This window comes from Geotrypetes seraphini, chromosome 8 (genome assembly GCF_902459505.1).
Source record: "Geotrypetes seraphini chromosome 8, aGeoSer1.1, whole genome shotgun sequence".
Taxonomy (NCBI): domain Eukaryota; kingdom Metazoa; phylum Chordata; class Amphibia; order Gymnophiona; family Dermophiidae; genus Geotrypetes; species Geotrypetes seraphini.
The window spans coordinates 20,593,773-20,737,951 of NC_047091.1; the positions used below are offsets into that span (position 1 = coordinate 20,593,773).

At 44.8% G+C, this 144,179-nt stretch overlaps 1 protein-coding gene across 5 annotated transcripts; it reads right to left on the bottom strand.

Moving 5' to 3' along the window:
* Positions 1-2,057: 2,057 nt before the first annotated feature.
* On the bottom strand, positions 2,058-110,313 carry MAP7D1 (MAP7 domain containing 1). 5 transcript variants are annotated; one of them, XM_033956034.1, is made up of 18 exons: positions 109,993-110,303; positions 69,316-69,447; positions 66,308-66,379; positions 58,880-59,043; positions 57,778-57,892; positions 51,037-51,147; positions 39,483-39,632; positions 33,997-34,142; positions 26,037-26,167; positions 19,556-19,842; positions 17,542-17,776; positions 13,859-14,051; positions 12,830-12,934; positions 12,553-12,603; positions 11,774-11,834; positions 8,818-8,914; positions 5,788-6,026; positions 2,058-3,091 (listed from the first exon to the last, which is right to left on the bottom strand). In XM_033956034.1, the coding sequence occupies exons 1-18, from the start codon at positions 110,024-110,026 to the stop codon at positions 3,081-3,083; spliced, it is 2,334 nt and encodes a 777-aa protein (XP_033811925.1). In that variant the 5' UTR covers positions 110,027-110,303; the 3' UTR covers positions 2,058-3,080. The 5 variants fall into 5 exon arrangements, 4 of the variants coding, with proteins under 4 accessions (XP_033811925.1, XP_033811926.1, XP_033811927.1 ...); XM_033956035.1 differs by having other exon boundaries at positions 39,510-39,632; positions 109,993-110,300; XM_033956036.1 differs by lacking the exon at positions 51,037-51,147 and having other exon boundaries at positions 109,993-110,300.
* Between the last annotated feature and the right edge of the window lie 33,866 nt (positions 110,314-144,179).

The window sequence follows — 144,179 nt, forward strand, 5'->3', positions numbered from 1 at the left end:
AGCAGCGCCAGGCGTCCCAGCTTGGAGGTGAACCGTATTTAAGCCAGGGTTTTCTTGGCCTCACAAACATGGTAAAGCGCTTTGGACTAGGTGCCTACATTTTATAGAATTGCGTTTCTCCAGTTAGGCGCTTTCAATTAAGCCAAATTGACAGCAATTACAAGGTGGTAATGGCCAATCACGGGCACCAATTAAGTGAGACACCCAAAGGCGGCTAGGCAGGAGTTTAGTTTTGTGACTTCTTCCAACGGTGGACTATTGAGGTTACCGAATAGCAATCGTTAAGGACAGACACTTTCAACAGCTATTAACACGACGGCGAGGCAGCTGCACCTAAAATGTTGGTGCGTAACTGTTGACTTACGCTAATATTCTACTTCCCCTACTGCGCCTAAGAGACAATCCCTGCTCAATAGAGCTTACCATCTAATCAAAAACAGACAAACAGGATAAGGAAGGGTTAGGGGAAATGATCAAACAGACGTGGCCTTTCCCTGGGCCTTCAAAGAGCAATTTGCACACAATTGCCGCTATGGAATTTGCATTCAGCGTGCAGCGAATATATAACCTCTCTCTACTGCTATGTCGCCTCGCCCCCTTGCAATCTGTGCAAAACTCTGCTGCGCGACTCATCTTTTACCAGCCTCACTACGCTCAAGTCACTTCCCTTTTCACGTACAGTTCAAGCTCCTATTGCTGACCTACAAGGGTGTTCATTCTGCTGCCCCTCAACATCTCTCCTCTCTCCTTATCCACCTCCCAGAGAACTCCGTTCCTCAGATAAGTCACTCTTAGCGTTACCCTTCTCCTCCACTGCCAATTCCAGATTTCGTTCCTTTCATCTAGCTGCCCCCCTATGTCTGGAATAAATTACCCGATTTGTCCATCAAGCCTCTTCCTTCCCCTTGTTGAAAAGACTGAAAACCCACCTTTCAATCCTTTACCCTACTCCTCTGCCCTCCAACCCAGCCAGCAGATTAACCGTTCCCCTTAACTGGATCCATGACATCCTGTTTTGTCTGTTTAGATTGTCAGCTCTTTTGAGCAGGGACTGTCTTTGTGACTCTGCACAGCGCTGCATGCGTCTGGTAGCGCTATAGAAATAATTCACAGTAGTAGTAGTGTGAAGAGTTTCAGTCTTTGGGAAGTAGAGCTGAGATTGTGATGTCATAATGCCTCATTCTACCACTAAGAGCCAACCTTATCAGTGATGTCACAATGGCTTGATTGTCCTGTACTCCCCTCTGCCTTCCAACCCAGCCGATTAACTGTTCCCCTTAACTGTATCCATGACATCCTGTTTAGACTGCAAGCTCTTTTGAGCAGGGACTGTCTTTGTGACTCTGGGAAGCAGAGCTGAGATTGTGATGTCATAATGCCTCATTCCACCAATCAGAGCAAAACCTCCTCCGTGATGTCACAATGGCTTGATTGTCCTGTACTCCCCTCTGTCCTCCAACCCAGCCAGCAGATTAACCCTTCCCCTTAACTGTATCCATGACATCCTGTTTCTCTGTCTTGTCTGCTTAGATTGTAAGCTCTTTGGAGCAGGGACTGTCTTCTTTGTGACTCTGTACAGCGCTGCATGCATCTGGTAGCACTATAGGAATAATTCATAGTAGTAGGCAGCTTGAAACTATCTGCAGTAGTCATTTATATAACAACTGATGAGCATATCAAAGTGCAAGGAGATTTTAATAAAACACAGACCTACTGCAGTTGCTGTTACTTGTTTAGAAAATTTACCATCTCACAAAATAACGGCCCACAATCTCAGACACACTTTCACTCCCATTACTGGTGGAAGGGGGCATCTTATATAGGAGGCAACGTGGGGTAGGCTGAGAACCAGAGAAGCCAAGTTCAAATCCCATCGATGTCGTCTGTGAATTTGGACAAGTCCTTCACTTTCCATTGCCTCAGCCTTCAGGACAGCAATTCACCTTGAAATCACATTTGGAAAAAAACCCAAAGAATAAAAAGCTATGCCCTCCTCCCCCCCTCTGCTGACAAACCAGAGCAAAGCTTCCCCCCTACCCAAAGTATACAAAGGCAAGACTGTGGTAGGGTATCATTTTATTTCAGTATTGCATCATTGTGAGACCGCTCAGGGGCTCAGCTGTTAGCTAAGTGACATCTCAATGTATTACACTCACATCATAGGTACTGTGATGAGAGGGATATATGGCCTTCACACAGTGCCCGAGAAGAAAGACACCATAGCTGAGTACGGTGCAGTCACAGACAAGGAACCACACGTGCGCATGAAGACAGGGTGAGAGTTTTTTTGTTTTGTTTTAATACAGATAAAATATCATTGGAATAGTGGCATTTAATAAAGATCAGTCTTGGCCCATAAAAACACATCTGCTCCAAGTCTGACCCACTGTGATATAAGGCAGCCTCGCTTCTCTGTAGACCAGCGATTCATCTCCCTCTAGCACCTCCGTCAATCCCACAAAAAAGTACAAAAAAAAAAAAAAAAAAAGCAAAACACAAAACAAACTCCACAACCTCTGACTTCAGGTCAAAGGATGCAGTAGAGGTCAAGTATCTAAGTTCAAAAGTCGTGCCCTACCATCAACAGATAACGAGAGTCCAGCCTGATGCTAGTCTCTGTTGTAATACTGAAGCTTTATTTACATTACACATATACATGGTACCCAGCAAACTCTTCTGAAGCTCAAAGTTAAATAACTATATTATAACACCACATGTCTGCTGGCCTGTCCTTGTGGCTTTCGCTTAATCTCTACATTGAATGAAACAGTCAGTCTTATAAGGTGCATATTAAAAACAGAATAGCGGTAAAGCACAGTTCACAGGGACTGCAACATGGGGCACTGCGTCGCTGCACCCTGTCTGCAATGCCCGCATGTCTTCTGCAGCCCTCCTGGTTAATTCACGATGGGGGCTTTCATTATTTGTTTTCAAAATTATTTTTACTGGAGACATCTACAGTCATTTAAAAAACGAGTGCGAGTCCAACTTGGCACTTTGTAACCTCAGCCGTGCTTCGAGGATGCAGCACTTCCGCTAGATGGCGACAAAGGTTTTGCACGCAGATGCCAGCAGGCCACTCAAAGGACTTCTGTAGAGGCAGAAGGGAACAGGGTAAGTGAAAAATAGGCAGTGCTGCTAATGACCTTCCTCCAGGAGATCCACTAGAAATTAGGGTTCTAAGCAGTAGAGAATGACAGGGGGACAAATTTTTCCCCATCCCTGTAGGAACTCATTTTACCATCCTGGCAAGTTCTTTTCCTGACCCTGCAAGCTCCGCCCTCATCCGCACAAGCCTCAAACACTTGAAAATCCTAAGTAGCAACATTCTAGAGCTCAGATTGTGATGTCATAATGCCTCATTCCACCAATGCCTGAGCTCCATCCTCATCTGCACAAGCCTCAAACACTTGAAAATCCTAAGTAGCAACATTCTAGAGCTCAGATTGTGATGTCATAATGCCTCATTCCACCAATGCCTGAGCTCCATCCTCATCTGCACAAGCCTCAAACACTTGAAAATCCTAAGTAGCAACATTCTAGAGCTCAGATTGTGATGTCATAATGCCTCATTCCACCAATGCCTAAGCTCCGTCCTCATCTGCACAAGCCTCAAACACTTAAAAATCCTAAGTAGCAACATTCTAGAGCTCAGATTGTGATGTCATAATGCCTCATTCCACCAATGCCTAAGCTCCGTCCTCATTTGCACAAGCCTCAAACACTTGAAAACCATAAGTGTCCGAGGTTTATACGGTTAAGGCAGAGCTTACAAGACAGGGACAGCGACAAAACTCGCAGGGGAGGGGAAACTGAGTTCCTGCGGGGACGAAGATAAATCTGCCCCCGTGTCATTCTCTACTAAGCAGCTACAGCTGTGTGGCAGTCACTCCCAGCCCTCCTAGGTCAGGTTTTCAGTATCTCTCTAATATGCAGGGCACAGATATATCTCTTGTCTCTCTTTAAACTGTTTTTGGCCCTCATGGATTGGGAGTGAATCCCATTGCTGTGAAAGCTCATTCTAAGAGAGTCTTCTCCTGCAAGTGTCTGTTATATCACTGTCACAAAACCATTCAGCCTGTAAATTTCCAGATTTGGTGTGCTTGTGACTCAGGAGAGGACCTGAAAACCTTTGAATAGGCAAACAATTACTTCATCCAAAGCCTCAAGAGAGATGCATCAACGTGGTCCTCGAGTCCCCCCCCCTTGCCAGTCTGGTTTTCAGGATATCCACAATTAATACGCCTAAACTTGATTTGCATACACTGCCTCCATTATATGCAAATTCCTTTCACGCATATTCATTGTGGATATCCTGAAAACCTGACTGGCAAGGGGGGACTCCAGGACCGAGTTGAGAAACACTGGTCTAAGGTTGTCAGTTGGTCCCAGGTTCACATAATAAGGCTGATCCAGTCCTGGATTTACCCCCACTGCATGCAGGGACTCGAGGGGTGTCTCGCTTTTCTTAGGGAATGCAACGGGGAAAATCAGGAACTACAAAAGTCCCTTCACGCAATGATCAGATTTCAGATGGCAATCCTACTTCCATCCATCTGGTGGCCTCGTGTTTGCTGCCCATGGCAACACCATCTCTTTGGCACACTGGTGCCAAAGGAGCTATTGCCAGGAAAGCTTGTAGGCGACAGATCTGTGGTGGGGAGGGAGAGAGGGGAAGAACGCTGAAAACAGCCACACCAGCACAGAGTCCAAGCCATTAGGACACCAGAAGAGAGTTACAGCAGTCTGGGCCTCTTTTGGACCACCAGGAGTGAAGCCACACTGAAGAGGTGTGGGTTACCGAAAAAAAAAGTTGTAACAGGAAGTCTTGGTCAAGTCAGGACATGAACAGGGACCGAGTGCACTGGGTCAGAAGCAGCTTTAAACCAGTATAGGTAGTGCATTTCTTTAGCCTCTAGAAGGGGAGGGAAGACTACGTAGGGTGGTTGATAGGCACCACTTAGAGCAGTGGGTGACGGAGAAGGGGCCTGGAGCTGTTACTGTGCTGTATAAAAGAAAAAAGTCCAGCCTCATTCTGTCAATGTGGAGCAGCAGCAATTTCATAAATTAAGATAATGAGTGGACATGGAGCTAAGAATCTGAAAGGAATGGGTGACCATGTAGTGGCAGAAATGAGGTCACCACTGCATGCTTGGACATGTGAGGCCGCAGCAGGCAGGCAAAGGCAGCAACAGTAAAAACAGTTGCGGTAGGGTTACCAGGCGTCCTTTTGAGGACATGTCCGGGGGTCTGGACAGCTTTTCAAAACCTGGCACTTTGTCTGGGTTTTGAAAAAGCCTTCCCGAAAAAATCGCGTTGGGAAGGGGTATCCGCGGATGCTGGCTGGGGGGCGGAACTCGGCGGTCCTGGGGGCGTGGCCAAGGGTCCAGATTGTCCTTCGGGAAAATCTGGTAACCCTAAATTTGAGGGGATTACCCCCCTCCCCCGATAGGCTGTGATCTCTCCTACCGCCAGCCCTGCAGCCTCAAGCGGAAGCCGACGGCTTTCCTGCTCTACAAGGCCACCTAGTGGTGAGAAGTGAAAAATCAGAGCAAAAATTCACAACTCTAACACTTCTCTCCCCTCCCCCTCCCAAAAAAACCTCAGGGAGGGAGAGGATCCTTCTTCTTCAACTGGCCCCAGCAGGAGGGGAAAGAACATACCCTTACTGTGACCCTCTTACTGTAAGATTCATCTACCCCTGTTCAAACAACATATCGGCATGGCCTGAAGTCCATCACAGATGCCGACCTTTCCGAGCTCTGAGGAGACCTTGTCTGCTCGTACCTGTTACTTGCTGCGTCGGCACCACCGCTTTCTTCAGGAAGGGCTCTTTGTCCCCAAATGCAATGATGGGGTCACTAGGGATCCCCAGCCCTTTCTCGCCACTGCCGTTGGTACTCGTGTGATTGGAGAGATGGATAACCTCTTCGAAGTCCTGCACAGATTGGTTGGAAGTGAAACCGTTCTCATGTTGCACAGGCTGTATGCCATTCACCAGAGCTGCTGGGTCCTTCGGCAGGAGGCTGGGAGGGACAGAGTGTTAGACCAATTAAAAAATACATGCTAAACGCCAGAAGCAATCAGACACTAGGGGCTCCTTTTACGAGGCTGCGTTAGCGGTTTAACGAGCGTAATAGTGCACGCTCAACTGTCAGCCGCACTACATGCCAACGCCAGCATTGAGCTGGCGTTAGTTCTAGCACTGTTGCGCGGATTTAGCGCATGCTAAAACCGCTAATGCGGCTTCGTAAAAGGAGCCCCAGGTTTCACTTCTCTTTAAAATCACTCGCAAATCCCAAGGACCATTTACGTTTCATTTATTTAAAAAAAGAAAAAAGAAAAAAAAAATACACGTTTCTCATCTTACAGTCTTGAGCAGCTTCCATTTGAGGCCATATGCCATGAGTTTTGAATAATGTTCCTTGTAAGTTCTGGATCTCGGTGAGCAAAAGCCAGTTTCCAGTCTCCGAACTTGCAAGATTTATTTTATACCATCTAATTTCCTAAGCGGATTACAATTCTACACACACAATCATTAAAACAAATCAAATCAGTTGCATATTTTTTTCTAATTTCAAGGTGGTCCTGAGACATTAAGGAGCCTTTTTCCTAAAGCTTAGCATCTTGTTTTATACCTATGGACAGTGGCGTGGTAAAGGAGGGGGGAGGGAGGTCTGCCCCAGGCACCATGTTGGTGAGGGTGCTGGTACCCCTTCTTCTCTCACCCCCCCCCCCATCCCTCTAGTTGAAGTTGCTACTCACGGCGAACAATGTGCTCTTCGCGACCCTGTCGGCTCTCCCGCCGACGTCACTTTCGGGTGCCGCGCATAGGGAGCGCCGAAGGGGTCACAAGGAGCGCATTGATGACCGCTGCGAGCAACAACTTCAACTAGAGTTATGGGGGAAGAGAAGGAAAGGGAGTGCGTGCCTCTCACCCTCGCTACGCCACTGCCTACGGGCCACGTAGCACTGAGCACATGCTACACACGTTAACATCCGTTACCATACAGTAAAACTTTACTAAAACGGCCCCTAAGTTGGCAATATCAATCATGTGCATTTATAGGTATAGACCAGGGGTCTGCAACCTTTAAGACATAAAGAGCCACTTGGACCCGTTTTCGAAAAGAAAAAAAAACTTGGAGCCGCAAAACCATTATAAAACAAATCTAACACTGCATATATTGTTTCTTATCTTAATGCTATATACAGGATCACTAAATTGAAAATAAAATCATTTTTCCTACCTTTGCTATTTGGTGATTTCATGAGTCTCTGGTTGCACTTTCTTCTTCTGACTGTACATCCAATCTTTCTTCCTTTCTTTCAGCCTCCTGTATGTTTCCTCTCCTCCAGACCTCATTCTCTCCCCCAACTTTTTCTTTCTGTCTCCCTGTTCCCCCTTCTTTCTGTCTCCGTGCCGTCCCCCAAGCCACTCGGTTTGCTGCCACCGCAATCGGGGAACAGCCCCCAAGCCACCGCCGTCCCAAGCTTTCCCTGCAGAAGTGTTGCGCTGACCAGCATTCCGCTCCCTGACGTCAATTCTGACGTAGGAGAGGAAGTTCCGGGCCAACAAGGCATTTCTCCTCATTCCATCCAGCCTGAGCCCCATCTCTCCTTGATCCAGCATTTCCCTTCTGTGTCTGTCAGAATTACCATTCCACCTATTTTCCAGCATCACCCTTCTTTGTGTCCATCTCACCTATATCCCTATCTCACCACTTTTTCAGAATCTTCATTTGTCTCTGTCCTTATCTTTACGCCATGTTCACCATTTGCCCTTTCAATGTCTTTATCTCCCCCCCACACACTTTTTCAGCATTACTTCTATGTCTCTATTTCACCTCCTCTTCATGTCCCCTCTGTATCTCTATCCTTATTCAGTAGGCCCTTTCTCTTCTTTGTGTCACTATCTCCATTTTCAGCTTTCCCCCCTTTTCCTTTGTTACTGCACCCGGTAGCCAGAACCTTTCCACCCTCCCTCCACTCAGGCCCAGCATGAAATATTTCCTTTTGTTTCCCTCCCCTCTCTCTTTCTCTCTCTCTTCCCCTCCCTCACCCACAAGTACTGCATCTGGCCCTCTCCCTTCTACCTGCACCTGGCAACACCTCCCTGCTCCGCGGCTCTCTTCAGCAACTCGTCAGCAGCAGTGATCAAGACAAGCTGCCGACATCGAGGCCTTCCCTCTACGAGTCCCGCCTTTGTGGAAAAAGGAAGTTGAAACAAGCGGGACTCGCAGAGGGTAGGCCCCGACGTCAGAAGCTTGTGTCGATCGCTGCTGCTGAGTTGCCCAAGAGAGCCGCGGAGCAGGGGATGTGGCCGGAAGCAGGTAGAAGGGAGAGGGAGATAGGAAGGCTGTAGATCTCCGGAGCATGACACCGACCCCGGCCAGGATGATTTCTTTTTCAGGCACCTTACAACTCCAGCGTCGCGGCGGGAAATAGCCATGCTGAGCAGTGAGCTCAGCACTACACAGATGAAAGCCTTGCTTGCTGATTGGTCCGGCGGGGCGGGGCCGCCGGACCAATCAGCAAGCAAGGCTTTCATCTGTGTATGTGCTGAGCTCACTGCTCAGCATGGCTATTTCCCGCCGCGACGCCGGACTTAAGCTGCATGCCTGCGTGACACACTACCGGAGCCGCAGCAAAGGTGGAAAAGAGCCGCATGCGGCTCTGGAGCCGCAGGTTGCCGACCCCCGGTATAGACAATGCAAGGTGAGAACTTCCTGTTTCAAAAGGTTTACAAAGGATGGTGAGGACTGATAGGGACATGGTGCTCTCCCCTTAGCCCAGAAGCTATACCCCTTTCCATACCTTTGCTGGGGCGTTTCTGTTGTACATTCCTCTTGGGTGTCTGGCACCACCTTCTCTGGCATTTTCACTCTTGCTAGGAGCTCTGCTGTCTTTGACTCTGAGAAGAAAGCAGAGGAGAGAGGTGACGAGGCTGTACTCTCGCTGCCTCATCACTCCAAGACACTTCAAGTTTCAAGTTTATTAAAAATTTTTGATTAAACGCTAAGTCATATTTCAAAGCGATGTACAAAGATATTTAAAATATAATTTCAAAAACAAAAGAGAAAGACAACAATACAAACATTACCATGCAATAATGCTAGGTTATGTTACATTCAACAGTACAAGAGAAACCAGGGAAAAGGGGAATGAACTACAATATAATAAAAAAGAGGGGGAAAGGCAAAAACAAAAGGGGAGGAGTTGAATTAAAAATTAAGTAAATAAGAACCGAGAATGACTAAAAAAGAAGATTAATTAATCGAATGCATCTTTAAACAAAAATGTTTTTAAATTTGTTTTAAATTTATCAACATTAATCTCTTCTCTTAAGTAGATTGGTAACGAGTTCCAGATTTGTGGAGCAGTAACTGAAAAGATGAATTGTCTTCTTGTATTGATGATTTTAAGTGAAGGAATTGTTAATAAGTGTTGTTCATTTGACCGTAAACTTCTTGTTGAAGAATAAGGGATTAAAGATTTGAATATAAATGCAGGTGATTTAAAGAGCATTTCACCTCTTTTCTACCCATCTCCCCTGGGGTAAGCTTCAAGAAGTAGCAGGGATTATCTTTGATCATAAACTAACTTATCACGATCATATTAGTTATGTCGTTAAATCTACTTTTTATAGGCTCCGCCAAATTCGTTCGGTGTCTAAATTTTTATGTTCAAAATCCCTAAATATACTAGTCCACTCTTTGGTCATTTCTAAAATCGACTACTGTAATGCCTTGTTGAAAAGACTAGCTCAAAAAGAAATTAGACGCTTACAAATTATTCAGAATGCCTCAATCAAACTTATTGAGAAAGCTAAAAAATTTGATCACGTGACCCCCCTTACTTGAGAAGGCACATTGGCTTCCAGTTGCTCATCGCATAATGTATAAATTATGTCTGCCTACTTTTAAGTCCATGGCATTCAAAACCCCAGCGTTCATTTATAAAGTTTTAATTCCATATACTTCATCCAGAGTACTAAGGTCAAATGACCAACATTTATTGGTCGTTCCCTCTTTAAAAGTTATTAATACACGGCGTCAATCTATCTTCTCAGTTACAGGCCCTCAAGCTTGGAATGCCCTTCCAATTTATTTAAGAGAAGAAAGGGTCTTGGAAAAATTTAAGAGCAAACTTTAAGGGTTTTATTTTTAAAGATGCATTCAAGGATTAAATGAACTGCTTATGCCTTTAATTTATTCACAATTATTTTAATGATTTGCCTCTTCCCTTTCCCAATGTGTTTTTTTTTACCTTAATTGTTTCTTTTACAACCAAATTGTATTTCTTCTCTAACTCTCCTTGTGTTTGACTCCGTATGTATTTACTGAATTTTAATATGTTTAGTAGTATTAGTTTTTGTTAGTTATGTCTGTAATTTTTTATTAATTGTACATCGCTTAGAATTTTGAAAAGGCGATAAATCAAATTTTATAATAAACTTGGAAACTTGGTTCCTAGGGTTTGAATTGAGAAGATCTGGAATCTAGTACAGGCAGTCTCCAAGTTACAGACACCCGATCTAAGTACGACTCATACTTAAGAACGCGGTTGTGGCTTCATTTGATTTCACTGAGCAGTATTTCCAGTGGCATAGACTCCTGTAGCAGATTCAGGACTGTGTGGTTGTGCATGCTGTACCTTAGAGGGAACACTGCCGAGGGACAGTTGGCCCTTTTGCCAACTGGGAGCAGACGGAAGCAGAAAGAACCTTAAAATCGACAAGTTCTGAGTTACATACAAACCCGACTTAAGAACAGCTTTAAAAACTTAACTCATTCTTAACCTGGGAACTGCCTGTATAGGAATAATCAAGCTATTGTGACATCACTGATGAAATTGGCTCTTAGGCATTGGTGGAATGAGGCATTATGACATCACAATATCAGCTCTAGAATGTTGCTACTTAAGAACACAGTTGAGGCTTCATTTGATTTCACTGAGCAGTCTTTCCAGTGGCATAGACTCCTACACAGATTCAGGAACGATGCATGGCCACATGATGAACAGTGTGTGGTTGTGCGTGCTGTACCTTAGAGGGAACACTGGGAGGGACAGTTGGCCCTTTTGCCAACTGGGAGCAGAGGGAAGCAGAAAGAATCTTAAAATCGACAAGTTCTGAGTTACATACAAATCTGACTTAAGAACCGCTTTAAAAACCTAACTCGTTCTTAACCCGGGGACTGCCATGCTCTGTAATGCACTGCCTTACCACGCTTTGTACTGTCAGGCGCTATAATGCACCGTCAAGCTCTGTTAGTTACCGCAACGTCAAACCACACTCAACATTACCACCCCATGTGGTATGAGGTCTATTAAGTATTGTAAACACAAGGAAAAGAACGCTCTGCTTATTCAGATATTATTGGGAAAGCGTCTCTCACGTGTCTTGAAGCATGCGGCAGAAGATGAGGTGGATAACGTTACGAGTGTGGTTTGACATTGCAAAATCAAAAACAGAAAAAGTGGAGAAAAACAGACCTCAATAAAGTGTGTTTTTAAACCTTAAAATGTCCGTTGGAGCCTATATCTTCACGGGTCCAAACACTCTTTTTCCGCGTGCAATGCTTTTTGACTATAATCATGTTCCCCTATGTATTGTCCTATGATGTCTACATTACTTTTACGTATGTATGTTAACTCGTAACCCGTTCTGAGCTCTTATGGGATACGTACACACATATGGTCGCAGTGGAGATCCTACATTGGAGTCTGCCCCCACCACACAGCATGCGCTTCCCGCGTGGCTTTCATTTACCTGCAATGGGGTCTGCCTCTTGTTTACATTCCTTGCTGTTCAGGTCTTTCTCTTCCTTCTTCTGCAATGAAAAATCCCACAGTCCTATTACAAGCAGTAGCACCTGGTTCCCAAGACACATACTGAAGCTGCGTGTCTCATATGTCTCTGCATAGTATTATAGAAATGATTAGTAGCTGCAGTAGATTCATGTGTCCACAAAAAAGCTCCCCACTGCGTCTAAGGGACGCACTGAGAATGTCTTCAAACTTAATGTAAGAATAGACTTACTGGGTCAGACGAAAGGTCCATCAAGCCCAGTAGCCTGTTCTCATGGTGGCCAATCCAGGTCCCTAGTACCTGGCCAAAACCCAAAGAGTAGCAACATTCCATGCTTCTGATCCAGGGCAAGCAGTGGCTTCCCCCATGTCTGTCTCAATAACAAACTATGGACTTTTCCTCCAGGAAATTATCCAAACCCTTCTTAAAACCAGCTAAGCTATCTGCTCTTACCACAACCTCTGGCAATGCATTCCAGAGCTTAACTATTCTCTGAGTGAAAAAAAATTCCTCCTATTGGTTTTAAAAGTATTTCCTTGTATCTTCATTGAGTGTCCCCTAGTCTTTGTAATTTTTCACAGAGTAAAATAATCGACCCACTTGTACCCGTTCTACATCACTCAGGATTTTGTAGACTTTAATCATATCCCCCCTTAGCTGTCTCTCTTCCAAGCTGAAGAGCCATAACCATTTTAGTCTTTCCTCATACAAGAGGAGTTCCATCCCCTTTAATCACTTACTTTGTCAGTGGCTTCGGATTTCCGCGTCCTTTTCATAATCTCTTCCAGGCGCTGGAACATAGACACATAGACAAGGTGAAAGTTCAGCATCTGACCTTACAGAGGAATTATATAAAGACGTAATACACTGGGGTCAGACCAAAGATCTATCAAGCCCAGCATTCGGTCTCCAACAGAGGCCAAAGAATGCCATTAGGAACCAGCTGAGCAATCCCGGAGAAGGGATATACATGTCATAATCTTCCAGCCCATATCTTGAAGAGCTACCGAAAGGTACCTTTTTTCTCTCCAGACGCTCTTGCTCTTCCTTCTGGAAATGCTTCTCACGTTCCAGTCGCTGTTTTTCAGCTTCTTCTCGAGCGCGAACCTCAGCTTCCTCTTTCTGCAAGAACACACACCAAGCATTAATTTCCGTTCAAAAGAGTTTTATTGAAATTTTTTATATAATACAACAAATAAATGAAAATCAAGATAACTTCCATACTAGCATTAATTTCCATCAACAGTGGGAAGTGTAGAAACAGACTTCTACCTGTAGGTGGCAGCAAAGCATCATACAGCAGCTGTCTGCACACACCAGTATCTGGGCCATTATGTCTTTGCATATTCGGGATACAAACAGCTGAAGCACGCCGAGTGACGCATGACATGGGGATAGGGCACTATAGGAGATATAGGTGTTGCTGGTATAAGGTGGGTGTCCTGACCTACAGGGAGGAGAATTGCTTGAGCAAGGGCTGGTCAAACAAACTGGGGGGACACAGGGTCACTGGCAGAAGATAGGGGGGAGTACTTAAATAAGCTGAGAATCTCTGAAAATCAAGCTAGATGTCTGGGAGGGGGCAGGGGGAGAACCAAGGTGTGTGTAATGGGGTGATGTGGTACAATAGACGTGAGGGGGGAGAGAAAGGCATGATAAATGGGCTGAGAGGGGGGAGGGAGAAGGAGGAGGAGGGGGAAGCATATGCATTGGGGGGTGTTTGGGGGAGTTAGACCAAGAGGGGAGGAATATCAGGACCCCATTATACTCTCTGCCTCTAACATTCCAAAATTGACCTTGTAAGGGCTCTCAGTTGATGGTGAGCATGGCAGCTGAATAAAATTGCAAGAGTCTGGGTATTATTTTTCATCTTTTATCAGTCCACTTGTCCATTTCTCACTTTTCCTCCAGGCAGGTCAGAGGACCAGTGGCCTACAAGCCCAATCACACTGCAAGACCATCTTCCTGGTTTCCTGCCAGCAACAAATATCTCCAAAGTGAAGACAGCCTGTCCTAGGACCTAGCATGATTCCTCTTATTGCTCACCTGCCTCTGGATACGCTCCATCTCCTCCTGCTCTCCTCTTGCTCTCTCCTCAGCCTCTTTCTTCTGCTGGGCCTCTTCCTGAAGGCGCTTCTCCTCCTCCTGCTTTCTCCTCTCCTCCTCCTGCCTCTGGGCTGCAGCCTCCCGCTGGACTCTCTCTTCAGCTTCCCTCTGAGCCTTCTCCTCCTTCAGGCGCCTGGTGTCAACAAAAAGAATCTAGTCTTGATGAAGCCTGTGAAAGTCCCTCTCTATGAGCAGACGGCAGCCATGTTGGAGAACGGAAAGTAAATGGACCTGTATGTTCTACCCAATGCACAATTAACATCTTCACTGGCCATACACAAGCTAGTCTGGAATTAGCTTTTACAGATGTACCAACCTACAAATTAGGCATAAAAGTTCTGTTTAAAGATGTCCTCAATATGCAAATTCTCATACTCTTCGTTTCCACTTATCACAACCATGACCAACAGCTGCAAGTTCCTACACACAAAACTATTGGGATGAGGGTGAGGGTAGGGACAGGTACAAAACCCAAGATGACTCTTAAAAACAAGTGACTCGGTACCCTTTAAGAAAGGTTTGGACTAGTTGCTGGAGGAAAAATCCATAGTCTGGAATATTGCTACTCTTTGGGTTTTGACCAGGTACTAGGGACCTGGATTGGCCACCATGAGAATGGGGTACTGGGCTTGATGGACCATTGGTCTGACCCAGTAAGGCTGTTCTTATGCTCTTAAGTGAGCCAAGTATAGGACAATCAAGCCATTGTGACATCATTGATGAGGTTGGCTCTGAGGCATTATGACATTACAATCTCAGCTCTGGAATGTTGTTCTCATTGGGGTTCCAGAATCTTTCTATTCTTTGAGATTCTGAAATGTTGCTACTCCTTGGGTTTTGGCCAGGTACTAGGGACCTGGATTGGCCACCGTGAGAACAGGCTACTGGGCTTGATGGACCTTTGGTCTGACCCAATAAGGCTATTCTTATGTTCTTAATAGCAATATGAGGGGAGAGGGGGGAACTCTTTGCCAATATGGCTGCAGTTGTTGACTTAGAGCAAAGGTCCTGAAACCCAGTCCAAGGTCCACAAACCAGCCTAGTTTTCAGGAATTCCAGAATGAATATGTATGAGATCTATTTGCATTTAATGCTTCCACTGCATACAAAATAGGTCTCCTCCAGATTCATTGTGGAAATCCTGAGAGCCAGGCTTGGGCTGTGGCCCTCAAAGACTGAATTTCAAGACCCCTGACTTAGGAGTAATAAACCTTTATCTGCAGAGTCAAAAAAAAAAAAATCCCTGGGATCAGTTACCTCCAGCAGTTTTCGCCGTTTCATGAAAAGGGTGGGTTATTTATTAACAGATTCACGACACATCATTTTTCTGTGGCACAAAGTTGTTTCTGGCACTCTCTCTGTCCCTAGTGGGTTCAGAATTAGAGAATGACACGGTGACAAAATTCATCACCATTCCCGTCCCCGTGGATAACCGCGGGAAATAATCCTATGCCATTTTCTAGTGTCTATTTCAACCTCAGTCCTTCTACACCAGCATTCTTCAAAGCAAAGCTTGAGGGTCAGTGGTTGTGGCCATTCATACTCCGATTCTTATGTGAGCCAAGGATAATGAAGCCATTGTGACATCACTGATGTGATTGGCTCTTAGGCACTGGTGGAATGAGGCATTATGACATCACAATATCTGCTCTGGATACCAGAGACTGTCATTCTGTAGTGTCTGTTTCAACCTCAGTCCTTTTACACCAGCATTCTTCAAAGCAAAGCTTGCGGGTCAGTGGTTGTGGCCATTCATACTCTGATTCTTCCCTCTCTCTTTAAAGAATGACATGAAGATGGTTTCCCGCGGTTATCCGCGGGGACGGGAACGGTGATGAATTTTGTCACCGTGACATTCTCTATTCAGAATCTAAAGTTCTTTAGTACCTGGGCCAATGGAGAATTAAGTGACCTGCCGCAATGCAAAATGTAGCAGCTAGATTAATCTTCTTAGCTCATACATGTAAAATTGCACCGGTTGCCAATTGAGGCTAGAAAGGAATGAAAAATTTCGTGCTTATGTACAAAATGTTGCATGGCCTGGCCCCTGTCTATCCGATTCTCCTTTTTAGCTTATTGAAGGGAGGTGAGGTTTATTGTTTAAGAACTCAGAGATGGCATTATCTTCTCCTTCAGTTTCTGGAATTAAATTGAAGACATTTTTTTTTTTTTTTTTTTTAAATCTTCAATTTAATTTCAAGGGGTTAAGATTTGGAACGCACTAGTGTTAGGACAATGCGTACCTTATAGCTCATTCAGAAAGGCAGTAAAAACTTTATTTCAAAAATATCCACTTTTAACTATATTTTAGATATTATATTCTGTTTCTAATTTGGAAGAGTTAGTATCTACATCGTATTATCTTGGTAATGTCCAAGTCTATTTATATTGTGATCCGAATAGAACCGATTCTTGGACGTTTACAGAACTAAAAAATTTTTCTAATATAATTTAAGGTCACAAGGAACATAAGAATTGCTAGGACAGACCAAGGTCCATCAAGACCAGTATCCTGTTTCCAACAGTGGCCAACCCAGGTCCCAAGTAAAGGCAGAAGCCCAGATAGTAGCAACATTCCAGAGCTGAGATTGTGATGTCATTAAGCCTCATTCCACCAATGCCTACGAGCCAACCTCATTAGTGATGTCACAATGGTTTGATTGTTCTACACTTGGCTCACATAAACATATAAGAACATAAGAATTGCCATACTAGGACAGACCAAGGTCCATCAAGACCAGTATCCTGTTTCCAACAGTGGCCAACCCAGGTCCCAAGTAAAGGCAGAAACCCAAAGAGTAGCAACATTCCAGACCTGAGATTGTGATGTCATAATGCCTCATTCCACTAATGCCTAAGAGCCAGCCTCACCAGTGATGTCACAATGGCTTGATTGTCTTATACTTGGCTGCCATACTGGGACAGACCAAAGGTCCATCAAGCCCAGTGTCCTGTTTCCAACAGTGCCAAACTAAGGTCTCAAGTATCTAGCTAGATTCCAAGTAGCAAAACAGATTCTATGCTTTTTATCCTAGGAATAAGCAGTGGATTTCCCCAAGCCATCTCAAGAATGGCCTATGGACTTCTCTTTTAGGAAATTAGCCAAACCTTTTTTTTTAAACCCCGCTAAGCTAACAGATTTCACCACATTCTCCGGCAACAAATTCCAGCGTTTATTTACATGTTGTGTGAAAAAATATTTTCTATGGTTTGTTTTAAATCTACTACTTGGTAGCTTTATCGCAAGTCCCCTAGTCTGACTAAGGAGCTGCAGGGAGAATCAAACCTAGTTCCCCTTTTTCTCAGCCCACTCCTCCATTCCACTGATATTCTGGGAACCTGTAGAATCTCCCCTACCCTTGGAGCTGAGAGGAAGGTCATTGGCACTTTCAGCATAAGGAGCGTCTCACTCAGCATCAACCTTAGTCTGACCCAGGCCCACTGGAAAGGAAAGCAGAGCCATACAGAATACGTTTCATGCCCAGGTAAGTCTCCTGCAGTGAATCTGTTTGGCTGATTTCACAGGCTCTGCCAACTGAACTTCCCCCTCTCCCACCCCCCAACTCCTGCCCTTGTCTGAAAGACAGCAAGTTGTTGGGGTTTTTTGGTTTTTAAGCACTTACTTCTCCTGTTCCTCCTGCTCCCTCTTTTCCTGCTCCTCACGTTCCCTCTGCTCACGGGCCTGTCGTCGCTTCTCAGCGAGAAGTCTGGCAGCCTCCTCCGGGTCTGTGGTACCCGCCATGGGTTTGCTGGGGGAGAGAGCCGAGACAGGTGCAGGGACGGGCAAAGGAGCTGGGATGGGGGTGGCAGCCGGAGCAGAGACGGCAGGGATGATGGCGGTGGCGGTAGTAGCAGCATCTGTGAAGCAGCATTAAACCCCCCCCACACACAAATGTTTATTATTTATTTCCTCGGTTCCTTCCTTATTTTACAATCGAGGAATGAGTCAAAACATGAATTTCGCTACAGATGCAACCTGTCCCTTTTCAGGGCTACCGAGGAGGACGTTTTAAGCCCAGGTGAAGTTACAGAATGAAAGAATTTTGACTTTGCTCCCTTCTAATGTCTTCCTGTACCCCCACCCTTGTGTTGGGGGATTTCCCAGAAACCTGGCATGACGTGACAAGGCACCAGATTGTATTAGTTGTAACTGAGAGCTCCCACAAGCCCTGCGTTCATCCTCCTTGCTCCAGCCATTACAAATTGGTCATTTTTTTATGACGTCCAAGAACAAAACCAAACCAATAATTGTACAACAGGAGACCAAAGCACACCCAAGGCAGCAGAGACCATGGCTAACACCTACGGCTCTAAGCATCTCATGAGCCTCCTAGTACCTTAGCAGCCTCATTACTGCACTGTTTCGTGTAGATTTTAAGCGGTTTATACAGTTAAAAAAATATATATATATTCCTAGCAGTAAGGCAATAAGAACCTACAAGCCCATGACCCAGTCTCTCCAGCACTGATAATGGCCCACTGGCTGCCCATAACCAAACGCTGCATTTTCAAAGGCCTAGTGTTGGCATATAAAACCCTCTACGTGACACCCAAATACTTCTCAGACAAACTTCCTCTCTACACCCCAAAGAGAACGCTACCTTCCCAAGATGAAATATGCCTACATACACCATCAGAAGACTCCCTCCAACTCCAGACAGCCTGGAAACGATCCTGTTCCCATTTCTTACCAAACCTCTGGAACCACCTACCTCCTCATATCAGAGCCCTTAAAGGACTTCTTAACTTTAGAAAAGCTGTAAAAACCTCCCTCAACCCTTCACCAGCATCAGTTAAGTAAGCCTATATGAAGATATACTGCAACACACTGTAAGTAAGTAAACCCTATATTCTAACAGTATATGAAGATACTAGTCTTTAAGCCCGTTACATTAACGGGTGCTAGAATAGATGTGTCTGTCTGTCTGTGTTTCTTTCTTTCTCTCTCCTTGGCCACTGTCTGTGTCCTTCTATCTTCCCCCCCCTCCCCAAGCAAAACTGTCTGCCCCCAGCACACCCCTCCACCCAAAGCAGCCCCCTTTCCCTCTCCCTGACTGTCTATCCGTGGCCCCCTTCTATATTCACCCCAGAGGAAAGCTGTTTGCCCCCAGCAGAGACCTCCCCCCCAAAGCAGCCCCCTTTCCCTAACTGTCTCTCCATGGCCTCTTCTGTCTTCCCCCCACAGCAAAAGCTGTCTGTATGTAAATCCTATATTGTAACCCGTTCTGAGCTCTTTGGGGAGGACGGGACAGGAAGGAAGAAAGAAAAGGACGAACAAATGAAAGAGAGAAAGAAAGTGTTGCAGACCCTGGATCCTGACTCTCCTCCTTCTTAAGCTGGGATTCCAACCGATTGGCTCAAGCAGAGCCCCTTGCGGCCAAATCCCAGCTGTTTCAGGTCCAGGATGTCAGAAAAATCCAGGTGACTGAACTAGAATCCAGGACTTACCAGGCTTCTCCAGTCAGTACAGATATTTCTCGACAACAGAAGCTACTCAAAACATCCAAAATGATATAATCAAAGCCCACGCAAACTCCCACAGTCTCAACAACTTCGAGATTGGACTAGGCCACACCAGAGCCAGCTGCCCTTGCTGTTAACCCCAGAGGTGCTATGAATTAAGAGCAGGCCACAGACCTGGGGGTTGCTGTGCCGTGTCTGGCACAGAGGTCAGCTTCTCGTCTGCAGCAGGAACGGACGGGGAGAGCGCTCGTTCGGCCCTCTGGTCCTTCGATCTCTCCAGGCTCTCTCCCTCCTTCTGCTCATCCTTCGCCTTCTCCCACTTTGCCTTTGATTTGGGTGCGGCCTGGATATTCTTTGGGGTGAGGGACTTACGAGTCCCAGAGAGTGAGGAAGCCAGGCTAGGGGATGCGGGTCGTGCTCTGGGACTGGAGGGTGAAGACGGACGATTTCTGGACCGAGGACTAAAAAAAAAAAGGAGCAACATTTGTATACAAAATGCATGAAACAAACTGCTTTCAAACAGTTTTGCAATTTCTCATCTTAGTAAATCTGAATTACTATAATATAGTTTCCTGACTATATTTACTTCAAGTCCTAAATCAATACAAAAGTACTTATAAGAACCTAAGAATAGCCTTACTGGGCCAGACCAACGGTCCATCAAGCCCAGTAGCCCGTTCTCACGGTGGCCAATCCAGGCGCTTTTCTTTAAACTCTCCCCTGTTTTTAAAGTTCTGTTAAAACTTTTTTCAGGGAATTTTTTTTTTTTTGCACATACCGACATCAAATATGGGCGTGCTATAATTATATGTCATCTTAAAAAGCTTGTTTGTTGTAGCCCATTGATATTTTTTTTTTTTTTAGAAGAAGTGCACTATTTATTGACGTCAATGGTGGGTGTGTTTTGAACATCTTTGTACATAAGAACATAAGAATTGTTGCTGCTGGGTCAGACCAGTGGTCCATCGTGCCCAGCAGTCCGCTCACACCGTGGCCCTCTGGTCAAAGACCAGCGCCCTAACTGAGACTAGCCTTATCTGTGTACGTTCTGGTTCAGCAGGAACTTGTCTAACTTCGTCTTGAATCCATGGAGGGTGTTTTCCCCTATAACAGCCTCCGGAAGAGCGTTCCAGTTTTCCACCACTCTGGGTGAAGAACTTCCTTATTTTTGTACAGAATCTATCCCCTTTCAACTTCAGAGAGTTCCCTCTCGTTCTCCCCACCTTGGAGAGGGTGAACAATCTGTCTTTATCTACTTTGTCTTGAGTCCCTGGAGGGTGTTTTCCCCTATGACAGACTCCGGAAGAGCGTTCCAGTTTTCTACCACTCTCTGGTTGAAGAAGAACTTCCTTACATTTGTACAGAATCTATCCCCTTTCAACTTCAGAGAGTGCCCTCTCGTTCTCCCTACTTTGGAGAGGGTGAACAACCTGTCCTTATCTACTAAGTCTATTCCCTTCAGTATTTTGAATGTTTCGATCATATCCCCTCTCAGTCTCCTCTTTTTAAGGGAGAAGAGGCCCAATTTCTCCAATCTTTCACTGACACTCCTCCACTGGTTTTCTTCTGTCGACGTAAAAACGTTGGAGGCGATGCTCACAATTCTTTAACAGCTGATGTGTTCAGTTGTGGTTTGTCAGTTTTTGACAGCGTCCTAAGTAAATAGCAGACACCATGTTTGAAAACGTAATCTCAGCTGTAATGTCAGCCTGAACGTTGCCACTTAATGAGTATTTTAGCCATTGTTTGTAGGGTTTGTTCTTTTTAGTCTATTTACCAAGCAATTTAAGTCTAAGACAGACTTTTTTCTTTTATTATAAGGTGTTGATTTGGTGGATTAAGAAGCAAATGATACATTAACCCCTGAAGAAGCCCTGTGTGAAACGGCAGATTCTCCATTGGGTACATAAAGGCTAAGTGTTTCTTTTTCATAAAGCTTCATTTTTCATCTAAAGTTTGAATATAAATGAATATTGAAAGTAGAAGCAAATAAGTTTTTGAATTAAAATAAAAGAAAAATATTTTGGAAGGTTTTTGGAAACAGTGATAACATCCATGACCCCAGAAAGCCTCGGAGTGTGACCCACACTACAAGTGTTTGAGGTCCTTTTTTTTTTTTTTAATATTCTTTATTCATTTTCAAAATTACATTAAGTGTAAAATATATTCATTCACAGTAACAGTAAATATATCACTTATAAATAATCATTGGTACATTATATACATTTTTATCCCTTCCCCTTTCCCATCCCTATCTTCCATTATTATATAATATATGTAATAATAAAAATACCCCCCTCCCTATATCCTGAACTGATAATTAAAAGGGAAATAATTTTACTTAATCCTTACAATATTTTGTTAATGGTTTCCACACATCCTGAAATTTCTTAAAGTATCCCCTTTGTAAAGCATTAAATAAAGCATTTTATAGATATGGCATAAAGAATTCCACCAAAAGTTATAATTTAATCTCCTCCAATCCTTCCAATTATATGTAATTTGCTGAATGGCAACCACAGTCATTATTAGTAATAATTTATTGTTGTTAGCAGAAATCTGACTTTTTGCTCTCATTTCCATACCAAATATCACAGTATCATAGGATAATGCCACTGGGTTATCTAATAAATTATTAATTTGGTCCCAAATTGATTTCCAAAAATTCATAATATATGGGCAATGAAACAATAAATGATCTAAAGTTCCTGCTTCTAAATGACAATGCCAGCATCTATTAGACAAAGAACTATCTAATTTTTGCAACCTAACAGGGGTCCACAACGCTCTATGTAACAGAAAAAACCAAGTTTGTCTCATAGATGCAGACACCGTACATTTCATGAATTTGAGGTCCTTTTTTGACACCATAGTCTAGTTTAGACTTTCATTGGCCTGTCCGGGTACATTTTTCTATTTTGATTATCAAGTTTGCGGACTGATTTTCTGGCTTCTGCTAGTTTTATGGATTACAGACGTAAAGCCACGTAGAAACACAATATAAAAACATGAAACGATAAACAGCAATTAAACATCAGCGTTCACAGCATGTCTTCTCATCGCCACAAACGTAGTCCCTCATTCTTCAACTGTATATCAGTTCGCAAAACAGTTGGCGTTTTAGCAATCTTTTAAATGTTTTCAAAATTAGTCCATTTTCAGTTTTGCAGCTGTACTCCGTGCTAGAGAATGACACGTGGAAAAAAAATCTGTCCCCGTCACTGGACCACCGTCCCGTTCGCCGCCCTGTCCCCGCAGCATCCACCCTTCCCTCTCGCCACCTCACCGCCCTTCAGCGGAACCGAGAATCTCCCTCCCTCCCCCTTACCTTCGCGGCGCATTGATAAAGAAACTTACTGAAGCCGGCAGAGACTGCCTGCTGTGCCTGCAGTCGTGTGTGTGTGTGGGCGGAAGCTTCTCCTCTGACACAACCAGAAGTTGCTTCAGAGGAGAAGCTTACGCCCACACACATGCGACTGAAGGCAGGCAGGCTTCGCTGGCTTCAGTAAGTTTCTTTACTAAAGCTCCACGCAGGTAAGATGGAGGGAGGGAGATAGATTTGGCCGTAGGTAGGTAGGGAAGGAGGGAGGGGGCCGTGTGAGATCGGTGACCAGGTGCCTTCCCTCCCTTAATTGCGGGGACACAGCCATTTACCGCTCCCACGGGGCGGTGGATGGCCTTGTCCCCGTGCCCGCAGTGAGCACTTCCCCCCCCCCACCGTTTCAGCGGATTACCCGCGGCTACCCGCGGGTAACAGCCACCGTGCCATTCTCTATTCAGTGCAACCAGGCCCATCATTGTCAACCTCATTCTTGGTCACCGTGAGTAGTCCATTCCTGCAGTCTAGGCCAGCTCAGATTTTCTTGCCCTTCTCAAACCGCTTTAGCAGCTCACTCTGGCATGGAGAAGCGATAACTATTATTTTTCTCAGAATAAGTCTTTTCCTATCTTTGGAATTCAGTTTCCATTGTAATTAACCTTTATTTCATGTTTCGCATATGTATGTAATCACGTTTCAAGTTTATTTCATATGTGATAAAATTGCTTTTTTCAACGATTACAAAGAGATGTACAATAACTAATTTTCAAATGGAACGTTTCAGCAGCATACAGCAGGGACGTTACAGGAATTTTATGGATGTTTGGGAGCCATTGGCTAAATTTTGTAAGGAATGATAATTGATTTTATTTCATTGACCTGTAAACATAGACATCCAGGGGAGGGGGGAGGGGGAAGGGAGTTGCACTGGAATTTGTTTCAGGGAATTTATGGATATTTTCTTAAATGTTTTTATTCAAATATTAGGTGGGAGGGTAGGAGAAATATATAATTGTACATTGTCTGAAAGTTTATTGTGCTTTTCTTGTAATATTATATGTATATGAATTACTTGTTGCACAATTGTAGTTTGAAAATTCAATAAAGATATACAAAAAAAAAAAATGAAGGGGGACATACAATATAGGGATAGACAGACGTGCACTTCAAGGGGAAATCAGGGAAGAACTACAGTTTGATATAGGAAACAGAACAAATAAGGATAGAACAAAAGGAGATTATAATATATTAGCTCAGTGCTTGCCTACTTCAATTGGGAATATAGTTTAGGGCAGTGTTCTTCAACCACAGGTCCATGGACCGGTGCCGGTCCACATAAATTTCCTGCCGGTCCACAGGGCCGGCATGTGCATCAGGCCCAAAACTGTGTTTTTCAACTGCCGGTCCGCGGTGCAATCGATGCATTGTTAATAAGATTATATTGTGTGTATATATGAAACGTGAATGGATAAAATAGTGTTACAATTAGGACTATGGAGGCAGGGTCTGGGGTGGAGATTGGACAGAGATGGGCAGGGTATCTGTCCCACGACTAAGCCCAGTGTTCTTCAACCGCCGGTCTGCGGACAGATGCCGGTCCACAAAATAATTCTTTTATTTCTGCCGGTCCATAGGTGTAAAAAGGTTGAAGAACACTGGTTTAGGGGACTCATTAATCAGTTAAAAGCATCTCTATATAGGAACATTTTTAATTTTGATTTAAATTTCTCGAGGTTCTTTTCTTCTCTTATCTGAACGGGTAATAAGTTCCACGTTTGGGGGGGGCGGTGACAGAGAAAAGTGTGGTACGTCTAGTATTTATGGTTCGTAGGGATGGAAAAGTAAGTAGGTTTTTATCCTCAGATCGTAAGGAGCGGAGAGGAGAATACGGAATGATTACTCGATCTAGGAATAGCGGTGTGTTGACTTGTAGAAATTTAAATGTAATGAGTGCCTGTTTATAGGTTATTCGGTGGTTCATAGGAAGCCAATGTGCGTTCTTTAATAATGGTGTTACATGGTCGAATTTTGTTTTGCCTGTAATGATTTTTATTGCAGTATTTTGTAAGCCAAGAAGTTTGATCACGTAACACCCCCTTCTCAATAAAGCGCACTGGCTCACCGGATAACATATAAACTATGTTTGCTCACATTCAAATCCCTTCTTTACTAAACTCCAGCTTTCATTTATAAGTAATTAATTCCATATACTTCCAATAGAACGTTAAGATCTACTGAACAGCACTTGCTGACGATTCCCTCTCTTAGAATTATTAATACTAGACGGCAATTGATTTTTTTCTGATACAGCCCCCCAAACTTGGACCTCACTTCCTATTCACTTGAGGGAAGAACACAACTTAGAAAAATTCAAAAGTAAACTAAAGAGCTTTCTTTTTAAAGACGCCTTTGAAAATTAGCTATTTAGCCTTCCAACCAATTTTACTTTTTCTCTCTAAGTTTATTGAAGTAATTTTTAACTTCCCTTTCCTTCTGTATCTCCCTTATATGTCTCTTTAACTTTTAAATAATTTGTAGTTCTTATCCCTCTCTTCCCTTATGTTCTTAGTTTTGTTAAGTTTGTCAATAGTCTTGTTAGACCTGGTTTTTGGGTTTTTGTTACTCATTGTATTGTTCCCCATATTTTGTAATTTTATTATTATTATTATGTACATCGCTTAGAATTATGATTAAGCGATTAATCAAATCTCCATTAAACTTGTATCAGTTGTAATCTTCTTGTTTCTTTTTGTGTGATTCCTTTATACAGTGAATTACAATAATCCAGTTTTGAAACGATCAATGAGTGAATTAAAATGTTTAGTGAGGGAGCATCCAAAAAGTTAGCTAAAGATCGAATCATACGCAGCCTGTGGAAACAACTTGACCGCTGGAATAATCTTCCACTACAGGTAATCGAGGCCAGCAGCGTGCCAGATTTTAAGAAAAGATGGGATTGGCATGTGGGATCTCTTCATGGAGGAAGTTAGGGGGTGGGTCACAAGTGTGGGCAGACTAGATGGGCCGTGGCCCTTTTCTGCCGTCATTTTCTATGTTTCTATGACTCCGAGAATTCTTATTTTATTGATGGACTGAACTGGAAAGTTATTAAAGCAAATTGATGGTGGATTCTTGAGTCCCTCTTTCCATGGGAAAAAACATATTTATTACACTGTAAACCTCTGTAGATGAGAAGAGATTTCCATGCAAGGTGTCCCCAAGAAGTGCACATCTCTCCCTGAACTTTGGGGAAACTTTAGGGAGAAGCAAACATCTAAAAAGGGGTGCCCTGGGGTCTGTGTCTTATCCCCCTGGTTTTTCAGATTTCAGACTAACCTCATGTCAACTGTCGTGGAGATCAAGGTTCGGCTAATAGGAGCAGAGTAGCGCTTCTTCAGGGCTCGCTCTCGGGCAAGGACGATCTTCTCCTTCTCATTCTCCCGCTCTTTGTCCCGTTTCTCTTTTTTCTTTTCCCAGCGCAAAAAGGACAGAAAGAGAGAGAGAGAAAGAGACAGATTATAGATTTTATTCAGTTTGATACACTGCAAACGTACAATGCAATCTAAGTAGTTTCCAATTTTAAATAAAATCACATATTGGAAAAGAGCTCCATATACTAGATAGGAAAATCCCCAGCAGCAGTCCAGCCAAAAATACCCAAAACCCCAAAGTATTTTTTTAACATTAAAAAAAATCCTTTAAACAACCAATTCCAAGGGTGAACCTGGAAAAGCATGATGAAATAAATGTGCTTTAAACTGTTTTTTTGAAAACATGTTAAAGAACTCTCTTCCCACAAATAAGGCGGTTGAGCTTGATTAAAAAAAAAAAAAAAAAAAAATAGATTTATTGCATGTACTCATTAGATGAGCAGAGCCGACCTCAGGAACAGCAACTAAATTTTGGATACCAGATCTGAAAGCCCTACCTAGCACGTAAGGCGTCACCAACTTACATAACGGTAGCAAAACGCCAGATCGCGTCACTTTATAAACTAAAAACAAAGATTTTACACCGTATCCTAAAACGGAGAGGCAACCAATGACGAGACATAAATACGGGCGTTACATGATCCAACTCCTCCAAAACGTCTTAAAGTGGAATTTTGTAAAACGTTTGGAGCTTCCACAAATCCTCAGAAGACAAACCTACCAAAAGTTCATTTGCATAATCCAAACATGCTGGAACAATGGTCAACTACTTGGCAGCTAGGCTTCAATGCTAAAAAATGCAAGATAATGCACCTGGGTTAAGAGAAACCCGCGTAGAACTTATGTACTAAATGGTGAGACCTTGGTTAGGACCACGGCGGAACGCAACCTAGGGGTGATCATTAGTGAGGACATGAAGGTTGCCAATCAAGTGGAGAAGGCTTCCTCCACGGCAAGACAATTGATGGGGTGTATCCGCAGAGGTTTCGTCAGCAGGAGACCTGAAGTCATGATGCCGTTGTACAGAGCCATGGTGAGGCCTCACTTGGAGTACTGTGTTCAGTTTTGGAGACCACACTACTGAAAGGACGTGCTGAGGATCGAGTCAGTTCAGCGAACGGCCACCAGGATGGTCTTGGGGCTCAAGGATCTCACGTATGAAGAAAGATTTAAAAAATTGCGGCTGTACTCACTTGAGGAAAGAAGAGAACGGGGAGATATGATTGAAACGTATAAGTACATCACGGGACGCATCGAGTCAGAAGATGATATCTTCTGGCTCATGGGACCCTCGACCACCAGAGGGCATCCGCTGAAAATCAGGGGAGGGAAGTTTCATGGCGACTCCAGGAAGTACTTCTTCACCGAAAGAGTAGTGGATCATTGGAACAGACTCCCACTCCAGGTGATAAAGGCCAGCAGCGTGACGGATTTTAAGAGAAAATGGGATACTCACGTGGGATCTGTAAGGGAGTAAATTCAGGGGAGGGGATACTTGGAATGGGCAGACTTGGTGGGCTATAGCCCTTTTCTGCTGCTTTTTTCTATGTTTCTAGACCAATGTTTAAAAATGCTCATCAATCAATTCTCTCACACATCGCCAGTTTCCACAACTACTACTGTTTATCATGTCTATAGTCCTGAAAGGCGTACACAGTGCTGTACATTTAACATTCAATAGAAGGTCCCTGCTCAGAAGAGCTTACTATCTAATTTGGACAGACAAGAAATCTCAGGGTTGGGGAGTTTCTAGCAGAAGGAATGATACGACAGGTAAAGGTAACCGATGGTGAGTGAGTTAAGAATTGAAAACAGCTTCAAAAAAGTGGGCTTTTTAGATTCACGATGTATATCTATGTGAAGTCCTTTGGTAATTAGCTATATTGTTTGCTGTTTTGTGAATCTGTTGTATTGGCTTTTTGCATATAATTTTTTATTGAAAAAGCAGTCAATACAAACAAGAAACTCCAGTCAGGAAACAAAAGAACTGGTACAACAGAAGAATAGAACAGAGTCATGGTCAAATGCCATGCAACAGAGGAAGTGCAAACTAGAGGTCTGCACGGGAACGGGGATCCCGCGGGTTCCCCCCCTGGCCCACGGGACTCCCACGGGGACGCCCCCTGGCCCACGGGACTCCCACGGGGATGCCCCCCTGACCCACGGGACTCCCACGGGGACGCCCCCTTGCCCACGGGACTCCCACGGGGATGAAAACAACCTACCTAAATTCTGGCGATGCAAGCATGCAGCTTACAAGTCGCGTCGGGAAATAGCCATGTTGAGCAGTGAGCTCAGCACGTACACAGATGAAAGCCTTGCTTGCTGATTGGTCCGGTGGCCCCGCCCCACCGTGCCGCCGGACCAATCAGCAAGCAAGGCTTTCATCTGTGTACGTGCTGAGCTCACTGCTCAGCATGGCTATTTCCCGACGCGGGCATTAGGCTGTTTTTTGTCATTTCGGGTGGGGGATGGCAGCGGCAGCAGCAGCCTGAAAAAGAAATCATCCTGGCCGGGTTCGGTGTCATGCTCCGGAGCTTCTACAGCCTTCCTATCTCCCTCTCCCTTCTACCTGCGGCTCTCTTCGGCAACTCAGCAGCAGCTTCTGACGTCGGGGCCTACCCTCTGCGAGTCCCGCTTGTTTCAACTTCCTTTTTCCACAAAGGTGGGACTCGTAGAGGGAAGGCCTCGATGTCGGCAGCTTGTCTTGATCACCGCTGCTGACGAGTTGCTGAAGAGAGCCGCGGAGCAGGGGGGTGTTGCCAGGTGCAGATAGAAGGGAGAGGGCCAGATGCAGGACTCGTGGGTGAGGGAGGAGAAGAGAGAGGGGAGAGAAACAAAAGGAAATATTTCATACTGGGCTGGGCCGGAGTGGAGAGAGGGTGGAAAGATTCTGGCTACAGGGTGCATTAACAAAGGAAAAGGGGGGGAAAGCTGAAAATGGAGATAGTGACACAAAGAAGAGAAAGGGTAAGCAGGACCTTCTGAATAAGGATAGAGATACAGAGGGGACATGAAGAGGAGGTGAAATAGAGACATAGAAGTAATGCTGAAAAAGTGTGTGTGTGGGGGGGGGGAGATAAAGACATTGAAAGGGCAAATGGTGAATATGGGGTAAAGACAAGGACAGAGACAAATGAAGATTCTGAAAAAGTGGTGAGATACGGATATAGGTGAGATGGACACAAAGAAGGGTGATGCTGGAAAATAGGTGGAATGGTAATTCTGACAGACACAGAAGGGAAATGCTGGATCAAGGAGAGATGGGGCTCAGGCTGGATGGAATGAGGAGAAATGCCTTGTTGGCCCGGAACTTCCTCTCCTACGTCAGAATTGACGTCAGGGAGCGGAATGCTGGTCAGCGCGACGCTTCTGCAGGGAAAGCTTGGGACGGCGGTGGCTTAGGGGCTATTCTCCGATGGCTGTGGCAGCAAACCGAGTGGCTTGGGGGAGGGCACGGAGAAAGAAAGAAAGGGGGCAGACAGAGAGACAGAAAGAAGGGGGAACAGGGAGACAGAAAGAAAAAGTTGGGGGAGAGAATGAGGTCTGGAGGAGAGGAAACATACAGGAGGCTGAAAGAAAGGAAGAAAGATTGGATGCACAGTCAGAAGAAGAAAGTGCAACCAGAGACTCATGAAATCACCAAACAGCAAAGGTAGGAAAAATGATTTTATTTTCAATTTAGTGATCAAAATGTGTCTGTTTTGAGAATTTATATCTGCTGTCTATATTTTGCACTATGGCTCCCTTTTACTAAACCGCAATATTGTTTTTTAGCGCAGGGAGCCTATGAGCATTGAGAGCAGCGCGAGGCATTCAGCGTAACTCCCTGTGCTAAAACCTACTATTGTGGTTTAGTAAAAAGGGAGGGGGTGTATTTGTCTATTTTTGTATTTTGTTACCGAGGTGACATTGCATAGAGTCATCTGCCTTGGGAAATGTATATGGCAGATATCTTTATTTTGTGTTCAAAAGAAAAGGAAATGCATTTCTGGTTTTATTTCTACAGTGTTGAAGTACTTGTTGGCCCTTGCTGTGACTGGTGGGGATCCCCAAGCACCGCCAGCAGAGGACCTCCTCTAGAGATGGTCAGAACTCCCCTCCACCAAGCGCAGCAGTCGCTGGCAGCATCCATGAGCCACTGAGGTGCCAGCATCTGTGACTCAGGGACGCTACTGCTGCCTGCCAAGCTTGGCAAAAGGGACCCCAGGCCAACTGCAAAGGAAGTCCTCAGCTGACAGTTTGTGGGTTCTCATCAGCTGAGTATTTATATTTTATATTTACATTAGAGGTTCTGGTAGAAACCCATTTACAAAGTATGTATTCTTCCCAATTAATATTTCCAAATTAATAGTCTCTTTGCTTATTTGTAAATGGGTCTCTACCAGAGCCTTTAATTCAGTAGCATAATTAAATAAAATAACTATTTCTGAAGTTTATAGGGAAGGATGGTGACGGAGGGGATTCCTCGCGGGGACGGGTGGGGACGGAGGGGATTCCTCGCGGGGACGGGTGGGGACGGAGGGGATTCCTCGCGGGGACGGGTGGGGACGGAGGGATTCCTCACGGGGACGGGTGGGGACGGAGGGATTCCTCACGGGGACGGGTGGGGATGGGTGGGATTTTGGCGGGGACGGTGGGGACGGGTGGGATTTCTGTCCCCGCGCAACTCTCTAGTGCAAACTGAGCACCCACCTGAGAAAAAATAATACAGAATCAGTCTAGAAGAAAGGGGTAAGCCCTCCAAAAACGGGTCCTAGAAGGTGTAGCAAGAAATCAACCTCCGAAATATAACAAAGACTGCAAGAACATTTTCAGAAAATTTTTAAACCCCATTCACAAAAAAATTTGAATCAAAAGTGCAATTGGATATTTTAATTGTTTGCACTATGTATTTGATTTTTAAATGAATAAAGAATTAAATAAATAAAAAAATATATTGGGGGGGGGGGAAGTGGGCCTTTAGCTTGGATTTGAAGACTGCTAGAGACTGAGCATGACGTACTGACTCTGGCAGCCTGTTCCAGGCATACGGAGCGGGCAAGAAAGAAGGAACCACCAAAGCAACGTGGCTCGAAAAGGATAACTTCTCATCTATAATCACCCCCCCAGAGAGCGAAAAGATTCCACAGTCGGGAAATCATGACCAAACAAAATCAACAGAACGCCACGGCCTACAATAACCAGCATAAACCCAACGATCCGATGTTTCTTCGGCACTTTCAATAGCAATGAACCCAAATAACGAAAGAATGTTTAAAACTATATAGGAAATTATTCTTTCAAAAATGAGCTCACCACCCTGTTAAATTATGAATCTCAAATCATAAATTTTGAAGGTCCTCGGTATTCACGATTCATGTAACCCGAAAGGGTAAATTAAGCATGAAACATCCTTGGACCTTAAAGAGTGTGTGTGTTCACAGTGTGTGTGTTCAGGCAGCGAAAATTGACCCCCACCATCACCAAACTGATGATCAAAACAACAGACATCAAAGTGTTTCGGAAAGAAATCAAAACATTTCTTTTCAAAAAACACGTCCTTATTTAATATTCCCCTCCCCATTCGCACATGCACTCTCCCCAGCAAATAACACACTAGTCATCCCCTTGAACCTCATTTACCAAAAATATCCAAACTCCTAAATAAGCATCTCCCTTAGGTATCCATTTAACCTTCTCCTAAATAAGCATCTCCCTTAGGTATCCACTTAACTGATTCCTTCAAAGTTAGGTACCTTTCTTCAGTTGCCTATATTGTTTTCCCCACTGAACCTTGTAACTACTTGAACCCTGTCAAGTTATTCTATCGATAAATCCAGATATCTTATACTTGTATTTCTATACCACAACATGTAATTTACTTAAATCGTTGTAATGTAATTCTCTCGGTAATGTCCTGATCTCTTTTAACTGTAATCCGCTTAGAACCGCAAGGCACAGGCGGAATAGAAATAGAAATCACAAATGTAATGTAATGTTCAATCAAAACAGTGAAACATCAAAAATGATCATCATAATAAAGTCTCTCCGAGTGTGCTCTCTCATATATTCATAGCGCCTCGCACAGCCGATAGGAGTCCACCTCCGGGTTATCTTTGCTGTTCTACCTCGGTGTCAGTGCTGTATAAGGCCCTTTCTGGATCTGTACGTCCCAAAGATGTCTCGAGGATACAGGGGGGCTGGGGTGGTGGGGCTTTCTGCGGCCTTCCCAAGGGGGGTCCCCGATGGAGTCGTAAGGTGTGTCTCCTTGCTCATAAGTGCATTTTGCAATCCTGGACTGTTTCCGAGCCTCCCTCTTATTGGACTTGGAGATCTCTGGTACATACTTTGGCCGCCTGGGAGGCCCGAGAAGCGACTGGTCACCCTCGACGGCGGCGTGATACCTGCAGATTTGGGGGAGCCTATCTGGATTCCTTACCTCCTAGAGGTCGAAGCCTCCTTTTGAATTCTCTTGCTTAGATTCACTAGTGTTCCCTGCGCTTGCTCCCCTGGTCAGTCACTGCCTGTCGCTTTCTTCTCATTCTTTTTTTTTTGTGTTTGTTTGGGGGGGGAAGGATTTTCTCTTGACTTAGCCCATGGGCCACAAGAGTACAGGCCTTTGGCATTCAAGAGACTTTTTGGTCGTTTTTGTATATTGCTGAAGGGGGACCCCGGAGGGGTAATTGCACTGTGGGGGTGGGGTTTTTTTTGGGGGGGGTTGGTTGACTTCTTGAACTGTTTCTGAAAATTGTGTATTGATGGATGTTGGTTCCTTTGTTCTTGTTATATTTCTTGCTCTTTGTTTTTTTCACATTCACAATAAAACAGATTTGAACATAAAGTAATTATCTCAAATCAGAGGTCCAATCTAGAGGTCTGCACGGGAACGGGAATCATGCGGGTCCCGCGGGAATCTCCCCCTAACCCACGGGACTCCCACGGGGACCCCCCTCTAGCCAATGGGAGTCCCACAGGGATGGAAGGCTTTGGAAGCAGGGTTCGTCCATATAATATAATGGACACGTCAGCCTTAGTAAAAGAGGGGGGTTTATAAGTTAATTACCTGAACAGAAAACAAAAAAAAGGTTCCACCAAAGAGATTCCACAAGGAAAACAGCAGAGCAAACACAAAAGAAACTGTGGAATTGATGATCCTGTCAGAAGTAATTGCTGCTTTTTATGGGGACGGGCAGAGATGGAGGTAATTCCTTGCGGGGACGGAGAGGATCCTGGCGGGGATGGGTGGGATTTCTGTCCCCGCGCAACTCTCTAGTCTAATCTCCAGATAGTATCCTCTTTTGAACCAAAATTACCATTTGTCATACATGTTTAACCAGTTGTACTTATCTCAAGAAGCATTATCGTTGGCTCTTCATATCGTGCCAATTTTGAATAGTATAGCAGAGGCACAAATACATAAAGCAGATATATTCATAGAAACCTTTGAAACTCTTGCTATTAACAGCAAATCATTAGCATACATATGTAAACTAACGCCATATTCCATAATCAACTCAACCAAAGGGCCAACAACCAAATAAAGAGGAGCCCTGCGGGAATCTATACCCCAATGACTTCATGCGAGATTCTTGTAAACCAGACCTCACCGAAAATGTCCTTCTCATTGAACATCCCTCAGACCGTGTTAGACATTGACCACCAATGCCAATATGCTGTAATCTAGGCAATAAAAGACTGAGTAACCTTGTGAGTTGAGTGTGAGAGTGAGTGAGTGAGACCAAAGGTCCATCAAGCCCACTATCCTGTTTCCAACAGTGGCCAACCCAGGTCCCAAGTACCTAGCTAGATCCCAAGCAGCAAAACAGGAAGAAACCTAGACCATTGACCACCTAGACCAGACTTGGCAGACTGGTGCAACTCACCGGTGACGGATCCTGCTTTTTCCGAGGAGTGACACCGGGGCTGCCAGCAGCAGTCCTTTGTCGATCCGAACACCAGTGGTGAGGTCTGTGATTGTTGCAGGGGGTGAGTGGGCTGGCAGAGGCAGAACGTGGGCACACAGGGACGGCTGAGAAGAGAAAGATGGCAATGAGCATCCTCAGTTAGCTTCATGTGCTAAAGTGCAGGGCATACAAACCTGAAACTCCTGTCCCGTCACAAAAACAGAACAGCACAGCTCAGCACCACCACCAGAGCTTTCTGCAAGGAGAGAGTGCTCCAGGCAGGTAGGAAATGAATTACCGTATATACTCAAATATAAACCAATCTGAATATAAATTGAGTTAACTTATGTTCCCTCCAAAAAGGAGGAAAAAAGGTTGACTCAAATATAAACAGGGGGGGGGAGTGTTAATATTCAAGTGCCTTGCCTTGCCCTGAATCTCTGTACCCTATTCCCCCTCTCTCACTGCTCTGCATCGAGCCTCCCCTCTCCCTCCCAGGTTCTGTAACCTTTCCCCTTCCCTCCTGACTTTGCAAGCCTCTGCTGAGCCTGCTGTGAGACCTGGTGGTGCAGCAGTGACTGGACAGCAGGGATCCCTCTTGCCTCCTGTCCCAGCCGATTCTAATTATCATCATCTCCCTCCTGCTTCCCCCGCATACCTTTAGTTTCCCTGATGGACCAGCAGTGAATCGCGGCAGGAGTAACGGTCCTGCGAGAACTTACAGCAGCCAATTAGCTAGCAGCTCTGCACGGGCAGAAGCAAAATAAGGTCACTCCTGCTGCGATTCATCGCTGGACTACCAGAGAAACTAAAGGTACGTGGGGGAGGTGGAAGGGAGATGACAAAAATTAGAATCGTCCGGGACAGGAGGCGGGAGGAATCCCTCCTGTCCCGGCCACCGCTGGACCACCAGGTCTCACGGCAGGCCCGGCAGGTTCGGGAGGGGGGGGGGAAGGCGGTTCTGCGCCGACCCGAATATAAACCAAGACCTCCATTTTTGGGCCATTTTTTTGATCCAAAAATCTCAGTTTATATTCTAGTATATACGGTACAAAGATAGCAATGAGCCGGCATTTACTATGCAACTAAACAAGTCATTGCGAACTATAAACCAGTCAGATCTTTACGATCCGAAAATAAAAATCTATTAATCTCAAGGAAGCAAGGTTACTATGCAGACACCAGGGCAATGACATTCTGCAGAACGCTTTGGTGGGTCGGTTGCAACAATGTATCGATCGGTTTCAACCCAATTGTTTTGTCACCATATTCTTATGACTTAACAGTTCTTTGTCATAATTATTATACAGTGGAACCTTGGTTTACAAGCATAATTCGTTCCAGAAGCATGCTCGTAAACCAAATTGCTCGTATATCAAAGCAAGTTTCCCCATAGGAAGGAAGGGAAACTGCTTTGATTGGTTCCACCTCCTCCCCCCCCCGAGGCTACCGACGCTGCTCCATTCTCTCCCCCACTTGAGGAATCCGACGCTGTTCCAAACCCCTCCCCATGATCTGGCTTCCCCCCCTGCGAACCGGCATCCCCCCCGCTCGCGTTGCCCCCCCCTCCACCGCGATACTACTTTTCCCCCTCCCGAGCAGTCAATGACACCCTTTACCCGACTTGGCACCAGTGCCAGTGCCCGAAGATCCTCCCTCTTCTGGCGCGGCTGGGCGGTGCGTCGGAGATCCTCCTTCTTCTGGTCTGGTCTGGACTGGCTTTGAGCATTTGCGCATGCTCAAAGCCTTCTGGTCTCGCTCTCAATCTCAGAGAGAGCGAGACCAGAAGGCTTTGAGCATGCGCAAATGCTCAAAGCCAGTCCAGCCCAGCCCAGACCAGAAGAAGGAGGATCTCCGACGCACCACCCAACCCAGGCCGCGCCAGAAGAGGGAGGATCTTCGGGCACTGGCACTGGTGCCAAGTCGGGTAAAGGGTGTCATTGACTGCTCGGGGGGGGGGGGGAGTAGGATCACGGTGGAGGGGGGGCAACGCGAGCGGGGGGGGATGCCGGATCGCTGGGGGGGGGAATGCCGGATCGCGGGGGGAGGGCGCTCGTACAGCGGGGCAAGCTCGGTTTACGAGGCACCAAGTTTGCGAATGTTTTGCTCGTCTTGCAAAACACTCGCAAACTGGTGCACTCGTAAACCGAGGTACCACCGTATTTGTTTTAACTCATGTGAACCGTTAGCTGAATTAGCGCGCGCTAAATGCCGTGTCCATTATATTCTATGGACGCGTTAGCATTTAGCGCAAGCAAAATCAGCTACTGCGCCTTAGTAAAAGACCTCCTTAGTTCTTAAGTGGCATAGAAAAATTTTAAATAAATAAATTCCTTGCTTTATGGGGAGGGAGGGGGGCAGCTGGTAGCGCATGCCCGTTAACACTACCACAAACACATTTAGCAGTGCGGCAGGAGAGTGCTTTCAGACCATTAATTTACGCATAACAAGGAGTTTTGATAATAATCCACATCCCCAGAGACGCTTTAGATCCCTGGTAAGAAAGGAACGCACATCTTCAAAATAAGACGATTCGGAAAACGTTTGGAAAATAAATGCAAAATGAGCTTTTCCCCCAAATCACTTGGTTAAAGTGTGGAGATTACCCCCAGCTAGAGAATGACACGGTGACAAAATTCATCACCGTTCCTGTCCCTGCGGATAACCGCGGGAAATAATCCCATGTCATTTTCTAGTGTCTATTTCAACCTCAGTCCTTCTACACCAGCATTCTTCAAAGCAAAGCTTGAGGGTCAGAGGTTGTGGCCATTCATATTCTGATTCTTATGTGAGCCAAGGATAATGAAGCCATTGTGACATCATTGATGTGATTGGCTCTTAGGCACTGGTGGAATGAGGCATTATGACATCACAATATCTGCTCTGGAAACCAGAGACTGTCATTCTGTAGTGTCTGTTTCAGCCTCAGTCCTTCTACACCAGCATTCTTCAAAGCAAAGCTTGCGGGTCAGTGGCTGTGCTTATGTGAGCCAAGGATAATGAAGCCATTGTGACATCACTGATGTGATTGGCTCTTAGGCACTGGTGGAATGAGGCATTATGACATCACAATATCTGCTCTGGAATGTTGCTACTCAACCTCAGTCCTTCTACACCAGCATTCTTCAAAGCAAAGCTTGCGGGTCAGTGGTTGTGGCCATTCATACTCTGATTCTTATGGGAGCCAAGGATAATGAAGCCATTGTGACATCACTGATGTGATTGGCTCTTAGGCACTGGTGGAATGAGGCATTATGACATCACAATATCTGCTCTGGAAACCAGAGACTGTCATTCTGTAGTGTCTATTTCAACCTCAGTCCTTCTACACCAGCATTTTTCAAAGCAAAGCTTGAGGGTCAGTGGTTGTGGCCATTCATACTCTGATTCTTTCCTCTCTCCTCAAAGAATGACATAAAGATGGTTTCCTGCGGTTATCCGCGGGGACAGGAATGGTGATGAATTTTGTCACCGTGTCATTCTCCCAGCGAACCGACAGAAATCCTGAATTCAAAACCAGGCTGGAATCATTTTCATAAACACCCAGACAAACTGGAGCACGTCACAATGAGACACAAATAACCTTTTCCAATACTGCAGATTAAATTTGGGCGAACGCTAATTTAATGGCAAAGGAGGAGAAGTTCCTCCATTGTTTGTTTGAAACTATGTATTTATTTTATTTTTAAACTTTCTATACCGTCTAGGTCTGGGATGCCAAAGTCCCTCCTCGAGGGCCACAATCCAGTCGGGTTTTCAGGATTTCCCCCAATGAATATTCATGAGATCTATTTGCATGCACTGTTTTCAATGCATATTCATTGGGGAAATCCTGAAAACCCGACTGGATTGCGGCCCTCGAGGAGGGACTTTGACACCCCTGGTCTAGGTCCTGGGTGGTTACAGTATATCCATAATGCCCAAACAATACAAAAGAGAGACAAATCATCAAAATTTAAATTCATAGTAATTCCTCGAACGGGACAAATGCATTTTAAGGAGCCTTGTAAAAGTTTCTGAATCAGCATATTTTCTCAACTGCCGTACCAGCGAATTCCATAATTTGACCCCCAGCACAACAAAAGGTCATTACACAAGTTTCGACATACTTTGGATTAACATTGGCCTTTAACAAAGCAGAATTTTTCAGAGCACAACAAACTTTTAGGGTGATAAATAATCATCTTGCTCTTAAAATACTGTTTCCCCAAAAGTAAGACAGCGGCTTATATTAATTTTGGGTCCAAAAAACGCACTAGGGCTTATTTTCGAGGAATGTCTTATTTTTTTTCATGTACAACGATCATCTCTCCCTTCCTCTCCTCCATCCTAATTTTTCCTCTTTCCTTTCCCTCCCCCACATGTGCAGCATCTTTCCTCCCCTCTCACCCATCCTCTTGTGCCTTCCCTCTGCAACATCTTTCTATCCCTCCCTCCCATCCCCCCGCAGCAGAACCCCGCCGACCCTCCCACCACGAGATCGACATACCTCTCTCCCAACAGCAGCATTGGCGGCACTCTAAGACAGGCTGCTTTGCGGCTTTCTCCCGCTAGGACCTTCCCTGTGCCGCGTCGCTGATGACATCATCAGTGATGCGGCAGAGGGTAGAACCTGGAGGGAGAAGACCATGAAGCCGCCTGTCTAGAGTGCTAGGGGTAAGGACACTTCATATGGGTCACACCACTTCATAGAAACTTTGGTCAGACACGATAAAACAGCATCATCTACCTTTACAATATATGCAGGGGACAAATTTGGCCCCAAACCTATAGGAACTCAATTTCCCTGTCCCTGTGAGTTTTCTTACTGTCCCTGTCCCGTAAGCTCTGCTTTAACTGCACAAGCCTCGAACACTTATGATTTTAAAGCGTTTGAGGCTTGTGCAGATGAGGATGGAGCTTAGGCATTGGTGGAATGAGGCATTATGACATCACAATCTGAGCTCTAGAATGTTGCTACTTAGGATTTTAAAGTGTGTGAGGCTTGTGCAGATGAGGACGGAGCTTAGGCATTGGTGGAATGAGGCATTATGACATCACAATCTTAGCTCTAGAATGTTGCTACTTAGGATTTGAAAGTGATTGAGGCTTGTGCAGATGAGGATGGAGCTTAGGCATTGGTGGAATGAGGCATTATGACATCACAATCTGAGCTCTAGAATGTTGCTACTTAGGATTTTAAAGGGTTTGAGGCTTGTGCAGATGGGGACGGAGCTTGCAGAAATGGGGCAGGGGCAAGAAAAGAACCCACGGGGATGGAGAAATGAATTCCCATGGGGATGGGGAAAAATTTGTCCTCGTGTCATTCTCTAAGGCAGAGGCTTGGGCTCCGTCTGACAGGATCTGACCTTCTCAATGACTAGTCTGTGTTCACAATGATTCTGACCCAGGGATTCCCCCAGACCCTGGCCTCCCACCCCAGGAGCCCTGGGGTTTCATTCTTTCATGCAGTAAGCGATTCTAACCTGGGTACCTTGCTGGATGCCGCTTACCCAGCTCCTTGCCACTGCCTAAAAGTGTGGCCGCACTCCTGCTCCGTGCCAGGAACGAGAGAGTAGGGGTCATCAGCCTGTCCACAATGCTGCTCTCCCAGGGACTCAGCTGCAAGCTTCGAGCTAGGAAAGAAACAAACACCCATGACACGCTGCTCCTTTTACTACAATTTTCCTTTTAGACCCTGTCAGATCTTTTCTTGAACCCTAAAATAAAGAGAGGCAGGTTAACATGAATTACGTCCTCAGGCAGGTTTTGCTCGCCTTCTGGATACTGTTCAGACATGCTAGCTCCCCCCCCCCCCTCTTCTGTTAAAGGAATCCTAAATCAGAACATCCATCATAAACAGTCTTCAGGATCAAGCCAGTGGAAGGCAAAACAGATCTCCCCTCCCTCCCCCAAAATAGTTTTATCTTCCAGTGAAAGAACTACTTGTGAGGCCTGAGGTATGAAGCCCCCTGGATCAGCTGCTCTTGAAACCCATGGAAAGTTTCCCTTCTGTAACACATGGAATATCAAGTTTCAACTTTTTCGTTTTTGATATACCACACAAAAGAGAAACTTTCAGAGTGGTTTATAATTTGTAAAAAAAAAAAAAAAAAAAAGAAAGGAAGAAGGAAACCTACAAGGACAGGGAGAACGTAACCTAAGAACATAAGAATAGCCTTACTGGGTCAAACCAATGGTCCCATCAAGTCCAGTAACACACTGACATACCGCCTTTCCATGGTTACAAAGTGGTTTACATATTATATACAGAAACTTATTTCCTATGCCTACAGCCTGGCTGCCCTGGGTAGGCCCGCTCTTGCTATTGGACGCTACGCAGGGTCAGGCCTGGGTAGTACCTGGGGGGGTGCCACTGGGGAATGCCAGGTGCTGTAGGTTGCAGGGCCCTCTCTTGGGCCACACACTGCACGGGAGAAGGCAAGGACAAACTACTCCTGTACTCTGCCTTGAAACATCACAGGTCTTATTTGGCTTATCTCCCAGCTACTTAGTGGATTCATTTACCATTGCTTACTCAAAACGTAGGCGAAAAGCTCAGGGTCATTTCAATTTTCCTTCGGTAAACGGTTGTCATAATAGAAAGTTTCATCAATGTCTTCTCTCTTTTCACACTAACCAAAATCCAGTGAGGTGGATTCTATTGACTGCGGGGTGTCAGATTGACCATATCAGCAGGTCTGTCAATTCCTCATTCATCCCCTACAGACAGTATTTTTTATATCTTTTTTATATGCTTTTTATATAAGTATAAAACTTTCATTTTTGACGTTTTTTCATAATAAATTGGTGATAAGAGCAATATTAAAGGTGACTTAGCTTATTTCTGTGAGTATATAAGTCATACTGGTTTGAAGTTTTTTTCTCTCCGATGTTATACATAGAACACTCCCCTCTGCCTTGGCAGAGGGGAGTGTTCTATGTATAACATCGGAGAGAAAAAAACTTCAAACCAGTATGACTTATATACTCACAGAAATAAGCTAAGTCACCTTTAATATTGCTCTTATCACCAATTTATTATGAAAAAACGTCAAAAATGAAAGTTTATAAATATATACTTATATAAAAAGCATATAAAAAAGATATAAAAAATACTGTCTGTAGGGGATGAATGAGGAATTGACAGACCTGCTGATATGGTCAATCTGACACCCCGCAGTCAATAGAATCCACCTCACTGGATTTTGGTTAGTGTGTATTTTGAATTAGTCTTTGTCTACTTATCAATTTTGAAGAATTCTCTCTTTTCAGGCAGCCCTCTGGGACAGGGACTTGGAGTTCAGAGTCCTACTATCAGTTAAAGACAAACTTGTTTTCTAAATAATGATTCTTCTTAATGATTATTTGGTTTCTTAACTTTGTTAACTGCTTAGAACTTATAAGGTTATACGGTATAGAAGTTCTTTGTTATATTATTTTATGTAGGATTCCTCACTGTGTATGCAGCCATGGGTCAGTGATTGACTCGGAAGCGTACACAAAGACACTTATTTTGTACCTGGGCAAAGAGGGTTAAGTGTCCCAAGGAGCAGGAATCAAATCCAGTTCTCCAGGCTACACTTCCACGATCAACGAGTTCACTTGCATCTTGAATGAAGTTCTCCGACGCCATATCGAACAGCCTTCCCCCCTCCCCCCACGATGAAACCTGCAGCTCAGAGTCCGAGCCAGTATTCTCCCGGGGAAAGGGATCTCCTCCGGGGAGGCAGACAAATGCCACAGCTTACTGACCTCGAGTTAGAGCCGTTAATAAACCTGCATTCTGTGGACATGATTCTCCGTTTCTTTCACAGAAGGCAGGTGGTTTTATTTCAGTACAGCTCTTATGTACATGGGTAAAACATGGGACAGGTTAGTTACTGCATCACAGAAGCCCCAGGACGATCCCAGGTGCGTGGCGTTTGCACAAAGCGGGAGAGCACTTAGCGGAAAGATTCTCCGTTCAATCCCAGCTTCAATTAATTGTAATGTTCATTCGCTATCCCACGGTCTTCAAATCAACCTAAAGCAGCCACCACTGAACACAGAGCCAATATTCAAACCAGTGACAATCAGTGAATGCCAGGCCACGTCCAAGCTCTGGCACTGAATTTCCAAGTAAATGGGGGGCAGTAAAAACAGCCAGTGAAGTGCAACATATTCCGCATTTAATCAGCTACGGTTTCCGCATAAAGAGAGCGCTTCCCCGCCCCCCCCCCCCCACCATAATGCTCCAAAACAGCCAGTTTTCGTTTGGGCGCTAACTGGACATTTTCGGCAGGCTTCTTCTAGGCGTTTAAATCCCTTTGAATAATCGATCCTCATAGAATTATATTCTCTGTCCAACCCTTTAGGCTTCTTTGTTCCCTGGCGTCCTCAAATGCTTCATTTTAAAAAACAGGACCGCCAACATCAACCACACGCTCAGAACTGCTCTGTGGCTGCCAGCGCCTCATGCACGGACTGTGTTTGGGGGGGGGGGGGCAAGTGCCATAATCCCTTTGCAATTCATGCATTTGCATGCGTGCGCATGTCTAGGTTGAAATGGCGCAGCCATTTAGCTTACTAGTGAATCTACGGTACACCAGGGCGCTGGTTCAGAGCGCCTGTCATCGGTCCAAACCTTAAAGCTCCTCTTGGAGGGGGGGGGGGGGCTGTCTTTCCCTTTCCATGATGCTCATTCGAGGTTCCTAACCAGAAACTCACCTTCAGAGCTGCTTCTACAACTTTCCCCATGCCCTGTTCCCCGCTCCCTGTTTCAGTTACTACCTTTATAATAGGCCCAGGGCGAGAGAAGTTTATGGATTGCAAAGAGGGAACCAAAGAAGCTTGCAGATATCATACATAACTTCAGTAGGTGTGAAGGCATCGCCCATGAGGGTAACGAACAGCTCAAATCAGCAGTTCCTCTGGCCATACCCCCAGGGAACGTGGTTGTGGTAAGAGCGCATAGTGTAGCAGGTTTTAAGAACATAAGAAGTTGCCTCCGCTGAGGCAGACCAGAGGTCCATCTCGCCCAGCGGTCCGCTCCCGCGGCGGCCCATCAGGCCTATTGCCTGAACAGTGGTCCCAGACTAATTTTGTAACTTACCTCTAATCCTAACCCTAAACCTACCTCCACTCCTATCTGTACCCCTCAATCCTTTTGTCCTCCAGGTACCTATCCAAACCTTCTTTGAAGCCCTGTAACGTGCTTCTGCTTATCACATCCTCCGGTAGCGCGTTCCATGCATCCACCACCCTCTGGGTGAAAAAGAACTTCCTGGCGTTTGTTCTAAACCTTTCCCCTTTCAATTTCTCTGAGTGCCCCCTTGTACTTGTGGTTCCCCATAGTTTGAAAAATCTGTCCCTGTCTACTTTTTCTACACCCTTCATGATCTTGAAGGTTTCTATCATGTCTCCTCTAAGTCTCCGCTTTTCCAGGGAGAAAAGCCCCAGCTTTTTCAGTCTGTCAGCATATGAGAGGTCATCCATACCCTTTATTAGCTTAGTTGCTCTTCTCTGGACTCTCTCAAGTACCACCATGTCCTTCTTAAGGTACGGGCGCACCATTGCACGATACAGTGGCAGGATGACTTCCTTCGTCCTGGTCGTGATACCCTTCTTAATGATACCCAACATTTTGTTTGCTTTCCTTGAGGCTGTGGCCTCAATTTCCTGGAGGAAAAGTCCATAGTCTGTTATTGAGAAAGACAAGGGGGAAGCCACTCATTGCCCTGGATCGGTAGCATGGAATGTTGTCACCCTTTGAGATTCTGGAATATTGCTACTTCTTGGGTTTTGGCCAGGTACAAAGGACCTGGATTGGCTACCGTGAGAACGGGCTACTGGTCTGACCCAGTAAGGCTATTCTTATGTTCTAATGGCACAGTTGGCCCAATGGCAGTACATTTGCATTTTCAATGGCTCTTCTGTAGCTATCTAAGAACCTTTCCCATTCACCCCCCCCCCAAACACATTTGATTTACACCCTAGCATATACTCAAATCAAATAGATTTCATTCGCCTTCATCAGGGCAGGGAATAAGTCATTTCTCAATGGATAATAACCAGGAGCCCCGGGGAGGAAGTCGGCACTTGTCTCTAGAAGTTATCTGAACCAATTAAATCTTTGCACATGAAGCTACCTGGAAAGGTTTAAGTTATCCAAGAACTGTACAGGAGGCTGAACAGAGAGATCAAAGGGCTTCTCCACAGATTGTCTGCACTTATATTGTCTCTCTTTGCATGGATTATATGTTAGTTTGATGTCAACCTCTTAGGGCTAGATTCACAAAGCAAACCAATCGGTTTGTGACCCCCTTTACAAACAGATTTCCCTCCGGCCTGATTCACTTATCTCTCTGCCGATCCGAATCCAACCCGTGCATGCAAACGAGGGGACCAGGGACTTGATTCACCCAACAAATTTCTCAATCTGACTGGGCAGGCCGATCAGCCCAAGAAGCGACCGCTAAGGGCCAGTCGCAAAGGGTCTTTCCGACTCTCCAGCTCCATTGAAGCCTTGCTTTCTGCACGCCATGCCCTCTGATGCCCCCCCTCCCCCCCCCGATGCTCTTCCCCAATCTCTCCTGCCTACTCTGTCCCGAATCGCTGCCCTGCTCGTCCACGGATCTCTCCTGCCTGCTCCGAATCTTTCCTGCCTTCCCCGCACTGGTTTTAACCCACAGGTTTATAGCCATGGGCTCACTGGGCTAAAAAGTTTTTTAAAAATAGTCACAGCTCAGACGGGCATGCGCAGACCATCTACAGATGGTCTGCACATGAGTTGGGGGGGGGGGGGGTCGCACACCAGCGATCCGTGCCGGCAGATGGGAGCGTTCCTCCGATCGCCCCCCCATCTGCATTTTGGAGGTTGAAGAATCCATCGGACCTGTCCGGATCAGTCCCGATCGGGCAGACACTTTATTTATTTAGTCAATTTTCTATACCGTTCTCCCTGGGGAGTTCAGAATGGTTTACATGCATTTATTCAGGTACTTAAGCATTTTTCCCTGTCTGTCCCGGTGGCCTCACAATCTATCTAATGTACCTGGGGCAATGGGGGGATTAAGTGACTTGCACAGGGTCACAAGGAGCAGTGAGGGATTTGAACCCACAACCTCAGGGTGTTGAGGCTGTAGCTTTAACCACTGCACCACTCTAGAAATCAAAATGTAGCAAAAGTGAGCCAAGTCTAGGACAATGAAGCCACTGTGACATCACTGATGAGGTTGGCTCTTATTGGTGGAATGAGGCATTATGATGTCATAGTACCAGCTCTGGTTATCAGAGGCTGAGACTTTTCACTCTATTTATATATTCAGTTTTCTAATCCATACCATTCTTCCAGGGGATTTCAGAATGGTTTACATGAATTTATTCAGGTACTTCAAGTATTTTTCCCTGTCTGTCCTGGTGGGCTCCCAATCTATCTAACGTACCTGGGGCAATGGGGGGATTAAGTGACTTGCCCAGGGTCACAAGGAGCAGCGTGGGTTTCAACCCACGACCTCAGGGTGCTGAGGCTGTAGCTTTAACCACTGCGCCACACTCTCCCCTTATCAAGTTCCAGTAAAAATAAGATAAGTGGGGGGGGGGAAAAAAAAGCTTAATTTCCATCACTTGCAAACGGGTTTTCCAGTGTTCAAAAAGAGCAGCATAACAGAAATAATTACAAATCTCTTTCAATAACCGACAGCAAATCTACACAAGATTAAAGCTTTCCATTTTTATTAAATTCCACACGGACTGACTCTTCCTGCCAGCATGACTCACTTCAGTGCTGAATAAGTCTTAGCTCTGAAATATCCCGACTATTCTGTCACTCGACATCCACCCACCCAATATGAATCTAAGTAAATGGTGCCCCTCCCCCGATGCAATCATGAGCATACACAGCGCATGCGTGCAGCGCATATCGTTTTTTTTTACTGTGGGTGGCTTTTCCTTCTGGCTTTAGAGAAGCCGATTAAGGTAAAGCCTATTTCTAGCCTGTTCTGGTCATGCATGGAGATAATGGGACTTGCCCCGGAAGATGGGAAACAGAGGGAGGTCTCGCATTCTGGGTCGCAGGCCAATACAAGATCGTTATAAGGCACAAATTTGGGATAAAATAAAAAACACATTAAGAGGAAGGGTCCACCTTTTTACTAAATGTTTCGCACAGAACTAAAACCTGGTTCTGAAATGTGCCCAGTCCTTCCCCCACCTGATAGCGCCTGAAAACTTGGGGTGCACTGGATGCAAACTTTTCAGTGTTATACAATGGCATAAAGGCACATGTGCATTTGTGAAACATAACTGTTGCGTCCTTGCATATCCTCTAATCAGGGCTGCTGCCACTTCAAACAAGTACGTTGGACCCTGCCATCATAATATAAATCTATTTTTAAACACTCACGAAAGATGAGTTACCTGTGCACCCAATTACACCATCAATAATAATAATAAAACCCTAAGCGCGCATGCGCACTGCTACCTCCGTGATCCGTAGCTCCGTGGCAGAGACATGGTAGTAGCGGTGCGTGCGTGGATGGCGGTTTTCAGCGTGTGCGCAGTGCTAATAAAACCCTAGCCACGCATGCGCACTTGAAACTCCATGCCTCCGCCTGTGCTGTAGAATAGAACCGCTGAGCAGGGAGGAACCGCCAAGCAAGGGAAGCATCTCAACGCAGTGGCAGCAGGAATGCGTCTCAGCGCAGTGGAACTGCCGAGCAGGGAAGCATCTCAGGGTGGTGGCAGCAGTTCTGACCTGCCAACCCCCTATTCCTTAACCAAAACAGCAGTGGCAGTGCTGTAAACAGGCTGTTCGCGGCAAGCCCTGGCAGGGCCTATTCTCTGCCGCATCACTTCGGATGCGGTAGAGGAAAGGCCCTGTTGGGGTTGGCCATGAACAGCCTATTTACAGCGCTGCCACTGAAGAAAGAAAGAAAGAAAGAAAGAAAGACTTACAGACATACAGGGGGCAGGGAGACAGACAGAAAGAAAAATGGGGCAGGGAGACAGAAAGAAAGGGGGCAGTGAGAGAGAGAAACAAAGAAAGAAAGAAAGACGGGGCAGGGAGAGAGACAGAAAGAAAGACGGGGCAGGGACAGAAAGAAAAAAATTCTACACATCTATTCTAGCACCCGTTAATGTAATGGGCTTAAACACTAGTGTTAAATATTTGTCTTTAAAAAACATAAAGCCCACTTTTCTCCTCTCCCCTGCAGTCAGTGCACACATCAGCCCCACCAAAACTCACAGCCCGTTTGGCTGCTCACTGCTTCCTGTTACAAGTTTGCTTCAGAGAATGATAAAGACTGCAGCACATAGATGGAACCGGAATACATTGGTTGGGGTGGGGGAGGGGGGTTGCACCCCAGTGATAACCAACATCGGTTCTTCTCAGATGCTAGCCTAAAACAACTCCAAACCTGGCACCAATGCAGGAAGGGGAGTGGGAGAGGGAAGAGGAAAAGAAATTTCTTATGGCATAAGCTAGCTGAAAAAGAGATCTCCATGGACCTCCCTCAGAGAACCTATGGAGGGAAGCACCTTGCCAAGAGGGAAGAATGCTTTGGAAAAACAGGACTTTTTAAGTTGTGTTTGGGCCTAATTGGTTCTGCGTTACTTGATCCCTGATGCAGGCATCTTTGTGCCGAAACACGGTTGTGTCGGGTCCTTTCGTTTATGCCACTAGACGCCTGGAAAAATAAAATTTACTACAATTGCTGTGCTTGTTACCTTGGATTGCTTGGTTGTTTTTTGGGGGGTTCCTGTAGTATCCTCTCTGAGAACACTACCAAAACCCTGATCACCTCTTCCCTAGACTACTGCAACACGCTTCTCAGAGGTCTTCCACGTAACCATCTCTCCTCCCTTCATCTGTTCAAAATTCTGCCGTATGACTTCTACTCCGCCAGCCGCCATGTCCATATCACCCCTCTCCTCAAGTCACTTCACTGGCTCCCTATCTATTTCCGCATACGGTTCAAAGCCCTCCTACTAAGTGCCTTCATGTTTCTCTTCTCTTATCTCTCCCTAGACAAGTTTCAAGTTTATTAAAAAAAATTTTATACCGCCTATAAGAGATTTCTAGGCGGGTTTACAATATTAAAAATATTTTAAAAAGGGAAGACAAGTAGGACTTACAGGATGAACATCAGACGGGTCACCGAGTATGTCAAATAGAATTGATTACAAGAGGTTAAGGGGGAAAACTACAATTCTGAATAGGAAAAAGATGACAATTAAGGATAATAATAATAATTTCATTTTTCTATACCGCCAACACCCAAAAGAGTTCTAGGCGGTTTACGGATAAGAAGAACTGGACAATCAGTGATAAAATACAGTGAGCATTAGACAAATTTAATTGCACAGTTCTTAAACAGATAAAAATGTCTTAAACAGGTCTTTACTAGTTTCTTGAAAGAACAGGATGATTTAGTTCGATGAATCAATTTACCTAACCAAGATTGAGTTTTACCCGCTTGAAAGGCCAAGGTCCTATCAAAAAATTTCTTATAGTGGCAATTTTTTGGATTTGGAAATATAAATAAGCTGGTACAACGAGTAAACTTGACCGGTCTATACCATTCAAGGTGAGAGATAAGGTAACGTGGAGATAATCCAGACAACAATTTATAACAAATGCAAGCAAACTTAAAAAGTATTCTAGTTTCTACAGGTAGCCAATGCAGTTGCTGGTAATAATAGCTGACATGTTCCTGATCATCAGGCAAGTCTCTCTTATCTGTACCCTTCTCTTCTACACCCAGCTCCAGACTACCTTCCTTCTCCCTTGCTGCATCATATGCCTAGAACAGACTGCCCGAGTCAATACGTCAAGCTCCGGCCCTAGCATTATCGAAATCCAGACTAAAAGCCCGCTGATAAGGTTAACTCCTAACCCTCACTCACTGTAAAGCACCCACGCCTGAGAAACCCCCTAACCCCCTACTTGTCCTGTTTGTCTGTTTGATTAGATTGTAAGCTCTACTGAGCAGGGGCTGGTCTCGCGAATGTTTTAATGTACAGTGCTGCGGCGGACGTCTAGCAGCGCTATAGAAATGATCAGTTATACTACTACTACTACTACTACTACCAATCGCATTTTCCTGTACAGGGCTTGATTAAGATATATCTGACGGTACCCCCATATTTTTGTGGATACAGACAAAATTACCCATGCGAGACTCCTCCTGGCAGAAAAATGATCACACAAAGCCTCCTCTCTGCAGAAAGTAGGTTAAAAACCACAGGACATGAAACATTGGGCCATAAAAAAAAAGAAAAGAAGAGACGAGTCTGCCTGTTATGCCTTGGTGAACTCTTAAGGAACAGAAATTATCTCCCACATTTCTTTACTTTCCTGTGACCTATAGCACGGACAGTCTCCCTCTCAGTCGGAGGGTCACTGGTAATCTCTCAAACCCTTAGCCAGCTCTTCCACAACCACCTCTGGGGTTAATTTTCCAGCAGAAGCATCAGGACAATTTGAACAGGCTGCCAACTCCGTTTCCAAGCAACCGAGCAACAAAATAAAGGCAGGGTCATCTAAACATGGCATCAGTTTTTGTACTGCTCCTGGTGGCTTCATAATTGTCTTGAAGGAGAAACATGGAACAGGAAAAAGGATCTCTACGAAATTCCAAATGAGGCAAACAAAAGTAGAGATGGTAGAGATGCTTCAACTGGGATCTTTATTAATTGATGATTGGAAACATCTAACTGACTCAACACGGTCAGTGTTTCAGCACCAGTACTAATCGGTTATAATGCACAATGAAAAGTGCCACTAAGCACTGGTATCATGACGTAGCTTCTCAAGAGATACCAACTCCAAAAAACATAGTTCTTCATGTACATAGTTAACAGTGCAGCCTAGTGGTTAAAATGAGAACATTTTTTGCATTGATCTGATGAAGGGAGCAGAGCTTTCAGAAATCTAGCCAAATAATAAGATCTTACCTACAATTGTCAACTGACCACCATTTGAAATTGTATCCCATCTTTCAAGTGGGACAATGACCGAGGTTTGTCCAAAACTGCAGAACATGGAACATCAAGTCAGGGAACCTCTGTATGAAGGCAATCAGGGGCAGAGTAATTCTGGGGGCTGAACAGGCTCACCTTCCCTTCAAGGGTTGCTCTTGTAGGGCTATGGCCCCAAATTTTTCACCGGAGACTATAATGTAACACGCAGCCAATTACAGGAGGCAAAATCTTCGTTCCTCAGATCCAACACTGCAACGTGCAAATCACCCATTTAAAAGTTTTAGGCTCTCTCATAGATCTTGTAAGGAAGAAAGTTCAAATGAATGCTAAAATTTCAAAGCTTTGAGGCCACATCGCCACAGCTGTTAGGCACTGATCCATCTAGGAAGCTCTGATCAGAACGCTCAAGATGACACAAAGCCAACAGCAGCCTGGCCACTTGTCTTCTGAGAGCCTTGCAGAAGCCAAAGTGAAGGAGAAGCTTAGACCATCTCCAAAGGAATCCTCTCCTCCTGTCACTGTGAGGGGAATAAAACCACCACAGGTGCTTGGATGCAGGTGCAAGCTTTGAAGCTCAACACAACACAAGGAGCAAACTTTGCACTGCATTAAGAAGAATCATGCAGAAGCCCGCAGGATTCAAGGAAGCAAAAAAAAGATAACCTGCCCCACAGCCCACATTCGAAATTAAACAGGTAAAATAAAAAGTTTATTATCAAATTAAAGTAGAACTGAAGAGGACCAAAAGAAAGGAAGGTGATCTGCCATGCAGAACAGAAGAATAATCAACGGGGGGCTGCGAGAACATTCATGCGTGATTTTAAAAAAAAGTAAATAAATCTTGCAAGGGAATCCTAGAGCCAAATCACAAGAGATCATGGCATCTCCTAAGTAAGATGTAGAGATGTCCGAGCCGTGGGAATCCCCCACAGAAGGCTGTGTGAGTCACAGCTAACCAACGCCATGTTCCCCTGTAGACTCTGCACATGGAGCTCCTGTGTCCAGCATCACATGACACCAGCAGGCTGCCCCGCCCTCCCCATCCCATTGGCTACAGGTAGGAAGAATTCTTACTTCTATTGGGAGAATTCCAGAGAGTAGCAGAGGATTTAGACAGTCTCTTGTTGATTATAGAGTCCACGTGTTTGGGAAGGTTTACGGCTGATATAGAACACCTGTTTGTACCTAAAAAGGGAGAAAATAGGGTTATTATTAGATGACTGTCTTTCATGCAGCAAAGGTTATGATTGTACTAGAGAATGACACTGTGACAGAATTTATCACCGTCTCCGTCCCCGCGGGAAACCATCCCCATGTCATTCTTTAAGGAGAGAGGGAAGAATCAAAGTACGAATGGGCCCAGCCACTGACTCTCAAGCCTTGCATTGAAAAATGCTGGTGTAGAAGGACCGAGGTTGAGATAGACACTAAAAAATGTCACGGCATGATTTCCCATGATTAGCCACGGGGACAGGGACAAATTCTGTCCCTGTGCCATTCTTTAAGGAGAGAGGGAAGAATCAGAGCCTGAATGGGTAACAACCACTGAACCTCAAGCCTTGCATTGAAGAATGCTGGGGTAGAAGGACTGAGGTTGAGAGAGACACTAAAGAATGTCACGGGATGGTTTCCTGCGGTTATCTGTGGGGATGGGAACGGTGTCATTCTCTAGATTGTACCTCTTTAGCATTCAGACACTTGTACACCAGAGAACAGAAAAGCTAAAATCACATGCCATGGGCCTTCAGAACGTATCTGAAGTGGGAGAATACAAAAGCTCGTTATGTCCTGCGGTAATGATGGTGCTTTTATGTATGTGGGACTGTATGTATGATTCAGTGTGGCGTGGAGGTGGGTGTGGCCTAGTAGTTAGAGCTGTTGCCTCAGCACACTGAGGTTGTGAGTTTGACTCTGGGCAGGTTATTTAATCCTTCCATTGTCCCAGGTTAGACTGTGAGCCTGCCAGGACAGATAGAGAAAATACTTAAGAGTACCTGATTTGGGCTTTGGCGAATCTCTTCATGAAAAAGACAGTTAATAAGTAAATAATCCCTGAAAGTCATCTTGCTTATTTGAAATGTAAAATCTGGATCTCCTCTCAACTGGCAGGCAGAAAGCTGATCCAAACTGAGCAGATACATTTAAACTAAACTAAACCTTGGCTTTGTATACCGGGTCATCACCAAATGAGGAGCTCGACTCGGTTAACAATAATTTTGAAAAGTAAAACAAATGGTAATCAAAACCAAAGAGAGAAAAAAAAAAGGACCATAAATCAAAGGATAAAAAACTAATGAGTGATTTGCAAACAAAATTGTTTTTAAAGTTTTGCGAAGAGTGTGCCTAGAAACATGAACATGGGTAGATATACATTTAGCGAGAAGAGCCTCTGGGATGATATTAGCCCAGGCATAACAGAGAAATTCTCTTTGGGAATTTCCATCTCTACATAGATGTGTGCCGTGGGTCAAGCAACTGATTGCAGTTCACTCTCTCTCCTCAAGAGATTTTCTAAAGCAGCTGTACACTTGCAAAGAAAATGTTCTGTCACGTACAGAAGCAGGCCCAGCCCTGAAAGCCTGGTATGCGTTCCTCTACGGGACAAGCCACAGCAGCTGCAGGGATCTAAAAACAGCAGAAGTCACTGGACTTTGGTTTAAAGCCCGGGAGGGAGCGCCAGAAAGGGGGACCCGGGTTCAAAACGGCTCCAGAGCAAAAGGACAAGACTTCAGATGGTCAACAGAGCTAGAACACACTGAGGAAAAAAAAAAAAAAGCCACAACCGGCTTTGAGATATTTTTCTAGCCTTAAGAACATAAGAATAGCCTTATCGAGTCAGAACCAAAGATCCATCAAGCCCAGTAGCCTGTTCTCACGGTGGCCAAAACCCAAGGAGTAGCAACATTCCATGCTATCATCAAAATAGGGCTGGTCGACTTTCAAAAACTATTCTAGGGAAGGAAATTACTCTGGAAGGACAAACAGAAGGGAAAATCTATGCTTACACAGAAAAAAAAAAAATCCATTAAACATAGAAACATAGAAATAGACGGCAGATAAGGGCCCACGGCCCATCTAGTCTGCCCACCTTAATGTCCCTCCCCTACCTTTGCCCTGTGAAGAGATCCCATGTGCCGATCCCATTTGGCCTTAAAATCAGGCACGCTGCTGGCCTCAATCACCTGTAGTGGAAGACTATTCCAGCGATCAACCACTCTTTCAGTGAAAAAGAATTTCCTGGTGTCACCTCGTAGTTTCCCGCCCCTGATTTTCAACGGATGCCCTCTTGTTGTCGTGGGACCCTTGAAAAAGAAGATATCTTCCTCCGCCTCGATGCGGCCCGTAAGATACTTGAACGTCTCGATCATGTCCCCCCTCTCTCTGCGCTCCTCGAGCGAGTATAGCTGCAATTTGTCAAGCCGTTTTTCGTATGGTAGATCCTTGAGTCCCGAGACCATCCGGGTGGCCATTCTTTGCACCGACTCCAGTCTCAGCACATCCTTGCGATAGTGCGGCCTCCAGAATTGCACACAGTACTCCAGGTGGGGCCTCACCATGGATCGATACAATGGCATAATGACTTCCGCCTTACGACTGACGAAACCCCTTCGTATGCAGCCCATGATTTGTCTTGCCTTGGACGAAGCCTGCTCCACTTGATTGGCAGACTTCATGTCCTCGCTGACGATTACCCCCAAGTCTCGTTCTGCTACCGTTTTTGCTAGGATCTCGCCATTAAGGGTATAAGACTTGCATGGATTCTGGCTGCCCAGGTGCATAACTTTGCATTTTTTGGCATTGAAGTTTAGTTGCCATGTCCTAGACCATCGCTCCAGTAGGAGTAGGTCGTGCATCATGTTGTCGGGCACACAGGGATCATTAAAGGCACATGGAAAAGGGAAATTAGGTTCCCACAAAAGGTATCTGACACCTGCCGAAGAGCAGCCGGCAAAGTTAATTTCTGAGCAAAAAATAAAATAAAATCAAACCATATGTGTGAGGAAGAGAAATATTAGATCAATATATAAATTCTGCTAAACCTTTATTTGTTCAGAGGGTGTATGGGAGAAGGGAAGATTTCACAACCTATCCGGACCAGTATGGGTTTTGTTCTTCTGGGTCTAACTGACCCAATCAGCAACAGAAAGTCACTGGTCAGAGGGCAGCTAAAAGTCTGGCTCCAATTTCTGAAGATACTGCAGTGGTTGGCATTTCAGTGATCACTTTTTGTCGGCTTCACCGTGGACTATTGTGCTCACACCTCCCTAACCGTACCCACAATGCCACTGTTCAAAGGTCGCCAATCTTACCCACCATCATGTGCTGTTCTCCTGGGATTTCTACAGCCCCTAATGCAGGACTTGGCAGAAACCGGAGCTTGATTGCAGACCAGATTCGATCAGAGGTGCCAGCATTGTCCGACACAGCTGTTAATCTGAATCACCAAGTGCTCAAAAGGGGCCTGGGCCGACCCTTTTAAGTAAACTTGGCACCAGCAAACACACTGGAAATGTTATCTAGTGAGAGATTTGCACCCAAGGCCGCTGCAAGGAGGCGAGATGCCCCTCCCCCCTATAATTCACTGTTAAGTCCCTACCCCCTCTCTCCTGAAGTCTGATCATTAAACTCATGATTATCGCATCGCATCCCCTTCCCAGATCAATCCTGCACAAGACGATCCTAGTCTCTTTTGCATGTGTTTTACATAATGAGAACAAATTTCCAAGTTCAAGTTTAATTCTATTTGATATACCGCTCACAAAGCCGAAGCAGTTTCCATATAAATTGCATACCATTATTATTAAAAAAAATAATAATAATAGGGGTAACGTATAAAGTAATTATTTAAAACACAAGGGACCAACATACATGACACAAAAGGGAAAAACCGTAAAAGGATACATCACGTAATAAAAAGAAGGGGAAAGGAACAAACCAAACGGGAATGGGGCAAAGGAGTAGAGGTGGAGATGAAAGGAAAAAAAAAAAACCCAGAGAGAGAAAAAGAGAAAGAGAGAGAGAAAGAGAAAGAGAGAAAGAGAGAGAGAGAAAGAGAAAGAGAGAGAGAAAGAGAAAGAGAAAGAGAGAAAGAAACAGAAAGAGAGAGAAAGAGAAAGAAAGAAACAGAAAGAGACAGAAAGAGAGAGAAAGAGAGAGAAAGAAAGAGAGAGAAAGAGAGACAGAAAGAGAGAGAGAAACAGAAAGAGAGAGAGAAACAGAGAGAGAAAGAGAGAGAGAAAGAAAAAGAGAGAAAGAGAGACAGAAAGAGAGAGAGAAACAGAGAGAGAGAAACAGAGAGAGAAAGAGAGAGAGAAAGAAAAAGAGAGACAGAAACAGAGAGAGAAACAGAAAGAGAAAGAGAAAGAGAGAGAGAGAGAAACAGAAAGAGAAAGAAAGAGAGAGAAAGAGATGAAAGAGAGAGGTGGAGATGAAAGGAAAAAAAAAAAACCCAGAGAGAGAAAAAGAGAAAGAGAGAGAGAAACAGAAAGAGAGAGAGAAAGAGAGAAAGAAAGAAAGAGAGAGAGAGAGAGAAAGAGAAAGAGAGAAAGAAAGAAAGAGAGAGAGAGAGAAAGAGAGAGAGAGAAACAGAAAGAGAGAGAGAAAGAGAGAAAGAAACAGAAAGAGAAAGAGAAAGAGAAAGAAAGAAACAGAAAGAGACAGAAAGAGAAAGAGAGAGAGAAACAGAAAGAGAGAGAGAAAGAGAGAAAGAAACAGAAAGAGAGAGAGAAAGAGAAAGAAAGAAACAGAAAGAGACAGAAAGAGAAAGAGAGAGAGAAACAGAAAGAGAGAGAGAAAGAGAGAAAGAAACAGAAAGAGAGAGAGAAAGAGAAAGAAAGAAACAGAAAGAGACAGAAAGAGAAAGAGAGAGAGAAACAGAAAGAGAGAGAAAGAGAGAAAGAAACAGAAAGAGAGAGAGAAAGAGAAAGAAAGAAACAGAAAGAGACAGAAAGAGAAAGAGAGAGAGAAACAGAAAGAGAGAGAAAGAGAGAAAGAAACAGAAAGAGAAAGAGAAAGAAAGAAACAGAAAGAGACAGAAAGAGAAAGAGAAAGAGAGAGAAAGAGAAAGAAAGAGAGAGAAAGAGAGAGAGAAACAGAAAGAGAGAGAGAAAGAGAGAGAGAAAGAAAGAGAGACAGAGAAAGAGAGAGAGAGAGAGAAAGAAAGAAAGAGAGAGAGAAAGAAAAAGAGAGACAGAAACAGAGAGAGAAACAGAAAGAGAAAGAGAGAGAGAGAAACAGAAAGAGAAAGAAAGAGAGAGAAACAGAAAGAGAAAGAAAGAGAGAGAAAGAGAGAAACAGAGAGAGAGAAAGAGAGAAACAGAGAGAGAGAGAGAGAGAGAGAAATAGAAAGAGAAAGAGAAAGAGAAAGGGAGAGAGAGGAGACATATTGGAGGAATAAAAAGAACATTTTCCACTTGGGGAAGATCAGAAGGATTACTAGTTTAGGTTCCGAACGCATCTTTGAAAAGGAAAGCTTTAAGACCAGATCTGAACTTCGGGAGACAGCTTTCTTGCCCGAGTCGAACGGGGAGGGCATTTCACATCATGGATGCAACAACGGCAAAAATAGTTTTTCTAGGGGATGGCAAGATGACATTGCTGTGTAGACCTAAGTACTCTGGACGTGTTACACAGTATTAGTTGACTATTGAGAAATGCGAGCGAGTGGCTCATTTGAACTTTAAAAGCGAGAAACAGAATCTTAAACATAATATGGGGTGCAACAGGGCAGCCAGAGTCACGTATCCAGGTAAATGGACCATTTCAAAATGATCCACCTTCCCTGACGGCTCCTTCCGCTTCTCTGGTGGTTGGGATCTACTATTTTGCTCAACTACAGCTCCTCTTTGCCACCTCACACAAGCTGCTACCTTAGGTATCTGTCTACCTCCAGCACCCCCTCCCTCCTCCCGAAAAACTAAGATTACCAAAGCTAATGGCGAGGGTGAGATGCACCGGGGCGGTGGTGCTCCTTCCCCACCCCCCTTCCCTCGCACCTCTAACACTCCCAGTGCAAGCAGCCTCCCTAACCCTAGGCATGGGTCCAGGAAGTGACATCAGAGGAAGAGCCAACACTGGCGTGAGCAACAGATTGGGGTGGATGCTCATGCCGGGAACGTTAAAGAGGTAAGGGGGAAGGGAATGGGCGGGAGAAAGAGCGGGGGGGGGGGGGCCAGAGAGGAGGACGGGTGGCGGCATCCCGGGGTGGACTGCTCCTCCTTACTACGCCACAAACCAAAGCCCTCACCATATGGATCAAAACGGTGACCCATCAAATGAGCGCAGGACATTTGCGCTCCGACAAAAGCGGCAGTGGATACTTTTTTTTTTTTTTTTTTGAGTGTTACAATTTGCTGACACGCCTCAGGCCCTGTCCCTCGGGAGGGGCCAGAGGAATCGTCCTGCGCACAATTGTCAGGGCGTTTTTGTCGGAACACAGTTGTCCTGAGCCCATTTGTCGGTGTACCATCAAAACAATTAGCAAAACTAAAAAGAAACAGCCTGGATGAGCTACAGATGAATACCCAGAGTAAAAGAAAAAAAAAAAAAAAAATCAACCCGAGAGGAAAATCACTGCGTCTTTTACAATCTGAGACCTCAAGAGTGCTCCCCCTCCAGTGACTAAGCCCGTACTCAGCAAGTCTGAAAGTCGGGTATTAATTTAATTTTAAGGCGAACAGGGAGACAGGGCACTGAGAATTGCATTCCGCTAGTGCTTCACGTCGCTCCTCCAGGCTGTAGTGAGAATCTCTAGCCCTGCAGAGGGCGTTAGGATGAGCTGACACTGGGCTGCATTTGCAGCAGCGGCTGACTTACCATCTTTTTGCGCCACTGTGTTCTGGTGGAGCGCTCCAGCCCAGGACCACCTCTGTTGCCGGATTTCTGCCCAGGTCTTCTTAGTCGTTCTCTGGATTGCTGATTCATATCGTTCCTGCAGACCCAGAAGGAAACAGTTACAAACAGGGGGGAAGGGGGGGTAGAGGGCTCTGAACTATGGCAGGTAAAGTATGCCCACAAGCACAAAGCCAACTCTGAACACCAGAGGCCAATGCCCAAACAAACAAACATTCTTAAATACAACTATCCCTTAATCTTAAAGGACGGAAAACAGTTCATTTCCTACAGGACAGGGGTATCCAAAATTCACCAGGGCTCAGTGGCACGGACACAAGTCTTTCTGAGCAAATAGATGGAGCTCCTGGATAGCCCTGAAACATCTTTGAGAAGTCCAACACCTCTAGGGCTTCCATTCAAATACTGCACCCTGCTTAGGATTTACAGAAAGGGTGGTAGATGCATTAAACAGTCTCCTGGAAAAGGTGGTGGAGACAGAGACTGTCTGAATTCAAGAAAGCCTGGGATAGGCACTTGGGATCTCTTAGAGAGAGGAAGAGAAAATGGTTAGTGCAGATGGGCAGACTGGATGGGCCATTTGGCCTTTATCTGCTGTCATGTTTCTATAACCATAAAGCTCTATGACCTCACAACGCAGGTGTAAAGATTCTTAGCCTATAGGAAGAGGAGATGCAAATGTTAAGAGCCTTAGCCAATAGGGAGAGGAAGAGATAGTGGATGCTGTGGATGGGCTATTTGGTCTATCTGCCGTCATGTTTCCATGTTTCTATAACTCTATGACCTCACAATGCAGGTGTAAAGAGCCTTAACCAATAGGAAGAGGAGGAGATAGTGGATGCTGCAGGTGAGCCATTTGGCCTTTATCTGCTATCATGTTTCTATGGTTCATACACATTGTTATCTATACATTACGGGCGCCCCACATCACGACCTAAGAAGAGGAGGTCTGAAATATTGACTCTTGATTTTGAATTAGAAATCCATTCCCAACAGCTTTGTCCCTTCACTTTGAAGTTCCATTCAGAGCCGGTGGAAAGGCCACCCCCGCGGACTTCTCACCTACCTTATTCTTCTCTCGTTTCTGCCTCTGCCTCTCTTCTAGGGCGGCTCGCCTTTCCTCAGCCTTCAGCCTCTGCTCTTCTAGCCGCTTCCTCCTCTCTTCCAGCTGTTTCTCCCTCAGAACTTTTGCCTTCTCTTCTTTTTCCAACCAGATGGCTTTTTTGGCAGCTTTAAGGAAAAAAAAACCCCAAACAAACATATATCAGTCATCCCAATCTACTTTCCTACCAAGTAGCCAAAATGGAAGTCTATAATCTGACTGCTAATTTCAGTATCATTCTCTTACATGCATTTTACAAATAAACCATTGTAGAAGATTAATGAAAACTTATTTAGTACATTTGGAAAATTATACTTGTATGGTTATAATTGATTATAAATTCAACAGGTAATGTGCTGGTTTTATCTTTTGTAAATCACAAAGGACCGTGAGGTATCTGTGATTCAGAAATAAAGTTTTATGTTCTGTTATCTTATATAAAAGGCGATGTGCTCAAGGATAGATGTTAAGAGGAAGGTATCTAGATCTGGTATCTCAGTCCACAGCTTACGCACATCTCCACGAACGTCAGATGCAGAGACTGGTCTCCAAAGTTGTGATTACAGCAGACGAGGGTCGTGCACCTCCCATGTCCCCACTCCAATTCCTATTCCCCTTCCCTAACACATCCGTTTTGATCCTCGGTTTCTTTTTTTCCCATATCCTGCACTTCTGGCTGTTCATCGACCAGATTCTCCCATATCCTGCACTTCTGGCTGTTCATCGACCAGACTACACTTGCAATCATTTTGTCTGGCCACCAGAGGGCTCTGTGCCACAGGCAGCAGCAGCAACAATTGCCCGTCTATATTTTAAAATAATAGGAAAGAACAGTTGTACTTAGATAAATATACATTCAAAGTTGTCTTTAGTGAATACAATAAAACAATACTACTAACTAAAATAGAATACAATCACAAGCCAAATCAAGATGGATAGATTGAATCCCAAGAAGGCCCATCATCGATTTGAAAAACTTGTTCAAACAGCCAGGTTTTAATCGCGATTTTAAACTTTTTTTTTTTTTTTTTTTTTAAAAGGTGACTCGCCATGAACCTCCAAAGACAAAAAAATTCCATAAAGAAAAAAAAAAAGCAGAACCAATCGATGATCATTGATAGATCAAAGTGAGCGTAGAGGAGTGTGAGAAATAGTTGTTGTTTGTTTTTTTATTTATTCAATTTTCTATACCGTTCTCCCAAGGGAGCTCAGAACGGTTTGCATTAATTTATTCAGGTACTCAAGCATTTTTCCCTCTCACAATCTATCTAATGTACCTGGGGCAATGGGGGGATTAAGCAACTTGCCCAGGATCACAAGGAGCAGCGTGGATTTGAACCCACAACCTTGGGATGCTGAGGCTGTAGCTTTAACCACTGCACCACTCTAGAAATCAAAATGTAGTAAAAGTGAGCCCAAGAGTAGGACAATCAAGCCATTGTGACATCACTGATGAGGTTGGCTCTTATTGGTGGAATGAGGTATTATGATGTCACAATACCAGCTCTGGTTATCGGAGGCTGAAACTCTTCACACTATTTATTTATTCAATTTTCTATACTGGTCTCCCAGGGGAGCTCAGAACAGTTTACATGAATTTATTCAGGTACTCAAGCAAATACAATTACAGATCTTGATGTATATTTTTAAAATGTTGACTAATGAAGTCCCCCTGTAGCTAGTGACAGTTGAATTGTCCATCTTAGGCGCTGCTCAGAGCTGGGTTATTAGAAAAGATGTGTTAGTCTCTACAGATGAGACTGGGGAAGGGAATCGGATTGTCTATTAAATGCGGGCCAGCTTATGAAACTCTCCATCATCTCTTTTGCTTAAGTAGAGATCAAGGTTCCGTTAAGACAGACATGGGAGAAGCCGCTGCTTGCCCTGGATCGATAGAACAAAAACAAAGTCACCACTGATTCATCAATGTACTTAGAAAAATTATTTTTTGTTTAGAACTCTGCTCAGAGACATGAAGGCTGATTACTCGGCCTCACCTACCAATCATTGCAGTGTTCAAAAAGGATTTTTTAATTTAAAGCACCTATTCATGCACTAGCTAAAAAGCTTTGCTGAAAATATCACTGTTTTCATAAATTTTATAATTATAGAAAACTTAACTTTGAATAGTGACTGGTTCCGACGTGCACGTTTCGTAGCTGCGTCAGGGAACCGACAATACAGCTGGATTTAAAGCTGGTAGTGAAGTCACATGCAATTGAAAAGCTAGGTCTCTCAGGGAAATGTTTCTTCTCAAATGTCTCATTTTTGAGACATTTGAGAAGAAACATTTCCCTGAGAGACCTAGCTTTTCAATTGCATGTGACTTCACTACCAGCTTTAAATCCAGCTGTATTGTCGGTTCCCTGACGCAGCTACGAAACGTGCACGTCGGAACCAGTCACTATTCAAAGTTAAGTTTTCTATAATTATAAAATTTATGAAAACAGTGATATTTTCAGCAAAGCTTTTTAGCTAGTGCATGAATAGGTGCTTTAAATTAAAAAATCCTTTTTGAACACTGCAATGATTGGTAGGTGAGGCCGAGTAATCAGCCTTCATGTCTCTGAGCAGAGTTCTAAACAAAAAATAATTTTTCTAAGTACATTGATGAATCAGTGGTGACTTTGTTTTTGTTCTATTGACCTCTTTAGTCACTCGATAATAATTTTGATTTGAAAGAGTTACCCCTGCATATCTTTTTTGACTTGCCCTGGATCGATGGCATGGAATGCTGCTACTATCTGAGATTCTAGAATCTTCTTACTCTTTGGGATTCTGGAATCTTGCTATTCCTTGAGATTCTATCTGGAATGCTGCTACTATCTGGGATTCTAATCTTCTTACTCTTTGGGATTCTGGAATCTTGCTATTCCTTGAGATTCTATCTAGAATGCTGCTACTATCTGGGATTCTAGAATCTTCTTACTCTTTGGGATTCTGGAATCTTGCTATTCCTTGAGATTCTATCTGGAATGCTGCTACTATCTGGGATTCTAATCTTCTTACTCTTTGGGATTCTGGAATCTTGCTATTCCTTGAAATTCTATCTGGAATGCTGCTACTATCTGGGATTCTAGAATCTTCTTACTCTTTGGGATTCTGGAATCTTGCTATTCCTTGAGATTCTATCTGGAATGCTGCTACTATCTGGGATTCTAGAATCTTCTTACTCTTTGGGATTCTGGAATCTTGCTATTCCTTGAGATTCTATCTGGAATGCTGCTACTATCTGGGATTCTAATCTTCTTACTCTTTGGGATTCTGGAATCTTGCTATTCCTTGAGATTCTATCTGGAATGCTGCTACTATCTGGGATTCTAGAATCTTCTTACTCTTTGGGATTCTGGAATCTTGCTATTCCTTGAGATTCTATCTGGAATGCTGCTACTATCTGGGATTCTAATCTTCTTACTCTTTGGGATTCTGGAATCTTGCTATTCCTTGAGATTCTATCTGGAATGCTGCTACTATCTGGGATTCTAATCTTCTTACTCTTTGGGATTCTGGAATCTTGCTATTCCTTGAGATTCTATCTAGAATGCTGCTACTATCTGGGATTCTAGAATCTTCTTACTCTTTGGGATTCTGGAATCTTGCTATTCCTTGAGATTCTATCTGGAATGCTGCTGCTACTATCTGGGATTCTAGAATCTTCTTACTCTTTGGGATTCTGGAATCTTGCTATTCCTTGAGATTCTATCTGGAATGCTGCTACTATCTGGGATTCTAATCTTCTTACTCTTTGGGATTCTGGAATCTTGCTATTCCTTGAGATTCTATCTGGAATGCTGCTACTATTTGGGGTTTGATAGGTAAATTTCTGACCCTAACGTATACACTGATAATCAAAAGGAAAACACACGGCTCACTTGACAATATATCCAACCCACAATGGAATAACATCAGAAAAGGGGTTTTTTGGATAATGAAAAAAAATTTTTAAGAAAGGTTTTTCTACACACAAGTGTCACAATTTATAAGTGGCTCAATAAAATATATGATTAATATCTTGCTCAAGCCGTTCATACAGCACCCCAGCTTATAAATAAACTAGCTCAGTCCACAGCACCTCTTATAACACATATGTTATTTCAGCTCCTTATCCTGAATTGCTGAAATGCCATATAATCATTTACGTCAAACTCCACCCCACCCTTAAATATAAACTTTGGGATCCTTGTACAAAGGCGCGCTAGCGGTTTTAGCGCGCACGTAACACGCGCTAAAATGCCCCGCGCGCTAGCCGCTACCGCCTCCTTTTAAGCAGGCGGTAATTTTTCGGCTAGCGCACACGTGCGCTAAAAATGCCAGCGCACCTTCATAAGAGGAGCCCTTTATTTCCATCTAACTAGGGTTAAAAATATTTTAATTTATTCTATTTTCGTGCCACAACAAATCTCAAAAAAGAAAGAAAAAAACGGGGAAAAATATATTTAAAAAATTTTATACATGTATGTATCAATAGAAAGAACAGCAACACTGATCTAAATAGCCACTTGCCAGTGCCAACGTTGGTGACTATTTCAATTAATACCCTACGTCCAGAGCGTTTCAGCTCCAAGCTACCCTTCATCGGGGGATAATGTAACTGTTACTGAACTTCATATTCTAACTTTCGGCACGTTCCTGCTGCAATGGTTTTGGATTTGGGTTTTGCCAGGTACTTCTGACTTGGATTGACCACCATGAAGACGAGTTACTGGGCCAGATGGACCATAAGAACATAAGAAGTTGCCTCTGCTGAGGCAGACCAGAGGTCCATCTCGCCCAGCGGTCCGCTCCCGCGGCAGCCCATCAGGCCCTTTTGCCTGAGCAGTGGTCTCTGACTAGCTTTATAACCTATCTCTACTCCTATTCCTGTAACTTACCTCTACTCCTATCCCTATAACCCATCTCTACACTTATCTATACCCCTCAATCCCTTTGTCCTCTAGGAACCTATCCAAACCTTCTTTGAAGCACTGTACTGTGCTCCTGTCTATCACAGCCTCTGGAAGCACATTCCATGTATCCACCACCCTCTGGTCTAACCCAGCATGGCTATTCTTACGTTTTGATGTGTGACAATTTGGGGTTTTTTTTTTTTGCTTATTGGTATATTGTGAACACAGCCATCTAGTACAGCGGGTCCCAACCCTGTCCTGGAGGACCACCAGGCCAGTCGGGTTTTCAATATAGCCCTAATGAATATGCATAGAGCAGATTTGCACGCCTGTCACCTCCATTATATGCAGATATCTCCCATGCATATTCATTAGGGCTAGCCTGAAAACCCGACTGGCCTGGTGGTCCTCCAGGACAGGGTTGAGAACCACTGATCTAGTACACTGGCGATCAAACTCATTACAGCAAAACAGTGTAACGAACTCCAGTGAGCGCCAAAGAGGGTTTGTTATAAAGCAGGCAATCTACAATGCTTCAGAATTGCTTTCTCTCGAGACCCTCCACTTCAGGAATCACATTTTCATTGGGGGTGGGAGGGAGGAATATAAGGCAGAATTTGTTGCTCTCTGGAATGCATCCAACTTGGTTCATAGACAACCCCGCGAAAGACAAAGGCACGCGCCGACAATTGAGTGCAAGACGGAGGCGCGCGCCGAAGAAAATTACATTTTTAGGGGCTCCGACGGGGGTTTGTTGGGGAGCCCCCCCAGTTTACTTAATAGAGATCGCGCCGGCGTTGTGGGGGGTTTGTAACCCTCCACATTTTACTGTAAACTTAACTTTTTCCCTAAAAACAGGGAAAAAGTGAAGTTTTCAGTAAAATGTGGGGGTTACAACCCCCCACACCCCCCACAACGCGGCGCAATCTCTATTAAGTAAAGTGGGGGGGTTCCCCCCACACCCCCCCTCCGTTGGAGCCGTAAAAACAGTAATTTTCTGCGGCGCGCACCTCCGCGCTGCGCTCAATTGTCTGCGTGCGCCTTTGTCCCGGCGCGCTTTTGACCTGACACCCATCCAACTAGCCTAAATTGTCTTTGTTTGGGGTCAGGAGAAGGAAGGGTGCTTCTGTGGAGAATTCACTCCTCTGATAGATTAAAAAAATATTATTATTGAAAGATTAAAGACTGGAAGGTTCTGGGTAAGAAATGATTTGCATCTCCAAAGATTGCTCATCCCTCACTGACTTCAGCACTGGCCCCTGTGACCAGAATCTTAGAAGCCCTGCCCACCAGCTTGTTAACCCTAGAATACCAGCCAACCTACCTTATGCCTTTCCTTTGAATTAAAAAAAAGCAGGTGAAATATTTATGTACTGTAGTCTGGGCTCTCTGGCTTCCAGAGCACATTAAAATATTCTTGGAGCCTGTCCAAGCAGGAGATGCCGATCCTGGGAACACGGCTCCAAGTCCTGTCGGAAAAGCAACCATTTACTGTAGGAAAGACACCCTTTCCCCCACCAAAAAAAAACAAACCACCACCTCAGTGCATTTAAAAACAACCTGCGCAGGCATTGCCTGGCTAGAAACAGACAGTGTCCAGGGTTTCCATATAGGATGTTGGATCCAAAGCCTCTCTAATTAGGGGCAATGTTAGGAAATTCTACTTTACGGAGAGGGTAGTGGATGCCTGGAATGCGCTCCCGAGAGAGGTGGTGGAGAGTAAAACTGTGACTGAGTTCAAAGAAGCGTGGGATGAACACAGAAGATTTAGAATCAGAAAATAATATTAAAGATTGAACTAGGCCAGTTACTGGGCAGACTTGCACGGTCTGTGTCTGTGTATGGCCGTTTGGTGGAGGATGGGCAGGGGAGGGCTTCAATGGCTGGGAGGGTGTAGATGGGCTGGAGTAAGTCTTAACAGAGATTTCGGCAGTTGGAACCCAAGCACAGTACCGGGTAAAGCTTTGGATTCTTGCCCAGAAATAGCTAAGAAGAAAAATTACAAAAAAAAAAAAATAAACTAAAAAAAATTTAAATTGAATCAGGTTGGGCAGACTGGATGGATCATTCGGGTCTTTATCTGCCGTCATCTACTATGTTACTATGTTACTATGACAAGACAAACACTCGGAGGAAAGTTACAGGAGCTGCCCGAACACTTTTGATAAATGAGTACTGTACCTTCTCCAGTCACTGGCAGACAGTGCCCTAAAGCCACAGTCTCACCACTGGCTAATGGTTAGCAGCGGTCCACTTTGACTAGGGTTACCAGACATCCGGATTTCCCTGTTCGAGTTTTGAAAAGCTTCCAGCTAGCAGCGATGTTGGGACCCTAACTCTGACCATCTGTATGGAAGACCAAGTCCCCTCTGTCCAAAACAGGGATACAAGATGAACAATCTAACAAGCAGAGCTCCACGTTATAAGATTATCCCGTAGTGACACACACCCCAGGCAGTCTCTTCTCTCCCCCCCTGCAATAATTAGAGAGGGACCCTCCGCTCACCTAAATATTTTGCTCTCTCTTCTCGTCGCACTTTTGCTTGCTTGTGTCTCTCTTCTGCTGCTTTTTGGGTATCTGTGTGCAAAAACAATTTTCGTTAGATATTATCTCACTTCAAGCAACAATGAAAACTGAGCCCAAGACCCTGCTTGGTAAAGGACAACTGGCAGATGAGTCCGGCTGCTTAACAACCCCAGGCCTTTACCAGTGCTGCCCGATTCAGGAAAAAAAAAATTCAATTTGATTTGATTTTCCTGCCCAATTGGGTGTTTTTTCAAACATCATGATGGGTTTATTTTATAGGTTTTTCACCCCCTTTGCCTTCTCCTAACCACACTAGCTCACGTTTGCGGTCTAACCCCAGCTCTGGCAGGATACACATTTCAAATCTGGCATATCGTAATCACAAAACAGAAAATAGAATTAGTTTTTCTACCTTTTGTTGTCTGGTCATTATTCAAATCATGTTGGTCCCAGGCTCTGGTTGTCTTCTGATAACTTGCTTGCCAGGGTCTTCTTTCTCCGTTCTAACCATCTATCTGTCATTTCTGTCCTCCCCTTCCCTCCTCCGGAGGTCTGGCATCTTTCTTTTTTTCATCTCCATCCACAGATCCATCTTTTCTTAACTACCCTTTCATCCAGCATCTCTCCCTCCTTCCCCACCACCCCACGGTCCACCATCTCTCCCTTTCTTTTCTCAACTACCCTCCTATCCAGTATCTCTATCCCCCCCTCCACACCATCCCTTGTGTCCAACTTCTCTCCCTTTCTGTTCCTTCCCTCCCTAAATCCCATGGTCCATCATCTCTCTCCCTCTCCTCTATTTTAGACCCATTATTTCTTCCCCCCCAAAGTCTGGCATATGCACATCTCTTTGAACACCCATTCCCTTCCTCCGTGTACTTCTACACCAGGGCCCCCCCTCCCCTGAAGGTCTGTCCCCCCCTTAAGGCCTGCACCTCCCCACTGAAGGCCTGTACCCCCACCCTGAAGGCCTATCCCCCCCTTGAAGGTCTGCCTGTCCTCCCTGAAGGCCTATGCCACCATCCCTGGCCTGTCCCCCCCCCCACTTAAAGGCCTGTTCCCCCCTTGAAGGCCTGCACCCCAAGGCCTGTCCCACCCCCTGAAGGACTGCCCCCCCAGGCCTGCCTGTCCCACCTTTGAAGGCCTGTCCCCCCCCTTAAAGGCCTGTTTCCCATTAAAGGCCTGCACCCCCCCAAGGCCTGTTCCTCCCCCCCCCTCCCCGGTAAGGCCTCCGTGTTCCCCCTGGCCTCCCCGAACCGTTTACCTTACAGCTTCAGCCGAAGATCGCAGTTACAGCTCTTTGCACTGCACTGCTTTGAGCTGTTTCCTCTGCCGCGATCCTGCCTCTGACGTCAGAGGAGGGGCGGGACCTCAGCAGAGGAAACAGCTCAAAGCACTGCAGTGCAAAGAGCTGTAACCGTGATCTTTGGCTGAAACTGTAAGGTAAACGGTTCAGGGAGGCCAGGGGGAACATGGAGGCCTTCCCGGGGGGGGGGGGGTGGGCGCAGTCTTTCGGTGGGGGGGCAATCCTTCGGAGAGGCCAGGAGGGAAGCCAGACGCAGCACTTCCCGACAGACCCTCCCTCCTCGCCCTCTAAAACAGGTGCGTCAGCGGCCAGCAAGAGCAGCACTGCCACTCCTGCTTTAGGGGGGCCAGAGGAGAGGGTCTGAATCGGGAAGCTGATTTTTTTTTAAATTTAAATCGATTTGAATCGATTCACCCGAAGTGAATCGGTGAACCGATTCGAATTGTGAATCGGGCAGCACTAGTGGCAGTCAACATAGTAAATCAAGCCATTCTCATGCTGTACAGATAATACAAGGGACCCTCGATCTGTACAAAGAAAATCATGGTTTGACCACAACATCCATAATCGCATCTATAATGTCATCGTAAGTCCCAGATGCAAAAATGCCTCCAGGCTAATGGTGCTTTGCTTCTGCCGTCTTTACAATCTAACCCTTGCTTAGTTGAATCTCTTTTTAATTTTAAAGTTAATTTTTATATGCCACATTAGCACTCAATGATATCAATTCTAAAAATGAGAATGAAAAAAAAAAAAGGAACATCATCTTGCAAATTAAAGATAAAATGCATTCAATTATCCTCTTGTATGCACTTCAAGTTTCTGTCAAAAGAAGGAAGTCATCCTCTAAGCTCTAACGGTTAACTAGATCATGGGTCAAAAGAATATAAAAACATGTACAGAGCAGATTCCGGCATCAAAAGCAACGGTTAAGACATTCCATGACGCTTAAATTACTCAATCTGCTCAATGCAAAGAACACAGTCCAAGAAGCTGCGTGAATCCAGTGTTAATACTACATTATCCAACCGTTTGGCCAGGGTGTCACACAGAGTCTGGAACTGAACCTCTGCATCCAGCTTTGCTCTTTGGAACAGCAAAGGCTGGAAGTGCTTCAGAGGCAAGGAGGGGGGGGGGGGGGGAAGAGTCCCTTGCTCTGCTAAGGAAGAGAACTGAACAGACTCCTACCAGCAAACTACGACACTTCTCCCTCCGTATTTACGGTTTCAGCATTCACGGTTTAAATTATTCACGGTTTTTAGCTTGCTGGCTCCTCCCCCCAAATGACATCAGCTTGCATAGAGAAATCGCCGATTCCAAGCGTTTACAGAGAAATTCACCGATTCCCAACACTTTCTTCACCGTGTTTAGCCTCTCCTTCAGGAACAGGCCAGGTCTCCCACCATGTTATTCGCGGTTTCACCATATTCACGATGGTTTTTAACAGAAAATAGCGAACAACATGAAAAAGTTATTTGCGGTTTATCTGCATTTGCGGTTCTGTTAATCCCCTATCACAGTGAATACAGAGGGAGAAGTGTATACAAAATACCGCACAAGCTGAGCCTACAGACACACGGCCATTTGTGTAGATTATGAGACAAGAACCGAGAGACTAATGGAGAACGAGGAGGGTGGACGTGACCCACAATGCTGCGAGGTCGTCGCATGTGAAACCTACCTTGCTTCTGTTTACAACTGGTGGCTGTGGTCACAGGCGAGGCAGAGGGGGCCGTCGAGGCTTCATTGCCCTGTGGAACTTTTGCTTTCAGGATATTCCTCTCCCTCTCCTCTTTCACGGTCTCTTCTGAGGCTGGCAGAAAAACAAAGCAAACCAAATTTACAGTCTGACTACTTAATAGACAAGTCATCCTGATGCAGAAACACAATCCCGCAGGAGAATGAGGTAATTGCAGGCAAAGTGGTTTTAAAAGTGCAAAACTCCATCCTTTACAAGGTACAGAATAAATGCCTCACATTGTGGTGGGGGGGGGGGGAGTAGATGGCAGCTTTTGATAAAGTCAAACAAGAACATTTTCTCTATAAAATGGAAAGATTTATTGCAATACAGAAAAGGTGTTTTAAGAAATTTCAAGGTGTGTGGGAGCCATTAACAAAATATTGTACTGATTAGAGCAGTGTTTTTCAACCTTTTTACACCTACGGACCGGCAGAAATAAAAGAATTATTCTGTGGACCGGCATCGGTCCGTGGACCGGCGGTTGAAGAACACTGGGCTTAGTCGTGGGCCAGACCCCGCCCATCTCTACCCAATCTCCACCCCAGACCCCGCCCCCATAATAGTACTAATTGCACCTTGCACGTCCCGTGCCTCATCTGGAAGCCTTCCCCTCTGACGATGCAACGTCAGAGAGAAGGCTTCCGGTTCAGGCGCAGGATGCCCGTAGGAGCTGCTGCCCATGGCTTTGTGCATTGAACCAGTGAGGAAGAGGGAGCTGGCTCGAAGATAATGCTGCATCGATCGCACCGTGGACCAGCGGTTGAAGAACACTGTTTTGGGCCTGATGCACGTACTGGCCCTATGGACCGGCACTGGTCCAAGGACCGGTGGTTGAAGAACACTGGATTCGAGAACATTTTTTCCCTAGAATTTACAAGTTCAATTGTGAGGGGGGGAGGGAGGGTAATTTATTATTACAAATAGTACAAGGTATTTGATTATATGATAAGAAAGGGTAGGAAGGGTAGAAGATAAGAGCATATCATTTGTACCATTGATGATTGTTAAGTGATATATTTATTGTTAATTTGTTTGAATATATTGTCACACTTATTGTAAGTTTGAAAATGAATAAAGATTTGAAGAAAAAAAAAAAAAAAGAACTGTACACACACACACACGTGTGACCATAGGAAAGCAGGGGTGGGGGAATAATTCATCTTCCCATCACAGAATACAATCTGCACCAGGAAAAATACATAAAAGACTATTCTCTCAGGGTTTCCACAGCTGTCATCATGCTTGTTGCAGGGTTCCAGGTCTCGCTGCTTCTTGTCAGGCAGAACTGACGTTTCAGCCATCATACTGTGGCTTTCTTTGGGGTATGCTGCGAGGTCTGCAGTTTGTCTTTATATAGTAGGTCCTCAAAACCGATTGGTTGGGGCTTGAGGTGAACGAGACAGGAAAGCCCATTGGCCACCAATTTGAATTTTGGCGGGAAAGTCAGTTGGTCGCTTTTCCCCCTAGATTGGAAACGTTTTGTGGTGAGTTTAAAGGTGTTCTCCCCGTGAAGCTGGGCTATATGTCGCTCAGGGTTTCTGCAGCTGGCATCATGCAAGATGCAGCGGAACCTGGAAAACAGCAACAAACATGATAGCAGCTGCGGAAACCCTGAGAGAGAACATATAACCCAGCTTCACGGGGAGAACACCTTTAAACTCACCAGAGACTTTTCCAATCTAGGGGAAACAAAGTGACCAACTGACTTTCCCGCCAAAATTCAAATTGGTGGCCAATGGGCTTTCCTGTCTCGTTCACCTCAAGCCCCAACCAATCGGTTTTGAGGACCTACTATATAAAAGACAAACTGCAGACCTCGCAGCATACCCCGAAGAAAGCCACAGCATGATGGCTGAAACACCGGTTCTGCCTGACGAGAAGCAGCGAGACCTGGAACCCTGCAACACACACTTAAAACTGCTTCTGATTCTAATAAGGAGTCTATTTTTAGTGCTGACGAAGCAGGAACGTGGCAGTAATAATAAAGATAGAATTTTGACAGCAGCCGTACACCCCTCTGCCAGGGGGCAGCAAGCAGAACATGCCTTTCTTCCAGCAGTTTTAAGGATGGCAGAAAGTAAGTGGGGAAGGTATATGGTTTCTGACAGCAGGCAGAGGGAAGGGTGCTCTGGACGGAGCAGCCCCCAAGCATTTCCATTACAGAATGAAATCAAGCGCGATTAATGTATCCGACCATTAGATGTCACTCCCAGATTTTAAACCACAGGCTGCCACTGTACCAAGGCAACAGGAATTTCCATATGTCACCTCTAGTTGGCAGTAGACACATCAGCCAGTGGCAAACTACCCAGTTCAGTCACCAGCAACCATTAAAGCACAGATTTCAGTCAGTAGAATTGACAACAAAGAAAATGAACACATCCGAATCGCCTGGCACTAACCCAAAGGGGAAAGGAGAATGGCTGCTGGAGAGGGGAGACTTTGTTGGGGGGAATGCAGAGCATGCCTCATGGAACCGTCTCTAAAGCCCCTCTACATGTGGGTGCATGCGTATGCATCTATGTGACTGCCTGACATGGAGAGGACTGGGGGGGGGGGGGGGGGGAGGCAGTTTCAAAGGAACAATTCCCCAACAGCTATGTTCATTGCATTAAATGTTTTTGTGCTGCAGATGCTGGACTTCCTCTTTCATAGAAATGCACTGGGACATTTTTAGGGGCTTTCTCTGGGACACCCTATCTGACCTGACCCTCCCCAAGCCAAATTTGGCTCCAGTTTGAACAGTCATGGGGAAGTTACAGCCTCTAGACATTCCTGTGGGGATAAGAATAAAAAGACGGAAATCATTTTTAGCAAATGTCTGTGACAGCAACTGTGCACCAGCAAACTAAGCCTGCCTTGTTTTCATCATTAGGTCTCACGGCATTTGGTGGAAAAATGTTGTCCGAGATCCTACAGCTATTTTCACAGCACAGTATTTCATGTTCTCTTAGGCTGAAACATCGGTTCTACCTACCCAGATGCGATGCAGCAAGACTCGTACAACTGCGACGATCACAGTATGTTATTTCAGACCCATTTCTCCAGCTCTTGGAAGTCCTAATTAAGAATGTATTCCTGAAATCTTTTTTCGATACAAGCTAGAGAAACTCCCTCCTGGACTAAAATGTTTCTGGTTCATCTGCTTTCTGGGTCAGCTGGGAATGCTGTAGAGACAAGTGTTCATCGCCCCTTGGGGGAAGGGGAGGGGAAAAGTCTCAGGAATAAGTAAAGACCACCACCATCTACTGACCAGATACAGGACTATGACGTCAGAGACCCTAGTTTCTAAGGTTATCTGTTGACTTTGCACCTACGTCTAAGATGGGCTAAGGAAATTCTTCCCTGCCCCTTTAGAAAGAAATTTAGGGCACTTGAGGGGGCGGGGAAGAATATAAATTGGGGAATCTAGCTATGCTATTTACATGATCAATGAGTTTGGTAATGGTCCTCCCCACACAAAGCCACCAGCTGTTTGCACAAAGCTTTCAATTTGTACACCCTGCACCCGTCCCATCCCAACCCCCCCCCCAAAAATTCCTTAATCTATGCTGGGAAGGGAGCAATAAGCCTTTTTTTTTTCATAGATTACATATTTTTTCCTCCTGTTATCGCTTAAATCTAAGCAATTTACATCCACAATTTCAAGCAAACAAACAAACATTATGAAATGAAGTAAACACATTCAGTATGACGCAAGAAAGAGGACAGCTCTCGGGGAATCTCGGGAAACGAAGACCCTCATTCCGACTGGACAGCAGTACTTGGACAACATATCCAGTGAGCCACTCCTATTGGCCAAGAGGCAGAAGAGACGCCTTGGCCGCCTTTTCCTCCCCCATCCCAAATAGGTCTTTTCAGAATCACCAAAAAGGGTCACCCCTCCCCCTTTGGTCATGTCCGATAGTGGATGCTGCGGATGGGCAGACTGAATGGACTCTTTGGCCTTTATCTGCCATCATGGTTCTATGATGTAACCAGGGAACTGTCGGTACTGGGCGATCTGATCCACCCTACAGCTCCTCCTCCCTCAGCAACGAATCTTCAGGCTCTCTCAAGTGACTCTTGGGCAGACTGGATGGATTGTTCAGGTCTTTCATCTGCTCTAATTTACTATGTTCTCTCCATTACATTCTTACCACATTCTACTGTATTTGGATTTTTGGATTACTTGCTTTTTCGAAACCTGAACTCAAGGCGAATTAAATATTCAAGTACTGCTCATAAGAACATAAGAATAGCCATACTGGGTCAGACCGATGGTCCATCTCTAGCCCAATATCCTGTTTCCAATAGAAGTCAATCCAGGTCACAAGTACCTGGCAAAAACCCATTGAAGCAACATTCCAGAATCTCAAAGAGTAAGCAAGATTCTGGAACTCTAAACATAGAAACATGATGGCAGATAAAGGCCAAATGGCCCATCTAGTCTGCCCATCCACAGAAACCATTAGCTCTTTCTCTCTCAGAGTAGCAACATTCCATGCAAAATCCCCAAAGAGTACCAACATTCCAGAATCTCAAAGAGTAAGCAAGATTCCAGAACCCCAAATAATAGCAACATTCCATGTGGAATCCCCAAAGCGTGGCAACGTTCTATGCTATCAATCCCAGGGCAAGCAGTGGCTTCCCCATGTCTGTTTCAATAGCAGATTATAGACTTTTCCTCCGCGAAATTATCCGGACCTTTTTTTAAACACAGCTACGTCAACCGGGTTACCACATCTTCCAGCAACGAGTTCCAGAGCTTAATTGTTCCTCCTATTTGCTTTAATGGTATTTCCATTTAACTGAGTGCTCATAGTCTTTGCAAATGATTTCACTTTAACCTGTTCTACACCACTCAGGATTCTGTAGACTTCTACCATATTCTCCTCCCCTCCCCCCTCAGTCTTCTCTTTTCCAAGGTGACGAGTCCTAATCCCTTTAGTCTTTCCTCATAGGAAAGGAATTCCATCCCCTTTATCATCTTGGTCGCTCTTCTTTGAATCTTTTCTAATTCCGCTATACCTTTTTTTCCAGATATGGCAACCAGAATTGAATGCAATACTCAAGGTGAGGTCACATCATAAATCCTCCAAGATAAGAAGATGAAGTGACTCGCCCAAAGTCACAAGGAGCGTCGGAAGTGTCATTTGAATTCCAGCCTCCTTGGCTTTAAGATCACTTCTTTAGCTACTGAGCTACTCCTCCGTTCCACTAAGCGTAGTCCAGAATTGTTGGATAGTGCGAGATAAAAATACATCATAAAACCTTGTACTAACATAAGCTATGAATGTTTAGTAACATTAGTTAAGCTCCAGAGACCTGTCTCTCTTACGTAATAGCCTCTTTCAAGTGGCACCAGTTATAAATCAGACCAGACCTGAAACTACTGAACGACAATGACCCCCCTCAACGCCTTCAAAATAAAGGAAACAAATCTTGTACAGCAGACAAACACTGAAGTTTAGAGCACAGCGACTTCAGCAGAGAAACTGTCTCTCTCTCAGGCATGCTGAGGGGAAACAGTAACCTAAGACCTTTGCTTAAAGTTGACGTGCTTGACTAGGAATAAGCATGGCAGCACAAATACTATAGTGTACGACATTGGCAGATGACCCGACTCAAGAGTAACATAGTAACATAGTAGATGACGGCAGATAAAGACCCAAATGGTCCATCCAGTCTGCCCAACCTGATTCAATTTAAATTTTTTAATTTTTTCTTCTTAGCTATTTCTGGGCAAGAATCCAAAGCTTTACCCGGTACTGTGCTTGGGTTCCAACTGCCGAAATCTCTGTTAAGACTTACTCCAGCCCATCTACACCCTCCCAGCCATTGAAGCCCTCCCCTGCCCATCCTCCACCAAACGGCCATACACAGACACAGACCGTGCAAGTCTGCCCAGTAACTGGCCTAGTTCAATCTTTAATATTATTTTCTGATTCTAAATCTTCTGTGTTCATCCCACGCTTCTTTGAACTCCGTCACCGTTTTACTCTCCACCACCTCTCTCGGGAGCGCATTCCAGGCATCCACTATCCTCTCCGTAAAGTAGAATTTCCTAACATTGCCCCTAATTAGAGAGGCTTTGGATCCAACATCCTATATGGAAACCCTGGACACTGTCTGTTTCTAGCCAGGCAATGCCTGCGCAGGTTGTTTTTAAATGCACTGAGGTGGTGTTTTTTTTTTTTTTGGTGGGGGGGAAGGGTGTCTTTCCTACAGTAAATGGTTGCTTTTCCGACAGGACTTGGAGCCGTGTTCCCAGGATCGGCATCTCCTGCTTGGACAGGCTCCAAGAATATTTTAATGTGCTCTGACCAGCATCAAAAGAAATGTAATGGTACAAGACGTCTATACAGATATGTCTCGGGCTTGGGGCAGAATTCCTCCTTTAATCCTTCATGCCAGCTGTTAATGACATGGCCACCAACTGGTGGCACATATGGTAGAAACTTCAGCCTACAGAACAGGCAGCATTTCTCTCTCAACAAACCACGGAGACCTCAAAACAGGTGCAGATTAATTCACAGGTGAAGGACAAGTAGAAACATGAAAGGGGGGGGGGGGGGCTAACCGGCCCAAGTCGGAAAAGCCAATCAAACGTTACCTCCACACATTGCAATTTATGGACGTCGGCACTTCCTAGAGGCAAGCAGACTCGCGTATAAGTTCAGGGTAACGCAACACTATTGTCTCAAGTTTCACACAACCCAATATCCTGTAGGAAAAGGCTATCGGTCATCAGGGAGAGAGAGTGTGTGTGTGGTTTATGAAGTGCTTCACAAGGCAAAACAAAGAAAAATCCAACAAATCTGCAGTGACAAAAAACAACAACAACTGCAGAGTGAAATGTACAAGGTACGGGAACCTTTATTAAAAGTCAATAAAATGTGATCTTCCAAAGAATGGCTTTTGCTTACATGGAGACCGGACCCAACACGGTCTGCGTTTCAGAGTAACACCCCTTCCTCAGGGGTCCGAGCTGTTCTGTGTTTCAATAGAGAACCAATGTGGAATGCAACAAAGTTGTATAAAATCCTTATAATTCGAGAACAGCTCGGACCCCTGAGGAAGGAGTGTTACTCTGAAACACAGACCGTGTTGGGTCCGGTCTCCATGTATGCAAAAGCCATTCTTTGGAAGATCACATTTTATTGACTTTTAATAAAGGTTCCTGTACCATGTACATTTCGCTCTCTTTTTGTCTCTTATGCAGTGCTTCCCTCAATGTATATTAAAAGACTAACAGAACCCAACCTTCATGAGCCACGCTACCAGATGACAATTACATGTCATCAGAACGCTGCTAAAAATAGACCATGTCTGCTTGTAGGTCAACTTGTAACCCATTCTGGGCTCTTTTGGGAGGACAGACTAGACAATAAACAACTAATAATAATAATTTTTTTGGGTATACCGCCATACCCAGGAAGTCCTAGGCGGTTCACAACAATTAATTGAAATACAAACAATGCAAATCATTGAAATCAACAAGTTATATGCATATAATATAAGAAAAATACATACATGCCATAAAAGGAGGGTACAACAATCTTAAAAGAATAAAAGATTATAATAATAAAATATATTAAGAACTCAGCCTGTTAAATAATTGAGTTTTAATCTGCTTTCTAAATCAAGATAAGAAGAGGCATCGAGCACAATTTGGGCAAGCCATGATGAGTTTAGTTTAGCTGCCTGGAAAGAAAAATTTTAATGAGGGAAAAGCAAACAGATGGATTCTATGAGAGCTCTTATTCTTATAACTCAAAGTGCCCCCAACAACTCCACACCCGTCAACCACCACCACCCTTTCTATGGAGCCAAGTCCTTCAGGGGGGGCAGGGAAGGAGGCTTCCACTTTAATTATTTGGAAGGGAATGCATGGGGTTCAAAGATGGCACTTTTCCCATACGAAATACACGGTGGGGCATCAACTGACTTCATGTACAGACTTTCTGCTCACGTAAAAGAAGGTGATTAAGTAACCTGGGCGAGCTCAATCAACTTGGCTGGAAACATGGACCAGGAATCCCAGCGCTAAGGACTCGCAGACATACACACTTGTTCACCTTTATTACGCTTAGTCTAGAAGCTCTTGGGAGCAGGGAACACCCACCCGTTGCACTTTGTGAACTTTCAATATGTGGTCGTATGTGGCCTTCTGCACACAATCATTTTCAGAGAGAAGGATTGTTTTTCTCAGGGCTCTGGAGATCTGCTGCGACTCAAAATACATTCACAGAACGGATCCCCAGGAATTTGTAAGCATGCCGAGCAGCTGATGAGTGATCAGCGATCAGCACTCGCCCCTTGCTGCCCCCCTCTGAGCAACTGTGTTTATATATGTATGGCGGAGGGCGTGCAGACACCCAGAAGCATCATACGTGCTCGGGCAGTAACATCCTGCTTGAAGGGATGCCCTGTGCTTTGTGAGGTAAAAGAGGGAGAGAGGGGAAACCAATGCCAGTGACCAAGCCGGGGGTTTGCAGCCCTTTCACTTCACCTATGCAGATGTAGCAAGCCATGAAAAAACTGTAGGAATGCGGCAACATCTGTCCTAAATGCAGCAGAGGCATTTTGGACTCACTGCTGCTAGGAAGAACTCCAGAAATTGGTTGGTTCCCAAAAGCCACATATGACCTGCTTCAGCCCAGATCTGGGACCCTGCTTCTGTTCAGTTCTTTGCTCCCATCAACCATTTGTCAACTTCTCTCTAACCCTATTTCACTTCCCCTCTAGGTATAATCTGCGACCTTAACTTGCCCACTTCTGAGGCCCACCACTACTTCTTCAATACGTCGATGAGTGTAAGGTGATGCATGTCGGTAACAAAAATTTTATACACGAATACAGGATGTCCGGTGCAGTACTTGGAGACCCCCCCACTCCCCCAGGAAAGAGACTTGGGAGTACTGGTCACCTTCCACGCAATGTGTGGCAGTGGCAAAAAGGGCAAACAGAATGCTAGGAATGATTAAGAATGGGATCACAAACAGATCGGAGAAGGTTATCATGCCGCTGCACCAAGCCATGGTACACCCTCACCTGGAGTACTGCATCCAGCACTGGTCGCTGTACATGAAGAAGGACACGGTACTACTTGAAAGGGTCCAGAGAAGAGCGACTAAGATGGTTAAGGGGCTGGAGGAGTTGCCGTACAGTGAGAGATTAGAGAAACTGGGCCTCTTCTCCCTTGAAAAGAGGAGACTGAGAGGGGACATGATCGAATCATTCAATATACTGAAGGGAATAGACTTAGTAGATAAAGACAGGTTGTTCACCCTCTCCAAGGTAGAGAGAACGAGAGGGCACTCTCTAAAGTTGAAAGGGGATAGATTCTGTACAAATGTAAGGAAGTTCTTCTTCACCCAGAGAGTGGTGGAAAACTGGAACGCTCTTCCGGAGGCTGTTATAGGGGGAAAACATCCTCCAGGGATTCAAGACAAAGTTAGACAAGTTCCTGCTGAATCGGAACATACGCAGATAAGGCTGGTCTCAGTTAGGGTGCTGGTCTATGCCCTAGGGGCCGCTATGGGAGCGGACTGCTGGGCACGATGGACCACTGGTCTGACCCAGCAGCGGCAATTCTTATGTTCTTATGTCAGCACCAGTTTCAGAGTCTCTTACACCTAGGGTTACCAGATTTTCCCGAAAGAAAATCCAGACCCATGGCCACGCCCCCAGGCCTACCCCACGACGTTACCGCATTGCATCCACACGTTCGCAGATGCTCTCCCAACATCGGAAGCTTTTCAAAACCCGGACAAAGTGCTGGGTTTTTAAAGGCGTCCAGACCCCCGGACATGTCCTCACAAGCAGGATACGTCCAGGGAGCCCCCCCTTGCCAGTCAGGTTTCCAGGATATCCACAACGAATCCACATAGCTTGATTTGCATACACTGCCTCCGTTATATGCAAATTTCGCTCATGCGAATATCCTGAAAACCTGACTGACAAGGGGGGGGGGGGGGGCTCCAGGACCAAAGTTGAGAAACATTGCTTTACCCAGAGGGAAATGGTGGCACAGACATCCAGGCCAGGTCTATTGCAAAACCACAAGCCCAGTTTCTTTAAATGCCTCGAATTTTTCTCTGCATACAGCTGCCGAATCCTTGGGATGTGCTGTATCAGCCAGATCGTGTATTAGTATTGCACTGTGGTGCCTGCCCCAAGCTGCTGCATCAACCAGGTTGAGGGATCACATGACATCCTGCAGCTGGGCATTGCGTAAGACGGCCTAGTCTAGCCTGTCCCTCTTCAGTATCATCACCACAGGCAACGGGCAGCCACAAAGCCAGAAGGACAAATGCAGAGCAGGCGGTGCTGAGCTAACACCATCGGAATGCAGTCAAGGCTGAAGAATCCCAAGCTAAGCTTTGTCCAGGCTCCCAGCAGCCTTAGGGCGGGGAACCAAAAACTGTCTTAGGAAACAGACAGCACCAAGAACCAGGCTGTGCTAAAATTGGCTCCAAAAATCGAACACACAAAATCTTGGTTCCTGGAGCTGCTGTGCGTGTCAGAATAAACTTGCAACCGTTTTGGGGTTTTTACACCACAGCACCTGGGCTAGTTGAACTAGAAATTAGCTATGTCCCTGGTATTAACAGTAGGGCCCACGGCCGAGTTAGGAGTCAGTTTTATGGCCATGCGATGCCTAGAGGCGCATCCCACAGAAGATAACTCTGCACGTATCCACACATATGATGCCAGCACACAGATCAATACAACGAATGTCAACAAAGCCGTTAAGATGAGTGCAGGAGAAGTGCATGGAAGAAGATCAAAGCTGAACACAAGGCAGGGATTTTTGCAAGAGGCTAAGAGTTAGTTTGATCTTCTGAACTACCATTTGTCAGGATTTAATGCCCATTTCTTGTTTTCCTCCAAAGGCCTCCCAGACTCCTCCACCCCCACCCCAAATAAATTCCTGGTATCTAATGGACCGTCCTCTCCCCAGGAAACAGAAACATAATGGCAGATAAAGGCCAAATGGCCCATCCAGCATCCACTGTTCCCTCCACTCCTCTCCCTAAGACAGGGGTCAGCAACTTTTTTAAAGCAAAGAGCCAATTTATCCTAAAAATTTGACCCAAGATTTACAAAGAGCCGCAATGGGTAGAGAATGAGTTAGAGATATTCCAGGTCTCTCACTCGCTCTTCCCTCCCCAAGGTCTAGCTTCTCTCCCCTCTTTCTTCCCTCTAACCCCTCACAGGTCTCTGCACTTCTCTTCCCTCCCTCTCCTGCTAGTCCCCCTCCCCCCAACCCATAGCCAAGGTTCTCTCCCCTCTCCAGGCCCCAACCCTTTAATCTCCCTCCCAACCCCACGATCCCACCCCCCTCTCCACCAGGCACCTGGTGGTCCAATAGGGTCTTCGTAGCAGGAGCAATGACCTTTCACGGCTGCTCACAGCATTTCCTGTAGTACTGCGAGTTGCCGCGAGAGGTTGCAACAGCCATTTTAGACAGCAGCCGTGAGGAAGCAGGAGCGAGAGGACCACACCATGAAGACCCCCCTCGCTGGACCACTAGATACCTTGGTAGATCCAAGGGGTTAGGATGGAGATTAAAAGGTCGGGGCTTGAAGAGCCACAGCCACATGGCAGAAGAGCTGCAAGACTCCTAGATCTACTTCTCTGCACCAAATATCTCTACTGAAACCCAGACCAAAGCCTCAGTCTGCCTGTCTGACATTGCCACCTGAATGTCTCACCGCCACCAAAAATGGAATATGGCTAAAACAGAGTTGCTCATCTTCCCGCCTAAACCCACCTCTCCCCTTTTCTTGTTCTCCATCTCTGTGGACAACACTCTCATCCTTCCTGTTTTGTCTGCTCGTAATCTCGGGTCCATCTTCGATTCCTCTCTCTCCTTTACCAGATAGCCACTTTGTTCTCTATAATATTTACAAAATCTGACCCTTCCTCTCTGAGCACACTACCAACACACTTATCCATGCCCTCATCACCTCGTACTTAGACTACTGTAATTCCCTACTCTCAGGCCTTCCGCTTAGCCATCTCGCTCCCTTCCAATCTGTCCAGAATTCGGCTGCACAACTCATATTTCAGGAGAGCCACTTTACTCACGTTACTCCTCTCCTAAAGTCACTTCATTGGCTTCTCATCCGTTTCCGAATACAATTCAAACTTCTCTTACTGACCTACAATTGTACTCACTCAGCTGCCCCTCACTATCTCTCTTCACTTATCTCCCCCTATGTTCCCCCCCCCACAAGCTCCGCTCAGTTGGTAAGTCCCTCCTATCTGTGCCCTTCTCTTCAACTTCCAACTCCAGACTCTGTCCCTTATTCTTGGTACAAGCTGCCCGAATCCCTATGGCGGGCTCCGTCTCTGGCAGTGTTCAAGGCCCAGTCAAAAGCCCACCTCTTTGAGAGTGCTTTTGACTCCTAACTCCTTTCACCTTGGCTTCTGCATCCCCCTACCCTCTATGTCATGTCCATCCAAGTTAGACTGTAAGCCCTTCTGAGCAGGGACCATCTAGTAATGTCAAAATGTACAGCTCTGTGTACGCCTTTCAGCGCTAAAAGTGATAAGTAGTAGGAGCAACAGGTTGCCGGCCAATTGCCCTAACAGATCCCACATGCCTGTTCCACACTTTTCTTGAATTAAGTCAGTGTCTCCACCACCTCTACCGGGAGACTATTACACACATTTACCACCCCTTCTGTAAAAAAGTATTTCTTTAAGATTACTCCTGAACCTATCACCTCTTAACGTCAGCCAACGTCCTCTCATTCCAGAGCTTCCTTTCAAAATGAAAGACTCATCTCATAAGCATTTAAACATCTTTATCATGTCTCCCCTCTTCCACCTTTTCTACTAACTATATATATTGAGATCTTTAAGTCTGTCCCCAGATGCCTTCTAATGAAGACCATCGACCATTGTAGTAGCCTTCCTCTCGACTGGCTCCATCCTTTTTATATCTTTTTGAAGGTGTGATCTCCAGAATTGCCCTAAGCCCTCCCTTTCTCCACCGTATATCTTGAAGAGGAGGCGGGAGCAATGCCTACTCACTCCTGCCTCCGTCTTCCAAAACAGCGAGATGCGCGATGCAGTGTCGACTCCTGCACCTGAATGTACACCAATAGCTTTCAGGCTTGCTGGTGATATAGAAGAAGTTATACCTTAAACACTCGAATATAAACCGAGATTTTGGAAGCAAAACCTCACAGCACACGTTTAGGAGGCCCAGTTTTAAAAGGCCTCCCTGAAGAACACCCTTCACTATACATCAGAAATCACGGCACAAAACCATCACCTTCTCTCTGAAGTTACTGCTCTGCTTCTTTCTCAATATCATACAAATTTCCTGAAGCCACGTATTTCTTTAGGTTTTCATGCAAATGTTTGGTAACGTCTTTTTTTTTTTTTGGGGGGGGGGTAAAGATGAATTTTTTCAGATCCTAGCCGTTTCTAAAACAGCTTTATCATGAAGAGAAGATTCCAAAGTACTGAGCATTGCATAATTTTCGTATTCTAGTTGAAGAAGAGATATGGAGTTTATTTGTATTAAAATAATGGTTTGTCATTTATATATGTTTGGGTTTTTTCGTTTCAATTGTGGACTTTAGATTTTGTTTAGTTTTAGCCATGATGTGTTCTCTATTTTGTTATTCTTGAATGTCCTTTTTTTGTAATATACGAGAATACAAATGCAACAAGAAAAAAATCATTCGGGCATCCGCTCAAACTCAAGTGTGGGGGATTTCATGGTGACATCAGGAAGTACTTTTTCACCGAAAGGGTGGTTGATCGTTGGAATGGCCCAGAAATATCAGAAGAGACTAGTTAATTTAATCGTGTATTTTTAATGAGAATAACTACCGGTAATGGACAGACTGGATGGACTGTTCGGGTCTTTATCAGCCGTCACTAGATACTATCCACTATAATAAAACCCTTAGCGCGCATGCGCACTTCAAATTCCGTGCGTCCGTGATCCGTGTTGCGCATGCGCAGTGCCTACCTCAGCTGATTTCCTGCCCCAATCTCTGACGCCGGCTGACTTTTTGCCTTCTGACTACGCTGCTGGGATCTCTCTTCTTCTCATCCTCAGACCAGCAGCGGCAGCAGCCGCAGGCTATTTGCTAGGCCAGCCCACTTTAATAATGCGAGGCGGGCCAGCCTAGCAAAAGCCCTGAGGCTGCCCGGCCTAGCGGATGCTTGACAGGGAGCAGGGAAGGGAGAAGTGAGGTACTACTGCACAGGGGGAGCAGGGAAGGGGTGCTGCTGGACAGAGGGGGAGGTAAAAGGAAGGGAGAAGGGCTACTGCTGGACAGGGGGGAGCAGGGAAGGGGTGCTGCTGGACAGGGGGGGAGGTAAAAGGAAGGGAGAAGGGCTACTGCTGGACAGGGGGGAGCAGGGAAGGGGTGCTGCTGGACAGACAGAAAGAAAGACAGACATACAGCAGGCAGGGAGAGAGACAGAAAGAAATACAAGGGGCCAGGGAGAGAGACAGAAAAAAAAAGACAGAGACAGGGGGCCAGGAAGAAAGAAAGAAATGCAGGAAGAAAGGCCTAAGTCTACACATCTATTCTAGCACCCGTTAACGTAACAGGCTAAAAAACTAGTGTTACTATATTACTTAAGTAAAGTACTTCCTGCAGCACCTCTGAACTGTACCAAATTATCTCGTTAACTGCACGATATGACAATCTCTATCTCAGCATCTCAAAGGTTCTATAATGTATATCTCTACTGCATTCTTGCACTGCTCTAAACTAAGTCACCTTGAACCTTTTTAGGCCTAGCACAACTCATAAATCCCAGATTAGATTAGACGGAAGGTTGAGAACCAAATGTCTATGTGATTTTTTTTCTTTCTTGCAAAAGGGTCCCAGTTGCCAAAAAAAACCTCTGCTAAATTGTTAAGAACCTTATGGAACCCTGAAAGAACCGCTGCTAGCGCTTAACTCCTGCACTAAATAACTTTTAGAGTCCGAATGGACCTCACTGGTATTCTGAACCACTTGGGCTACCTAATGTGTCACTGTCAGTTCCCAGCTAATCAAGTTTAGTTGGATTAATTCTGGTCAGAGCTCTGTAGATCACTGAATAATTAGGGTATTAATATCTTAAGCATTTACTCCAAAAGAGATTTAAAAAAAAAAAAAAACCCCAAAAAACCCCCACAAAGCAATGCTCCAGTGTAATAATTATGAAAGTCACCTACAGATCCTATGGAACGCACTTCAGTCTATGCTTTTCTGGACAAGATGCCTTATAGAACCATCCAAAAGGTATATAGAGACAGTGTCTCAGGGATGCACAGTATCCGAGCCAAGGCTGGGATTAGAACCGAGGGCAGAGAAAGGGATGGGCCAGGGTAACAGAACAACCATGGTAGAGATGGGATTAGAAGGCTCATCGCAAGAGTGTTCCAAGCTGGGCATTTTGCTGCAAACACTGGGTGGAGGAGATAGGAAATTTTTATTTTACCCACCCCTCCTGCTTAAGGCCTTCAGTAACCTTTTTCTATCCAAACTGGTGCCTGTTCCCACATGGTGTGAGTACAAGACCATTCCAAGGAAGTTCACAGAGCTCCTCCTCGGCTCTAGACCCCACCAGAGGTCTTCGTGTCACCTTTGGTGGGTTGGGAGGGATACACATGCAAAAATGGAAGAGAAAATGGAAGGCAGCCTGGCAGAACATCGTGCTCAGCACAAACATCCTCCTTGAGTGCCCAAAGGCACATTTTTTAATCTGAAAGCATCAGACGACTCAGCCTACGACAGGCGGCTCTTCCAAAACAAATCCTACTTTCACCACCAGGGTTGCAAATAGGAGAAATGAAATGCATCTTAACAAGTCATCTTTCCAGTCCCCTTAGCCTGCTTTTCCCTCCATGAATCTTATTCCGAGCTCTCCTTCAATTTTTGTTTTCACACCTGTAATACAATAAGAGACTGTTCCTCCAAGGTCACAGCTCACATACTCAGTTTTAAGAACATAAGAAGAGCCTTACTGGGTCAGCCCAATAGTCCATCAAGCCCAGTAGCCCGTTCTCATGGTGGCCAATCCATGTCACTAGTACCTGGCCAAAACCCAAAGAGTAACAATATTCCAGAACCTGAGAGTAGCAACATTCTAGAACCTCAGAGTAACAAGATTCTAGAACCTCAAAGAGTAACAAGATTCTAGAACCTCAAAGAGTAACAAAATTCTAGAACCTCAAAGAGTAACAAAATTCTAGAACCTCAAAGAGTAACAAAATTCTAGAACCTCAAAGAGTAACAATCTTACAGAATCCCAAAGAGTAGTAACATTCCACGCTACTGAACCTCATTGAATGAAAATTGTAGTAATTTTACATTGCACTACAGTATACTGGAGAAATTACAATTGATTGATATATTTTTGTGTGTTTTTGCACAATTCACTATGGGTCCAGGAATTTTACACACTTGAATAACCCTGTTGGGTTCTACTTATCTCAGCTCAATATTACAGGCTTGCCCTGACTTTTGAGTTGTGTCAACTGATGACCCATTAAATTCACTTGAAATATTTAATAAATAAAAGAAGAACTTTGGTAAATAAATATCTTTCATGTGTGTTCTCCCAGTATACCTGTTGGCTATAGGCAGTGGCTTCCCCCATGTCTCTCAATAACAAACTATTGCATTGACTTTTCCTTCAGGTAAAACTCTCGGTTTTAAGCTGCTCGTTCCTCTATGGGTAAAGTACTTCCACCCTTGAAGAAAGAGGGGGGGGGGGGGCACACTGACAAGATAATGCGTGGGTATATCGATTTTGAAATCCTTCCCTGTAGTTTACGATATCGACTTTGTGGTGGTCAGCCCCACATTGTCAAAAGGAAAGTCACTCAGTATAAAAGTTAGATGCAAAATGTATACAGTTACCCTCCAGCATCGTCTCTAGCTAGCAATACTGTGGCTTATGTCAAGACTGTCCCATGCTCTGGAGCTTTGCCGTGCCAAGTGTGAAAACCTAGAAACATTTATAAAGGCTTTAAACGCTAACGCCAACTCCAAAAAGGACAAGACTGACAGAAACTCGGATAGAAAAGGACATGTATGTATCACCGTGCTCCAGTCATGGCACATGGGCCTGGCATGCACTGGGGCTTGTACCACCAGCAGGGCCTCCCAAGGTGGTCAGGTTTCAGCAGAGATGTCAAACTAGCGATGTAACACCCATCCGGGCAGCAGCAGATGGGCAGCGTTGGAGGCGGAGGATTGCGTTTGATGCAACCTCAAATTTAGACTGCGCAGAAGAAAGGCCCGGCAATCTACTTCTGTATTCTGTCAAGAAACCTCGATGATGATAGTGGGGTTCCCCAGGGGTCTGTGCTGGGACCACTGATTGTTAACATATTTATCAATGACCTAGAGACGGGAATAACTAGCGAGATAATTAAATTTGCTGATGACACAAAGTTGTTCAAAGTTGCTAAATCGCAAGAGGACCTTAGGAGACTGGGCATCAAAATGGCAGATGACGGTTTAATGTGAGCAAGTGCGAAATGATGCACGTGGGAAAGAGGAACCCAAACTATAGCTATGTGGTGCTGGGTTCCGTGTTAGGAGTCACTGCCCAGGAAAAGGATCTAGGTGTCATTCCGAGGATACGTTGAAACCCTGAGCTCAATGTGCAGCGGTTGCTAAGAAAGCAAAGAGAATGTTAGGAATTATCAGGAAAGGAATGGAAAACAAAGATGAAAATGTTATAATGCCCTTGTATCGCTCTATGGTACGGCTGCACTTTGAATACTGTGTGCAATTCTGGTTGCCTATGAGGAAAGGCTAAAGCGGCTAGGGATCTTCACCTTGGAGAAGAGATGGCTCAGGGGCAATATGAGAGAGGTCAATAAAATACTGAGTGGAGCGGAAAGGGTAGATGTGAATCACTTGTTTACTCTGTCCAAAAATGCTAGGGGGCAATGAAGCTACTAAGTAGTAGATTTAAAACAAACTGGAGAAAATATTTCTTCTCACAGCGTGTACTTAAATTCTGGAATTCATTTCTGGAGAATGTGGTGAAATCAGTTAGCTTAGCAGGGTTTAAAAAAAAGGCTTGGATAATTTCTTAAAAGAGAAATCCGTAGGCCATTCAAGAGATGGCTTGGGAAATCTGCTATGATAAGCAGCATAAAATCTATTTTACTACTTGGATCCTGGGTTGGCCACTGTTGGAAACAGGATACTGGACTGGATGGACCTTCGGTCTGTCCCAGAATGTCAATTCTTATGTGAGCCAAGTATAGGACAATCAAGCCATTGTTACATCACAGCTGAGGTTGGCTGTTAGGCATTGGTGGAATGAGGCATTATGACATCACAATCTCAGCTCTGGAATGTTGCTACTCTTTGGGTTTCTGCCAGGGACTTGGGACCTGGGTTGGCTGTTGTTTGAAACAGGATACTGGACTGGATGGACCTTCGGTCTGCCCCAGTATGGCAATTCTTATGTTCTTTTTAGGACTGTACTTCATCAAGTCGCTAGGACTCGAACATGAGTTGATGGCACCTAACTATATCACCATATACCCCTTGTACTTTCTTGGGTCACTAGAATATCCGGTTCATAGACAAAACCGCCGAAGACAAAGGCGCGTGCCGACAACTGAGCGCAAGACGGAAGCGCACGCCGAAGAAAAAAAGAGTGTTTTTAGGGGCTCAGACAGGGAGTTTTGTTGGGGAACCCCACCACTTTACTTAATACAGATCGCGGCGGCGTTGGGGGGGGGGGTTTGTAACCATCCTCATTATACTGGAAACTTAACTTTTTCCCTGTTTTTTAGGGAAAAAGTGAAGTTTTCAGTAAAATGTGGGGATTACAACCCCCAAACCCCCCACACGCCCCCACAACACGGCGCGATCTGTATAAAGTAAAGTGGCCACACACCCCGTCGGAGCCCTTTAAAACAGTCATTTTCTTCGGTGCGCGCCTCCACGTTGCGCTCAGTTGTCTGCGTGCACCTTTGTCCCGGCGCGCTTTTGACCTGACACTGAATGTCCATTCCTGCAGAAGGTCATTTGCATGGTTACGAGGCTCCTGCCTCACAAAATGGCAATTGATCTAAGCACATGTGGAAGGTTAAGTGGTTTCTTCAAGGTCACAGATGATACAGTGAATAAAGGCAAGGCTGGAGAACCAGATGCCAGGTCCCCTGGGCACATCACCTCTTATTTTCATTTCAAGATTTTAGGGATTAACAGTTTATCTAAGTTTTAACAAATAGATAAGATATATAAACACTCAAAATATCAAGTAAAGCCAAGAAGAATAACAAAACTGGAGAAAAAGTTTTCAAGGTTCCTAACAACTTGAGGTTTATCACCTCAGTTTGCTAAAAATATTTCCAACCCTGAATGAACAAACCAACCATCCAGGGTGGCTTTGAGCACCTTGAATAGGCCATTCCAGAAAAAAAAGAAGGAAAAATTGCACCTCTTTGGGTCATTTAAAAGGTGGGGGGGGGGAAACAAACAAACCCCCCAAAACACTACACCTGATCTTTTGTTTGGCATTTCATTGCAGACAAAAAGTCTCCTCTGGTTGCCCAGCACATCTCAAACATGTGTTGCAAATCCTCTGCACTCCCAGGACCTTGTGCTTTTGCTTTTCCAAGACCCAGACAGTGCTTGTTTGCTGTGTCAGAGGCCCAATATTCACTCAGTTTACATCATGTCTGCTGGGAGAACCAGGAAAAGGGGGACCAGTAACCTAGGAGAAAAAGGGATTCCCTTTGTCCTATTCTCAATAGCAAATGCTTAATTGAAAAGGCATTTTTAACAGATGAAACCTACCATTGACATTTATGGGAGGTGGTTCTCTCTCAGTCGGGCATGAAATGGGTGATCAACGTGAAGCCAACTCCTGTCCTGGAAACAGACTGTGCATCAGAAGCCCAATAAGTTACCAACCAGGAGGAGAAGAAAAATCTCATTTAATGGAGTTATGGGAGGGAACCAGTCCATATGAGACAGGATACCCTCTCTTCCAGGACACTAGTCCCCTCTGTAGAAGCCAACTCCAACATTCACCCCTTCAAGGCTGTCTAACAGAATGAAATATGAAGCCTGGAGGGGGAAATAACCACCCAAACCATCTTACTGGGCAGACTGGTCTAGCTGCAGGACATCTACTATGTTTGAGTCAAAAATGCAGGGGGAGAGATACTGAACATAAGAATTGCCGCTGCTGGGTCAGACCAGTGGTCCATCATGCCCAGCAGTAGGCTCACGCGGCGGACCTCCGGTCAAAGACCAGTGCCCTAACTGAGACTAGCCCTATCTGTGCACATTCTTGTTCAGCAGGAACTTTGTCTAACTTTGTCTTGAATCCTTGGAGGGTGTTTTCCCCTACGACAGCCTCCGGAAGAGCGTTCCAGTTTTCTACCACCCTCTGGGTGAAGAAGAACTTCCTTATGTTCATACAGAATCTATCCCCTTTCAATTTTAGAGAGTGCCCTCTCATTCTCCCTACCTTGGAGAGGGTGAACAACCTGTCCTTATCTACTAAGTCTATCCCCTTCAGTACCTTGAATGTTTTGATCATGTCCCCTCTCAATCTCCTTTTGCTAATAGAGATGGCCACTCCAGCAGACCCTACTACAGAAGGAGAAAAAAAATGAATGAAAAAATTAAGTACAGTTGGGGAAACCACTGAAGATTAGGAGATAAATGGAAGGTTTAGACTACTGCAACTCCCTACTCTCAGACCTTCCGTGTAGCCACCTCGCTCCCCTCCAATCCATCCAGAATTCAACTGTCTGGCTGTCCAAGTTCGACTGTAAGCTCTTCCGAGAAGGAACCATCTATTAAATGTCAAAATGTACAATGCTGTTCACACTTTCAGCGTTATATATAAGTGATAGATAGTAGCAGTAATAAGGTTTGTAGGTTAAAATATAGAGAATTTGCTAAGAATACAACAGAAACTGGAATGAGGGGGGGGGAGAGAAATAATAAAGAACAAAGCTTGAAAAAGAAAAAATTGACTAGGCTACGAGGAATTGAACAAAAAAAGACAGAAGGGAACAAACATCTCCAGCTATTTGGAAATGAAGGCTGAGAGCACCAGAGCCCAATCAAATGAGCTGAAATGGTGAATGTAAAGAAACTGCCAGGTCAGAAAGAAAATTAAAAAAAAAAAAAAAACACTGGATGTTGCCGTCACCATCAAAATCCCTCAAGTATTTGATGCCCAGAGAGGATACCAGGAAAAAAAAAACCCTGAAGGGTTTCTTAGGGGTCAACTCACTGGGAACAGAGGAGATGTGAAGAGGTGGAACAGAGGACCAGAAGCTCCAATTCTTTCAGGCATATTACCAGAAATACCCTCAGCTTTCAGTGCCAGGCCAGCCCCTTCTTGAGGTGTGATCAGAGACCTCAAAAACCCAGGAGTGGAAAGATTTAGGGCAGGGGTGTCCAATGTCGGTCCTCGAGGGCCGCAATCCAGTCGGGTTTTCAGGATTTCCCCAATGAATATGCATGAGATCTATGTGCATGCACTGCTTTCAATGCATATTCATTGGGGAAATCCTGAAAACCCGACTGGATTGCGGCCCTCGAGGACCGACATTGGACACCCCTGATTTAGGGTCTTGGGCGTTTGTACGTATTGCACCCTTATCGATCTGAACATCCCTCATTCGCTGTTTTAGCAAGAAGTCAAGTTTTGTGCATTAGAAAAAGAAGAAGTTACAGGGAAATACTTTTAAAAGCAATAGGAGGAAATTTTTTTTTCACTCAGAGAATAGTTAAGCTCTGGAACGCGTTGCCAGAATTCGTGGTAAGAACAGATAGTGTAGCTAGTTTTAAGAAAGGTTTGGACAAGTTCCTGGAGGAAAAGTCCATAGACATGGGGGAAGCCACTGCTTGCCCTGGATCGGTAGCATGGACTGTTGCTACTCTTTGGGTTTTGGCCAGGTACTAGGGACCTGGATTGGCCTCCGTGAGAACGGGCTACTGGGCCTAATGGACCATTGGTCTGACCCAGTAAGGCTATTCGTAGGTTCTTTTGTTCTATGTTCAAATGCAAGCCATGGACCCTGGTGGTGGCTGCTTACAAGGTTTTACATGGAAGCCAATTTGTATGAGAGAAGCTGCAGTGCCACAGGTGGTTTATTCCAAGGGGCATTAGACTCATTTGCAGTGGCTGGGTGGTTCACTCAAGGGGGATCCATGGCTATTTAGCACAGAAACAACAGCACATTATTATACAACATATGCTGAGTAAATGAGCAAGGGAGGTTTATGGTACGAATTGAAGAGATTTCTAGTTGAAAGAAGGATCCAGTGGTGAATGGGGGCCGATCGTCTCCCGATGATCTATTTCGTGAACAAGAGGAGTCCTGGTAAGTGCCAGCAGAGCAGACAGCATTCCCATGCTACGCCAGTCCCGGCCTTTTCATCACCCAGGCGACTAAACCACGGCGACACTGCCACAGCACCAAAAGCTTTTTCACTCTGCAGAACAACTTGTTCCTACCTTCCAACCCAACCACTACTATCTAAAAAGTGCAGGGGTGAGCAAACCCCTTTTTCTACCCGGGGCACAAAGGATGCCCGTCTGGGATGTCCTGGGCTGCTTTAAATCTTCTAGAAAAAAAAAAAAGTGTCCTTCACTCAGGCATTTCTGGTGGAAAAATATAAGCGAATGGGCAGACAGGTTGTCATTAATTTTTCCACAACCAGTGATAGTTCTGCGTCTTCACCCCCTACGTCCAAGTGCTTCCCAAAATAGCCTCAGATGACTGGCTGGAGCCATAACTCCTTCAAAAGGAAGGAGAGAGCTACTGGTGGTCATTTATTTGTTAGGGTTTAACGACCGCCTTTATGAAAAGAGTTGCCCAAAGCTATTTAAAACAGCAATCAAACCATTCAGCAAGGAGGAAGCCTTCTCGCTTTGCCTTTATTGCCCAAGTGAAATGGTGTGGTGGCCGTGTTACTCCACTTTCCAAGGTGGTATAAAGAAATAAAACAAAACAAAACAAAAAAACCAAAGGAAATAAGGTGATACCTTTTGCCCAAATGCAAAGGAAATGTTCTTTGTGGCTCTGCAGTGTAGGGCTTCCACCAAGTCTAGGACAATCGAGCCATTGTGACATCGCTGATGAGTTTGGCTCTTAGGCATTGGTGGAATGAGGCATTATGACATCACATCACATCACTTTATTTTTGTATACCGCCACAATCAAAAGAATTCTAGGCGGTTTACACAAGAGAGAAAAACTGGACAATCAGCGAAGTACAATATTAAAATGAGACTGCGGCATATTAATTAAAAAGACAATAAAAATTTAAGTGAAAGTGGTAAAATTATTATATTAAAGAATAAAAGCATCGAATTAAGAAATAAATTTATCAAATAATACTGTCTTAATTTCTTTTCAGAAGGCGCAGTAAGATAACATGGCTCCGCTAATATAGTTACCCAACCAGGACTGTTGTTTACTTGCTTGAAATGCAAGCATCCTGTCTAAATAAGACCTAACTTTTTACAGCCTAAAATCTTCGGGTATGCAAATAAGTTACAATTCCTGGTTACCCTCACGGGATTATATAGCACGAAATGAGGTAACAAGTAGGTAGGGGCCAAGCCCCAAACCAACTTAAAACAGAGACATGCGAATTTGAAACACAATCTCGGCTCTGGAAAGTTGCTACTCTTGGGACCTGGGTTGGCCACTGTTAGAAACAGGAGACTGGGCTAGATGGACCATTGTTCTGAGCCAGTTTGGCTACTGGCATTCATTCTTATACCAGCCTATAATGTAAATGCATTTCTAGAGGGATGGGGCGCTTTGACAATAGAGAGGCGCTCTCTCAACCAATGGGGGAAAAAATACCTAGTAATACAGAAGAGTCCAATGGGTTTTGAAGTGATTTAGGAGTCCAGTCCTCGAGATACAAAAGTCTTGTTTACAAAATAATAATAATCAGTTTATATAGCGCAAGGCCGTAAAATTCTATGCAGTTTACAATAGTTAAAAAAAAAAAAACAATAAAAGAAGTTGAATAGAACTAAAAAAGTTAAAAGCCAATAATTAGAGACACTAAAATGATCAAAAGAGCACCTAATACAATTTTTATGAATTACCGTATTTTCACACATATAACGTGCGCGTTATATACGATTTTAAAAACCGTGCATAACCTTGCGCGTTATACAACTTTTTTTTCCCAATCCGATCGGCATCCCCCCTGCGAACCGGCATCCTCCCCCCCCGGCTCGTGTCACCCCCCTCCCCCGCGATCCTACATCCCCCCCAGCACCGGAGAGATTATCTCGGAGAGAGCAAGACCAGAAGGCTTTGAGCATGCGCAAATGCTCAAAGCCTAGTCCAGCCCGGCGCAGGAAGAAGGAGGATCTCTCCTGCACCGCACCGCCCAGCCCAGCCCAGCCCAAACCAACGAGGGAGGATCTTCGGGCACTGGCACTGGCACGTCCTGTGCATTGGTGCTGGTGCCGGTGCCCAATCGGGTAAGAGATGTTTGGTGCTGGGGGGATGTAGGATCGTGGGGGGGGGGGGAGGATGCCGGTTCGCAGGGGGGATGCCGGATCAGATTGAAAAAAAAAAGTTGTAAAACGCGGGTAAGCGAGCGGGGGGAGGGGGAGGATGCTGGTTCGGAGTAGGCGGGAGGAGGTTTTAGCATGCGCGGTATACGCGTGTGCGCACTATATTAAATTTTTTTTACATAAATTTGTGTTCCCCGTGCGCTATACCCGTGTACGCGTTTTACACGGGTGCGCGTTATCTACGTGAAAATACGGTAGCTGCCTAAATACTTCGAAAACAGAGATGTTTTCAGATGTCTCCTAAATTCTCCATAAGTGTCAGGAAGCAAACGCAACGCTGCTTGATATGAAAAAAAGATTGCGATGATGTTTTTTTAAGTTTGCATCCTCTAACAGGCGGAAAAACAAAATTCAGATGCGAGTTTCTCTTATGTCTGTTGATTGCAAAAGAGAAAAGCTCAATTATATATTTGGGAGCTAAACCCAACAAAGCCTTAAAACAAAAGTTACAGGATCATTCCACAAAGGACAGTGGCCCAGAAACCCTGCATCTCTTTCCTGTCCTCAGTGCTTTAAATGGTATCAGAGCTGCAATTATGCAAAGGGAATTGAAATACCCCTCTCTGTCTGCTATAATCCTTGTGATCTGCCTAGGTGTTTGGTGGAATTGAAAGGGCTGACGAATAAAGCTGTCTCTGCCCTCTAAGGTGGACTCTGGCCTGTAGGACGTGGCAAGTGATTCAGGATTTAAAAACAACCACAACACACATCACACTGACCTCATTCAGCACAAAAGGGTTAGTTAGGAGTTACCCCTTTAGCTCAGATATCTGGATACCCCTGCCTATAATATACCCAGATGATAAAGGGTATGGAGAACCTTTCATATGCCAAACGGTTAGACAGGTTGGGGCTCTTTACCCTGGAAAAGCGGAGACTGAGAGGGGACATGATAGAGACTTATAAAATCATGAAAGGCATAGAGAAGGTGGAGAGGGACAGATTCTTTAGACTAGCAGGGACAACTAAAACAAGAGGTCATTCAGAAAAACTGAGAGGAGACAGATTCATAATGAATGCAAGGAAGTTCTTCTTCACTCAGCGGGTGGTAGACACCTGGAACGCGCTTCCCGGAGAGGCGATAAGACAGAGTACAATTCTGGGGTTCAAAAAGGGACTGGATGACTTCCTGGAAGCGAAGGGGATAACAGGGTACAGATAGAGGTTTACCTTACAGGACATTGAGCGAATAGGATATGGACATTTTAGTTTAGGTAGGGAAAACTTTCAGGTCATGGACCTGGAGGGCCGCCGCGGGAGCGGACTGCCGGGCGCGATGGACCCCTAGTCTGACCCGGCAGAGGCAATGCTTATGGTCTTATGTTCTTAAGTTAGTTAAAGCTCCCTCCTTCCCCACCTACCATGCTCAACTGGATTTTTCCCAACGCAGGGAGGGGAGGGAGGGCCATGCAGTGCTTCGGGGTTGCGTACATTCAAACTCTGCGTGGGGATCCCTGCACCCAAAAACACCTCTCTGCTCATCCTATGGGGGACAGAGATGGTTCCAAAGCCGCTTTACGGGCAATGCCCAAAAGAGAGGAGCTGGCTTTTTTATACTGCTTATCATCATCAAATCTCAAATTAGAAACCTCGTTTGGCAAATATATATTGATAAAAATACATTTCAGTCTAAAACTGCAGTGCCTGGTCCCACGTTCCCTTGGCACTCTGTAACTCTGAAGCAGTCTTCATGCTTTTATGGGTGAAGCAAAAAAAAATAAAAAGCAAGCAGGAATGCTTTATCTAAATATTTTCCTGGTTAAGGCACAAGCTCAATCACATAGCATTACCCAGATTTTAATACATATACAAATCAGGCATAAACGCACTGGTACAGGAATGAAGAATTCAAGAGGGCCTGGGATAGGCCCGCGGAGGAAGAGATAATGGTTACTGCGGATGGGCAGACTGGATGGGCCACTTAGTAACATAGTAGATGACCGCAGATAAAGATCTGAATGGTCCATCCCAATCTGTCCAACCTTACCCACTCTTTAAATTACCAATTCAATTTAAAAAAAAAATTCTTCTTCTTCTTAGCTATTTATGGGCCAGAACCCAAAGCTCTGCCCGATATTGTACATAGGTTCCATCTACTGAAGTCTCCGTCAAAAAACTCACTCCAGCCCATCTAAACCATCCCAGCCCATTCTCAACCAAACGGCCATATACGGACACAGACCGTGCAAGTCTGGCCTTAGAAAATAATAGTAAATATTAAAGAACTGATTCTAGATTCTCTCTGTTCATCCCACGCTTGGCTTTTATCTGCCATCATATTTCTATGTTTCTATAACCATAAAGCTCTATGACCTCACAATGCCTTAGCCAATAGGAAGAGGAGGAGAATACGACCTCACAATGCAAGTGTTGAAGAGCCTTAGCCAATAGGGAAAGGAGGAGATAGTGGATGCTGAGGATTGGCAGACTGCATGGGCCATTTGATCTTTATCTGCCATCATGTTTCTATGAAGCAAGAACCAACCAGAACATCTAACATAGGATTGGGTTCAAGAATGATGTACAATGCATTGAGCACCAGAGCAGAGGAATCCTGGAATAAAAGATTAATTGGGGGGGGGGGGGAATAGGTCAGTGATGTTGGACCTCTGCTCTATTTGTTGATTAAACTTTTAATTGAATTATAGCCACCCCCAGACAATAGAGGCAGCAGCACCATGCTCTGAAGAGCTAGGATTAAAGGGTTTTCTAATCGCACCCAGGGTGCCGTCAGCACCCCAGAAACTCTGAACACGACAATATTGCTGTGCTGGAAAAAGCATTGGGATCAGGACCCTAAAGAAGTTATGAACAGCTGGAACCTTCTGATTCCAACTGATTAAAAGTTCAATGCAAGAAAACTGGACCTCAAGGTAAAGTCGAAAAAAAAAGATGGAAGACCATTGATAGAGGCATCAGTGCCAAGTTGGTCATTCTGTGCATCATGGGAGATTCATGGATCCCCCCCCCCCCAAAAAAAAAAAAAAAAAAGAAAAAGAAGTCAGCACTGAATATTGTTCTACAAAGGGTGTCCAAGAATAGCAAGTAATACGAGAAGGATTTCCCCTAATTCTATAAATCTGCACATTTTAAGGGAATGCCCTGACCCACAAATCTGCCCGTTTTGGGCCGTTTCGGCACCTTGTTTCCATGACAATGCTTTTCTGTGCCAAAGAAGGGGTTAAAGGGTTGGGACTTGCAAACCACTTTTTTGTAGGTATAAACCACACTCAAAGCGGTTTACATACAGCTACTTCAAGCATTTTTCTCTCTGTCCTGGTGGGCTCACACTCTATCTAATGTGCCTGGGGCAATGGGGGGGATTAAGTGATTTGCCCAGGGACACAAAGAGCAGCGTAGGATTTGAACCCACAACCTCAGGGTGCTGAGGCTGTAGCTCTAACTACAGGCAGCCCTAAAATCTGCGCTACGGTTTTGTAAAAAGGGGATAAAACAAGGCATTGTTGGCAGCTTATTATTTCCTTCCAGAGCGAGTGCCATGGAGTCACAGACAGAGAAAGAAGTAAAGCCTGGCTGGAGCAGGCTTTAGAGGTTCTGCTGCTATCTCGAGGCAGGTATATGTCAAGCCACTGCACAAATAATGCAGAGTTCTGAAACAAATAAGTACACTTGTGTTTTTGAACGTCCCCACCGTTTGCTTGTTCGTTATTTGGCTGTGGAGGCAACTTTCCTGGTTCTTCTCGTCACACCTAGGTAGTCAGGCTTTCAGGATTCTCTTAATGAACACGTATGGATGTCTGTTGCATTTCTTTCATGCATACAGTGGTGCCTCGCATAAAGAACGCCTCGCACAGCGAACGCTGCACACAACGAACTTCATTTCATGATTCATACAACGAACTTCGTTTCACACAACGAAGTCGCCCGAGCTTCCACGATCGCTGCCGATGCATTGCATCCTTCCGCACAGGCACTGCAGGCAGTCGTTAGTCACTGCGCTTAACGCGTTTCACATAACGAACTTTTCGCATAACAAACTTGCTCCTGGAACGAATTAAGTTCGTTGTGTGAGGCACCACTGTATTTGTTATAAAATTCCCGAGAGCCCGACTGGCTAGGTCTGATGCCAGGAGAGGGCCGAGAAACACTGGTGTAAATGCATACTATAGGATGAAAGCCAAGCTAAGACATATAGCGACCACCACAGCCCCAGCAGTCTCGGCCTCACACGTGGTAGAAAGGGCTCTGCTTGCCAAGTCTACAATGGCCCCTCCTCACTCCCTGCTCCCGGCTTATCTCACGTATTATTATAAATAATGCAAGCCAGGACACAACCCGGGTAGGAAACTGGAAATTACAGACGTGGAAGGAAATGAATCATCTCCGCAAGTAAACTCAAAGAGGGAAAACATACCATTATGCAGGACAGGACAGAAACAGAAAAACGGGAAGAGATTGTAGCCCGTTGCCCTTTCTCAAGTCCCAAATTATCTAGAAAGCCCAGCTCTATATTTTAAGAGAGTTATTAGAAAAGTGTGCTTTCCTCCACTTATTACACAAATTTATAGTGAATTATTTTAATAATTGTTTTTCTCAGGTACTTTAGCTAGATTGTGAGCCTTCGGGACAGTTAGAGAACTTCCAAGTACCTATCTTATTTTTTTATTTTTATTTTATTTGTATCTTTAATGTAAACCGCTTTGAACCTCACGGTATAGCGGTATGCAAGAAATAAAATTAAATAAAATTAAATTATTTACACTCCTCGGTCATTCGTTTTCTTTAGTCAAAACTACTGAAAACATCCATCATGTCCAACTTCAAAAAAAAGCAATATTCAAAATTCCACAATCCAAAATAAAATTTGAAACAAAATACCGAGGACAGATTTTATTTAAGATTGAAGTTTGAATTCCATTTTTGTTTCAACTTCAATAGAAGCCAGCAGAGAAAGAGAGAGAGAGAGAGGTCAACTTTTTAGACTGAATGCGACGTTTGCTATGAACCGACGAGAAAAAAGGTCTAAAAAGATGCAACAGTTCAGCAAATCAAGATACCGCTGGAGGGGGAAACCGACTCGAATTACAAAACAGTCATCCTGTTGCTAACACAACTTGTCATAACCCTCGAGGAAACTGTAGGCCCCTGCGATGACGACGACTGTGAAAAGCAGCCAAAGTAATCTGATTCAGCGCACACTCCCTCGCATGTGTCCGAGAGTTCAGCCTAGATCCTCCTACATCCCATTCCTTCCTTCTCCCTAATAGTCTCTTCCTGCTCCCAAGGGTATAACTAGGGATGTAAGAAGATACCGTTTACAGAGAGAGAGATTGAGTAACTTGTAGGCACCGGTCGCCACAGTTGTCAGTCAACCGCTAGGCGACGTTTATAGACTCGTGCTTGGCGGCGCCTAGGCATCTTTGTGGTAGGTGCCGGTACACAAGGCCAATGCAAAACGATGCCTAAGTGGGGCCGATATACTAGGCCAACGCCTAACGATGCATAGGTCAATCACACCTATTCTCCGCCCCCCTAATATCTACTTTTCAGGTAGGAGTCATTAGGCGTCACTAGGCAGTGCGCGGTATTTCGTGAGCAACTTAAAAATTTTTTTTTTTTTACATTTTTATGGTGCGGTCAATTACCACGCCAATTAAACCAATTATGTTGTGAACAGAATTCGGTTAGGTATCCTTGATTAGGGCGTCTAGCAACAGCTAACCTAGGGGTCCTTTTACTAAGACGCGTTAGTCATTTTAACGTGCGCTAAACACTAACGCGTCCATAGACTATAATGGACACGTTAGCGTTTAGTGTGCGCTGAAATGGCTAGCGCGGCTTCGTAAAAGGGCCCCCCAGTCACCATTTATAAAACTCCCCCCTTAATGTTTTGGGATATTTGGTCGGTAAGGAGAAGGTTTAAGGAACAAAAGGGCTCCTTTTATGAAGTCGTGCTAGCGGTTTTAACGCACGCACCGGATTAGCGCGCGCTAGCCTGAAATCTACCGCCTGCTCAAAAGGAGGCTCAGTGCTTGGACCTGTGCTCTTCAACATCTTTATAAACGATCTGGACATAGGTACAACGAGCGAGGTGATTAAATTTGCAGACGATACAAAGTTATTCAGAGTAGTAAAGACGCAGGGGGACTGCGAAGATCTGCAACGTGACATAATCAGGCTCGAGGAATGGGCATCGACAAGGCAGATGAGGTTCAACGTTGATAAGTGTAAAGTGATGCATGTCGGTAACAAAAATCTCAGGCATGAATACAGGATGTCCGGGGAGGTACTTGGAGAGACCGCCCAGGAAAAGGACCTGGGAGTTCTGATCGATAAGTTGATGAAGCCGTCCACACAATGTGCGGCGGCAGCAAAAAGGGCAAACAGAATGCTAGGAATGATAAAGGGGATCACAAACAGATCGGAGAAGGTTATCATACCGCTGTACCGGAGTATTGTGTACAGCATTGGTCGCCGCACATGAAGGACATGGTACTACTCGAGAGGGTCCAGAGAAGAGCAACCAAGATGGTTAAGGGGTTGGAAGAGTTGCCGTACAATGAAAGATTGGAGAAACTGGGCCTCTTCTCCCTCGAACAGAGGAGATTGAGAGGGGACATGATCAAAACATTCAAGGTACTGAAGGGGAAAGACTTAGTAGATAAGGACAGGTTGCTCACCCTCTCCAAGGTAGGGAGAACGAGAAGGCACTTTCTAAAGTTGAAAGGGGATAGATTTCAGACGAACATAAGGAAATTCTTCTTCACCTAGAGAGTGGTGGAAACTGGAACACTCTTCCAGAGTCTGTCGTAGAGGAGAGCACTCTCCAAGGATTCAAGACAGGGTTGGACAGGTTCCTGCTGAACAAGAAGTGCGCTGGTAGGGCTAGTCTCAGTTAGGGTACTGGTCTTTGACCTGGGGGCTGCCGCGTGAGCAGACTGCTGGGCACGACAGACCACTGGTCTGACCCAGCAGCGGCAATTCTTATGTTCTTATGTTACCAATCAGGAGCTGAGTGTCAAAGCAGCTCCTGATTGGATAAGGCCCGATTTAGTGCAGAAAGAGGCAGTCGGAGCATACAGCGAGTGATTTCCTGCACTTGCCAGTGCTCCGGCTGCTCTCTCCTGCCTCTCCCGCTGCCCTCTCCTTGTTGGCAGTTCGCGGTCGGAAAATACCGCGAATGACCAGGACCGCAAACCGCCGACCGCGAACGACCGGGGGAACACTGTATATGAATCTAGGCTTCTTATTTCTAATGGCCATGTCTGAACAGCCTGATAAGAAACGGATCGTAGCAGTTGACTCTGCTGACTCTTCCTAATTACTCTAAAAACAGTTGTAAACTGTAGTTTAAAAATACCGTTACTCCATGTAGTAATAAAATTACCTGGAACACATAAAAGAGAATATTAATGGTTTGGGATCATTATGGGCTAGACAAGATACCTTAAACTTGATCCTGTATCTAATCGGAAGCCAGTGCAATTTACGCAAGAGCGGTGAAACCCTTTCAAATTTTCTAGCCGAAAAGATTAGTCTAGCAGCTGTATTTTGAAGCAACCATAATCTAGTAAGAACCTTTTCAGATGCTCCACAGAAAATAGAATTACAGTAGTCCAAACATGGCAATAATATCCATTGACAAAGTACTCAAAAACTAGATTGTGTCAAGATAGATCTTATAGCTCTCAGTAAATTTTGTAGAAAGTATTCTCAAATTTTTTTTTTTTAAAAAGCTACAGTTTAAGTAAATAAAGTCTTACTGGTTAATTCATTTAACTTTAGCTGGTGGGACAGAAGGGACGGCAGCTCTCCTGGTTCACTGTGAGACTTCTGAAGGCAAATCATTAGTCAGCACCTCAGGAAGTCCAGAGTCACAGGAACACCTGCCATTACCTGACCAGGTTGCTCAGCATCTCAGGAGGGCCTCAAATGTGAACCCTGGCTGTGATGGACATTGTGCCAGCACACAATTGATGCCACAGCAACTCTCCTTCCCATACTGTCCTGGCCTAGGGTCATTAACCTTGCTGGCCCTGGACAATAAGACAGCAATGGAGAAAGACATTTTTCTAGGTCTTGAAGCCAACTGTTAAGACAGACCTCAAGTAGGCCATCAACTCAATAGAATAGAATTTCCATTTAATACTCAAAAGTTTGCAGGATCTTCAGAATGCTGTTGGAGAGAATAGATTTGGATAAAGTAACTGAAACATGGATTCATGTCGAGAGGGGTGTGATTAGAAGAAGCTCAGATAAGTTTCTTACAATTATTGAAAAAAACATTAGGAATTGAAAATGAAAAGTTAAAGAAAAATGTTGGATCAATGAAGAGCTCAGCCATATGATTCAAAATCTATTCAACTGTTAAGACAAGACACCAGTAGCCTCAACTGGTTTAGAATTAAAAAAAAACAGTTTACTTGAGCAGAACTACCAAGAGAAGAGTCCCTGAAAATATATCTGCTTTCTCCAAGGACCCCTCCCCAAGTCATCACAGGGTAAGGGGAAGGAATAAGTGCAAAAGCCTTCAATACTGAGAAATTCTCTAGAGTGATTGGTGACCCTAGAAGTGCCTTATGGCAAGGAACATTGTTGTGCCAAAAGCCGCCTTTGCAGAAATTGAACAGAAGACCAGACAACAGGAAGCGTCAACATGTCGAGATCACCTCGAAACGCAGAAAATGACAGCACCCTTGGTATGCTAAGAATGAAGCTTCTTAAGAGAACAATTAGGAAGGCAGAGAAACGCAAGCAAACCAGGCCACAATAAGTCTGGCAGGTGCCTTCCGATTCTACGGACAACTTTATTTAGCCAGGTATTTCCACTGTATTCTTGAGTACGGGTAATGATTTTATTTTGGCAGTATTTTGTTATAATGGTTGACTTACAGTGAAATCCTAGAGAAACATAATATTTTTTCCCATATTGATTTTGAGCATTAATTATTTGTTGTTTGTACGTATTGCTAATTTTTTTATTTTACTTTAAATTCTGTATTCATTTTTTTAAATCAAATACATAGTGCAAACAGACGAACAAGTAATATAACATACTGCACTCCATTCCAACAAATAATATAGTTATTAAATCCCACCTTACCCTTCCCTCCTCTCCTGGATGTGTATAACAATCTTTCATAAATCAAAGGGAAATAAAATTAATATTTCATAACTTGCAATATTTTGTTAATGGGTCCCAAATTTCCTTAAATTTAGTATGGAGTCCCCTCTGTATAGAATAAATGTTTTCAAACTTATAAATTTGACATACAGACTTCCACCAAAACTATAATTCAAGTTATCCCAATTTTTCAGTATCATCTGCATGGCCACTCCTGTCATGATGAGGAGCAACTTATTCTGATTTGCATTTATAGGTTTCTTGGTTAGTAATATCGTTCCAAATAATATTATATCATATGATAGTGATAAAGGAACTTCCAATATCGTAATAATTTGACCCCAAATGGATTTCCAGAATTTGAGTATCAAAGGACAATAATAAAGCAAATGATCCAATGTCCCTATATCATTGCTATTTTCTTTTAATGGACTGGTTTCTGATGCTGGTTGTAAATCGCTTAGATTTTTAAATAATGCAGTTCTAAACCTTTAAATTAATACAAGGATGCAGCTAAAGTAAAGGATTTACTCTTCTCAGCCCAAATCCTCTGAAGCATCGAGAGATGGAAGGTCATCCAGAAAAAAGGGACCAAAGTGATGCAGATCTGTACAAAACGCCTCGAGATGAGGCTTAAGGACCTGAACAAGTTTACCTGACGAGAGTAACAGAAACGCGCGGCATGTTCAAATATTCTTAGTGGAAAGGATGTAGGACGCATGGCTTGGCTTCCCAAGAAGCAATTATAGAACAAAGAATTCATAACAGCTAGAGATAATCACAGATAATCCCTGGCTCCAATCTGGTGCCAAAAAGCTCATGGTCAACTGGGATCTGGGGCCCTATGCCAGGAAATAACTGGGCAGCTTGGCTGGGTAGATCGGGGTAAAAGCAATTTTAATTTTGTTGAGTCCCAGGGTAGGTCCACTGTGTGCCTGGGACTCTTTAGGACCAGAAATGCCCCTGGGATAGGCAACACTTAGAGGAGGGGGGTAGAGCTCAAGACGAGTTACATTCAAGCACAGAAGGCCTCTTTAGACTGTGAGTTTGCTATCGGTGGGGTCTGAAGTAGAGAATAACATGGGGACAAATCTGTCCCCGTGAGTTTGGTCGCTATCGCCGACACTGACCCATTCCTGTAAGCTCTGCCTTAACCGCAGAAGCCTCAACACTTATGATTTTAAAGCGTTTGAGGCTTGTGCAGACGAGGACGGAGCTTAGGCATTGGTGGAATGAGGCATTATGACATCACAACCTGAGCTCTACAATGTCGCTACTTATGATTTTAAAGGGTCTGAGGCTTGTGTAGACGAGGACGGAACTTAGGCATTGGTGGAATGAGGCATTATGACATCACAATCTGAGCTCTAGAATGTCGCTACTTAGAATTTGAAAGTGTTTGAAGCTTATGCAGATGAGGACGGAGCTTAGGCATTGGTGGAATGAGGCATTATGACATCACAATCTCAGCTCTAGAATGTTGCTACTTAGGATTTTAAAGGGTTTGAAGCTTGTGCGGATGAGGATGGAGCATGCAGGAATGGGGCAGAGGCAGGAAAAGAACTTGCGGGGACAGGAAAATGAGTTCCCACGGGGACGGGGAAAAATTTGTTCCCATGTCATTCTCAAATCTGAACCCAGGTTTCCTTTTTCTCAACCTTCTGCTCTAATCCATTAAGCTACGCCTCCAAGCATTTTCTTCTTAGTGTATTTCCAGAAAGAAGCCCGCTGGAATAAGTCTCTTTTCCTCTTTCACTTCCTCTCCTGAGGCAAATGTCTACAATGACCACGCCTGCACATCAGAGCGTGAAGCTCTGCTGTGGAATGTGACATTCGCAAATCTGCTTCCTTCAAGTAGAGAGTCCACATATACTGCACACACACACAAAAAAAACCCATTAAAAGGGCGGAGGAGAATTCTAGCCAAGACCCTCATCGATATAATTTGGAGTGAGGAAACAAAGCCAAAAAATTTAAGCGCAGAAAAGACAGATCCAAGCATGCTTGCAGGGAGATAGTTCTTCCATGGAGCCCCTTCAACAGAGAACTGACCTTGTTCAAGATGAAGGTGAAATGCGCAATACAATGATGAGAAATTGAGCAAGAACCAGGAAATCCTACCTTTGCTATGCAACAGGTTGAAAAGGCAAAAGCGAAAGCTGGAACAATGCATAGGAAGAGGTTTGGCCAGTATGAAAAAGGAGGTATTGATGCCTTTATATAAGACTCTAGTGAGACCTCATTTAGAATATTGTGTACAATTCTGGAGGCCGCACCTTCAAAAAGATATAAAAAGGATGGAGTCGGTCCAGAGGAAGGCTACTAAAATGGTGCGTGGTCTTCGTCATAAGGCGTATGGGGACAGACTTAAAGATCTCAATCTGTAGACTTTGGAGGAAATGCGGGAGAGGGGAGATATAATAGAGACGTTTAAATACCTACGTTAGGACTAGGAGAAACACTGACAGCATGGGTACAAGAGAGGCTAAGCGGCAGACTTCAAAAAGTAATGGTTAACGGTATTCCCTCAAAAACGTCAAAAGTGACCAGTGGAGTACCACAGGGCTCTGTCTTGGGCCTGATGCTATTTAATATCTTTGTAAGGGATCTGACTCAGGGACTTCGAGGCAAAATTACATTATTTGCCGATGATGCTAAACTATGTAACATTGTGGGCAGCGCAACCGAACCTGATAGCGCAACCAGGCCCAGCACTATGGAGCAGGACCTGCTTTTATTGGAACAATGGTCCAGTACCTGGCAACTAAACTTCACTGCCAAAAAATGTAAAGTAATGCACCTTGGGAGCAAAATCCATGCAGAACATACACCTTGAACGGTGAAAACTTAACAAGAACTACTGCAGAAAGGGACCTGGGAGTTCTCATCCGGGAAGATATGAAAGCTGCTAATCAGGTGGAGAAAGCTTCAGCAAAGGCTAGACAAATGCTGGGTTGCATCAGAAGGAGCTTTATCAGCCGAAAGCCTGAAGTCATACTACCATTATACAGATCCATGGTGAGATCTCACCTCGAGTACTGTGTCCAGTTTTTGATCCACAACCTCAGGGTGTTGAGACTGTAGCTTTAACCACTGCACCACTCTAGAAATCAAAATGTAGTGAAAGTGAGCCAAGTATAGGACAATCAAACAATTGTGGCATCACTGATGAGGTTGGCTCTTATTGGTGGAATGAGGCATCAAGTTTCTCTGTTTCTATAACCATAAAGCTCTATGACCTCACAATGCAGGTGTAAAGAGCCTTAGCCTATAGGAAGAGGAGATGCAAATGTTAAGAGCCTATGGAGAGAAGGAGATAGTGGATGTTGCAGATGGCCCATTTGGCCTTTATCTGCCATCATATTTCTATAACCATAAAGTTCTATGACATCACAATGCAGGTGTAAAGAGCCTTAGCCTATAGGAAGAGGAGATGCAAATGTTAAGAGCCTTAGCCAATAGGGAGAGGAGGAGACAGTGGATGCTGCGGATGGGCCATTTGGCCTTTATCTGCCATCATGTTTCTATAATCATAAAGCTCTATGACCTCACAATGCAGGTGTAAAGAGTCTTAGCCATAGGACGAGGAGATGCACATGTTTAGAGTCTAAGCCAATAGGGAGAGGAGGAGATAGTGGATGCTGCAGATGGGCCATTTGGCCTTTATCTACCATCATGCTTATATATTCCTTACAAGCTTGGGTAAGTCACTAAACCTCCATAACCTCAAGTACAAGCTTTATATATCAAGCCCTCCAGCAAAACGAAATACCCACATGTACAATGGGGAGTGTGTGGCGCAGTGGTTGAAACTATAGCCTCAGCACCCTGGGGTTGTGGGTTCAAACCCAGACTGCTCCTTGTGACCCTGGGCAAAACACTTAATCCCCCCATTGCCCAGGTACATTAGATAGATTGTGAGCCCCCCAGGACAGACAGCGAAAAATGCTTGAGTAGCTGAATAAATTCATGTACACCATTCTGAGGTCTCCTGGGAGAACAGTATAGAAAACTGAATAAATAAATAGCATGAAAGGGTTCAGTCTTTGATAACCAGAGCTGGTACTGTGACATCATAATGCCTCATTCCACCAATAAGAGCCAACCTCATCAGTGATGTCACAATGGCTTCATTGTCCTAGACTTGGCTCACTTTTGCTACATTTTGATTTCTAGAGTGGTGCAGCGGTTAAAGCTATAGCCTCAACACCCTAAGGTTGTGGGTTCAAATCCCTCACTGCTCCTTGTGACCCTGGGCAAGTCACTTAATCCCCCCATTGCCCCAGGTACATTAGATAGATTGTGAGAGGGGAAAATGCTCGAGTACCTGAATACATTCATGTAAACCGTTCTGAGCTCCCGTGGGAGAACGGTACAGAAAATTAATTAAAGAAATATTTTAAAAAATTAATTAATTAAATAAATAAATAAATACATTAGGCAACTCAGAAGCTCTAAAATCCAAATTCAAGGAAAACTCCATGATCTAAGTCCTCAACTTTCAAGGTAAACACAGCGCCATTCACCTCAAGTCCAGAGGAATGGCTTTCCTTGGTACCGATTCTTCAGACATTATTGCGCTATCCTAGCTAAGAAATGCTTCTCAAAATATCAGCTGGTCAGTGCTGCCTGATAGGGTTTTGGCAGGAAAGGTGCATTCTTTCATTGTGCTTACACAACCTGGATATTTCTTACAGAAACCCCCTCTTCCGCCGTCACAACCTCACAAATAAAAAAGCAGGGCAATGTGGACAATTAGTACCATTTCTCCTTCGAGTCTTTTGGAAAGCCGATGTGCTCGTGTGTAACAAAGCATTCGGAGCCTAATGGTTAACAACACAAGCGAGACGGCAGCAGAGCTGGCAAGGGGCAGTGTTGACACCCAACATGTGACAGTGATGTGGCATAGCTCATCGGGAAAAGGCAGTCAACACAGCAAACATCTTAGAAACCTCAGTAGAAGCGCTTAGCTTTCCAAATGCAGAAATGCGATTCAGGGGTGGGGGGGTGGGGGGAGCATGCGTGTTCCCCATATCTGGATGTGGGCTCCCTCAGTTTCACATTCGCTGCATCTGTCTGGCCTGCACAGCTGTTGCACAGAGAACACTGCCGCATTCAGGGAATTCTGAAAACCCTCCGGCCTTTAAACGCTAGCACTTTGCCTTTCTGACAAAAAAATAAATAAATTCTAAGTCCGAGGCTGGCCTCTGGATCTGACGGGATCCAGAACTGGGTTCTGCTCTCCCAACCAAACCAAGCAAGCACTGTACACACTGTTGTGAAGCTGGGGGGAGCTGCCTGGAACGGCTGCTGGGAAATGGGGGTGAATGGAGGCTGAACAATAGCAGGCAGCCATGCAAAAGCCTCTCCAGCCGCTTTCAGCCTCCCAAACACCAACACCCAGGTGGGCACTGAATTCCGTCAGCATATTCGGTTCATGAACATCGCAAAAAGGGAAGGCAGAACTCCTCTTAACGCACCGTCCTGTGGCTTTCCCGGAGCAAAAGCATTACCTCCCCCCCCCCACCACCACCACCATCACACAGGCATCCCAAGCCAGAGGATGCTGTTCACCCGCCCCTCTCGTCCCTAGCAGTGGGAAGGGCAGCAGATGCCCTTGAAATGTAAGTAATTCTGCTGCGATAAACAAAACGGAGACCGCTTCAACGCACAGGATTGTGGAGCTGTGTTAAAGAGGTTTCCTTCCACACATTCCGTGGCCAGGGCCCCTATTTTCTCCCATTTGGGAGGGGACCTCATTTACTGCCATGAGGTTATATACCCTAAAGGGAAAAATAAAGTACCGCCTCCCCCTATAGACTCGGGATCTACGTGTCTACTGCATTTATGCACTGAAATGCCAGCGGTTTCCGTAGGCTCCCCCTTCTCCAAGAAGCCCCCCTCAGCAAGGAGATGCGCCCACCGCCTTGCGATGTGGCCTTCTCTCCGGCCGCCAAGGCCCAAGTTAGGCCTCAAAGAACAGAGGGAGGGATGAGCTGCTCAGAGACCCTGCCAAAGGAAGGGGGGGGGGGTGTTTCTCAGTGGCCAGATTCAAATGAACTCCAGTCCCAAAATAAGCCATTTGGAAAGAAGCCTTTGATCCGTTGTTAGTTAGCGGAGGACATTAGGTTTCTGGAATATGGTGCCAAGATGCTGCTTTAAAGCAAACAAACAACACCCAAATACTGAGATTCCTGGATGGAGACCTTTCTCACTATAGGCTACATCTATAGATGCCTTGGTTACATACTGTCAAATCACAGCAGCATGGATTGTAATATCCTACTGAAATACTGACACTCCAGGGGCTGGGAAAACTTTCCTTCTACACATTCTGGCCTCCCTGACCCCCCCCCCCAACCCCCCAACCCCCCTGGGGATCCAAAGTGGAGTTCTTCTCTCTCCCCCCCCCCCATCTGACCCCCGGGGATCAAGAGTGGAGTTCTGCTCTCCCCTCCCCCATCTGACCCCCGGGGATCAAGTGGAGTTCTGCTCTCCCCCCCATCTTACCCCCGGGGATTCAGACTGGAGTTCTGCTCTCCCCCTCCCCCATCTGACTCCTGGGAATCCAGAGTGAAGTTCTGCTCTCTCCCGGGGATCCAGATTGGAGTTCTGCTCTCCCCCACCCTAGCTGACCCCCTGGGATCCAGAGTGGAGTTCTGCTCTCTCCCCCCCCCCCCCATCTGACCCCCGGGGATCCGGAGTGGAGTGGAGTGGAGTGGAGTGGAGTGGAGTTCAGCTCTTTCCCACCCCCCCCCCCCCAACATCTGACTCCTGGGAATCCAGAGTGAAGTTCTGCTCTCTCCCGGGGAACCAGATTGGAGTTCTGCTCTCTCTCCCCCCCCCCCATCTGACCCCCGGGGATCCGGAGTGGAGTTCTGCTCTCCCCCCCCCCCCAGGAAAGGAGGACCACCCACATTGCAGCGGGGCAACGGAGGCTGAACCACAAGCCCGTTTTCCGCCCTTACCTCCGGCCCCGTCCGGCTCCTCTCGGCGCTCCATGGTCGCTCTCCGCTACGGCCCGAAGCTGTCCCGGGGCCCGTCGGCCAATCGCATCCCTCGCCTCTCGGCCCAAATCCCGCAAGAGAAAAGAAATCCCCGGCGCCGGCTGGCCGCCTCCCAGCGCTCCGAGTGCGAGGGATCCCTACCAAAGCGGCCGGGGCGGGGTCTCGTAGGCGCCTCCTCCGGCGGACGCACAGAACCGGGGTGAGGTGGGGAGGGGGATCCGGAGGCGCAGGGCGGGCAGATCCGGGGGCACTGCTGGGCGAGGGAGGCCCGGATTCCCCCTCTCTCGAGTGGTGCAGTCCGACGGTGCTTCAGACTATCTAGGGCAAGTTGCCTCTCCCCGGCTGGTGAGTCACTGGGGACGACTGGGCCACTTAGCCACCCCCAGCAGGGCACAAATCCTGGCTGGCTGGATCAGAGATGCTGCTGGAATGGCGACAAGGACTGAAAATCGCAATGGTGGGGGGGCAGGGAGACCGAGTCCCCTGAAATAATAGGAATCATTGTATTCTTCTATTCTGCCAAACCGAAAAAGTTCTATTCACAGATAAAATACAAATTAGAATAATGGACTTAAAGACAGAAAACATAGTAACATAGTAGATGACGGAAGATAAAGACCCGAATGGTCTATCCAGTCTGCCCAACCTGATTCAATTTAAATTTTTTTTTTTTTTTCTTCTTAGCTATTTCTGGGCGAGAATCCAAAGCTTTACCCGGTACTGTGTTTGGGTTCCAACTGCCGAAATCTCTGTTAAGACTTACTCAAGCCCATCTACACCCTCCCAGCCATTGAAGCCCTCCCCTGCCCATCCTCCTCCAAACGGCCAGACACAGACCGTACAAGTCTGCCCAGTAACTGGCCTAGTTCAATCTTTAATATTATTTTCTGATTCTAAATCTTCTGTGTTCATCCCACGCTTCTTTGAACTCAGTCACAGTTTTACTCTCCACCACCTCTCTCGGGAGCGCATTCCAGGCATCCACCACCCTCTCCGTAAAGTAGAATTTCCTAACATTGCCCCTGAATCTACCACCCCTCAACCTCAAATTATGTCCTCTGGTTTTACCATTTTCCTTTCTCTGGAAAAGATTTTGTTCTACGTTAATACCCTTCAAGTATTTGAACGTCTGAATCATATCTCCCCTGTCTCTCCTTTCCTCTAGGGTATACATATTCAGGGCTTCCAGTCTCTCCTCATACGCCTTCTGGCGCAAGCCTCCTATCATTTTCGTCGCCCTAAAAACCTTTACAATAGAAATAGAAATATGCCCCCCCCCCAAAAAAAAAAGCATGAGAACCAACACTGGCAAATGGACACTTTTCTCAATTTTGTATTAATGGCCGTGCGTTAAAGTTCCCATGTTATGTAGGCGGTAAGGGCTCGTGGCCTAATCGGTGCGTGACAATTTAGCTGCACTGATTATGACAGAAATGCCCCCCCTCCACGACAAACGTAAAAATAACTTTTTGCCTTTGACTTTGGAACTTGCCGCAGGATGCCTGAGCGTGGCCCGCAGTAAAAAGCACACCCTAATAGTAACATAGTAGATGACGGCAGATAAAGACCCGAATGGTCCATCTAGTCTGCCCAACCTGATTCAATCTAAAAGTTTGTTTGTTTGTTTTTTCTTCTTCTTCTTAGCTATTTCTGGGCAAGAATCCAAAGATCTGCCCGGTACTGTTTTTAGGTTCCAACTACTGAAATCTCCATCAAAGCTCACTCCAGTCCATCTACACCCTCCCAGCCAGTGGTCTCAAACTCAAACCCTTTGCAGGGCCACATTTTGGATTTGTAGGTACTTCGAAGGCCGCAGAAAAAAAATAGTTAATGTCTTATAAAAGAAATGACAATTTTGCATGAGGTAAATCTCTTTATAGTTTATAAATCTTTCCTTTTGCCTAAGTCTTAATAATAATATTGTCATTTGTAGCTAAAGAGACATATGATCAAGAAACTTTTATTTTACTTTTGTGATTATGATAAACATACCGAGGGCCTCAAAATAGTACCTGACGGGCCGCATGTGGCCCCTGGGCCGCGAGTTTGAGACCACTGCTCCCAGCCATTGAAGCCCTCCCCAGCCCATCCTCCACCAAACGGCCATATACAGACACAAACCGTGCAAGTCTGCCCAGTACTGGCCTTAGTTCTTCAATATTTAATATTATTTTCTGATTCTAGATCCCACGCTTTTTCGACACATAAGAACTTTTAGAAGAAAGTGAGTTTAGCCATCAAACCAGTACAGTATAATCTCATTATAATGGACTTCAAGGGACCTGGAAAAACAGTCCGTTATATCCAGAGTTGCATTTTTTAAAAACTTTATTTAGGTCCACTTGAAACATACAGTCAACAACAGTCACTGCACAAGCATATCAGCAACATCAAGAACAAAACTCAGCAAAACATTGGTACGGCACGAAACGATTACAAAACCAGAACACTAAAAGATGTTCTAAAGCTTTATGTCGCACTGTACTGGAAAGAAAAATAATCTGTCATTTTCTTTTGGGCTGCATTTTGATACTGTATCACCGGCACGCCATGCGCTTTGAAGGTTTGGTAAAAGGAACTCCCCAAGTGAACGCTCCTCACATGACATGGCGCCGGGCTACACGATCACTAAGCTTCCTCCGTGCGTGCCGAACAGGTCCCTCCGCCTCAAAACGCCCCCTGGACGTGCCCTTCAGCTGCAACCGCCAATCGACGACGTTCCTACTCCCACTTCATACCGAGCCACTGGAATTGACTCCTTAACTTTAGGAAACCAATACAAACATACCTCTTCACCTAAACCCCTGCGTAAGGCCGATAGATTACAAAGAAATATTCATGTATATTGGTACACTTCTCCCTCCGGATTCACTGTGATAGGGGATTAACAAAACCACAAATAACTTTTTCATATGTTATTCGCTGTTTTCTGTTAAAAACCATCGTGGATGTGGTGAAACCGCGAATAACATGGTGGGAGACCTGGCCTGTTCCTGAAGGAGAGGCAAAACACGGTGAAGCAAGTGCTGGGAATCGGCGATTTTCTCTGTAAACGCTTGGAATCAGCGATTTCTCTATGCAAGCTGATGTAATTTTTTTTTTTTGGGGGGGGGGAAGCCAGCAAGCTAAAAACCGTGAATAATCAAAACCGCGATTGCTGAAACCGCGAATACGGAGGGAGAAGTGTACTAGATCCTCGGTATGTGACAATAGGATAAAAACTTATACAGATAAATCGTGCAGTGTAACTATGTCAAATTAATCCCGTAAATTGTCTATCGATAATAATAAAACACTACGCGCGCATGCGCACTTTTGCCGGTGGTTCCCTGATCTGTCGGGATGTTTCGACAAGAGTGCGCATGCGCTAGATGGCACGGAGTGAGGGGCCGGGACTTAGGGGAAGGAGAGCAGGCCCGGGATTAGGCCGGCCCCGGCCAGGCAAGAAGCCCCTTCCCCGCCGCACCCAGGCCCCGGCGGTCCCCGCTGACAGAGAAGGAAAGACAGCTCGGTGGCGGGTTGGCGTGATAGCGGCATGGGCTGCGCCCACCTAGCACCGCAGAGCGGCCCACACCAAGGTGGCCGACGATTGGCTGGGGCGACGGCGCTCAGAAGCCCCGACTGGTAGGTGAGCGGGCGCTGTGGCTGTCCGGGGAAAAACAGACAGACAGGGGGCCAGGGAGAGAGACAGAAAGAAAGACAGACAGGGGGAAGGGAGAGCGACAGAAAGAAAGGCAGACAGGCAGGGGGAAGGGAGAGAGACAGAAAAGCAGACAGACAGGGGGAAGGGAGAGCGACAGAAAGAAAGACAGACAGGGGGAAGGGAGAGCGACAGAAAGAAAGACAGACAGGGGGCCAGGGAAAGAGACAGAAAGAAAGATAGACAGAAAGAAAGAAAGGGGGCAGGGAGAGAGACAGAAAGAAAGAAATGCCTAAGTCTACACATCTATTCTAGCACCCGTTAATGTAACGTTCTAAAAAACTAGTTATATATATTGATATTAGATCCTTGGTATGTGTCAATCTTACCTGTTATGTTAGTTTGACCTTTATCATTTAATAAACTGTTTTGAAGAAAAAAATATACCTGAGCTGGTGGGGGATCTCCAAGCAATGTTCAAGTGAAGCAAAAATGAGAACAGGCAAACCACAAACAAGATACCTCACAATTGCTATGTTTCTCATACCATTATAGACTTCTTGTTGGTATATTTTAAAATGAAACTGGTTTTGCAAAACCTTGCTCTGTAACTGTAAACTCTAAACTATGTACTGTATAATGGTATTCGATCCCTAGTATGTGTCAAATTATGATAAAACTTGTATCAAAAAATAAACTTTTACTGTAACTATGTCAAATTAATCCCGTAAACTGTCTATTATGGGACTCATAATCGAAACAGAAATACGTCTAAAAACCCGCCCAAGTCGGCACTTGGACAATCTAAAAGACAGGTGCCGATAATCGAAACGGCATTTTAGACGTATCCATGGACTTTTTAGGCCTCGGAATCCTGCTGGGCGCCCAGAGCAAAAAGAGCCGGTTTTTGGAGGAGTGGTTAGTGCCAACCTAGACTTGGTCGTCCTGCAGCGATAATCAAAGGTTTGGTGAGACCGCTTAGATCAGGGATCTCAAAGTCCCTCCTTGAGGGCCGCAATCCAGTCGGGTTTTCAGGATTTCCCCAATAGAAACATAGAAACATAGAAAAAGACGGCAGATAAGGGCCGCGGCCCATCTAGTCTGCCCACCCCAATGACCCTCCCCTATTTAACTCTGTGCAGAGATCCCACGTGACGATCCCATTTCTTCTTAAAATCAGGCACGCTGCTTGCCTCGATCACCTGAAGTGGAAGTCTATTCCAGCGATCAACCACTCTTTCGGTGAAAAAGTATTTCCTGGTGTCGCCGTGCAACTTCCCCCCCCTGATTTTCCATGGATGTCCTCTTGTTGCCGTCGGACCCCTGAAGAAGAAGATATCTTCTTCTACCTCGATACAGCCCATGAGGTATTTGAACGTCTCGATCATGTCTCCCCTCTCTCTGCGTTCCTCGAGTGAGTATAGCCGTAATTTGTCCAGCCATTCTTCGTACGGGAGATCCTTGAGTCCGGAGACCATCCGGGTGGCCATTCGCTGGACCGACTCAAGCCTCAGTACATCCTTGCGATAATGAGGCCTCCAGAATTGCACGCAATATTCCAGATGGGGCCTCACCATAGATCTATACAACGGCATAATGACTTCAGGCTTACGGCTGACGAAACTCCTACGTATACATCCTAAGATCTGCCTAGCCTTAGATGAAGCCCGTTCCACTTGATTGGCAGTCTTCATGTCTTCACTGATGATCACCCCTAGGTCCCGTTCTGCAACAGTCCTGCAACAATGAATATGCATTGAAAGCAGTGCATGCACATAGATCTCATGCATATTCATTGGGGAAATCCTGAAAACCCGACTGGATTGCGGCCCTCACGGAGGGACTTTGAGACCCCTGGCTTAGATGGAACTTACACGTTGAGTTAGACCAGTGGTTCCCAACCCTGTCCTGGAGGACCACCAGCCAGTCAGGTTTTTGGGATAACCCTAATGAATATGCATGAGAGAGATTTGCATATAAGTAGGGGGGGAGAGAATAGAACCTTGTGGGACACCATAGGTTTGAAAGATTGGGGAAGAGGATGTTCCTTTAGAGTGAACTTGGAAATTCCGATTGTCGAAGTAAGAGGAAAACCAGAGAAGAGCGGAGTCAGTTATACCACTGTTTTTAAGACGGTTGAGGAGTAGGTCGTGATCAATCGTGTCAAAGGCAGCCGATAGATCAAGGGATATCAGGAGAACTGATTTTCTGTGATCATAGGATTAGTTATAAAATTCTACTACTAATCTTTAAAACGAAAGTAAATAGCCAGTCAGAATTTATTAACAACTTATTTATCCCTTATAACCAATCTAGGACCCTACGTTCTACCACACACAATCTTCTCACTGTTCCCTCATTGAAACACATTAGTACAATGAAGAACAAGATCTTTTCTGTAAGTGCTCCTTTCCTTTGGAACAGTATTCCTAACTACTTGCTGGATAATACATCACAGATAAAATTTAAGGAAATGTTAAAGACATTCTTATTCCATGATGCCTTTGCAACCTAAATTGTCCTTTTAAAGGACGACTTTAGTTTTTAGAAAAATCTTTTAGTATCATTTCCCCAACCTTTTGTTTTTACCTTTAAGTAACATAGTAACATAGTAGATGATGGCAGATAAAGACCCGAATGGTCCATCCATTCTGCCCAACCTGATTCAATTTATTTATTTATTTTTTTAATTTAATTTAATTTTTTTTTCTCTCTAACAACTGGAGTTCCTATCCCTTCTTTCCTCTTGTTCCTGCTCGTCTTTGATCTTGAATTGTTCTTTTCCCTTGGTCTGTTTTAGATTAAATTATACTTTTACTGGTATATTATTATGACATGTTTGTACACCGCCTAGAAGTCTTGAGTAGGCGGTTTAGTAAATTTGAAATAAACTTGAAACTTGATCATGAAAGTAGTAAATGGTGGTGGTGAGATTGAGTAAAGACAGTTCAGTCAAGTAGTTTTTTCGAAACCCAGTTTGGTTTGGATGAAGGGCGTTTGTTTGTTCGAAGAATTCGGAGAGTTGGCGAAAAATAATTTTTTCAGTGAGTTTGGCAAAAAAGGGTAGATTGGCGATAGGCCGGTAATTAGAGCATTGAGTTTCTTCTAGGTTTTGGGTTTTTAGTTTGGTAAAAACTAGGGGCTCCTTTTACAAAAAAATTACCACCTGCTCAAGAGGGGCGGTAGTGGCTAGCGTGCCCGCTATTCTGCGTGTTAAGGCCCTAACGCACCTTCGTAAAAGGAGCCCTAGGGCTGATTTCCGATGCATGGACAATGCTAGAATTTTTTTCAGCAGATCTAGGCCTGTACGGAAAGTTTTGTGGAGAGGATTTCTTGTCAGTCCTTCACTTTTAAGAGCTGGTTGTGTCTTATTTTGTAAGCAAAAGGAAGCTCATGCAAGTTTTAAAGACAGATGGTAAGTAGCATAACGTAACATAAAAATTTATTTATATACTGCAGTACCTTAGGAGTTCTATGCAGTTTAGAAAAAAAAAATTGAAACAGTGACAATAAAAACAAATGAGCTTTAAAAATTACAAAAATTTCTTAAATAAGTAGGCTTTCAATAATTTCCCAAACTGCTGGTAAGAAACAGAGCTAATCAGCCCCCTCCTTTACTAACCGACAGCGGCGGTAACTGCTTCGACACCCATAGGGATTCTACGAGCGTCGGAGCAGTTACCGCCGCTGTCGGCGCTAAACCCGCACTACGCGTTAGTAAAGGAGGTCATTGGTGAGGCCCCACTTGGAGTATTGTGTTCAGTTTTGGAGACCGTATCTGGCGAAAAGACGTAAGAAGACTTGAGGCGGTCCAGAGGAGGGCGACGAAAATGATAGGAGGCTTGCGCCAGAAGACGTATGAGGAGAGACTGGAAGCCCTGAATATGTATACCCTAGAGGAAAGGAGAGACAGGGGAGATATGATTCAGACGTTCAAATACTTGAAGGGTATTAACGTAGAACAAAATCTTTTCCAGAGAAAGGAAAATGGTAAAACCAGAGGACATCATTTGAGGTTGAGGGGTGGTAGATTCAGGGGCAATGTTAGGAAATTCTACTTTACGGAGAGAGTGGTGGATGCCTGGAATGCGCTCCCGAGAGAGGTGGTGGAGAGTAAAACTGTGGCTGAGTTCAAAGAAGCGTGGGATGAACACAAAGGATCTAGAATCAGAAAATAATATTAAATATTGAACTAAGGCCAGTTACTGGGCAGACTTGCACGGTCTGTGTATGGCCGTTTGGTGGGGGATGGGCTGGGGAGGGCTTCAATGGCTGGGAGGGTGTAGATGGGCTGGAGTAAGTCTTAACAGAGCTTTCGGCAGTTGGAACCCAAGCACAGTACCGGGTAAAGCTTTGGATTCTTGCCCAGAAATAGCTAAGAAGAAAAATTAAAAAAAATTAAATTAAATAAAATTAAAAAAAAAAAAAATTTAAATTGAATCAGGTTGGGCAGACTGGATGGGCCATTCGGGTCTTTATCCGCCGTCATCTACTATGTTACTATGTTACTATGAGGGGGTAACAGATGTACACGTGTCTGAACAAAACCGAAAGTGAACGCACATCTCGGAATCTTCCTATGCCTAATCAAGGTCCTCTCAAAAATTTAAAGCCAAACAATTTGTGCAATGTTTAAATGCAGCTGCAGAACAAGCACCGATGTGCGCTTACGCTTCTGGTTTTGGTCTGGACATGTGTCCAAGAAGCCACACGTACCGCAAAAGCTTGTGTGCATGCATTCTCCTACATCGGCGTGCAGTTCTACCACGAGCCTAGCTGCATTGGCCCCTCAGCGCTGTGGGTACTGCGTCACTTGGAGGCCATTGCCTCATGGCGTACAATCTCCGCGCTTGTTCCTACAGATTCCGCTTTTTAAATTTCTGGGGCCCATTTTTCAGTCCACGGGGTGTGAAAGAGGTCTCTGCTACCTTCTTATGACCCGTCTCAGTGGAAGAACTGAACCTCTGTCATGCTGAGTCGGGGAATGACCAGGGATCACTTGGCCTTTGCAGATTTTACTTTGAGTCAACCTGAGAGGCTGCCGAGATCGTACTTCACGTCGCCTGACTTAGGAGTGAGATTCTACTGTCACAGCGTGCACCAAAAAACAGTTGGCGACATTGTCCTTTTTGCTTTCAAACCCTCCGAAGGAGTGATGCTGTCCACGGTGTGATATTCTTGGGAAGTTCAGAAAGAACTGTTGCCCTTCCAGATGTGCCCATAAAGAAATATTTCCAAGGTATGGTACATGTAACACACACTGCAAGTTCTCTGTAAGAATTTCTTCTCACTGTGCTTTGTCATAGCAGCAGTAAACACAAGCACTATTAATAATGATTTGTATTAATTTCAGCTTGTTCTGACCCTTGTGATCCTCAAAGTCAGTGAGATCCTTTGCTCTGACTGAATCCCCGGCAGGCCTGACTCACTAAGGCTGAAGGAATTCGACTTAGGAAATTCCTTTTTACAGAAACTTTGCAACTCAGTTGCACATCCCACAAAGGAGAAAAAAAACAACACAACTTTTAAATCAATATGTTTTCATAGTGAGTAAGGCTGTGATGCCTTGACAGAGTTCCAAGCTTTGCACAGTCAGAGAAACATGGACAGGTAAACTCTGAGCATGACTAAGCACCAGAAGCATCTGTTGAACTCTGACCTGGTCCCTTTTGTCTCATCATAAAGACCGTCATTTTTTTTTTTTTTTCTAATCCCCTATTGCTTTCAGTGGAGCTGCAGCTCTCTTAATCCCTAACTGGCCCAGTGAAGCACTACAGAGCTGAAAGACTTCAGCACGGCTTTAAAGCACTAATGTGTCGAGTCACATGTGGCTCTGGTTTTCAGGACCTTGGCTGAGCCTTTCCACACCAATCATTAACACCGAAGAGAATAGCGCGGGCTAAAATGAAGTCTTTACAACTCAAGTAGATAGCCATAGAAAGCGAGCACAGATAGAAGTCTAGCTGCTGAATTTATTTTGTTGTGTTTGCTGCTGTATTTCCTTGGAGAAGCTCGTGGTGGGGCTTGACTTCCAGAAACGCCTCAGGACTACGGAAGGGCTTGAGCAAAACCTGTAGCACAGCCCTCATTCCCCAGCTCCCACCAAGTCAACTTTCTTAGCTTTTGCAGTCTGGGCTCGGCGTGCTCAGATCATGGGTTGTGCCCCAGGATTAAACTTTCTGCAGTAGGGCTGTTCCCCTGACCCTGTAGGCCACTCGCCTTATGTTTAAGCGGCTTCTCCTTTGAGTTCAGCTGATTGGTCTTACGCCTTTTGCAAAGGATGAAAATGTCCCGGTTTGGGGAAGTGGGGAACAGTACATGGCTGGATTTCGACCTCTTTAAAATCCAAGAGATTTCATCTCCTGGTTCTTTGCTTCCACCTACTCTGTGGGATGCTATGAGTGAGAAAGATGTAGGAGGGGGGGGACCCCCCTCCATGTCTAGGACCTCCAGAATCACAGAGGACCAAGCCATCGGTCTTCACCAGAGAATCAGTATGTTCAAGGCAGGTCATTAAGCTTCTGCCTTTATTTTAAATTAGTATTAGTCAGTTAGCTCTCACCGTGATGGGTGGTATAGCCTAATGCTTAGAGGAGCAGGTTGAGAGCAAGAGGAGCCCTTCTGATCGTTGACGTTTAACTTAACCTCTTACTACATCACCTTTAAATGAAGTTTGATTGTGAGCTGTCCATGGTCAGAAAAATACCTTCTATATCTGAATGTACACGTCCTGAATAGGTTTTTGGCTTGTAGGTGGTGTACAATGCTGCAAGACTGTTAGGAGGTTCTCAGCAACCTGATCATATCGCACCATTTCTGCAAAAGCTTTACTGGTTGCCGATACTATACAGAGCTAAATTTAAAGCTGCGTTTGACCTTCAGGGCCCTTAAAGGAGATGGGCCAGAGTACTTGAAGGACAGGATAATCCTCTCTACACATCTAAGTGTTGTCCCAAGGAGAATCCCTAACTACACCCTCTCGAAGGATATCACTCAATGTCCAATGAGCATTCTCTAGTGTAGCCCTCACACTCTGGAATGTACTCCCTGAAAAACTTCACTTGAGGCAAGATTATCTCTACAAAGTCTAGGGGCCACTCGATGAAGTTACAGGGAAAGACTTTTAAAACCAATAGAAGGAAATATGTTTTTCACTCGGAGGATAGTTAAGCTCTGGAACGCGTTGCCAGAGGTCGTGGTAAGAGCGGGTAGCGTGTCTGGTTTTAAGAAAGGTTTGGACATCATGAACTTGCCGCTTGCGTCGATGTCGACTTCCAGGAGAGCCAACACAACGTGGTCAGCAAGTTTGTGATGCTGCTTGGGGCTGGAAAATTAAAGAGGTACGGGGTAAGGGAAGGGACGCATGTTCACGGCGGGGGAAGGGGCGCCACTCACGCTCATTACGCCGCTGTTCCTAAGTCAGCCCCCCTACAATCTACCACCTTCCCTCCTCTGGAAAAGGTTTGTTTGTATTTTAATACCTCTCAAATATCTGAATGTCGATATAATATTACCTCTAGTTCTTCTTTCCTCCAGGATGTACATGTTCAGGTCATCAAGTCTCTCCTTGGACATCTTGTGGCAAAAACCCCATACCATTTTTGTTGCTTTTCTCTGAACCGCTTCAAGTCTTCCAAGCTACGACCTCCAAAGCTGAACACAATACTCCAAGTAGGGGCTGGCCAATGACCTATACAGGAACGTCATCTCCTCCTTTCTTCTCCTCTCTATGCAGCCCAGCATTCTTCTGGCCATGACCACCACCTTTTGCCATTGTTTCCTCACCTTGAGATCCTCAGATTCAATCACCCCAAGGTCCCTCAACTGAGCTATGCTTATCAGTTTCTCTCCTCCTATCTCATACAAGTATGAGGGGTTTCTGCACTTCTTTGCGTTCAATTTTAACTGCCAGACCTTTGACTATTTTTCTAATTTTCAGAGATCGCTTCTCTTGGTTTCTACTCTCTCTGGGATATCCACTCTATTGGTTATCTTCATGTCATCTACCCCAGTACCAACCCCTGAGGCATGCTACTACTCACCTTCCTTTCTTTCGAGCAAATCCCATTTACCACCATCTTCTGTTGCCTGTTGGTCAACCAGTTTCCAGTCCAGTTCACCACTTTGGGTCCTAAGTTCAGCCCTCTCAGCTTATTCAAGAGTCTTCTGTGAGGAACTGTGTCAAAGGCTTTGCTGAAATCCAAGTAGATTGCATCTAGCGCACGTCCTTTATTCAGTTTTTCGATCACGCTGTCAAAGAAATCAATCAGATTCATTTGTCAGGATTTTCTTTTGGAGAAGCCATGTTGCCTTTGATCCTGCAACACTACAGATTCCAGAAAGATAACCATCTTTTCCTTCAGCAGTGATTATCACCGAAGTGAGGCTTATCAGCCTGTAGTTTCCCGTTTCTTCCCTGTCCCCCGTTTCTGTGAAGAGGGACCACGTCTGCTATTCTCCAATCATGCGGAACCTTTCCCGTCTCTAAAGATCTTTTAAATAAATCCTTAAGAAGTCCCTCCAGGATTTCTCTAAGCTCCCTCAGTATTCTGGTTCCATAGCTTTGTCCACTTTCAGATTTTCTAGTGAGCGGCGCAATATCCACTCCATTCCCAGAGATATCCTCGGCGGCCAACTGTGGTCCTTCTCCAGGATCTTCTCCCATGAACACCGAAAAGAAGTCTGCATTTTCCTCATCAGTCTCCACATAGCCATTCTCAACATCTTTCAGTGTTGCAATTTCATCCCTAGCTTTTCTCCTTTTCCAAAGATGTCAGAAAAAGTTATTGTCACCTCTTTTTCCATCTTTAGTCATTTTTTTTCCTTCCGCCTGTGTTTTCGCTAGCTGTATTTCCCTCTTCGCTTCTTTAATCCGGTAATCTTTTCCATGACCCTCATGTTGCAGTTTTCCGTATTTCTTGAATGCCGCTCCTTTAGTCTTTATTTTTTTCAGCCACTTGATTGGAGAACCATATGGGCTTTCTATGTCTCTTGCATTTGTTTACCTTCCTTGTATAAAGACCTGTTGGCATATTAATAGCAGCTTTCAGCTTAGACCACTGTCTCCTTCATCAGGTATCACCCAATTATAGCAACATCATCTTATCTGAAGTCTAGTACTTTGAGTTTTGTACATCTGCACTCCACTTTCGCTCTTATATCAAACCATATATTATGATAATCACTATTGCCTAGGTGTGCACCCAACTGGACGCTGGAAGCACTTCCTTCATTTGAGAGCATTAGATCCAGAGTTGCCCCTTCCTTTGTGGGTTCTGTCACCATTTGTCTGAACATAAGAGATGTTATACTGGGACAGACCAAAGGTCCATCAAGCCCAGCATCCTGTTTCCAACAGTGGCCAATCCAGGTCCCAAGTACCAGACAGAAACCCAAAGAGTAGCAACATTCCAGAGCTGAGATTGTGATGTCATAATCTCGTGGACCACAAAACTATGCTTAGGTGCCTCGACCAAATGGGAATAACAGGAAGAGTGTGGACCTGGTTCCAAGGTTTCCTAACCAAACGATCTTATCAAGTGGTCCATGAAGGAAATTACTCTGAACCCTGGAAAAGCCCCTCGGGAGTCCCACAAGGATCCCCCCTATCTCCCACCTTGTTCAATATATACATCTCTTCTCTAGGCCACCTTTTACAAAAGCTTAACCTAACTTATTATATATACGTAGGCGACATCTCCATACTAATACCAATAATGTGACCTCGACCAATAATGTGACCTCAACCAACTCAAAACATATCTCCTCCATCATGCTCGAAATAGAAAAATGGACTTTAAACTTCAAACTGAAATTAAACTCAGAAAAGACTAAGATTTTCCTTGCTAGCCCAAACGAGAAAATCTCCGTAACTACAATATATGTAAACGGCCATGATCACCCAATACTAAAAACCATAAAAATACTGGGAGTCACCCCGGATACCCACCTGACCCTACCGAGCACATAAACTCGGTGACTAAAAAATGCTTCTTCATCCTTTGGAAACTGAAAACCACAAAAAAATACTTCGACCCGCTATCCTTCAGAATATTGGTACAATCACTGATTTTATCCACCCTGGACTACTGTAACATTGTCTACTTGGGAATACCTAAAAAAAATGTGAGAAAACTGAGAATAGTTCAAAATACGGCCATCCGTCTAATATTCGGACTAAAGAAGAGCGATCATGTTAGTCCATTCTACAAACTCCTTCATTGGTTACCAATTGAAGCACGAATTCTATTCAAATTCTCCTGCCTCTGCTATAAACTAATCTGGGGACTGGCCCCCAGCTACCTACTACCTCACTTCGAATTCCACTCCTCTATTAGGCCTACCAGAAACCGTAACCTCTTTACCTACCCAAATATCATAGGCTGTAGATATCGCACCTTCTTTGATAGAACATTTAAATTCCAAGCAGGTAGACTGCAAACTTGGATAGGCTACTTCACTGATGCCGCCAGAGAATCATATAGTATCTTTAGGAAAGAACTAAAAACCACCTTGTTTAAGAAATTTATAACCTAACCAGACTTCTCCCCTAAAATCGGAGCCTCCTCCCATCCCAAGGAGTCCATCTACCCTCTTCTGCCAAAATTTCTATCTTTAATTGTTACCAGTTTTTCCCACTGGTGCCCGTCCTTCGTTCAAATGTACCAAGTTAACAACTTACTTCTCATCAACATCTTATGTTATCTTTTTCACCTTCGCAGTCTTGCACCTTCGCAGTCTCGCAATCTCCTTTCTCTTCTCCTACTTATGCTCTGAATATCGTCGACTGTATAATGCTACTCATTGTGAAACCGTGTAATACACAGACCCTGTAACTCTCCTGTTACTATCACTAGATGTTCAATGCTATACTCTGTAATTCGCTATCTGTACAGTTTCTCTTCATTGTAAACCGCCTAGAAGTCGCAAGATTGTGGTGGTATATAAGAATAAAGGTATTATTATAATGCCTCATTCCACCAATGCCTAAGAGCCAACCTCATCAGTGATGTCACAATGGCTGGATTGTCCTATACTCAGCTCACATAAGAACATATGAATTGCCATACTGGGACAGACCGAAGGTCCATCAAGCTCAGGATCCTGTTTCCAACAGTGGCCAACCCAGGACCCAAGTTCCTGGCAGAAACCCAAAGAGTAGCAACATTCCAGAGCTGAGATTGTGATGTCATAATGCCTCATTCCACCAATGCCTAAGAGCCAACCTCATCAGTGATGTCACAATGGCTGGATTGTCCTATACTCAGCTCACATAAGAACATAAGAATTGCCATACTGGGACAGACCGAAGGTCCATCATGCTCAGGATCCTGTTTCCAACAGTGGCCAACCCAGGACCCAAGTTCCTGGCAGAAACCCAAAGAGTAGCAACATTCCAGAGCTGAGATTGTGATGTCATAATGCCTCATTCCACCAATGCCTAAGAGCCAACCTCATCAGTAATGTCACAATGGCTGGATTGTCCTATACTCAGCTCACATAAGAACATAAGAATTGCCATACTGGGACAGACCGAAGGTCCATCAAGCTCAGGATCCTGTTTCCAACAGTGGCCAACCCAGGACCCAAGTTCCTGGCAGAAACCCAAAGAGTAGCAACATTCCAGAGCTGAGAATGTGATGTCATAATGACTCATTCCACCAGTGCCTAAGAGCCAACCTCACTAGTGATGTCAGAATGGCTTGATTGTCCTAAACTTGGTTCACATAAGAGTTGCCATACTAGTCCCTTGGATATGCTTATAGTTTTAGGTCTTTTTCTCCACTAATTGAGATTATTGTTGGATAGTCCCTGCATCGGCCATTCTGCGCGCTTTGAATGTGTTTTTGATTATTGGTATAACACCGTGGTGCCAGAGTGCCTGGACCTATACTATTTATTTATTTCGTGTTTTATCCCATTTTCCCCAAATAACTCAGAATGGGTTACAGGTTAAACATACATAATTTCAGTTCAGGTTTTTATCTTAACATTTATTTATTTATTCATTCAATTTTCTATACCATTCTCCCAAGAGAGCTCAGAACAGTTTACATGAATTTATTCAGGTTCTCAAGCATTTTTCCCTGTCTGTCCCGGTGGCCTCACAATCTATCTAATGTACCTGGGGCAATGGGGGGATTAAGTGACTTGCCCAGGGTCACAAGGAGCAGTGAGGGATTTGAACCCACAACCTCAGGGTGTTGAGGCTGTAGCTTTAACCACTGCACCACTCTAGAAATCAAAACGTAGTGAAAGTGAGCCAAGTATAGGACAATCAAACCATTGTGACATCACTGATGAGGTTGGCTCTTATTGGTAGAATGAGGCTTTATGATGTCACAATACCAGCTCTGCTTATCAGAGGCTGAAACTTTTCAAAATATTTATTCAATTTCTATACTGTTCTCCCAAGAGAGTTCAGAATGGTTTACATGAATTTATTCAGGTACTCAAGCATTCTTCTTTGTCTGTCCTGGTGGGTTCACAATCTGTCTAATATACCTGGGGCAATGGGGGATTAAGTGACTTGCCCAGGGTCACAAGGAGCAGCGTGGATTTGAACCCACAACCCCAGGGTGCTGAAGTTGTAGCTTTAACCACTGCGCCACACACTCCCACATACTGAAGTGCCTCTGACATGAGAACCACTGACGTGAGAACCACTCATCCCCAGGAGTATACAAGACCTAGAACCCAACACACCTCAAGTAACTCAGGAGGATGTACCACAGTATTCTAGTGCCATGGTGTCCTAGCAAAACAATTCTATCTAATCTAATCTGGTATTTCTGAGTCACACTATGCCTAAACAGTTTCAAGGCGACTTACAATATAGGGTATGGAAAACCTCTCATATACTGACAGACTGAAAGAGCTGGGGCTGTTTTCCCTGGAAAAGCGGAGACTTAGAGGAGACATGATAGAAACCTTCAAGATCCTGAAGGGTATAGAAAGTGTAGACAGGGACAGATTTTTCAGATTATGGGGAACCACAAGTACAAGGGGGCACTCGGAGAAATTAAAAGGGGACAGGTTTAGAACAAATGCCAGAAAGTTCTTTTTCACCCAGAGGGTGGTGGTTACATGGAATGCGCTTCTGGAGGCTGTGATAGGCCGGAGCACGTTACAAGGCTTCAAAGAAGGTTTGGATAGGTTCCTAGAGGATAAAGGAATTGAGGGGTACAGATAGGAGTAGAGGTAGTTTTAGGGATAGTCTGGGACCACTGCTCAGGCAATGGGCCAGATGGGCCGCCGCGGGAGCGGACCGCTGGGCGAGATGGACCTCTGGTCTGCCTCAGTGGAGGCAACTTCTTATGTTCTTATGTTCTTAATTACAGAATGTATATGCTACATTATGGCAGTTTGAGGAGGGAAGAGAGAATGGAGGTTCTTTGACTGTACTGGTATAGCACTTGAGTTGAGTATGGGATTTAGTGGCATTGGGGATTTCGAGTTAGTTGTCTACGGTGTGTATGCTTTCAGAGAAGAGAGTTATTAATCTTTTTCAGAATCTGTTGTTGAATGTTTCCATCCTGATGTCGGTCCAGAGGTTGTTCCAGGTCTTGCTGCCAAGATATGTGAAGAGCGAGTCGAATATGCGCTTGTATTTATCCGCTTTGGGCGATGGGAGGAGCGGTTGAAGCGATTTCAGTTTTCTGGTTGACGTAGACCAGGAGTTGACGAATAAGTTTATGAGTGGTTCAGCGGTTTTTGCATACTATCATGTCATAATGCCAATGTCTCATCGTGCCATGTTATCACGGGCATCCAGTCTATAAGGCATTGAATCAAGAAAATGGATCTCAATATTTGATCAAATTTTCCTTTTCTTTTTCTTTTCCAACTAAATAATCTTCTAGAAAGTCAAGAATGTATTGGACATTCTCATTGTATCCATTTGCAGATATGCCCATATGTATGCTAGAGGTCATGACCTTAGGAATTAGAACTGAGAGTGTCTGCTGCCTTTTGACCTCAGGTTCATCTTAATAAATATTTACCAACAACTGCCCCCACATTTCCCCCGGGCACACCGGATGTTTACCAAAGCTTGATCTTTATGAGTAACAAGTAGATCAAAACTGGAATACTTTTTCCAAACAGATTTGTTAGAGAAACCATAGCCATTGAAACATGATTACAACTAAAGGACCGTCCAGTTTGCCCATCCGCAGCATCAACTATCTCCTCCTCTCCCCAAAACATTCCACATGCCTATCCCATGCTTTTTTGAATTCAGACAGTCTCTGTCTCCACCACCTCTTCCAGGAGACTGTTCCACGTATCTACCACCCTTTCTGTAAAAAAAGTATTTCCTTAGATTACTCTTGAGCCTCTCACCTCTTAACTTCATCCTATGCCCTCTCATGTCAGAGCTTCCTTTCACATGAAAGAGACTCGACTTATGTGCATTTATGCCATGTAGGTGTTCTATCTCCCCTCTCCTGCCTTTCCTCCAAAGTATACCAACTGAGATCTTTAGACAAAATAAGTCAGCCTTGCTGACCCTGAGTTTGGAGATTCAGAACAAATTTTCCAAAGTGTGGCTACATTCTAGATCCCAGATGTTCACTGCACATGCTGGACAGATGTACGTAAGATGTAGGAACTCAACCAGCCTGAAGCGATGACACCCTGCATGGTGTCTCGTCTGCCTTGCGCAAGTCATATTTCCATCTCTTCATAAAGTATTTGGGGGGGGGGGGGGGGTTCTGTTTACCGGATCTGTTTGCCGCTCCCCGCCTGTGAAATGTTCATCATCCTCTGGGCTCAGGCTCTCCTGGGCGAGTTCTGTTCTGCTAGCATGCCTCTGCACTTCTCCCTTTTGATGAGTGGCTCGGAGCGCCACTGGCTGTTAGCACAGGGCATGATTTAGGAGCATTGCTTACAGATGTCTTTGTAGTGTCACTCAGTCTTTGGGGGTCCTTGGCAGACGAAAGCCCCTCATTACCATGATAAAGCCCAGCAGTGCAGCTGGCTGCTTTGAAAGGAACCTTTTGCTCGGCACGCCACGAGCTTTCTGGGCCTCTCTGGGGACAGATCGCTAAGGGAGGTCTCCTCTGTGATGTCATGACACCCGAAGAAAGCAGATGTGCTGTCTAGCACAAGATTATTCATATTATGTCTTTTGAAATTTTTTAAAAAACTCATTTTACCGTAATTCTTTTGAAATGTTATCTGCCTAGATGTAGTGTTTATTGCCTCGGAATCTGATTGGAGATTAGAGTGGGTGGCATAAGTGAGGGGGACACGGATTGCCCCAGGCGCTGTGGCTGTGCTGTTGGCACCTCTCCATTCCGCCATGTACCTCTTGAAACGTTGACAGTTCCATTTCCTGCTTGCGGCAGCCTCGGCTCCCTTCTGACATCAGTTCCTGGTCTCGGGACCAGGACGTGACATCAGAAGGGAGCCGAGGCAGGCGTTTGCAGGAGGTGGAAGGTGCTGCTCACATCCGTGAACATTTCAAAAGGAGCGCTCGAGCAGCAGGCAAGCATGGAGGGCACAAGGCACAGCGATATTGGGTGCCCCTGCCCCAGATGTCTCCCCCACTTTCTACGCCACTGGCTCTGGATAGAGGTATGAGATTGGGCCTATATTAATCCCATGTTTCCCCGAAAATAAGACAGTGTCATATTAATTCTGGGTCCAAAAAACGCATTTGAACTTATTTTCAGGGGATGTCGTATTTTGTTTTCATCTCTCCCACACCCCCATGTGCAGCATCTTTCCTCCCCCCTCCCCATCCCCTTGTGCAGCATCTTTCTATCCCTCCCTCCCATCCCCCTGTTCAGCAGAATCCCCCCAACCCTCCCACTGTGAGAGTGACATACCTCCGCTCCGAGGCCTCCAAAATCAGCAGTGGCGGCGGCAGGGCTCTGAACGGGCTGCTTCGTGGCCTTCCCCGCTGGGGCCTTCCCTCTGCCACATCATCAGTGACACGTCAGAGGGAAGGCCCCAGTGAGGAAGGCTGCGAAGCAGCCCATTCCAAGAACTGCCACTGCTGCTGCTATAGGAGGTCTCGGAGCGGAGGTATGTCAAGTCTCACCGGGGTGGGGGTCGCTGAATCGATGAGTCTGGTTTTTTTGGCAAATTGGGTAGGGATGGAGTCAAGGAGTGTCGGGGACATTCCGGTGGGGGGAGCCTTCGAGGAGGTCGATCTTAACTAGGGCTTATTTTTGGGATAGGTCTTATTTTCGGGGAAACAGGTTAGTGTAATAGTTTAAAACAATTTGATATTCTACCCTTCATAATATGTCAGAGTGGATTACAATAAAAAAAATTCAATGAAACATGATACAAGAAGATACAAGTTAAAAGTAAGAGAAAAACCTGACATTATTTCAATCAACTCCATCAGTGTTTCTCAAAACGATAAACTTTAAATATCTTAAAGCGTGGTAGAGAGTTTTCCTCCCGCCAATTCAGTGGCAACATATTCCAACGCACTGGAGTCTTCCAAAAAGAAAACAAGAAAAAAAAAGCATACTCCCTTGTTACAACCAGTCGAGCTTCACATGCAGCCTGCAGCGTACTCTCAGAAGGCAAGTCAACTATTATTATAATTTCGGTATCTTTTTTCACCAGTGCCTATGTTTTATCACGCTTTTCTGATCTAAAATTTCCCCAGATCCATAAAACCAGGTCCCAGCCCAGAGCCTGAAGTTATATAACTGAAGATTTACGTTCAGGAGAAAGCCTGTTTTATGATGATATCATATGATATTTATATCCGGCCAACTCCCAAACAACGTCCAAAGCGGATTACAAAATACCACAGCACAATGCAAAAGAAAGAGAACAGAGAATGATCCCAACAGATGTTTTTGAAATGGATATGCTTTGACCTCCTTTCAAAAGTTTAAGGAGGTAGCATTTTCAGCCAGGCGGAAGAGCACACCACATCGGAGCTGACTGATAAGAGATTTTTGGAGACACTTTTCATTTAAACTTACCAGAAAAAGAGGGGGGGAGGGGAAAGTAACTTAGATGACCCTGCTCGTGAAATATTGGGATGAAGAGGAAAGGAGAACAGATCTATCAAATGTTCTCGAGAAGTATCCTGAAATAATTTAGACGTCAAGCGAGCTAAGTTAAAAGTAATGCATGCATGTAAAATGTATTTTGACAGAAAGCATTCACCTGTCCTTACCCGATTTGCATGCAGGGGGGCGGGGGGTATAGCTTTATTTTATATATCTGATTTATTTACTGCCTTTTTGAATATTATATAGCAAGAATAACACAGACACAGGCATTAAACAAGAACAGCAGTAAACGTACTGACATAACGGCCCACACTATAACATCATATTAGAGAATGACACGGTGACAAAATTCATCACCGTTCCCGTCCCCGCAAATAACCGCGGGAAACTATCTTCATGTCATTCTTTAAGGAGAGAGGGAAGAATCAGAGTATGAATGGCCACAACCACTGACCCGCAAGCTTTGCTTTGAAGAATGCTGGTGTAGAAGGACCGAGGTTGAGATAAACACAAAAGAATGACAGTCTCTGGTATCCAGAGCAGATATTGTGATGTCATAATGCCTCATTCCACCAGTGCCTAAGAGCCAATCACATCAGTGATGTCACAATGGCTTCATTATCCTTGGCTCCCATAAGAATCAGAGTCTGAATGGCCACAACCACTGACCCGCAAGCTTTGCTTTGAAGAATGCTGGTGTAGAAGGACCGAGGTTGAAACAGACACTACAGAATGACAGTCTCTGGTATTCAGAGCAGATATTGTGATGTCATAATGCCTCATTCCACCAGTGCCTAAGAGCCAACCTCATCAGTGATGTCACAATGGCTTCATTATCCTTGGCTCACATAAGAATCAGAGTATGAATGGCGACCCGCAAGCTTTGCTTTGAAGAGTGCTGGTGTCGAAGGATTGAGGTTGAAATAGACACTAGAAAATGACAAGGGATTATTTCCCGCGGTTATCCGCGGGGACGGGAACGGTGATGAATTTTGTCACCGTGTCATTCTCTACATCATATGCTGTTTCCGTTGTCAGCGCAATCCATTAAAACATCTTAACAGACAACCCTGGGAGTAAGTGTAGGTAGAACATAAAGACAGCGAGCGATTAGAAGGATAGAGGATTAGCCCAAAGGTTAGTGCAATGGCCTAAGAACAAAGGGAACTGGATTTGATTCCCTCTTTGGCTTCTTGGGATTCTGAGCAAGTCCCTTAACCAGACATGTCCGGCACTTTGTCCGGCATGTGCGTGTGAATGCAACGTGGTGATCTCACGTGCATGCATGTGATGGCCTCACGTCACACCAGAACATCCGCAGATGCCCTCCCGCCAAGTGGAGGGGGGCGTAGCTGGGGGGCAGAATGGAGGCGTGACTCGGGCAGAACTGGGGTGGGCATGGGGGTGGGGCCATGGGTCCAGATTTTCGTTCTGGAAAATAAGTACAAAATAAGTAGCTGTAAACTGCTTTGATTGTGTAACCACAGAAAGGTGGTATGTCAAACTCTATAAGACGGAGGAACAGGACGTTGATCGGTGCATTTTATCGTGTGTCGTACGCGCACACAGGCATCCCGGCTTCGCGCTGGCATTAACACACTGCGGGGGCACCTCCGTTACCTGTTAGAAACCATCCAGGTGGTAACGCGCAATTGGAAGAGTTTTGATCGACTTATGGGCTAACTTAGGTTCTAGTTATAAATATGAAAGAACGAACGCTGAAATTTTACACTATAGTAGTGCATTTGAAAGGCTGTGGAGCCCATTGACATCATTTATTGAGTCATAATAGCTGTCATGACCTCCATACACATCCAGGGTGGGAGGGAGGGAGATGGTGAATCATTAAAATCATGATATCTATTCTATTGAAATTATACACGTGGTTCTATTTTCATTGGTTAAGGGGGGATGAAAATGGTTGCTTTTGAAATATTTGTATATTTAAAGTGCTTTTGTTTAAGAACATAAGCATTGCCTCTGCCGGGTCAGACCAGGGGGTCCATCGTGCCCAGCAATCCGCTCCCGCGGGGGCCCCCCAGGTCCATGACCTGTAAGTGATCCTTTACCTAAACCTTTTATTCCCTAATCATTTAATATCCTGTATAGTAACCCTCTATCTATACCCTTCAATCCCCTTGTCCTTCAGGAAATCATCCAGTCCCTTTTTGAAACCCCAAATCGAACTCTGTCCTACCACCTCTTCCGGAAGCGCATTCCAGGTGTCCACCACCCTCTGTGTGAAGAAGAAGTCCTAGCGTTTGTTCTGAATCTGTCTCCTTTAAATTTTTCTCAATGTTTGATTCGTTTATGTTCAAATTCACTGTATTGCACTGTTAATAATTGAAAACTAATAAAGATTTACAAAAAAAAAACCCAAAAAAAAACACCCCAAAACACCCCACAGGTATCCTGCTGGGAAATCAGCCCCCAATGCACATTAAAGGCCATTTGTTTTCAGCTTCAGCTGATTATAACCCAGGTTTACAAAAGCATTCTTCCATCCTTACTCATCTCGATCCTCAGTTTCTAGTGTTTTGTTCTGGCACTGCAGGATACGTAACCTCCTCCATCTCCAGTTTGATCCTGGGCTCTTCACCCCCAGCACTGGCACAGAAGACCAGGCAGAGTGGGGCTTCGAACTCCTCTTACTTATTCTCGGCACTAATTTTCCTTCATTTGTGGTCCTGGCAACAAAAACCAATACATTCCCATGGACATAAAATCAGATTAACCACGACGACTATTTATCATTTCTATAGCGCTGTAAGAGACAATTCCTGCTCTATAGAGCTTACAATCTAATCAAAACAGACAAACAAGACAAATAGGAGAGTGTGGCACAGTGGTTAACGCTACAGCCTCAGCACCTTGGGGTTGTGGGTTCAAACCCACACTGCTCCTTATGACCCTGGGCAAGTCACTTAATCCCCCCACTGCCCCAGGCACATTAGATAGATTGTGAACCCACTGGGACAGACAAGAAAAAATGCTTGCGTATCTGAACAAATTCATATAAACCATTCTGAGCTCCCCTGGGAGCACGGTATAGAAAATTGAACATATAAATAGTGTGAAAAGTTTCAGCCTCTAATAACCAGAGCTGCTATTGTGACATCATAATGCCTCATTCCACCAATAAGAGCCAATCTCATCAGTGATGTCATAATGGCTTCATTGTCCTATACAAGACTCACTTTCGCTACGTTTTGATTTCTAGAGTGAGGCAGTGGTTAGAGCTTCAGCCTCAGCACCCTGAGTTTGTGGGTTCAAATCCCTCACTGCTCCTTGTGACCCTGGGCAAGTCACTTAATCCCCCCATTGCCCCAGGTACATTAGATAGATTGTGACAAGGAAAAATGCTTGAGTACATGAATAAATTCATATAAACCATTGTAAGCTCCCCTGGGAGAACGGTATTAGAAAATTAAATATATAGGAGTTAAATGTACCGATTCTCCCTCAAACCTACTGGAAAAAAATATCCGTTTCCACACACAGAGGCTACAGGGATGTTTTCCTACCTGGTAACCCAGGTCCAGCTAGTGGCCTGTACACTCCACTCCCCGTTAAACACCAGTGAAATGTACACGGCCATGACCCTGTTAAGTAACTCATTTGCACCTACACAGGACACACATAGTAGATGAGGGCAGATAAAGACCCGAATGGTCCATCCAGTCTGCCCAACCTGATTCAATTTAAATTTTTTTTTTTTTTTTTTTTTTTTTTTATTTTATTTTATTTTTTTCTTCTTAGCTATTTCTGGGCGAGAATCCAAAGCTTTACCCGGTACTATGCTTGGGTTCCAACTGCCGAAATCTCTGTTGCACCAGGGCTGCAACTCACGGATGGATAGAAGCTGCCGTATATCCTCTTCCACTCATTTTGTTTGCTATGGCCAAAGTCTACAGAAGGCCGAGTGGGCTAATTGCAATACGCTTTGCCCAGCCAGCGGAAACAAAGCAGCCTGGGAGAAGAAACCGCTAAGGAGGAGATGTCAGATCTTCGTAAAACAAAGAATACATTGGCAATCGCACGGCAAAGGCCTTCCTAAGGCTGGGTCTGATGTGGAGGAAGGAAGGAAGGAAGTCACTAGTGAGATGCAGGTGGCACCATGTGCTCGCTCACTGTCCTACCATGAAAGGAAGGCTCCTATGGCGAAGAAGAGGGAGCTTGGCGTTCATGTAATTCAGCCCAGGACCCTGCAGGAGGCAGATCAACACGACACCAAACTATTTAATGGAGCTCGGACTACAGAGGACTGCGAAGAATTGCAAAGGGACTTGAACAAACTAGAAGAATGGGCGGCGAGATGGCAGATGAAGTTCAACATTGAGAAATGTAAAGTATTACATGTGGGGAGCAGAAACTCGAGGTACAACTATACAATGGGAGGGATGTTATTGAATAAGAGTACCCAGGAAAGGGACTTGGGGGTAATGGTGGACATGACAATGAAGCCGTCGGCACAGTGTGCAGCGGCCGCTAAGAGAGCGAACAGAATGCTTGGTATAATCAAAAAGGGTATTACAGCCAGAACGAAAGAAGTTATCCTGCCGTTGTATCGGGCGATGGTGCGCCCGCATTTGGAGTACTGCGTCCAATATTGTTCGCCGTACCTTAAGAAGGACATGGCGTTACTCGAGAGGGTTCAGAGGAGAGCGACATGTCTGATAAAAGGTATGGAAAACCTTTCATACGCTGAGAGATTGGAGAAACTGGGTCTCTTTTCTCTGGAGAAGAGGAGACTTAGAGGGGATATGATAGAGACTTACAAGATCATGAGGGGCATAGAGAGAGTAGAGAGGGACAGATTCTTCAAACTTTCAAAACATAAAAGAACAAGAGGGCATTTGGAAAAGTTGATAGGAGACAGATTCAAAACAAATGCTAGGAAGTTCTTTTTTACCCAACGTGTGGTGGACACCTGGAATGCGCTTCCAGAGGACGTAATAGGGCAGAGTACGGTACTGGGGTTTAAGAAAGGATTGGACAAATTCCTACTGGAAATGGGGATAGAGGGGTATAGATAGAAGATTACTGCACAGGTCCTGGACCTGTTGGGCCACTGCGTGAGCGGATTGCTGGGCACGATGGACCTCGGGTCTGACCCAGCAGAGGCATTTCTTATGTTCTTATGGATTTAAGTAACCTTTGGCTTCTTTGCTGGGAATAAACGGATGATAGACACATGCCATTTGCCGTATCATTTCCCCAGTGAGAGGGGCTGATTTCCCTTGCATCACGTCCCAAGGGAGAGGGACTGGCTTCTTTTACATATAAGCGGATTTCTAGACTGATGGAAAATGCAGACTTGGTTCCTCCGTCCTCACCGATGCCTGTAATTAACTATTTGCCGGCTAAATGCTTGTTTCATGTGTTTCAAAGGCAGCTAGCTGAATGGTGGAAACATCCTAATTAATATCCTTGTCTTCTGTTGCAGGAGTGCTTGTGTACGGAAGGAAATTTATGGATCGCAATGAGGAGATATTTGCCTGTCTGCATAGGGAGCTGTAATTATCCTAGGAGGGTTGTAATTAAAGAATTAGTAGTTGCAAGAGCCTTTTGACAGGCAGCCATTTCTGACATAATTAGACAGTCTCTGGCTTTCACTCCAACCCTTTAGACTGGGGTTTAAACCCGCAGACTGTCTGCAGCTTGCCTTCTTCGTCGTGGTGGTTTATCTTCTGGTAAACCTCACATCGTGCGTCTCGCTCGTGACCTTCACACACTAGACCAGGGGTAGGAAATTCCGGTCCTCGGGAGCCACAGTCAGGTCAGGTTTTCGGGATATCCACAATAGGGCCTGGGATAGGCACGTGGGCGGATGGGCCAACTAGATGGGTCATTTGGCCTTTATCTGCCATCATGTTTCTAATAAATATTCATGAGATAGATTTGCATCTCAAGGAGGCAGTGCATGCAAATCCATCTCATACATATTCATTGTGGAGATCCTGAACAACGGACCTGCCTGTGGCTCTCGAGGACCGGAATTGCCTACGCCTGCACCAGACCAAACATCAACAAGGCGACTACTGCCGCTGAGTTAAGAAAATAGTAGACAGAACACGTCCTCCTGGCCCCGATGTTACTCGGGATAAAAAGGCAATCAAGCAGAATCTCCAGATGAAGATGCTGCCTTCTGGTGTGGTTCTTCATCATGGTGAAGACAAACTATAGCAGCTATTGACTACTCCTACTACTAAGAACATAAGACTAGCCTTACCGGGTTAGACCAATGGTCCATCAAACCCAGTAGCCTGTTCTCACGGTGTCCAATCCAGGTCCCTAGTACCAGGCCAAAACCCAAGGAGGAGCAACATTCTATACAGAATCTCAAAGAATAGCAAGATCCCGGAATCCCAGAGACTAAGAAAAGATTCCGGAACCCCAAAGAGTAGTAACATTCCATACAGAATCCCAAGGAATAGCAAGATTCCGGAATCCCAGAGAGTAGCTAGATTCTAGAATCTCAGAGTGGCAACATTCCACGCAACCAATCCAGGGCAAGCAGTGACTTCCTTCATGTCTTTCTCAATAACAGACTATGGACTTTTCCTCCAGGAACTTTTCCAAACCTTTCTTAAAACCAGCTACATTAACCGCTCTTACCACAACCTCTGACAGTGCGTTCCAGTGCTTAACTATTCCCTGAGTGAAAAAAAAAAAATTCCTCCTATTGGTTTTAAAAGTATTTCCCTGTAACTTCATCGAGTGTCTCCCTAGTCTTTGTCATTTTTGGCAGAGTGAAAAATCGATCTACTTGTACCCATTCTATAGCACTACCAAATGCATGCAGCGCTGTACGTTAAACCCCCAAGAGAGGGTTCCTGCTTGAAAGAGCTCACAATCTAATTATGAAAGACACGCTGGACAAAAATGGCAAATCAATATATGCTGTTCATGTAAAGAAATACAAAGAGAGAAAAGGTAGAAAGGGTGGGATGGGGGGGGCTACAGAAGGAATGACAGACAGATGTGGTGCTTTACAAATTGCTACGGTTAAGACTGACCCAGAATTAGAGCACTGGGCGCAATTCTGTTGCCCCTGGATACAGGAAGGAGATGATGGAGAGTGCTATTTTTATGCCCCAAACACCACATTTATATCAAAGAGAGGTTTCAGAGAGATCACAAAGAAAAGTACTTGCAGTAAATTTGAGAGAGTGAGGTCATAGTCAATGTATCTTGTAAGTTCATTTCAATCGTGCGAAGGCAGCTGCCTGAGAGACACAGTGACACAGTGGGTGGGAGGGGCTTTGTGGACTGTGGCTCCACCACTTTAGAGTCTGGTTCTCCCAATTAATTAGAGGCAAGATCACAGGTCGAAGAAGTAGAACCAGAGCTGGTGTCAGTGTCTGCACTGGCTAACCTCAGCTTCCCCCCCCCCAAAAAAAAAAAAAAATTCAGTCCTGGGTGCACCACTGGTTCCAAGTCTACCCCCGGCCCTTCTAACTTGCCAGAAATTATATGGTAGCAGAAGGACAGTGAGAGAACGTGGGAAAGAATCTTCCAATCCACCATGTTCACCTTCCTTGGAGTCACAATCTGGAACAACCTCACAGAGACTATAAGAACGGAAACCAACCATACCCAATTCGGTAAGAAACTGAAAACTTCACTCTTTGACAATTAATCCCCCTAATATCTTTTTAATCATCTGACCCTATTTAACTCGCCTAAGTTTTAAGTGTCCTGTCCCTTCTTCGTCCCTCCTCTCCTTCCTTCTACCCTGACCCTTTCCTCAAGTCGCCTAGAGCTTAAATAGGTTTGCGTGACTCACAAATACTAGATTAGATTAGATTAGAAACAGCTCAGAACACATAGGAGCTCATTACTGGTCTTAATATATCACAAGAAAATAAGAATAGCCTTACTGGGTCAGACCAATGGTCCTTCTAGCTCAGTATCCCGTCTTCACGGAGGCCAATCCAAGTCCCAAGTACCTTGCAAAAACCCAAATAGTAGCAGCATTCCATGCCACAAATCCAGGGCAAGCAGTAGCTTCTACCAAGTCTGTCTCAACAGCAGTTTATGGACTTTTCCAGATCATTTATAGCACCGATTCCAGTACAGATTACCTCCTCCATTGAGAAAAATGGCCATTTAGCCCTACCCTCTGTTTTCTGTCTGATAACCAATCTGCAATTGAACATTGCCTCCTATCCCATGACTCTTTAATTTTCTCAGGAGCATCTTATGAGGAACTTTGTCAAAAGCTTTCTGGAAATCTAGATACACTACATCAATCGGCTCGCCTTTATCCACACCTTCAAAGAAGTCAAGCAAATTGGTGAGGCAAGACCTCCCTCGGCTGAACCTATTCTGAGTCTGTCTCATTAAATCATGTTTGTCTACGTGTTCCACAATTTTCTTTTTTATAATTATTTCCATTATTTTGCTTGGCACTGAAGTCAGGCTTACTGGCCTGTAATTCCCAGGATCTCCCCTGGAACCCTTTTTAAAAATTGGTGTAACATTGGCCACCCTCCAATCTTCAGGAACTACAGACAATTTTAGCGACAGGTTACAGAACACTAACAACAGATCAGCAATGTCATGTTCGAGTTCTTTCAGCACCCTGGGATATAAACCATCCGGTCCTGGTGATTTATCACTCTTTAACTTGTCAATTTAGCTTAGTAAGTTTTCCAGGTTCACCGAGATTTCTTTCAATTCCTCCACCTCATCCCCCTTGAAAACCCTTTCCGGTTCAGGTAGATCTCTTACATCTTCTTCCATAAAGACCGAAGCAAAGAATTCATTCAGTCTCTCCAATATAGCCTTATCCTCACCGAGCACACAACTCCATCTCATGACTCCACTTTACAATCTAGATGCCCATTCAGGGTTTCAGAATATTTACAATGTATATGGAAGAGTAATTTTCATGTGCAGGGGTGTCACAGTCGGTCTTCGAGGACTGCAATCCTGCCGGGTTTTCAGGATTTCCCCAGTGAATATGCATGAGATCTATTTGCATGCACTGCTTTCATTGTATGCTAATAGATCTCATGCATATTCATTGGGGAAATCCTGAAAACCCGACTGGATTGCGGCCCTCGAGGACGGACTTTGACACCTGTGCTCTAGTGCATGCAAATTTATCTCATGCATATTCATTGATATCCTGAAACTCCAGCTTGTTGTAGGACCCCCTTGGGCCAGTTTTGGAACCACTTATCTAGCCTTTCTCTTAATCCAGAGCAACTGTGATAGACACTGGTCCATCTAAGCTGTCTTACAGGTCATTCCAGTGCATTCTGGGACTTGTAGTCCTGGTAGGTTGGAAGATGTTTAATATGGCTACTGTTTTTTAAGACTTTTGTGCTAAATAGTAAAAGAACATTTAATTTTAATGTAAACCAACCGATGAACAATTTTCAGGTAATGAAATGGTGGTTAGAAAATAAATTCTGTTTTATGAAACCGTGGCAGCTGTTTTCTTCCCTTATCATTTCAGTTTTGGGAAATTTTGAAAATAGTTGTAAACTGAGAAATGCCAAATCCAAGCGAGAGCTCTGAATGAGGCCAATATCAGCCCCCTCCCACGCTGACAGACTTTGCATGAAGGGTCTGTGCTGCTCCCCCTTTACGAATCCCTGCAGATTTAGATAGCAGCAAATAGACAGACTGGGAGGAGAGCAAAGGGACAGATGCTGGGTGGTTTTGTATTTCAACCCCACCCTCCCCGATCTGTGCCTGTTTTCCTTCCTCACATGAGAAGAGAAGAGAAGAATGAGGCTCTTCAAACACACCAGATTATTTCAGGAAATGGTTTTACCCTGGAGAGGGCTGGAGTAGGCTGGAGACAGTAATATCCCTTATAGCTGGTTGTGGTCACTTTTTATTTGTATATTTATAAATTCATAATACCAAGTTAATAACCAAGGAATACAAAATAAGCCTATATACCAAAAGAGCCCCCCCCCTCACAAAAGTGTACAATACCATTCTTAATATAATACAACTGGGTAATTGAATAAATTGAATATTGTTCCAAAGGAAATGTAGCACAAACAGCAAACAAGGAACCATAATAGTTATTAATAAAGTTTAAAAATGACGTTTAGAATCCAAAAGTAGAGTAAAATAACTCAGCATAGGGAAAAACCCTTTTATAAACTTTCATAGAATCAGTCATTGCACCATCTTGTTAGAATAAATGATTTTTAAATAACTTCATAGATTCATAAGTAATTCTTAAATCTCCATAATGCGGAGCATTCATGTCATAGAACACAAGGAAGTTTCTTTTCCCTTTTGAATTAGGAGGATTTATTTTTTAAGGTCACACACAGCATTAGCGGGTTCTCTGAGGAAGCCAGGACGGCGAAACGCGTCAGAACCCCGCTGGGTCACCGCTGCAGAGACATTGAAACTAAGTCTGTTTACTTATATTAGCTTTTCACAAAACTTTGGACTTTGGACTTTATTTTCACATTATGGAGATTTAAGAATTACTTATGAATCTATGAAGTTATTTAAAAATCATTTATTCTAACAAGATGGTGCAATGATTGATTCTATGAAAGTTTAAAAAAAAGGGTTTTTCCCTATGCTGAGTTATTTTACTCTACTTTTGGATTCTAAACGCCATTTTTAAACTGTATTAATAACTATTATTGTTCCTTGTTTGCTGTTTGTGCTACAATACCATTCTTAGACACAACATTTGCAAAAGAAGAGAGTTGAGCTGACAAACGAAAGGAAAGTTGCAGCAACATACACCAGAGCTAAGACATGCAAAGATTAGTGGCTGTGATATAGCAGATGGTGACGGGATGAAGATCCTGGAATCACTGAAAAACATGGATAATTGGTGGGGTTGGAAATCATATTCACATGTTGATATTTGACTATACATTTGCATGGAAATAAAAGGAGAAAATATTTATGCCTTTTTTAGTGGGTCTGGATACATCAAAAACAGGTTCTAAATTTTAAATTAAAGGAATGAATCTTCCTTACGTTCACAAAACAGTCTTTAAAACCCCCCCAAAACAAAACCCAGTGGCAAATTTATTTATTCAATTTTCTATACTGTTCTTCCAGGAGAGTTCAGAACAGTTTAAGTGAATTTATTCAGGTGTTTTTCCCTATCTGTCCCGGTGGGGTCACAATCTATCTAATGAACTTGGGTCAATGGGGGGATTAAGTGACGTGCCCGGGGTCACAAGGAGCAGCGTGGGTTTGAACCCCCAACCTCAGAGTGCCGAGGCTGTAGCTTTAACCACTGCACCGCTCTAGAAATCAAAATGTTGTAAAAGTGAGCCAAGTATAGGACAATCAAGTCATTGTGACATCACTGATGAGGTTGGCTCTTATTGGTGGAATTAGGCATTATGATGTCACAATAGGAGCTCTGCTTATCAGAGGCTGGTTTACATGAACTTATTCAGGATCTCAAGAATTTCTCCCTGTCTGTCCCTGTCTATCTAATGTACCTTGGGCAATGAGGGAATGAAGTGACTTGTCCGGGGGTCACAAGGAGCAGCATGGGCTTGAACCCATAACCTCAGGATGCTGGGGCTGTAGCTTTAACAACTGCGCCACACTCTGAAATTCTCCGTTGACCAATTGCTTTTCAATAAAAGCAAGTACAGCTCTAGAAATCTCAAGATCTGCTAATTCCAAACTCTCAGTTGACATCTGAAACAGTTTTATGGGCTCCATCTGTGAAAAGTAGGCAAAGGGCAAACACTATGGAAGGTAAAGACTCGACCCAGATTTTTTAGCCAAATTCTCAAGGTTTTCCAGTTTGCTGTGAAGAAGAATATTCTCCTCAACCAGTGGCTTGTCTCAGAAAATAGCTAAGAAGAAAAAATTGAAAAATGTAAATTGAATCAGATTGGGCAGCCGTCATCTACTATGTTCCTATGTTACCTCTTTGGCTTTACTGTCTTGTCTTCGGCATCAAGCCTCTTCTGATTTCTGGAAAGTCAGCATGGGGAGTCACTGCAGACCCAGAAGTAGCCTGAATCTGCTGGGAAAGTTAGAACTGCCTCAGAAGGACCGTAGCCAGTCCCTCAATCTCTCTCCATGAGCACTTCCTTGAAACGAATGAATAGGAATCTCACAAAGATGTCTGCAACGCCCCCATAACACGGCGCGATGTCTATTAAGTAAAGTGGGGGGGGGGGGTTCCCCACCCACCCCTGTCGGAGCACTAAAAACAGTAATTTAGAGCGGCGCGGCGGCGCGCGCTGCGCTCAATTGTCTGGGTGCGCCTTTGTCCCGGCGCGCTTTTGACCTGACACTTTCAAGAATATATTCAGCAGAGAATGAGACTGTTTTAAGGAGACGACATACATTTATGATAATGGTCTCAAACTCAAACCCTTTGCAGGGCCACATTTTGGATTTGTAGGTACTTGGAGGGCCGCAGAAAAAAAAAATAGTAAATATCTTATTAAAGAAATGACAATTTTGCATGAGGTAAAACTCTTTATAGTTTATAAATCTCCTCCCCCCCCACCAAAAAAGGCCTGCATGTTTCCCCCTTCTTTGCAGCGTCCTCCAGCTTACCCCCCTGGCCTCCCGGTCTTAGTTTCAGCTAATTACCGCAGCCTGCAGAGAGGATCGCCGGTGCTGTAGCGTTCCTTGCAGGCTTCCATCAGCCTCCGCAGCACATTCCCTCTGCCGCGGTCCCGCCCCTCCTCTGATGTCAGGGGAAGGATGGCGGCAGAGGGAACGTGCTGCGGAGGACGATGGCAGCCCACAAGTATCGTTACAGCACCGGCAAGCCTCTCTGCAGGCTGCAGTAATTATCTGAAGATAAGAGCGGGAAGCCGGAGGACGGTGCAAAGAGCAGGCAGCACTAGTACAGACCGTGGGCTGCAAAATAGTACTTGGCGGGCCGCGGGTTTGAGACCACTGATTTAAGATAACCTTCCTGTCTCCCAAGTCCAGTGCTGTATCAAAACCACTAACCCAACATAGCACTGCTAATGAGTGAGCAAGTGCCTGAGCAAACAATTCCAGAGCAGGCAAAGGTTTCAGGCTCAAGGGCGACAGCCTTCTGCTTCTCATATGACAAATATCTTTAGATCTGAAGTTTTATCGTTCTCCGTGTGGATAAGAACCCACCACGGAAAGCATAAGCTTATTGACAAGGGTGATAAGTGTTTAGTAATTTCAACCCGTTATGTTTTTTGAATGTTGATTGCTCTGTTGCTTGGAATCTCTATATGCTTTATGGCAGGGATCTCAAAGTCCCTCATCGAGGGCCGCAATCCAGTCGGGTTTTCAGGATTTCCCCAATGAATATGCATTGAAAGCAGTGCATGCACATAGATCTCATGCATATTCATTGGGGATATCCTGAAAACCCGACTGGATTGCGGCCCTCAAGGAGGGACTTTGAGACCCCTGCTTTATGGTATAGGACAGGGGTGTTAAAGTCCCTCCTCAAGGGCCGCAATCCAGTCGGGTTTTCAGGATTTCCTCAATGAATATGCATGAGATCTATTTGCATGCACTGCTTTCATTGTATGCTAATAGATCTCATGCAT

Excerpts from the sequence above, each read along its gene's own strand:
- MAP7D1 (XM_033956034.1), bottom strand. The coding sequence starts at position 110,026 with ATGGAGCGCCGAGAGGAGCCGGACGGGGCCGGAG. Across the intron at positions 39,633-51,036 it reads CTGGAATTCTCCCAATAGAA|CTCGAAGCTTGCAGCTGAGT; the intron begins GTAAGAATTCTT and ends TTTCTTTCCTAG. Across the intron at positions 11,835-12,552 it reads AATCCGAAGCCACTGACAAA|AAGAAGGAAGAGAAAGACCT; the intron begins GTAAGTGATTAA and ends TTTTCATTGCAG.